The sequence below is a fragment of the Telopea speciosissima genome, chromosome 6 (genome assembly GCF_018873765.1).
Source record: "Telopea speciosissima isolate NSW1024214 ecotype Mountain lineage chromosome 6, Tspe_v1, whole genome shotgun sequence".
Lineage (NCBI taxonomy): Eukaryota > Viridiplantae > Streptophyta > Magnoliopsida > Proteales > Proteaceae > Telopea > Telopea speciosissima.
In genome coordinates, this window is record NC_057921.1 from 16,845,746 (window position 1) to 16,982,539 (window position 136,794).

Genomic DNA, 136,794 nt, shown 5'->3' on the forward strand with positions numbered 1-136,794 from the left:
TTACATCAATTAGAAACCCTTTTAAAGCACAAATCTATAGCAACCCAGAATACCTTCTCAGAATCTGCTCACAATCTGAAACCACGACTTTTTTCCTAGGGGAACCCCCTTACTGTCACACCCCAAACCACCCCCCAGGAGGATTGGGTAGGTGACCCGAATTGCATAATGGCAATTCGCCAAAATCCCACGGATCTTGAAGCAGTGCTTACGATCATAGAGCCACAACCATCTCTTTACCATAGGCAAGATCAGAGTGCAGCAGATAAACTACAGTTCAATAATAAAAGGAAGCATAGCAATACAGGGAAACAGTGATAATATATATAAAAGTTTTACATTTCCCATCAACCCACACACAAAGAAAGCAAAGAAACCAAGCTGATAAGTATAGTACTTCATCCAAAAACATGTACAGGGCGAGCATACTCAACCCCAAAAAGGATAAAGAAAAACTACAACAACCAAGTCAGAACGGGGATAACTCCAAATAACCCAAAAGGAGTCCCCAAGCCAAAAAGCTGTCATGAACACACTTCAATGGTCTTCATCAATAACCACTGAAAATGTGCGCAGGATCGGTATGACCTCCGTCGAGGTCCACACCAATATCATTGTAACAACTAAAAGTCTCCTCCTCGAAATGACCCGCCATGCCACAGCGGCATCCACCTGCAAAATCATCTAAGAAAAACATTGCATAACAGAGTGTGAGCCCCACTGAGCTCGTGAGCAAATAACATCAATCATGTATGCACATGCAATCACAATTCACAATTCATATGGTCCTACATGATATGCAAGTCCAGTTTAATTATTAGCCACCTAGCAATACAACTAAGTCGGGTCTGTGCTACTACAATCCCCAATACATGTATCCCTGGTGCGGGCTTCTGACCCCTTCCCGTGATACACCCATTGAGTTGTCAGAGAGGACCAGTCAGCTCCCACATTCGTTCACCAAGGTCAGCCCGACCAGCCCTCTGTGATTAACCCGTGGGACAATCCATTTCTTTCTTTCTTTTCTTTTCTTTTCTGGCTTAAAGCCCATGTGCACCATTTCGGTGTATAGACATTCATGCACCATTTCGGTGTTCTTTTCATTTCTTTTTCTCTTTTCTCTTTTTCTGATGGTCGCTCCCACAGGCATCCAACACCTTAACCCCTGTTGGCATGGGTGCGTAGCATGGGTGATGAAACTCTAGGCCCATGTCTATATGGCATCGTATGAGTCAGGTGGTGTCAACCGCATCCCATACTACGGGCTACCACGGGCCTCATTTCCAAGCCGACTACGGCATCTAATCTAACATTCACAATCATCATAGAAGAATTCACAGTGTTGATCAACAGACAGTCATTATGCAGTGATTTGAGTAGTTTGAACAAAAGTAAATAACACAGCAATTATATTCAATTCTTATTAGCCTGCATCAGATCATAATTACATATACACATATGATAGTATTACTCACTCACCTGCACTTGGCTCTAGGTATTCAGTCACAATCTCAGTTCTAGCAGCTGTTTGGTCGTTGACCTCAAGCACAGAATCAGGTCCTAAATGTAAATCAAAAGTTGTTATGTTAAGTTATCAGTCTGTCACTGGAAGTCCTAGGGTTACCCTAAACTTACTGGGTTGACCCAGGGTTTAGTTGGTTACACTTGGAATCACTGGGCCTTGCACTGGGCCTTAGGCTCTTGTCCCGGTGCCTCAACCAGTGTCAGTGGCACAAAGGGTAAAATAGTCATTTCAATGGTTGTACCTGACCCTAGGTCAAAATATGTTTACAATGCTGTCCACAGCTTGTTTGTGCTGTAGGACCAAGCACAGCAGGGCTTCCTTTACTTGCGGGGCCCACTAGGGTTCCAAAACATTTCCATATAAGGACAGATGTGGGGAAAGGCTTTTTTGTAATTTTCCAACCTTCCCACAGTGTCCAGGGGTCAAAGGGTGAGATCCCCCAAGTCTGTCCATCAATCCAGCCAATTTTCCTTCACTGGGCGTTGGCTCTGGGTGATGTCTGCATCGCCCAGTGGCTGTAGAATCGATATGGGCTGAGTTCCCAAGGCTGGGCTTTTCAGGCTAGGCTTATACTTGATCCTTTGCATGTTTGGGGGATCAGGTAGCCCCTGAGATGGCCTACCTAATGTCCAATTGGATCATCCATCAGATCCACCATCAGGCTGCCAGAGCTGCCCAAGCAGTCCAAATGAATAGTGCCACAAGGTTTTGGCTAGGCTTGGGAGTTGGTTTCAGCCACATGCAGGGCTGGAAATGCATGAATAACAAGGGTTCAAGGCTGCAATCACCTAGGGTTTGGTCTCTACAGCCCTAGCTTGCACCTAGGGTTCCAAATCACAGATCAATAGGGCCATCTGGCAGTGCAGGTGGGCACAGCCAAGTTTCGGCCATAAGAATAGCATAACTAAATGCTCAAATTACATAAAAATTCCAGATCTTCCATGCACAAGGTCTGCATGGCAGATCTGGACCAGTACTGGGCAAACCCTAGCTATTCTGGGCTGCCCAGGGAGCAAAAGTACAGTATACACAGAGAGGGAATGGAGACAGCAGGTATGAATGGGTGTTTTATACCTGAAATACCCTGAGAGAGGGCTCGGATGCAGCAGGGATGGGGGTAGCAACACCTCCTTCTTCTTCTCCTTCTTCTCCCTTTTCTCTCTTCTTTCCTCTCTTTTGTCCCACGGATTCTCCAACAGATAGAAAAGCTCTAATGAGCTCTAACACCCCCTATTTATAGACCCCCCCTTCACTGAGGCATGTTTGCCTGTGAAGGCCCTTTTTAAAAATCAGTTTTTAAACTGATTCTGACTGATTCTGGGCTCACTGGTGGGGTCCACGGTGAACTAAGGGCATGAGGTGGTCCCTCAGACTTCCCTCTATTAGTGGTCCCCACAAATAAAATCCATTAAAATATTCAAAATCAGTCACTGGGCGATGTCTCTGGGCCTTGCCACATCGCCCAGTGCCATCGCCCAGAGAATTCTAGCAAGCTCAATGGGGCTCGCACAGGGTTTGACCCTAAGTCAGGGTATTGTTCCCACATGCCTAATAGGAGATTTTACACACTTTTCACATAGGTGGGTCCTACTATTTGGGGAGGAGAGAGATTACCTGGGATCCAAGTCATACATCAGGCTGTGAGCTGCACAGTTGCAAGGGTCTGCTATCCATCTTCTGACAGGTCTATAGGGAAACCTGTTCAAAGTATTCTCATTGATCTCATTGAGTGGTGTGATGCTCCACAGTAATCTTGGTTGCCTGGACAGGGGTTCCTGCCCTTAAATCAAGAATCCAACCAGTCAGGAGTAGGGTTTGACACTTACTGATTCTGTTTCAACAATCGTGAGAGCACTTGGAATTGATAGATTTCTTTTACTAGAATCCACCTATGATCTGCCTCTTCTTTGGAGACTTCTAGCAAACTGAAGAAGTGAACTTGATGATGGGCTAATAGGAACCAAAAGACCAGGAACTGCCATATCTCCTGAAGCCCTTACCAACTATTGGGTGTTCTTTAATGATCTTCAGAGCGCATGATGAAGAATTGAACTGAAGAGAGCCCAATAATGGTCTGGGTTTGCTTGGAAATCCTTTGATTAAGTGAATAGGAAGAGACTTCCAGTACTTCATAGGCCTTTGCTCAAGGTTGTTTATACTTGGTACAGTACGGAGTCGGTGAGGTAGCATTGGAGTATATTATGCAGTAGTTTATACAATCACATAGGGTAATGATTGCAAAATTTCCTATTTTAAGTTTGAAAATTAACACTTCCCTTCCCTTAAGTTTTCCTTGCAACCAAACATAGCCTAATAAAATAAGGATTTAGTGACAACAAATATTACCACCACTAAAAGTAGCAAATGAAACTATAAGAATAAATTGAAAAAAGTCTAGACACATCTTTCCCCTCTTAGGGAAGGTTATCAAAAGACCATTCAACTGTTCTTTTACTAGGTAATACACCAGGAAAGCAGAAGAAACACCCATAAAAAGAAGACTGTACTAAGGTGCAGGAGATATACTACTTTTACAATTGTTGTATGAAGAAATCTGTCGGAGAGATATTCTCCAATGACACAACTATGAGACTAGTTCTGAACTAGTAAAATTGGGAAAAAAAAATTGAAGTAGACACTGTGAAGTAATGAAATTTCTTTATTGATTATTGGATCCCTTACATGAGCGTCTAGGCTCCTTATTTATAATGGTTGGGAGATCTAAGACCAACCTTCCTTTTTCGTTGTTTCCTTTTCTAGGAGCATGGATTTAGGAAACACCCATTCAAACCACCATCCTCCTTAGATCTCGGGATCTGGTGATTCTTGGAGCATGTGGGACCTCTACTTGGTGGTTATATAACTGCCTTAGTGGGCTTGCCCCAGGAACCGTCGCAAGCGTGGTTCTTCTTAGGCACATTTCTGAATTGATCTTGCTTGTGGTCCAAGATGGGCCATGTGTAAGACTGAGATTGGTGTACATAATATGGCGTATCATTTTGCCCCCTACTCCCTTTATCCTTGGTAAGGTATAGGGAGTATATTTATCCTCGGTATCCCGTGCTGGATTGTGTGGAGCTCGGGTCGTATGTCGGTGACGTTGGTAACTTATGAATCAACTCTATTTGACATCATTTCTTCTTTAGCACATTTTTATCCTCTGTAGGCCTTTTATGATTGTGCCGCCACCAGCCGCTGTTTGCACGTGGGATCGAAATATCTTTCGTTTTTCGCTCTTTTTGAGAGGTGATTGATGGGATTTCATAAAGTTTAAATTTAAACTTCTTTGCTTTCCCAATGTTCTTTGTTAAAGGTGGTCTTTTCCTCTTCTTGAGATCTGGACCGTTCGTAAGGGGTTGAACGGTTAGATTTTGTGAGGGGTATGCCGATGTCCCCAAGGGTATAGAGTGTTCTGCCTTCCCTTTCTTTTCTTCCTTGATCGCTTTTGAGTTTCTCTGCCAAAGACATTTCTTGAAGCTTCTGCAGTTGCTTCGTTCAGTGCTTTCTTTTTCTTCGATTGTACCTTTCTCGTCCCAAGTAAGTTCTTTTCTCTTTTTCTTTCATTGAACTACATTTTTTTATTCATCTTGGAGAAATGGGGAAGTCCAAGAAAGGTTCAACCTCGAAATCTAATCCAGAGGTAGAGTCCCTGTTGAATGAAGGGGAGAAGTTGTACCACGGAATAGCCTTGGAAAGATCCTGAGGGGCTCCATCTCGGTCCTCCCTAGCGGAGGCTACAGGTTCTATGTTTCCCATACTGGTTCCTAGGAGTTCTTCTGGGGCGTTTGCTAGTACTTCTAGTCTTTCCTCCAAGAAATTGCTAGGTAGAAGGGGATATCGGGTACGTCAACCCCAACAGAATCCCACCATTGGAAAAGGGGTGGATGATATTCCTTCCATCCTGACCGAGTACAACCTATTGGAGATCCGAAATGTCTATGCCATCCCAGAATATGTAGTTCTCAGGGTCCCATCTCCTAGAGATAGGTTAAATCAACCGCAGCGTCATGAGGTGGGTCTTATTCTAGATGCCTTTGAAGTAGGGCTTCAATACCCCCTCCCTTCCTTCGTCGCTCGGCTCCTTAGACATTATAAGGTTACCCGCAGCTAACTAGTCCCCAACTGCAGGAGATGTGTGGGGGCCTTTATTATTAGGTGTACTCAGCTGGGCAGACGTCCTTGTCTTGCTCTATTCATAAGGTGTTTCACCTTGAATCAAAATAGTGGTCACCCAGGGTGGTATTACCTCTGTCAGAGGGATGTTCCAATTGTGGGTCCTCTCCCATCGGCCATTCATGGCTGGAAGCAGAGGTTCTTCTGGACAACTTGTGAAGGGCCCAAGTGCCCCACCGTATGGGGTTATCCCAACACCACAGTGGGGAGTAGGATTCCGCCCTTGGACTCTGAAGATCAGCTAACCTTGGAGAAGATGATGGTTGACGGGAGTCATGTCAAAGCTGGGGCCGTCAATACTCTAGATATGAACGAATTGGAGAGGGGTGAGCATCTCGGGAACTCCTCATTTCGTCTTCCCAATGGCTTCCCCTGCGAGTCTAACTTTTTCTCACCCTATTGATTTATTCATTTTTTGTAGTGGAATTTCCTCTGGACTCTCTTGCCGCATTTATGGAGAGCGAAAACCTTCACGTGGCTAGGGATGTGGTTCTCCCTCCTCTAGACAAATGTAGGAAGAGAAAAATGCTCCCCACCGAGCAGGATAAGGATCATTCAAAGAAGGGTCCTTCAAAGCTTCCTCTGCCACCTTCCCGAAGTATTAAGATTGTAGATTCTTCAGAAAAGGGGAAGACTTCCTCCTCGGGTTTGATCATGCAGTAAGAGGATGAATCCTCTTTAGTTCTTAAGGATCCACCGCCCTCGGATAAAACTAGGAAGAACAAGGGGAAAGAAAAAGTAAGCATGGACTTATTCATCCCCAGGTGGTCGATTAGTAATGACCAGAGGGTGATCGGTAGTGTCGCTGCTGCTGAGAACTTGGCCTTGAACTGCATTCCTCCAGCCGACCAAGACTGGCTATCTGAGATGGATGATGACACACTGGAGAAGTCTACTCTTGCTCAGGCCTACAAGGTGACATTCTGTTCTCATCTTGTATTTTAATTATGCCCCACTTTCTATCTGTTGATTTTCTTTTCTACACCAGGCACTTGCCTTCGTCTCCGGGCTAGTGGAGCGTAACAGAAAAATTATCGCGGTGTACGAGGAATCAGAGAAGGAAATGCTGGATTTGAAGAAGGTCGCCCAGGATAGTGATGAACGGATTTACCTGTTGAAAACTGAGGTCGCGGACTATGAGGCAGGAAAAGAGACCAGTGAGAAAGCGTTAGTGGATGCTGAAGAGAAGCGAAAGCAAGCGGAGAAGGAGGCTAAGTCTTCTTCTGCTTCTTATACAAAGGCCAAAGGAAAGCTGGCCAAGAAGGAGCAAATGATCCAAAATCAAAAGGCCGAGATTGCTACTTTAAAGGCCAAAATCGAGGAAGTGGGGGCCAAGGCTATCAATGAATATCTTAATTATGTGGCCTGCAAGATCAGTAATATGTCTACAGCCTCTTTGGCCTTGTTAAAAACAGCCTACTCTATCTGGCGGCAAGTAAAAGAGAGGGAACCAGACTTTAACTTCGAGGGCATATTTGAGGTGCAAAATATGCTTGTGCGATTGAAGTCTGGTGCCTACAAGCCTGCGTCCTCGGTTGGCCATTTGGACATTCCTCGTCCGTCTTCTTCTTCAGCAATTCCTTCAACAGTTGGGACCACGATTGATGGTCAAGGCTCTTCAGTTGGCACAGGGGAGACTACTATTGGTAAGCTTGGGTAGACGGGAGTTGAGGCCCAGACCGAAACAATCCCTGAGCCGGCTACTGACCAGAGCGCTGAGCAGAGAAATGAAGATTCTTTGCTAGCCCCTATCGATGATCCAACCATTGCCCAAACCGTCCCAGATGCTGAGAACGTTCTTGTAGTTTTACTTTCCTGCCTTTTGATATATATCATTGTTTTGTTGTCTCCCCCTCCTCTCTCTCTTCTTTTCTTTCTCTTTTTTTTTTTTTTGAAGTGTAAGCTTGTGCTACTGGGATTTTTAATGAAGGATTATCATGATTTACTTATTTTTCGTGCCCTCATGTATCCGACCATAACTTTTTTCTTTTTATTAGGGAAATTTTCCTTTGCGCGGTATTGCGCCACTTAGTGCTTTGGAGCGAGAGAAGGAACTACAATCTAGGATAACAACATACGCCAAAGCCAATGACGTGCTGAGGAAACACTGCTCTCGTTGGGAGAGTGAACTCGATTACCTTAAATCTCTTAAACGCTGGGAGGAAGATCTACTGACCAGGCTAGAGTTCGCCCGAGATATTGTTGATAACATCACTGATTATCTTTAGGCTGAGAAGTACGCCGCAGCTAACCATACCATTGAGTATGTGGTTCAGTCGGCAGTCTTCAAACGTTTCTGCAAAGATAAGGCCTTAGAGGGTGCCCAGTGTTTATACAATAGGATAAATGAAGCTGCCCCCCCCACTTTAAATGGGGGAAGATTAGGTTAGGTTTTGACCCTCGTGTTCCTGTAAGGGAGGTAGTATTAGATCCATCTTCACTTTCGAGTCTTTTCTTCCCTCCTCCTCAGAATGTTCCTAGGCCCTTGCCCCCTAATCCTCCTTGCCCTGAGCTCAAATATTTATGAATACTCTTACTGTATCTCAGGTGGCAACTGTTGTCCCCTTTGTATAAAATTATGACTTTCCTTAATGATATTTCATCCCAGATGGTTTTTCTTGCCTTACGCTATTCTGTTCAATAACTTTCTTTGCATTAGTGATGTTTACCTTTCCACATGACGTAGATATCCATTATGGCGCAGATCTCCTCCCCAGGGATTTCTTGTAGATTCCCCAAGCAAACATTTATTACTCCCATCTTGATTGACGCTTTGGTTAACTCGCCATTAATGGAACTAGTGCAGAAGCCGAATCGCTGCCTCCGTAATCGTACCCTTCCCCTTTTTTGGAATAGCGTAGGACCAACGAGGTTTGGGCATGTGGCCTTGGACATTACTTCCCTTTAATTTGGGTAGTTGGGCCTTGATATTCTCTTTCAAATGTGAACCGTCGCTGGGCCCTTTAAATAGCACTTATACCCTTTGTTCCTTGTGCTCCTGTTCCTCTTGGATCCATGGGTTCCTTACGCTTATCACCTTTCTGCTTTCCTATGTAAACTTTAAGCTTTCTCTGGTGCTTTGGGTACCGGTGTCTTCATAGACATAGAGGCTGCAAGTTTTTGAAGGTGCACCTGCTTCAAGATGCTTCTTTCGGCTTCAATCTTCAATCGACATTGGCCCTAACAGCTTCGACCCTCAATCGACACGTAGTGTCCTTTGGGTTTCCTGGCTTTGGGGCCCTCTCTATATGTAGTGTGCCCTCGCCAATGCTTGGAGTGGGAGCATTACATTAGAGAAATTGAGAGTCTTGAGGGGGTTATTTTCTGCCGACCCTAACCTATTAAGGATTTGAGGTGTGATGATTTGGCACTGGCAGTGCACTAGAGGACCTAAACCGGTGTCACGCTCGTGCTCTTCAGGCTCCTCGTTTCTTGCAGATGTAGGGGAGTGGTAACAGGGCTATTTTGGTGCTTTAAAGGAGCTTCCAAACACCCTGATGGTGAATCCCATTTGGCAAAACAGTCCTCTCTTGAGATCTCAGGGTTATTTTGGAACATGTGGAACTGCCTCATAAATGTTAGGGTTGATCTCCATCTATCCGATGTTGTTGTTATGACCACACCTATTTCATACCCCTCGGTCCCTAGTACCTGCATCACTCATTGTCCTGCTTGAGAGGATCAAGATAAGGTAGATCAGGCTTGCGGTTTAGGCGCATTTGTAGTTTGCCTCGTTTTCTCCTTCTTGAAGTTGAATCTGGACCTGAGCATATTCGATCATAAATTGAATTTGGACCTGTATCAACTTTGAATGTTGTAATTATCCCATGTACTTGTAATAGAATTTTAACATATCAATAAAAGATCTTCATTATCTGAGCATCTTTCGTTTGTATTCCTTCTGATGGGCTTTCAATTTTTATGCTCTTCATCATTTTCTTTTTGCTTGCCGTTGTGCCTGGATGATCCTCTTGATTGGAAAAACGCCCCTATGGTGCAACTCACCATTATGGTCGGATGACCATCATCTTGATTTTGGGGAAACGCCCCTATGGTGCAAATCACCATTATGGTCGGATGACCATCATCTTGATTGGGGAAACGCCCCTATGATGCAAATCACCATTATGGTCTGATGACTATCATCTTGATTTTGGAGAAACGTCCCTATGGTGCAAATCACCATTATGGTAATTGCTGGCACATCGTTAGTAACAAAGATAACCATGTAGGAAAAGAATAATTGTAATAGATCATTGTTATTGATTGTTTGACCAACTAAGGATACCTTTATTGGTCGTAGCCTAATGTTTCCAAAAAAACTTTGCTTTAATAAAATGAAAATTGAAATTAGACAGCCTAAACTTATTGGTAGAAGTTTTGCAAATTTTCTGCATTTCAGGACCGTGGTATGGGTACCCCCTCCAGAGTCTCCAAATGAAAGGCCCTTGGTGCCACTTGTTTAGAGATTCTGTATGGTCCTTCCCAGTTGGGTGCTAATTTTCCCATGGACCTCGGATCTAAAGCTTCTAACTTGCGTAAGACCAATTCTCCTTGGTGAAATCTTCTAGCTTTCAGCTTTGAATTATAGTGGCGTGCCGTTCGCTTCTGATGAGCCACATTTTTTACCCGAGCTATTTCTCTAATCTCCTTCAGTGGATCCAGGTTTACCCTTAATTCTTCATCATTAACTTCCGGATTGTAGAATTGCACCCTCATGGACGCTTCTCCTACTTCCACAAGAATCACTGCCTCTGTTCCATATGCCAACATGAAGGGTGTTTCACCAATTGCCAGCCTTGTTGTTGTTCGATATGCCCATAAAATGCTAGGCAATTCTTCCACCCACAATCCTTTGGCTGTTTCCAGCTTCTTCTTAAAATTTTATTCATCGCCTCTGCCAGTCCATTGGATTGGGGGTGAGCAACTGAGGTTTTCCTTAGTTGGATTTCATACTGATCACTAAACTCTTTGAATTTTTGCTTAAACTATTTTCCATTGTCAGTGATGAGAGTTCTCGGTATGCTTTATCTGTAGATGACTGAGTGAAGAGAGAATTTCCATACCTTTGCCGCAGAAATCACTGCCAAAGCTTCTGCTTCTACCCATTTGGTGAAATAATCCACAGCCACAACTACAAATTGTCTGCCTCCAGACGCTTAGGGAAAGGTCTCAATATGTCCATGCCCCATTGCACAAAGGGCAACGGACTTGAAATTGAGGTGAGTTCTATTGCAGGTTGGCGGACGATAGGCACAAACTTTTGACATTTCAGGCATTTGCAGACAAAACTCATCGCTTCTTTGCGGAGATAGGTCCAGAAATATCCTTGTCTGATGACTTTGTGGATGAGTTCCATGCCCCCTAAGTGTTGTCCACAAATGCCTGCGTGTATTTCTCGCAAAACATATTCCGCGTCAGTTGGTCTGAGACATTTCAAGTAAGGCATGGCGAACGCCTTTTTATAGAGTACTCCTCCTATCATCGTGTACTTGGTTGCCCTCATTCTTACTTTCTTCGCTTCTTCCCTGTCGGTAGGCAATGTACCCTCTCAAAGATAGTTTACTATAGGATCCATCCAACAGGGTTCCGTCTCAATTAGCAGTACCTCCTTTGTTTGCTCTATACTTGGGGCACCAAGCACATCTATATATACCATTCTGCCCAAGTCTTGAAAATCTGAGGTGGCCAGCCTTGAAAGGGAATCTGCCGAAGTATTTTATGCTCGGGGCACCTGGAGTATCTCGAAGTGGCTGAATTTGGTAATCAGGTCATGCACTTTGCTCAGGTACTTAGCCATGCGCGGTTCCTTTGCGTCATATTCTCCCTTGACCTGATTGACTATAAGCTATGAGTCACTGTGGAAGGCAATATTTCTTACCATCAGACTCTGTGCCAGTTTTAATTCGGAAATCAGGGCTTCATACTCTGCCCCGTTGTTGGTTGTCTGGAATTCAAACCTTAGCGCATACTGTACTAAAAACCCCCCAGGGCTTGTCAGTATCAGTCCCGCACCGCAACCATGTGCGCTAGATGAACCGTCCACAAACAGCGTTCATTCCTCTACCAATTCCTCAGGCTCCTTGCTTGGGGGAACTTCTTCTTCGGGTAGTGTGCATTCTACAATGAAATTTGCTAGGGCTTGACCTTTAATGGCAGTTCGGGGCTTGTACTGGATGTCAAATTCTCCCAACTCCACTGACCATGCTACTAACCTTTCTGAATGGTCAGGTTTGGCTAATATCTTCTTCAAAGGTTGATTGGTGACTACTTCAATGGTGTAGGCTTGGAAGTATGGTCTCAACTTCCGGGCCGCTGTGACTAACGCATAAGCGTATTTCTCCACACTGCTATACCTAGTTTCTGCGTCTAGAAGCACTTTGATGATGTAGTAAATCAGTTTCTAGGCTCGTTCATCTCCTCAGACCAACACAGTGCTTACCGCTACCGTGGTAATGGCCAAGTATAGATGTAATGTGTCCCCAGGTTCAGGTTTGGTCAGAAGGGGTGGTTGTGCCAAGTACCTTTTCAATTTCGTGAACACAGCCTAACATTCCTCCATCCATTCGAAGGTGAGCTTGGTTTCCTTAGCTTCCCTCTCCCATGCTTGGTTCTTCAAAGCTTTGAAAAAAGGTAAGCAACGATCACCCAAGGTTGAGATAAATCTTCCCAGTGCCGCTATCCTCCCGGTGAGTTCTTGTAGTTCCTTAACTCTTCCAGGTGGGCGCATCTCCAGTATGGCTTTAATCTTCATGGGATTTGCTTCTATTCCTCTTATTGAAACCATAAAACCAAGGAATTTTCCTGAGGTGACACCAAAAGCACACTTGGTTGGGTTCAACTTCATCTTGCTCTTTCTTAAGACTTGAAATGCCTCATCTAGATCTCCAATATGGCCCTCTGCCTTTAGGCTCTTCACCAATATGTCATCCACATATACTTCCATATTTCATCCTATTTGGTGCTTGAAAATGTAATTCACTAATCGTTGGTAAGAAGCCCCGACGTTCTTTAACCCGAAGGGCATGTGGGTATAGCAATACGTATCTCTCCTTGCGATGAAGGATGTCTTTAAGATATCAGGTTCATACATCCTGATCTGATTATATCCTGAATAGGCGTCCATGAAACTCAACATCTCATGGCCCGTCGTGGCGTCTATTAATAAATCAATGCGAGGCAAAGGGTAATAGTCCTTAGGGTAAGCTTTATTCAAATCGGTAAAATCAATACACATTTGCCACTTTCCATTGGGCTTTGGAACCATTACAACATTAGACAGCCACTCTAGGTAGATGGCCTCCTCAATGAAACCGGCCTCCAAGAGCTTAGTCTCCTCCTTGATCACTTTTTCCTGCCTCTCGAGAGCGAAGGTTCTCTTCTTCTGGAATACAGGCTTGGCGGTAGGGTACACACTAAGCCTATGTTCAGCCAACGCGTGGTCTACACCCAAGCATATCAGTCGCTGACCATGCGAATACATCTGCATTTGCCCTTAAAAAATTTATGAGGGCAGCTCTTCTATCACCATTCAACCCTGCATCTATCTGCACGGTACATTTCGCATCACCTTCAATGATTTCTATGGGCACCAAATCCTCCGCGGGCTCATTTCTTTCTTGCTCGATGACATCACGGTTTTCGTCCAGATTGATTAAAAGCATTTGAGGCTCCTTTCCTTTGGCTCTTAAGTATCCGTCGTAGCATCTCCGGGCAGTTATCTGACTTCCCCTGCACTCTCCTATACCATGGTTAGTTGGGAATTTCATCATCAAATGCGGGGTGGAGACCACCGCGTGTAGCGCATTGAGCTCAGGCCGCCCCAGTATTCCATTGTGCGTGGAATTCACCTTCACCATCAAGAGTTCATCTTTATCGTGGCAAGCTTGGGCTCCGTCCCCATAGTCACGAGCAGGTCAATTGATCCTTCGACCTGTACTGGGGCCCCATTGAACCCGTACAACGGGGATTCAACTCTTTTCAGCAGTTCAGGCTTCAGGAGCATTTTCTTGAATGCATCGTAGTACAGGATATCAGCTGAACTCCCATTGTCTACAAGGATTCTTCCTACCATACAATTGGTAATGATCATCTTGATCACCAGCACATCATCATGCGGAGATTGGATGTCAGCCAGATCTTCATTAGAAAAGGTTATGCGTTGATCCATCCTCCTTCTTTTATTCGACGTCTCGGTCTAGAGCACATTCCGAGCATGATGTTTTCGGGAGTTGGAGGTTTCTCTTCCCATGCCCGGTCCTCCATATATGGTGGTTATTTCTCTCAAGGGTGCATTCTCTGCGTGGGGCTTACCTCGAGTTTGTTCTTCCTTATCGGCCCTGGCAGGTGATCTTTGTCTTCCCTCAGGCTCCTGAGCACGATAATCCTGTCTTCTATTGCTTCCCTCTTTCTTGACAAACCGGCCCAGGCGTCCCCTTTGTATGAGGGCCTCCATCTCGTCCTTCAGCTGTCTGTACTCTTCAGTATCATGACCGTGGTCCTGGTGAAACTGACAGTATTTATTCTTATTGCGCTCGTGTGCAGGTGTCACCATCTTAGCAGGCCAACGCAGGGTCACTTGGTCCTTTATCTCGTTCAAGAGATGAGCTCGGGTATGAGTGAGGGCCGTATAGACTGGTTCTGACTCTAGATCAGTGGCTTTGGGGACCCAGGCTTTTCTTTCATCCTTCTTTCTCCTACCATCCTTGTCATCTCGGCTGCGCTTTGAACCGGATTCTCGGGCAGACTCGTCCTTCTTTTCTTGGGCTTTCTTCTCGGGTTTGTCTTCCTTCTCTGCCGCGAGTAACTTCAGCCAAATTGATATATTTCTCACAGCATGAGAATAGCTCATACATATCTCCTAGCTCGTCCATAATTAAGGACTTTTTCAATTCGACATCATGAATGCCACTGTACAATGCCTGGAATTTCACCACCTAGTCCAAGTTTCTTACTTCTAAGGCTTCTTCATTGAATCTTGTAAGAAATCCCCTGATGGATTCGTTGGGGAGCTACTTTATGGCTAGAAGATTGGCGGCTGTCTTCTTGTGAACTCTGCTGCTCACGAAGTGGGCCAAGAAGGCCTGCCCCAGGTCGGTAAAATTTGAAAGGGAGCATGGGGGAAGTCATGAGAACCATTGTCGTGCCGCTCCTTTCAGAATGGAAGGGAAAGCTCTGCACATGATAGCGTCTGAGGTGCCTTGAAAGAATAGTAGGGACTTGAAGGTTTACAAGTGGTCCTCCGGATCCGAGGTGCCTGCATACTGCTCTATAGTCGGCATCTTGAACCCCTTTGGAAGAGGTTCAAACCACACCTCATCTGTAAATGCCAGATCCGTGGTGAAGTGGAAGTTATGACCAGGGGCTTGGTTCTTCCCCCTTATGACTTCTTGGATCTGGTCTTGGAGTTCCAAGACTTTTTTGTTCAAGGCCTGCTCGACCTTGGTCATCTGAGAATCTTGATTCTTGGCGTTTTGCTGCACTTCCTTGTTTCTCTGTCGAGTATTGTTAGCGTTGCTGTGGTTTTCACTGTGCCCTAGAGATGGAGATCTTTCCCTGTCTTGTGGTGGAGGTGGGGGTATTGGGATCCCCTGCAAGAGATCACGCGGCATCTCCATCATCTGCTCCATTTTATCTTCCCAGCGGGTCTACATTGCATCGGACTGTTCCACTGTCACATAGCGCGGTGGATCCATTGAAAATCCGGAATGAGACCTCTCCTGGCATGGTAATTCATTATCCTCAGGAATAGAATCCTCAACTCCCCGACGTGAGCCATCCAGATGAGGTAAGGTTTCTTCCTGGATAGCAGGAGGGGGTGCCGGAGGAGCAATAGCCGCTGCCGTGGTGGCGATGGCTTTGGTTAGACTGATTTTTGGTGTTGGTCATAGTGGGGTCTTCGCAGGTCTTTGTTCTCCGGTTCCCACAGACGGCGCCAAACTGTTGTGTGAAGAAATCTGCCGGAGAGATATTCCCCAATTACGTAACTATGAGACTAGTTCTGAATTAGTAAAATTGGGAAAAAAACCGAAGTAGACACTGTGAAGTAATGAAATTTCTTTATTGGTTATTGGATCCCTTACATGAGCATCTAGGCTCCTTATTTATAATGGTTGGGAGATCTAAGACCAACCTTCCTCTTTCGTTGTTTCCTTTTCTGAGAGCATGGATTTAGGAAACTCCCATTCAAACCACCATCCTCCTTAGATCTCGGGATCTGGTGATTCTTGGAGCACGTGGGACCTCTACTTGGTGGTTATATAACTGCCTTAGTGGGCTTGCCCCTGTAACCGTCACAAGCATGGTTCTTCTTAGGCACGTTTCTGAATTGATCTTGCTTGTGGTCCAAGATGGGCCACGTGTAAGACTGAGATTGGTGTACAGAATATGGCGTATCAACAATCAATGTCTCGAAAACAATAGGGTTTAAAAAAAAAAATAGGAATTGGGTCCAGCTGATTCAGATTAGACTATGTTTCGGATCAACTGAAATCGGCTAGTAATCAGCCGAAATCGACCATAAACAACATTACCATGCATCACAGAGTAGCACACAAAGAAAAGTGATAGAATAAAAGATGAATAAAACCCAAATCACAAGGGCTTCTATTTGTTTCGGCGTAATATTTTACCTGAAAATTTTGAAATGTAAAATTTTACACGTTAAAAAGTGTTCCAATGTTTTTTTTTTTTTTAATGAAAAAAAGCATTGAAAAAATTTTCAACATATAAAATTTTACATTTATGAAGTAAAACTTATCAAGAAAAATTTTCCAGATAAAATTTTACGTCAAAACAAACCAAACGGAGCTAATAAATTAATAGGAAATTAGGACAAGAAAAGGAAGCAAAGAAGCACATCATTGCTGACACCTACCTATAACAACACAGAAAACTCAAAAACAGAGAGATACACATCCAGAAACGAATAGCATAAACACAAGATAAGAACAAATTTACACCCCTAATATAATGGCAAACAAAAAAAAAAAAAAAGGAAAATAACAAAGAAGACAGATATAACCCAAAGCACAAGAAATATAGGTAAATGAACTACAATTAAATGATGGAAACATAGATAAGATCCAAGAAAGAGGGGGATGAGAAACCGAGCTACCAGATTTGGAGTCTCCAAAGAGATCCTCGAGGAAATATGAATTTAAATCTTAAGTTTCAAGCCATAAGTCCAAATCTAGAGTTTCAAATTGCATTGGAAAGCTAATAGTGTGAAAATAAGACACCATTTTTTTAGGGAAAATTACAGTCACCCCCTAAGATTTGTATTAAATACAAAATGACTCCCTGTATTTTTTAATTATACAATCACACCCCTTAAGTTTTGGTTAATTGTTATAGTCAACCCCTATTCTGTTATATCATTCCTGTTAAGTGGTACTGTGTTGGTTATTCATGATTTAAAATGACTAATATACCCCTATTAATCATTTTGTAAGGGGTCCGAAGAATCGTCTCTCTCTTCCGACAACTTGTCCCAGCAGCTGTCGAGGGAACGGGTGAAGCTCCTCTCCTCCGACCGGTTCCCGTCTGATACGACAGATAAAGACCCCACTTTCAAATGCTTCTCTGTTTCAAACCTGAAGAAGGTCATGGCTGGTCTCTGTAAGAATTGCGAGAATGAACGGCAATGGAGGTACTTCCCTGTTTCTCACTCATTTTCCTGTTTTATGTTCCTTTTTTTTTTTTACAGAATATGTTAATCAAATAAAACCCTATTGAGAATGTCAAAATCATTGGAATGGTTTCCGTTTACGTTGCTCATCATCATCTCTCTCTGTTTTTTTTGGCAATCCAGGTACTTGGTTGTGGGTCAAGCTTGTTGCCATCTTGGGTTGATGGAAGACGCAATGGTTCTTCTTCAAACTGGAAAATGTTTAGCTTCAGCAGCGTTCAGGAAGGAAAGCGTGTGTTGGTTTGACGACAACTTCTCGTTTGCCAACGTTGCTGCTAGCAGTGATTTTAGCTACAACAATCCACCGACGATGCCACCACCGTTGGAGTCCGAGTGTGTCGCACAACTTCTTGTTCATATCAAGCTCCTCCTCCGCTGCCGCATAACGGCGCTTGAAGCCTTAGACGCAAGCCTCTACTCGGAGTTCATCAGGCTCTTTTCCAAGATAGTCGATAGTCGTCGAGGAACCCCATAGGGTTTCCTTGCGGAATGCTACATACACAGGGCTTCCGCCTACAGGGCCGCCGGCCGAATTGCAGAGTCCATTGCCGAGTGCAATCGGACCCTTGCACTTGACCCAACCTCCATTCCGATGCTGAGCACACGAGCCAGCATCCAGGAGACTGTTAGATGCCTTTCCAATTGCCTGCGTGATCTCGAACACTTGAAGCTCCTCTACGATTCCATCTTGCGGGACCGGAAGCTACCAGGCCCTGCTTGGAAGAGGCACAACAAATGAGAACAGGGAAAAAATCCGAGAGAGAAGACATAGATGTATAAATGAATACCCGTGCGATGGAGTTGCAGGCCAGCGATGGAGGCAACTTCAAATTTGGGGAAGAAGACAACCGTAAAAAGGGTTTGTCTTGCAGGTTTTGGTTTATAATCTTAGAAGAGGGCAAAGTTGGAATTTCTCACTAAGTTTTAACAGGATATTAGAAGAGGGCAAAGTTGGTATTTTAAATATATTATTTAACACCGTCCACTCACCATCCACTCAGGGGGTGTAGCTGTATAATTTAGAAACACAGGGGGTCGCTTTATATTTAATACAAACCTCAGGAGGTGATCGTGTAATTTTCCCTTGTTTTTTTATCATGAAGGTAAAAATCACTGATATACTTAAGTATAGGTTAACAACTAGTTACACCAAGTCTGAAGCAAAACTCAATCCATATCCTCTGAAACCTCACAGATCATCAATAACCCCATAAAAAACCTAGCAACTTAGTCATTTACATATGTTGCAAAAACCCAAAAAAAAAAAAAAAAAAAAAAAAAAAACAACTAATTGCCTCACCCTTCTCCTGTGACAATGGAGGGATTTCTTAATGAAATCATGAAAGGCATTCGTATCGGTAAATGGGTTCATGCCTTTCTTAGAGTAGTAATCAAGATCGCAAGCTCATCATCCTCGGTCGACAGGCTCTGAAACAGAGGCTTCTTCTTATCGTCACCAGATTTCTTCCTAGCATCGTCCTCCTCATCCACAGCCTTCTTATTCTTCCTTCTCATCCTTGTCATCCTTGTCTAACTCGGTAGGGCGCTTAACTGGGATAGTAGACTTAGCCTTGGGTTGACATAGCGGAGGGCTTCGCCGGAGGGTTCTTGAACTTGGGGTCATCGTCCATGGGTTTGGAGGAAATGGGTTTTATGGACGATGGCCACAAGTGCAAGAAGCCTCCGGCGAAGCCCTCTGCTACGTTAGCCCCAGGCTAAGACTACTCTGCACAGTTGCAGAGAAAGACGGGGGCAAGATGGCTTCAGATTGACCCCTCCTGTGCTTTTTGTGGAAACTGTGTCGAATCATACTAGCATTTATTTCTTTCATGTGATTGGGTCAAACATATTTGGGCCTCTGGTCCGTTGGGCTTAAGATCTGAAATCTTGTCTTATTCCTCCCTAAAAAATTGTTGCCTTGCTACCTTGTTTAATTATAAGCTCGATAAATAATCCTTGATATGGTTTTTTGGGGTTTTTATTATCACTTGTTATTTTATTTAGTCTGCTAGAAACAAGGTTCTGCTTGCATTAGAGAAGGCAGATCCAGTCTGGGTAATGAAGAGTATTGAAAAATGGATAGTTGATTTAGACTTATCTCCCCTCTCATTTTTCATCCCATGTTGTTTACTCTCATAATGAGGACAAGTTAATATTATCTACTTTTTTGCATTTGCCGAAATTCAATTATCTTGTCAAGGAGTGAATTCAACAGGATTCTTATATATTTTTGCTAGATGGCAAGTTTGTTTTGTTTGCTGTAGGGAATTTTAATTCCTCCCGTCATATGGAACCAGAATTAGTTAGTATCCGTATAGGTCTCGAGCATGCATCCAATCTTGGATTGACGGTGAAAGAAGTGTAGTCTCCAATCAACGGATTGCCGAGTTTTTTTCCAACTCCAACCAAGGTTCTAAAACTCGGGTTTTGACTAGGTTTCGATCAGCCAGAAAACGAGTTCATCTCGATTTCGACCATATCTCGATTGAAACCTGGGACTTTCTCCAGGCTAACTCGAACCCTAGTTTTGAGACCCAGAAATTGTTTTTTTTTGCCCTGATTCTTATTGTATTGCCTATTTTTGACATTTTAAACTCAATCCATGCATTAGTTTCACATAGAGAACACTAAAAATATTACTTGTGATTTTGATCCAAGATTAATACTGTATATTGTTCTTAGACATGGTATCGAATAAGGTTTGACCGGAACATAACTCCTTCAATATAAATGAGATTTAAGCAATCTTGGATTTGTTAGAAAGCTTTGTTTTGATAGCTTTCCAACAAGTCTAAGATTGCTTAAATCTGATTTATATTGAAGGAGTTATGTATTAGTCAAACTTAATTTGGTGTGTGCGAATGCTGTCAAAATCGCTCTGAATGAAAATATTTTTTTGGATATTAAAACAAATGAATATTTTACTGCTCTTTTGGTTAATGTTTTACCATATTAAGATTTATGAAATTTTTAGAATTGAGAAAAACCCCAGCATTAGAAAGTTGAAAATTGCACCTACCATCGAAAATCCAGTTTTTGTTCTTGAACTGGGGGTTGACTTTTTTTCCATTTGGAATTTGATTTTTTAATTATTTTTCTTGGATTCAAATAGGGGGGAATTTGCTTATTTATGAATAATATCTTAAGTAAATATAAATGAAATACAAATACAAAAATGTAAATGAAATACAAATACAAAAACATTTACTTAAACATAACTAAGTGTTTGTCTTGGTTTCTGGCCTTGTTTCTGGCATAAATACCTATTTGTCCTAGTTTCGAGCCAAGTTTCCCCTAGTTTCGATAGGTACATGTGTCGAAATCACCGAAATATGGTCAAAACCAATCGAAATCATTGAAACTCGATTGAATCCAGGGATTTTATAAAATCCCCCTTCAACTCGTCTCGAAAACCTGGGAATTCGGTCAAGTTTTTCTTCCAGGACTCCAACACATACTCCTTGGCCTCTTCTCAAGGAATTTGTGTATATAAACACAATAGGACAAAACATTGCATTTAGTACTATGGGGGACCCTTTTTGTTTTGCGGTGGCTTATAACCTAGCTAAAAATGCTCAAGCTAGGAACCACATCTCTGTATCTTTTTCCTAGTTTTAATATATTTTATTTTCTCATCAAAAAATAAAAAATAAAAAGGGTTTCTGAATGATGAAGGCTGAGGGTCATACCTTATTAAACAAGTGCTTCTAATTTACTATGATACCCTTCCAATTGACCAGAATTTTCCCTTTCCTTTTAACGATTTACATTTGGGAGTTAATGGTGGTTCGCCTTTGCTTTGGTTCTGATGATAATTGAATCAAATCAAGACGATTATTAATCAATTTCAATTTCCAAAACCATAATTGCTTATTATGGTTCCATTATTTTCATTTTTTTTTCTTTTTTTAATTGTAGGTATTGTTTTGGTGTTTAACTAGTGTTCTATATTCAATTTCCTACGATTAATAAACATAGTAAATTTGGGAACTGTAATAATACGGAAACGGATACGTACGACAATCAAATGGACTGTACGACAATAATACTTTTCAAAAAATCCGGCGTAATAAAACGTTACTGCAATAATACGGTACGTGTTTAATACGGTTACTCTGTAAAAATCTAGGAGCAAAAATACGGGCATATATTCACTATGCAATAAGCATATACACTCACTGTAATTATTATTTGTTGCTAGTGTATCTCATCATTGTTAACCTGTTACTTTGTAGGAAGAATTTTTCTTGGTAGGTTTTCTATTTGACAATTCTAAAAAAGATTGTAAATGTGAAAACACCTGAAAGAACCAACAGTTCCTTGTAATGGAATTATATCCTGAGTTCTGTTGAAATACAAAGTCTGTAACTTGTAACTCCAATTTATCAATAGAAAAAAAGTTAGGTTCTTTTGTTTATGGCATATCTCTCCTGCAGCACCTCCATTATCATCAATTTAATTGTACATGGAGCTAAAGACAATAGAAAAAGGCGTGGATAACAGCAGGTGCATCATTATATATATAAAAATTTTTACGATTGATAATTGTATATACATCAACATCGACAAGCAGCAATTCATGGAGGAAAAGGGCAAATTTTTGAAAACAAACCTCACCACTTAACCACTCACTCACACACCCATGACCCACCCTCACGAGGAGGAGAGAAATTAAGTAGTATTTCACTATTTTCTCACACCACGACTCGTCTCTGTGACATTCATTGGTGAACTCTGACCAGAGATCCAGTGTTTTAAAACCCAAAAACACACCTCAATTTGAAACTCAGAGATGGAGAAGAATGGAGGGGAAAAGGTTTCTGGAAAATACCTTAAAGAATCATCGCTGCAAGTGCACCGTTGCAATCACCGGCCTGAAGAAAGTAAGAAGCACCGCTGCAATCGCCGGCCTGAAGAATGCAAGAAGCACCGCTGCAATTACCGGCCTGAAGAACCCAAGAAGCACCACTGCAATCGCCGACCTGAAGAACGCAAGAAGAGGAAGAAGAGATGGAGAGGAATGGAGAATGAGAAGCAGCCACTGGAGTTTCTTTGGTTTTCCGCTGGAGAAGAGATGAGGGTTTGGTTTTGGTAAGTGGTAGATTTTAGTTTTTTGTTTTATCCAACGGTTAGTAACTTAGTATTAGATTGGTTTAACGGTTAAGATAGATTTTAGTTTTTAGTTTTATATATTTAAGTAAACGTATTACACCCGTATAATACACGTATTATCTGTGTATAATATGTTAGGCCTTTAAATCTACATATTTATCCGACTTTGAAGTATTATACGTAATATGGCGCTTTTTTCATTAAAACGTTCGGATACGTGTATTTACTATGTTAATAAGTAGGTTGGAACCGTTGGATTTATAACAAATTGTAGTCCCAATTCGGATTGCTATCCGGCTATTGCAGTACTGAATGGCTTAGCTTCATCGCTCGATTGGGGTTGGGGAGCAAAACACCCTCCTCATCTCGAAAATTTGGTTGTTAGTAACCAATCGTTATCCCCTCCAATTCTGCCCAAGGTGGGGTCCACTCCCCCCTATTAGAGGAATTGGAGGAATCAGAGGTGCCCGCAAATTGGAGGTGATAATTATTCGGCAAAGCGGGTTACTAATGAATAATTATCACCTCCAATTCGTGGGCACCTTCAATTCCTCCAATTCTTCAAATAGGGGGGAGTGGACCCCCCCTTGGACAGTGTTTTTGGGCAGGGGTAGGATGGTCATTTCTGCCCCCATGTGAGGAATTAGAGGAATTGGAGGGGACAACGAATTGGAGGGGATAATGATTCCACTTCGCCTCAGTTCAGTTTCGCTTCATTAGTAGATCTCAAACTGTGTGTGCGGATTTCCTTGCTTCTGGTGCATCCAGATAGGGTTGTCAATTCCAGGCCCAGCCCGGTAAGCCCGTCCAAATCTGCTCTGTTAAAGCCCAGTTTAGTAATTGGTCGTTCCTGGTGTGGGGTTCTAGACCGTCGAGCATCCGACCGATTATGAGCCCCGACCTAGCCCATTCGGTTTAGGCCCGACCGATTATGAACGGCGAATTGAATGGTCTTTTTTCCACTTGACAATGTTTGGCTTTCCCACTGCATCATTAGTCTGACTTCTAGAGTCATATTGGTCAATGTTACAGATGAACTTAGTTAGACAATGACTGAGTTGGTTAAAAATGAGGGTGCAATTGATTCTTTAGGTACGTGTTAAGGGTGTGTAAGTGTCCAGCTTTGGGTTGAAGAAATGATAAATTATGGACCAAATTGAGCCTAACTAGCCTACTAGGATTGATGTGCATATTTTAGGGCTACACTATTTAGAGCCCGTTTAAAGACCAACTAGAGTTAAACAGGCTTGATTTTAATGCAGCATTTAGAGTCTGAGACCAACTGAGCCTGTTCAGGCCCGTCCCAAATACTTAAATGGTCGAACACGTTGGAAGCCTACAAAATTAGTGAGGCCCACCTAGGCCCGATAGAGCCCGACCAATTAACACCCCTACATCTAGACTTCGTTTTTCTTATGTTTGGTTGCTCGCCTCCCACCCCTTTCATTCTAAATCTAGTCCTAGTTTCTACCATGAGATTCTCCTAAGTAGCGTTTTCTTAATAAAAATTTTGAGTTCTCAACCAAAAAAAAAAAATTTAATAAGTACGAACACCATCACCCTCATCAACTAGGATTATTTTAAGACATGTTCTTAAGATGGAATTTCCAAAATGAACCTTTAAGTTAACAGTCGAATGTTTGATAAAATAGTATATGAGACAAGTGATACTAGTAAAAAAAAAATTTTTGGCTGAAACAATAAAAAAATAAACGGCTTGACCTTAGCTCTCATGACTTTTTTTTTTTTTTGGTTAGAATGCAAACTTCATTAAACAAGAACGGAAAAACTCCTATCGTCTACCATATGAGAGGTAGCTAGATAGGGATCGAAAATGGGCCAAACAATCCTCTCCGTAACGGATTGTGCCCTCCTGGCAAGGGAATCTGCTGCAACATTTGCAACCCTTGAAATATAACGAAATTGACAATCATCAAAGTACATCACAAGGTGAAGGATGTCTTCTAACACTGGCCTGGCTACCAGATTAGAGTCAAGGGAGGGGTTCTTAAGGGCAGAAATGACTTCCTGGCTGTCCGACTCAACCCGTAGCTTCAAGAAACCTTCATTGATCGCTTCCAATAAACCTTGGCGGATTGCAATTGCCTCACCTACGACCACCTCTGTGAAGTTGAAGGGATCTGAGACTGCTACCATGCACTTCCCAGTATGGTCACACAGCAAGTAGCTAATGCCAGACTAAGTTCCACCCCTGATCAAGGAAGCATCACAACTCAAGGTGTAGGTCCCAGCCTCCAGCGGTAGCAGGTCTTCAACCTCTGTAGCCCGAGTAGCTGTAACTTGGTGCTGTTGTAGAAGATTTGCTTCCATATATTCATAACACACCTTGCAAGCCGCCTCAATAACCTCCTCTGGAAGCCAAACCTTGCGCCCAAAACCCTGGTCATTGCGAGCCCTGTAGGATTAAGCGCTTGCCAATCCCCCAAAAGATGCCTTGTGAGGGAAGGTACAACTTTAATTCCTTATTGCACACCAGCCAACTCGCATCGCTCCCTCGCCCTAGCCGGGATCTGGGCAGGGTATTTTAGGTCACTCCCAACAATCCCCCCTCAAATGCACGTCCAATAACAGAGCACCCATGGTACCGGGGAGACTCAAACTCGCGACCACCTGCTCTGATACCAATTGTAGGATTAAGCGCTTGTCAATCCCCCAAAAGACGCCTTATGAGGGAAGGTGTAACTTTAATTCCTTATTGCACACCAGCCAGCGCGCATCGCTTCCTCGCCCGAGCCGGGATCTGGGCAGGGCTTTTTGGGTCACTCCCAACAAGCTCTCCATAAGAACCACAGTAGGAAGGAGATTAACGTGACAGTCTCCTTCGCTGCTTACTTCCCACCTGATGCAAAAATAGACCAGTCTTGAATCCAACTGTGAAGTTGTACACTACCTCCTCAGGTATTCTATGCGACAATGGACTGCCGAACCACACCTTCCTTGCAAACGAATAAGTGAGAAAAATATGAACAGTCATTTCTTCATTCTCCCCACACTGTTGGCACATTTTATCGACCTGAATCTATCTCTGGTTTAAAGCCGTGGCCGATGCGAGTCCACTTGCACATGCTCTCCAAATGAGATTCTTAATTTTTGCCAACGTGTTACAAGCCCATATGGCCTTCCATACCCCCCCAGGAACTTCATCCCAGGCGTGCCTGGTTGAAGACATCGTTGTCTCTCTCACAACCTCTTCCTGAAGATTGCATAAGAGGTGATAGGCGCTTTTGACAGAGAACCTTCCTTGCTTCGAACCTCCCCATACTTGCTGATCCTCCAAGTTAAAGAAACTGAGTTGAATTTGCAAGATCGCTGCACCATCAACAAGGTGAAAGAATAGGTCTATTAGTTCCTTCTTCCAGCACCTATTTTCATGATCAATCAACTCCCCAACCATGGTTAATGGGCAATCCACTAACGGCGGAAATTACAACTTAAACTTAGGCAAGTTTGGCAGCCACTTCTCACCCCAGATGTTGACCTGCTGTCCCATTCCAATACGCCACACAAGTCCAGCCTTGAGAACATCCCTTCCCACAAGGATACTACGCCAAGCCCAAGAAGGGTTAGACCTCAACTGTGCCTCCATAAAACTACATCTCAAAAAGTAAATGCTTTTGAGAAATTGGGCCCAAGGGGCATCCGATTCTTTCCACAGTTTCCAAGCCACCTTGGATAGGAGGGCTTTGTTGTGTAGCACAGGGTCTCTAAAACCCAATCCACCTTTCTCCTTAGATAAACATAACCAGTTCCAGGAAATCCAGTGGATTTTCTTCTTTTCTGTCCCATCTCCCTAAATGAAGTTAGCTGCTGCCTGACGCAAGTGAGTATGGTGCGAAGCAGGAAGCTTAAAATGTGAGGAAGCATAATTTGAGAGAGAGAAGGCGACAGATTTCATCATAATTTCATTACCCGCCTGCGAGAGTAGGTGATGCTTCCATCCATCAAACCTTTTCCCAGCCCTGTCTGAAATCTCCTGAAATAGTTTAGCTTTTGATGTTCCAAAACTGGTAGGAAGACCAAGGTACTTATTGGGACCATTCCCATATTTGACCTTAAGTATCCTTGAGAACCATCTTCTAAATTTTAGAGGTACATTAGGGCTGAAGGAAAGGCATGATTTATGCAGGTTAATAGCTTGTCCACTTGCCTTACAATAAGTATCCAGACATTCCCGCAGGTGGCACACCTCTTCGAGCTGCTTCTCAGAGAAAAGAAGGCAATCATTAGCGAAAAGTAGATGTGTTATGGGCCTTGCTTTGTTGCGAACCCAAACTCCCTTAATCAGGCATTCCTGCTCCGCCCTATTGATGATGGAGCTAAGAGCTTGAGAGCATAGAATAAAAAGGGCTGGAGATAGGGGATCCCCCTGCCTGATTCCCCAGGTGGGTGAAATCATTCCCCTAGTTGCACCATTAATCAATAACTCATAAGAAACAGAGCAAATACATGCTGATACCATATTAACCCAATGGTCTGAGAACCCAAACCGATGAAGTAGCTTGTCAATAAACTCCCACTCCACCCTGTCATAAGCCTTCCACATGTCCAACTTGAGTGCAATGAATCTCTGCTTGCCTTTCTTCTTTTTGTTGAGGTAATGAAAGAGCTCGTGTGCAGTATAAATATTATCAGAGATTGAGCGATCAGGAATGAAAGCCGATTGGGCTGGTGAGATCAGCATATCCAGAACCACCTTCAGTCAGCATGCCATTATTTTGGTAATGACCTTCACAGCAACAACACACAGACTAATAGGTCTAAATTGGTCAGCACTCACAGGGTTAGAGCACTTCGGCACTAGACAAAGAATAGTCTCATTACATTGCACAGGCAGAGCACCAGTCATAAAGAAATCACTTACAAAAGTATACAGGTTAGAGTGAGTGAAGTCCCAATATTTTTGGAAAAAAGCTGGAGGAAGTCCATCAGGACCTAGCGCCTTAAGGGGTGTCATTACAAAGAGAGCAGTTCGCATCTCTTCTTTAGAAGGCACAACACATAAACTAGCATTCATATCTTCGGTCTCAGAAGGTTGGATTGATTCCAGGGCGAAGTGTAGTGAATCAGTGTCAATACCTTCAGACGTTAATATATCACGGTAATAGTTCTCCATAACCTTATACACCTGCTCCTCAGATTCTGTCCATGCTCCATCATTCAACTGCAAACGGAGGATCCTATTGTGGCTTCTTTTTTGCATAGTAGACATGTGGAAGAATTTTGTGTTCTTATCACCTTCTTTCAGCCAGGTGTTCCTACTCTTCTGTTTCCACATCTCCTCTTCTCGTGCCAGGGCCTCATTCAGTTGAGTTGAGATCTCCTCCTCCTTTCTTTGCATCTGATCTGAAGCCGATCCCTTCTGTAGTTGTTCAAGCTCCTCCTGCAGTCTCCTAATGTTGGTCTGAAAGTGACCAAAAGTCTCCTTGTTCCGTCTCCAATAGACTTTCTTGCAATTCCACATTTTCTGGAACAAAGTAGGGGTGTCATCATCCGAGGATTGACAAGACCATGCGGATATTGCAGTCAGTTTGCAGTCTGGATGGTAAAACCACATGGACTCAAATTGGAATGGACAAGCTCCTCTAAATTTTCCCCCCTCTGAGTCAATAATTATCGGGGCATGATCAGAGTTGAGGGTAGGTTTAACCAGCACTACAACATCAGCAAAAGTGTCCTTCCAGGCAGGGTTCGCGAGCGCTCTATCCAATTTGATTATGATATTGGATGAGCCTTTTCGTCTGTTAGACCACGTGAAAGTAGGTCCATGAGATCTCAGATCCATTAGTGCACATGAACTCACCATGGTTCAAAAATTTTGTAGGTCTCTCTCTCCTTTTTTGTTCCCCCCCTCTTTCTCATGCCACGAGAGGAAAGAGTTGAAGTCCCCATAGCATATCCACCCTTCATGCCTTCTAACACCAATATTGACAATCTCATCCCAAACTTCTTGTCTCCATTCTCTAAACGGATGCCCATAGACAGATGTCAGGAAAAAAGAGACTCCATTTTCCAACGTCACCATTGCATCAATCACATGTTGTGAAGAAAACAAGACTTGCATAGTAATATTGGCCTTCCAGAATAATGCCAAACCACCCGAAGCACCATTTGAAGTAACACAGAAACTATCTTGCATTTGTAACCTTCACCTAAGTTGCTCAACTTTATCTGACTGACATTTTGTTTCTATCAAAAAGATAAAATCAGGCTTCTCCAGGCGAGAGAGGTGAAGTAAGGATCTTACTGTCGGGGTCCTCCCCAACCCCCGACAGTTCCAAGATAGGATCTTCATTGTTCCCCGTGGAGCTGTTCCCCAGCTTCCACGGGTACTTCATTCATGGTAGGGTGTTCCTCAACCTCCATGGCCAGTCGGGGTCTTTTCAATGTCTCCTTTCTTTCAAACTCTTGGATGTTGGAGAGGCGGTGGCGTGGAGGCAGCTCAGCCCCAACGGTTACATTCAGGTCAGTCTTCATTGGGTTGAGTTGGTGACGTGTCTGTGATGAGGTGGCATCTGGGTTCGGGGAAAGGACTTGTGGAGGGGTTAAAAGGTTGGCGTGGCTTGGTGTAGTGGGGTGGAGTGATTGGGTGTGGGTAAGTTGGTGGGTTGACATAGTGGGGTGTAGCAGTTGGTTATGGATGGGGTGTTGGTTATGAGACGTGATGAAAATATCGGGTAAGTGGGGAAGGAGGTTGGCCAGAAGGTGGGTTATCTTAGGGTGTCGGAGTAAGGAGGGGAGGTTGATGTTGGGATCTAAGTGGGCCCTGGGGTTAATAATTGAGTGGGTAGTTGGAGGGTGGGGAATTGATGAAGCGGGAGATGTGGAAGGAATTGGGGTAGTAGGCTGGGTACCTGGGAATGGGGAAATGACGCCACGTGGTCCACCAAGTGGGGTAGCCACTGCAGAAACCGCCATTGTGGTGAAACTATTACCAGTTGTCGTAGCACCGCCACGTCTGGCTTTGTTGGTTGGCACCTGAGGTGGCGCTATAGGTGGAGCAGCCGGGAGAACTCCATTAACAAGCTTAGTGATCTATTGATTCTCCAACTGTCATGGAAAAGGAGTAACACCACAGAGGTTTGGGCCAAAGCGATACACAGGGAATTTAGGGCAAGAGGACCCTTGAGCACAGCCATGTGCCTTATCATGCTCTGCTTCGGTGTCGAACATTACAACACACCTCTTCATTTCGTGGTCAAGCATCCCACAGAAGTAGCAAAAGTTTGGAAGCCGTTCATATTTCCCCAGTATAGACACCTCAAGTCCAGACTTCCTCTTGATCTTGACGCTATGCCGAAGAGCTTTTGTGATGTTTATAGCAACCCTGCATCGAAAGTATTTAACTCGATCTCCAAATTTAACACCTTCAAATAGAATGACCTAACTTGGCACCCCAATTTTAGCCGCAAGACGGGCTGCCACTTCAACACAAAATAGTTCTTGTGGAACCTCGTGTATTTGTATCCAAAATTTGACCATTTGAAAGGACCAATCCTCCGTCGATCTCCATCCTTCCATAATGATCAGGTTACCTCCAATCGACCACGGTCCTTCAGCCAGTACATTAACCACATCCAGTGGGTGGCGGAATTTGAAGAGAAACCTGCTCCCATAGAGAGAAATAACCTCCATTGGAAACTTTAGATGCCACACACTCGGCAGGGCTTCAATAACTGCCTGCTTACAATAGGGACCCCAAACAATCACCTGTCCCACAAGGCTATTCTCATACTGCTGTGCCAATCTACCTTCTAATTCATCATCCAGCTCAAAGGATTTGTCCTCTTCCTCATCGGTGGGTTCCTAATACGATTGGGGGAAGGGGTTCTCGGTAAGGGTTGTAGTGGGTGAGCAGTGGTCATGAGTGCCGTGGGGGTTTGATGACGTGGAGTGATCTTGGCTGTATGTCTGGTGGGAAGGGGATGGAGGTGGTAGCGGAAGGCTAACCTGATTCAGGTGTAAAGCATGGTGGGAGGACGAGGGAGATAGAGATTGATCACCAGAAGTTGGATGTTGTGGGTGGTGGGGGGGAGATGATGGTGATAGGCGTGGAGTTTCCATGCAGGGTGGTGAGGGGAGGAAACAAGTAGGAAAGTGTAGGTGAAAGGGAACTGAGTGATTGGAAAAACAAGCAAGTGATGTGCTGATTGATTGGATTGAGATCTGACAACAAACCAGAGGGTTTAGGAATCAGGAAGAAGACAAAGGGAATTCACGCACTTCGGCGGAGGACAGTAACATGCACTTCGGTGGAGTAATAATAAAGGTTTTTTTATTTTTTATTTTTTATGAGTCATGTGACTCATGACTAGCTGCAGAAAACCTTCTTAGTAGCAAATGGAAATTAGTAATCATTGAAGAAACAATGAACGATTCCCAACTCTTTCAATTTAGAGAATCGACTCAGCAGGTGCAGCTAAAAGAGCATAACAAATCTTCAATTCAACAAAGATCAGAGGAGAAATCAGATAGGATTAGCATGTTGAACCCTTGTGCGAACAGCAGAAAGAACTCGATCACCCACAATAGAAGTAGCGGCAGCAAATCGATTCAGCATCAGTAAAATTAGGAAGCAAATCAGAGGCAGTGAGACCACAAATCCGTAATCGGTAACCAATACGATTACTGAAGCCCAAATCGATCAATCTCAATAGAAGTAGCGGCAGCAAAATGATTCAACATCAGGAAAATTTGGAAGCAAGTTTGAGGCAGCGAGAGCGCAAACTCTCGATTCAACACTTAGCTCTCATGACTTTAAAGCTTAAGAATTATTTAATACATAGGGTTAGGATGTGGATTTGTTCAGGTTCCAATGGTTCCTGCTTGCTCTATCAGTTTTGGAACCATTGGAAGACTAATAACTTAATCGGTAGATCTAGAACCGGACTAATAACTTAATCGATAAATCCAGAACCAAACCATTAAGCTATTGGTGGGTCACTTGACTCCTAGCAGGTCGGTTCCAATCCAATTCTTGGTTCTAGTCTAAACTTGACACTCTTAGATGTAATCCAAATCATCCATAGTCTATCCTTGTCTGCAGCCATGATTGGACCAACTACCCATTTGCTCAAAAAGCTCTCGGATTCTCTCAAAGGGTAGAAACATCGATTAAATTTAATATCGGGGGTTAACAGTTTAAACGGTTTAATGGTTTAGATGGTTCTAAATTGTTTAAAACCGGCGGATACTCAGTTCAAAATCAAATTGACCTGATTATTATTCGGTTTTATTTTTCAAAACGAAAAGTGAACCGATTACTAAACAACTTATTGATTCAAATTAAACGATTTAGTTTGCTTTGGAAAAATAGTACCAATTTAGGTATTTTAGCTAGATTTAGGGGTACATTTGGAATATATATATATATATATATATATATATAGGTTATGAACATTCTCATTATGAGAAGGGGTCATTCACGTGTTGGAAAACACATTCCTCCATAAACTAATTTTGATGATAACAAACATTAAGATTAATACTAATATTCCAATCTTTAAGCAAGCTTCATAGTCAGACGTTGGAAGCATCAAGCATCCAGGAAAGACTTGATCAACGGAGCTCACAACAGAAGAGTTAAGGAAAAGAAGAAATTTGAAGATTGAGGAACATCTTCTAAAGGAAGCCAAGAATTAACAAGACAAAGACTCTCCAAGAAGATTCAAGTGCATTAGAACACATTTCATTACATGTGCATATCACATTACACACACATTGCATTCACATGTAAGAGACCCTAGGAGGAACTCATTCCCATGCCCTAGACTCAAGAAACATGGCCATTAAAGTGTTAGACAAAAACCTATGAAGTCCCCAAGCAATGGACCAAAAATCCCCTTAACGGACAATCAAAAAATAGGATAGCGTCAACGTCGGTCGACCTCTAGAATATAAAAAAATACAGACCTGTTTCCAGTAGCCTGTCGGTTGCAACCGACAGATCTATCGATCGACCGACACTTGTAGGTCGATCCATAGGTCGACCGATAATCGACCTACAGCCCCAAACTTGGGCTTAACGGCTAGTTTTCAACGGCTAGTTTTTTGATGGTCGACCGACAACTTTATAGGTCGCCGACGTCTAAAAATATGACAGTTTTATATCCGTTGGAGAACAAACAAACTCCAACTTTTGGCTTTATAAAACACATCCAAACAAGGAACAAAATACATCTTTTGATAGAAAAAGTGCATAGTACATTTGAGAAAGTACAAAAGTGAGAATTTGTCATTGAGCTAAATTATTCAATTCAAGCTCTTCAAAGAGATATTACCAAGCTCTTAACTCTCCACTCTCTCCAACTCATGCCATCAAGGAGAGTCATCTAGGAGACTCAAGGTGCATCACTCTCATTCATATCATTGAGCACCATCACTCAAAGGGTAAAAGTGTCACTACTCTTTGATAAGTATTTATACCAAACTTCTATTGTATTTACTTGTTTATGCTTTTGATTTGATAAAGCATTGTTGTATTAATCTAGACTGTACTTAGATTAGTACAAGGACCCTCTCATCCTTAAGAGATTGAAAGGATACTCTTGTCCTGGAACTAAGATTGTAAGGATCCTCTTATCCTGTTAAAAAGAGTTGTAAAGGTGTCATTTCCCCACCTATTGTATTGAAAGGGAAATACTAGTGGAATTCTCTCAAGGTTGAGAGGAGTGGATGTAGGCTAAGTTAGCCGAACCACTATAAATCTTGTGCCTCATTTACTTCTGCTTTTTATATTTAATATAAGTGTGCAACCAATCGAAAAAGAGGCAAAATCCACTAGTGGTAACCTATTCACCCCCCTCTAGGTTACCCAACAATTGGTATCAGAGCGGGAGCTCAAAACTAAGGCCATATTGTCTTTATATTGTGCTAAAAATGATCCATGGCATCATCATCATCTACACACCAAATTGAGGGGCTCAACACTTCTAGGCCACCATACTTTGATGGTGAAGGATTTGCCTACTGGAAGTGTAGGTTCAAAAATTATGTGTGTGCTCATGATATTGATGTATGGACTGTGATTGAGGAAGGTCCCTTCCAAATCACAAAAGAAGTTGGAGGAAGAATTGTACCTAAGGAGAAATCCGAATGGACACCATCGGATAAAACACACATACAACAAAACTACAAAGCTATTGCATTCCTACAATGTGCTCTTAGTGAAAAAGAATTCAATAGAACTAGTATGTGTAACACAGCTAAGGAGATGTTTGATACTCTTGTGGTTACCTATGAAGGAACATCACAAGTTAAACAACTCAAGATTGACAAACTTGTTCATGAATATGAATTGTTTAAAATGCTTGATGATGAAAGTATTTCTAACATGTTTACTAGGTTTAATAACATTGTTAACAAGTTGAAAAGCTTAGGAAAGGAATACACCAAAGCGGAGAATGTAAGGAAGATCTTGAGATCACTACCCTCCAAGTGGAGACCAATGGTGACCGCCATCAAACAAGCAAAAGATCTAGAGGTTCTACACATGGATGAATTGATGGGTACTCTACAAACCCATGAAGTTGAACTCCTTGAAGATGATAAAGTCATAGAAGTAAAAGAACCAAGGAGAAAGTCCATCGCACTCAAGACCTTTTGCGAATCCGAAGAAGAAGAAAGCGATGAAGAGGATATAGAGAAAGAAATCTCTCTAATCACAAGGAAGTTCCAAAAATTCCTAAGAAAGAGAGGAGGAAGATTCTACAAAGGACAACCATCAAAAGAAAACAAAGGTAAAACATACACAAAGGAAAAACCCTTCAATACTAACAAGGACATTGTGTGTTATGAATGTAGAAAGCCCGGACACTTCAAAACCGAGTGCCCCAAGCTAAAAGGAAAGGAAAGCAGAAAGAAAAAGACTTGCACCGCCGAGATATCATGGGATTCAAGTGATAGTGAAGAAGAAAATAATGAATCCGATGAAGAGACCGTCCACTTGGCACTAATGGCTCACAACAATGATGATGACGAGGTAAACTCTCCCTATCATAGCTCATTGGCAATTTGCAATGATGATTTAGAATAGGAAGAACTTCAAGAGGCCTTTGAAGAATTTTATAATGTAAGTCTCCAAGAGGAAGCCTCTAAAAAGGCCTTAGAAAAAGAAGTAGCCAATCTTCTACACAAAATTGATGAGTTGACTTCACATGCACACAACCTAGAAGAAGAAAATAAGAATCTAACCTCCACATTGCACACCTTTACTAAGGGTCAAAAGACCTTAGATACATTATTAGAAAATCCACAAAAGGGACCTCAAAATAAAGAAGGTCTAGGCTATGATGGTAAAAGACCACATCAAGCCAAAGGAAAGGGAAAGATGAGAACTCCAAGATGGAGAAAATCAAACCAAGGCCAAACCTCACATCCCATTGTATGTGAAAAATGTCATTTACCCGGGCATGAAACTTGCATCGGTGCTTATATTGATGGTAAGGTGATATATAAAGAACCGGATACAAAAAGGAAGCATCATGCATTCTACTATACTTCTCAAAAGAGGACCAACAAACCTCAAAGAGAATTTGTGCCCCAACGGCCACAAAGACAATATCCCAAGCCTAAGCCATTTCAACCATATAGGCAAAATGCTTCATATATGCCATATGCACCCCAAAGACCTTAAAATCACTATAAACCAAACACATACACTAGGCCCTATGATCACCAAAGGGCCTACATCAACAATAAGTCTTACACATCACAAAATTACTATGTTCCATATAGACACTATGAATTTCAAGGGCCAAGAAGAACCCAAAGATCATATGGACATCGAAAACCTACAATACAAAGTCAAAATTCTAGAAGAGCTTGGATACCTAAGGGTATGATCGATCCTAACCTCAATGGACCCATGAGATTATGGGGACCAACATATAATTGATTGCTTTTATAGGTATGCTTGAAGAGCAATGAAGCAATTGAATGGTATATTGATAGTGGATGCTCCAAGCATATGACGGCCAACCCCAATCTATTCACCAAGCTAAACAAGTACAATGGAGGAATGGTGACATTTGGGGACAATAGCAAAGGAAAAATCATTGGCATCGGTGAAATCACCATTGGAGGTACAATCATATCCAATGTATGCCTAGTTGACAATTTAAAGTATAATTTGCTTAGTGTGAGTCAACTATGTAATATAGGATATAGTGTCATTTTCAAAACCTCTCATTGCTTAGTAAAAAATTCAAATGATAAGACTATCTTGAAGGGAATTAGGAAAAATAATATCTATATCTGCTTATTGGATGAAGCAAATTCTAGTAATACATGTCTTGTGACAAATGATGTTGATCCCTACCTATGGCATAGAAAACTAGGACATGTTAATGTAAAAGTGATTAAGACCATTGCATCTAAGAATTTAGTTAGAAACTTACCCAAACTCAAATTTGGAAAAGACCATGTATGTGATGCTTGTCAAAGAGGAAAACAAACCAAGGTATCTCATAAATCAAAAAATGAAGTGTCTACCACTAGACCCTTAGAACTACTGCACTTGGACTTGTTTGGACCTATTACTACACCTAGCCTAGGCGGTTCAAGATACACCTTTGTAATAGTTGATGATTTCTCTCGCTTCACATGGACTCTATTTTTAAAACATAAAGATGAAGCCTTTAATGAATTTGCAACTCTATGTAAGAGAATACAAAACCAAAAGGGATATCTCATAACAACCATTAGAAGTGATCATGGAGGAGAATTTGACAATCTCAATCAATTTGGGAGTTATTGCAGTAAACAAGGCATAACCCACAACTTCTCCGCTCCTAGAACACCTCAATCCAATGGGGTGGTTGAAAGAAAGAATAGATCACTCCAAGAGACCGCTAGAACAATGATAAATGAATACTCTCTTCTAAAATATTTTTGGGCCGAAGCGGTCAATACGGCTTGCTATGTGTTAAATCGTGTATTAATTAGACCTATATTACTCAAAACACCCTATGAACTCTATCATAATAAACTACCTAAAGTTGATTACTTTAAAGTGTTTGGGTGTATATGCTATATATTGAATACTAAGGATAACTTAGGAAAATTTGATGCTAAAGCCGATGATGGCATTTTCCTTGGATACTCTTCAAATAGTCGAGCCTATAGAGTCTTCAATAAGAAAAGCTTGATTATTGAAGAATCAATGAATATAAAATTTGATGAATCTCTTCCTAAAGATAGAAACAAGCCATTGGTTGATGATGATGATACACTTGTTGAGATTAGGGAGAACATAGAAAATCTCTCTCTAAGAGAACCCGAAAACCAACCAAAGGATCTACCCAAAGAGGTTAGACCTTGGAAAGACCATCCCTTGGATCATGTCATTGGAGACTTAGACAAAGGAATCCAAACTAGATCTAAAACTCAAGACATTTGCAACAATGTTGCTTTCATATCCAAAATTGAACCTAAAAACATAAAAGAAGCATTGGAAGATAGTGATTGGATAGTAGCTATGCAAGAAGAGCTCCATCAATTTGAAAGAAACAATGTTTGGGAGCTTGTCCCAAAACCCAAGAATCATTCTATTATAGGAGCCAAATGGGTGTTTAGAAACAAACTTGATGAAGATGGATCAATCATTAGAAACAAGGCTAGATTAGTTGCCAAAGGATATAATCAACAAGAAGGGATAGATTTTGATGAAACCTATGCACCGGTAGCAAGACTGGAATCTATTAGAATGCTACTTGCTTTTGCATGTCATAAAAATTTTAAGCTATGTCAAATGGATGTCAAAAGTGCTTTTTTAAATGGCTTTATCATGGAGGAAGTATATGTTGCATAACCTCCCGGATTTGAGGATACACAATATCCGGATCATGTCTTCAAACTTAACAAAGCTCTCTATGGACTCAAACAAGCTCCTAGAGCTTGGTATGAGAGATTGAGTGAATTCCTAATCCAAAGTGGATTTCAAATGAGTAAGGTTGATACAACCTTGTTTGTGAAACATAAAGGAAAAGACTCTATTATCGTGCAAATATATGTTGATGATATTATATTTGGATCCACCAATGAAAATCTTTGTGTTGAATTTAGCAAATGCATGAGTGATGAATTTGAAATGAGTTTGATGGGTGAACTTAATTTTTTCTTAGGACTTCAAATTAAGCAAACCAAAAATAGAATCTTTATATGTCAAACTAAATACACTAAAGAACTTCTCAAGAAATTTGATTTTGATGGTCAAAAGTCATCTAGCACCCCCATGAGCACCTCTCTAAAGCTATCTAAAGATGAGGAAGGTACTCCCATAGACCCTACACGCTATAGAGGCATGATTGGCAGCCTTCTATATCTCACCGCTAGTAGGCCAGACATCATGTTTAGCGTGTGTGCTTGTGCTAGATTCCAAGCCAACCCAATGCAATCCCACTTTAGTGCCGTTAAAAGGATCTTTAAATATCTTAAAGGTACTACAAATGTAGGATTATGGTACCCAATGAACCAAAATTTTGATTTAATAAGCTTTTCGGATGCCGACTTTGCAGGGTGCCATCTTGATCGCAAGAGTACAAGTGGCACATGTCACTTCTTAGGATCTTGCTTGGTTTCATGGTTTAGCAAGAAACAAAACTCGTTGCTCTTTCCACTCGGCCGAGTACATTGCGGCCGGCAGTGTTGTGCCCAAGTCCTTTGGATGAGGCAAACTCTCATGGACTATGGGATACATTTTAGTTCATCTCCAATTAATTGCGACAATACAAGTGCAATCAATTTAAGCAAAAATCCCATTCTCCATTCAAGAGCCAAACATATTGATATTAGGCATCACTTTCTTAGAGACACAGTTCAAAAAGGGGAAATTGTTCTAAAATACATTGAAACTGAAAAACAACTTGCAAACATACTCACCAAGCCATTAAGTGAAGAGAGATTCTGCTATTTGAGGAGAGAACTCGGGATTTGCAACCCTTTTGAGTAAAGTGAAATCCTCAAAAAGCCCAAAAATCAGGTTGTTAGAGAATTCTGGGCTAAAATCCCATTAATCCCTGTTTTTGACCTGTCGGTCGACCGACAGACTCGTGTAGGTCGACCGACACGGAAAATTTTCGTTTTTAAACAAGAACCGAGAGGATTTTTTTCATTTCCCTCCTCTTTTGTTCGAGACCTCTCCTCTCCAAAACCCTTTTTCTCTGAACTCCAAGGCAAAACCCTGCAAAATCCCTTGAGATTTCACCAAATCCAAGCCCCAAATCACTCTTCCTACACAATCTACCCACTTCCAACCAAAAAATCTCTATTTCTCTCTATTCTCTAAAGCCCTAGGTTTCAAATGGCTCCAAAGCAAAGCAAGGGAAAACAACCAAAGAAGAAAGCCAAAGTTGGAGAGAGCTCTGCAGCATATGACAAGTCTCTCTTCATCTCAGAAGAAGCCTCCATTCTCTGGGGAAGATTTGAGAAGAGAAAGGTTGACAAGGAAAGAACTGTAAGAGTTTCTCAATTTCTTGACTATGACATTGAAGAATATTTCAAATATTTAGGTTGGGAAAATACCTTAGTTTATGTTGATCCCTGCTATCCTGACCTTGCCAGACACTTTTACTGTAATCTGAGAACCCAAATAGTGGATGATAGGCTTGCCATCACATCCCTAGTAAAGGGTGTTCCCATCATGTTCACTTATGAAGATCTAGGAGAGATCATGGGAATTCCCACATTAGGAGATATGAGCTATCTTCCTCCCAAAGGGGATGCCAAAACCTTTATGAATGTTGATGAAATTTATGGTGCCATCATGAAAGACTATGTTGGGTTTGAACCAACTGTTAAAGCTATGAAACTTCATGAACTACCCAGGATGATCAGCTTCATTGTCAGCTACAACATCTTGCCCAAAGGAGGCCATAGAGACCAAGTCAATCCCTTTCAAGCCTACATTACTTGGTGTCTTGTCACTGCCAATCCTATCAATCTTCCATATGTGATTATGAAGACCATGGATACCGTGCAGTACCTCATTATAGGGGAAACCTTCCATATGGCAGACTCATAACTGCCATCCTTAAGTTCCATGAAGTGGATCTCTCTGGGAATTCATTGACCCAAAGATGATTGACATCGACTCATCCACCATCAAGAAGATGAAGCTGGGATTTGTTGCGGCTCCTCCCTCACACCAAGCCCGAAGGAAGCGAGCTACCCAACATGTCACGTGAGAAGGAGTCACAAGAAGAGGACGACGGTGAGGATGAAGACTATGTTGGTGAACCCTCGGGGACTATGTCACCAGGAGGAGAATTTTCAAGTTTTCGCCAACAACTTGACACCCGCCTGAAGGGCTTTGATGATCACTTCACCTCTCTCCACAAAGATCAAGAAGAGATTCTTCGCATCCAACAGAGAACCAAGTGATCTTACATCGTCTCAATCGCATTTCTTTCCTCCTCCTCCACAAGAGAGATAGTTGACATCACCGACTTTATATTAGAACTCTTGATCTGTACTTTTATGGCATACTTTTAAAACATGGAACTTCTATTTTGAAGCATGTGATGCTTTTAAAATTAACACTTTATTGGGCTTCATATTATTTGCTCTCTGTTCTTCTAACCATGCAGGAAGTCATTTTCTTAGGGGGAGCCACCCTAAGATTGTTTTTGCTTGTTCATGGTTACCAGCACTGGCTTAGGGGGAGCCACCCTAAGATTGTTTTGCTTGTTCATGCTCTACACCTCCTTTTTGTGTTGACAAAAGGGGGAGAAGTTATTATGATTCAAATATTCATATTATGTGATTATGCATATTTATCTACATATTATATGATAATGCATATTTATCTTTACCTTGAATTATGATTCAAATAATCATATGATGTATGATAATGCATATTCATCTTGAGTTACATGCCCACATGAATAATGCATATATTTATCTTGAATTGCATACATACATGAGTAATGCATATTTTGAATCACATGTTTGTCATCATCAAAAAGGGGGAGATTGTTGGAAAACACATTCCTCCATAAACTAATTTTGATGATAACAAACATTAAGATTAATACTAATATTCCAATCTTTAAGCAAGCTTCATAGTCAGACGTTGGAAGCATCAAGCATCCAGGAAAGACTTGATCAACGGAGCTCACAACAGAAGAGTTAAGGAAAAGAAGAAATTTGAAGATTGAGGAACATCTTCTAAAGGAAGCCAAGAATTAACAAGACAAAGACTCTCCAAGAAGATTCAAGTGCATTAGAACACATTTCATTACATGTGCATATCACATTACACACACATTACATTCACATGTAAGAGACCCTAGGAGGAACTCATTCCCATGCCCTAGACTCAAGAAACATGGCCATTAAAGTGTTAGACAAAAACCTATGAAGTCCCCAAGCAAGCTGGACCAAAAATCCCCTTAACAGACAATCAAAAAAATAGGATAAGCTTCATCGGTCGACCTACGGACTACTGTCGCGACCTACGAATATATAAAAAATACAGCACTGTTTCAAGAGCTGTCGGTTGCAACCGACAGATCTATCGGTCGACCGACACTTGTAGGTCGATCCATAGGTCGATCGACAATCGACCTACAGCCCCAAACTTGGGCTTAACGGCTAGTTTTCAACGGCTAATTTTTTGATGGTCGACCGACAACTTTATAGGTCGACCGACAGTCTAAAAATATGACAGTTTTATATCCGTTGGAGAACAAACAAACTCCAACTTTTGGCTTTATAAAACACATCCAAACAAGGAACAAAATACATCTTTTGATAGAAAAAGTGCATAGTACATTTGAGAAAGTACAAAAGTGAGAATTTGTCATTGAGCTAAATTATTCAATTCAAGCTCTTCAAAGAGATATTACCAAGCTCTTAACTCTCCACTCTCTCCAACTCATGCCATCAAGGAGAGTCATCTAGGAGACTCAAGGTGCATCACTCTCATTCATATCATTGAGCACCATCACTCAAAGGGTAAAAGTGTCACTACTCTTTGATAGGTATTTATACCAAACTTCTATTGTATTTACTTGTTTATGCTTTTGATTTGATAAAGCATTGTTGTATTAATCTAGACTGTACTTAGATTAGTACAAGGACCCTCTCATCCTTAAGAGATTGAAAGGATACTCTTGTCCTGGAACTAAGATTGTAAGGATCCTCTTATCCTGTTAAAAAGAGTTGTAAAGGTGTCATTTCCCCACCTATTGTATTGAAAGGGAAATACTAGTGGAATTCTCTCAAGGTTGAGAGGAGTGGATGTAGGCTAAGTTAGCCGAACCACTATAAATCTTGTGCCTCATTTACTTCTGCTTTTTATATTTAATATAAGTGTGCAACCAATCGAAAAAGAGGCAAAATCCACTAGTGGTAACCTATTTACCCCCCTCTAGGTTACCCAACATCACGGACCTAGCACGCTAGCCGTTGCTTGGTTCTGGTGCGCAAGTCGTTGTATATAGCTGATCGTAGAGCACCTTTGCTTCTTTCTTCGTTTGTTCAGTGGTTTTCTTTGCTTACTAAGGCCTTTTCTTGCTTGATGAACCGTTCTGTTCGCCACACACCGGCCCCATCCAATTGTAACTCGTAGAGGTGTAAGTACATAGTGCCCCACAAATATTTTTAAGTATAGTGGGGGCAACATTGGCTTAGGCATAACTTTCGCTTGACATCTATGCTAGAGCAAGTATTCCTTGATGAGCCGCAGGAAAGCTCAGGGAGCACTTTGTTCCGAGCTGAACTATTTTTTGAATTTTTCGTGCCAGACTCACTCCGAGATCAATTATCTCCCAAGGCGACATTGATGATACAAGAAGAAAGTTCTGTAAAAGCAATAGGAAGAATTGCTCAAATACCAGTCGGCAAGGCTTATTTGAACCGTGTTTTAAATGCTTTTATATATATATATCATATCATACTATCATACTATTATATAAGTACATGAACTTATGTTTCGTGACTACTTTTTCACTTGATCAATTTATCCTTATTTCTTATTTAAATATTCTCTATCTTTTATTGTTCTTTTTTCTTTTTTGTTTATCTTTCTTAAATTTACGGTACCCTTTAAAATTATTCGTTTTATTAACCAAATAATACTTTTTTACATCGATCAATCTATTCCTTTTATAAACCAAATAATACCTTTCCCATCTAATTCCACCCTCTCTCACGCTATTTATCTTCTTTTTCCTTTCTTTGTTCCATCTGCATTTTCGCTTGGAAGCTCTGTAGCTCGAAGAATCCGCTCGAAGAATCGTTTCTCACGGTATTCTCCTTCTCTCTCCATTCTTTGTTCCTCGAAGAATCCTTTCTCAACGCTATTCTCCTTCTATCTCCATTATTTGTTCCATCTACATTCTCTTCCCACTCTAATCCCTTTATTTTGCCGCTATTTGAAGAATCCTTAATTTTGACTCTGTGTCGCATCGAGGTAAGCAAGTAGACATTTTCTTCCCACTCTAATTCCTTTATTTTGCTGCTGTTTGGAAGCCGCCCTAGCTACTGTAGCTCGAAGAATCCTTAATTACGTCTCTATGTCGCATCGAGGAAAGCAACTGGATTATCTACATGGATTTATCCTTCAGTAACTTCCTCTGTTTTTCTAGGTCAGTGTTTGAGTTTGATTTATGCATACTTTCATGCATCTTTTCTTATCTAATCTGGGAAAAGAAGCATGAAAAACTGAGGCATCCTCCGCCCTCCTTTAACTTTGACCCTGCAATTTTGGTAGCGACACCGTCGCAAAAAAAATGAAGATAAGAAATCCGAGTGTGCAACCCTTATTATTTCACTGATTTCTCTGCAACCCAATCCTTTCACTACAACCCATTCTCACCCTCTTTGCAAAACCCCCCACCTACCCAACCCCTATACCACCCCCTCTGCTATACCCCCATGCACGGGAATGGGACTTCCTGTGTTTGAAATTCGCTTCAATGTTTAAGTCAATTAGGAAACTGTGTTGCTTCCTGAGTTCAAAGATTTGCAATCCGGTCTGGTAATTGTGAATTCTTACTTGATATATAGATACTAATAGAGATTTTTTTTTGTTATTCGAAAGCTCTTCTCTGGTAATTGTGATTTTTTCTTGTGCATTGTTTTTAGGTTCTAACGTTTGAGTTGGAATTTCCTACCGTTCCTTGATCATTGTTCTTTGGCAATTGTGCATTCTTACTTGATATATAGATTACATAGGTAGATGGAGCCTGTAGAGGGGAAGATGAGATAGTACCTTGACAGCAACAACCTTCCATGAGCATGACAAAAATTTGGTAAGATGTAAGAAGCCATAGTAGGAGTCATTGAGAAACCATTTGAACAATTAGAATCAAGGTAAAATTGTTTTAATAAAATATGAAAACTTAATGCGAAATACCTTGTAGACACAACCAAAACCCCTTTCCCCTATTTTATTTGCTTGATTAAAATCATCAGTAGCATTTTTCAATTCGCAGTAAGTGTACTGTATAACATTCTTGATGCCTGAAACCTCTGAGGAAATATAAAACTGGCTAGATGATAGTTAACAGATGAAATGCATACAATGGAATGTGAATAGGGAAAAAGAAATAGAAACACAAATGCACAAAAAAATACAAATAAAATTGGGAATGAATTTGAAAACTAAAGAAATAAAGTTTCAAAATCCAGACAGCTGAACTGGTGAGGAACATGGTAAAAGAAAACAGGGCACTGGTTTGAGCATTCAGTGTATTATTCTGTTTCTTCTTCTTGGGAAGTCCTTTATTAGAGATTACAACATGCTACTGATGATCTAGGTCAGATGTTTAGAAGCTAAAAAGTTATTGTTCAGCCCAATATAACTGCAGATGGAGAAACAAGTTGTGTTATTGTTCTTAGGGTAATAATTTATGGTTCCATGACCACTTGTTTTTGTTACTGATGCAGATGTTATCATGAAGATGTCCAAGAAGTCTAATTCCAAATTTAAAAAGCAGAAGGCTTCGGTGATTGGTTCGTCCCTGTAAATTTATCATTATCATCTGATTTTATTTTGTTATGTATTAGTTTTCTTTGTATACTAATAGGGCATTTGCTTTGCAGAATAAAAACCAAAACTTCTTGAATGTGGGTTCTAACGTAGGGAATGCATCAAAGGTGTGCCGTTTTATGGATTCCAGATCCTCTGTGAGACAGGTATTGCAACTGGACGGACTTCATGGTTTCAATCTCAAATAGTTCTACTTAAATTTTGTACCCCACTGTTCATGGGCGACATTAATTATTCTTTGTATCTGTTTGTTGTTTTTCTGCCTGTAGGGTTTTCTTGCTCAGAGAAGGTCGAATTTCCAAGGGAATCAGTTTCCTTTAACCACTGAGGCTATCAAGACGGCTGCAGCTGCTCCCGTTCATGCCAGAGCTCTTGGTTGTAGTAGGATGTTTAATTGGAATAAGCCAAGTTACTCCCAAAATCATATATTATTTACGGTGTGCTAGAAATCTTAAATATTTTGATTTTTAGGAATATATACCTTAAATATTTTGGTATTGAGGAATATGTTTCCTACCTATTTTCAGGTAAATCATGGTTCCTTCTTATCATTGATGAGATATTTGTCCATATGCTTCAAGTTATACACATGGCTTGGTCCTTCATTGTTTTGTTGGTTTAGGGGAATGAGGACTTTAACCAGGGCATATTATAACCGTTTCAAATATTTGCTTTTCCAAGTTATTGGGGAATTTGAATACATGCATCTCTTCACTTCTTCTTGTGTTGCAGAGAGTGAATCTTTAGCTTGGACAGTGAATGTCGCATTTAGTGTTGGTTAACATACTCTCCTTGTGATTGGAGAATGTTGCTTGAGCTGTGTTTAGAAATGATAGATTTGTTATTATGGTTGTCAGAGATGCTATCAAGTGAAGGGAAGAGATGCATTACAAAAGTGGTTTTGGAGGCTTGAGGAAAATATAGGAGACACTTTAGTGCACTATGAAAAGCAATATTTATAAGTGCTAGGCTGCTCTTTGCAACTTATGATAATTAATCCACTTCCTGTTCTGCTATTATTTAATTGGGTGGTGATCTTGTTTGAGGTTCCTCATGATTGACCTCATGGGGAACTATGTTGGTTCATGTTATGAATGTTTGTTCCTTGAAGGGTTATTCTCATGGATCTATGGCAGGTACAATGTTTTTGTAGAATGCTCAACAGGAGAAACCTGTTAAATAGTGAGATTTGATGAGCATCCAATTCAATCATTCTTCTTGGGGCAGCCAAATTTATCAGTTGTCTTTTCTTAGTATAGCCATTCTAGCTTCTACATCTCTTTTATTGATTGGTTCCTGCTCTCTCTCTATTGTCATATGTCTGATTGTGCAGGAATTTTGTTGCTCTAAAAACTTGGTAAAGTTTTTTACAGTCTTAACAAGTTTCCTAATTTCCCTTTTGCTTTTAGTCCTACGAAAGCTTTGTTTGCCTCATGAACATTATTGTAATGTTGGGGTTGTGATAAGTATCTAATGAACTTACTTTTCTCCTTTTTGGAGTCAAATCTTCCTCATAGCACCCTGCTGGTAGGATACTTTTGCAAGGTATCATGTATTATTGTTTCTTATTGGGCATATCTGTTGTAATTGGGTCTGCCTGCTTATTGTAATTTCTGTGAAATGGTAGGTTGTTGTGTGTCTCATGGTTCTGGTTCTTTTATATTTTTCTCCATGTAAGGCCCTTTGATTTATATTTAGGAAAGGCGATTTGTGTTGGGTATCGAATCATTGATGATGTATTGTGTTGTGAGTCTCATGGTTCTGCTTACTGTAGTTGCTGCTAAACTCTAATCCCTTTTTTCAATTCTGGTTTATTCATCTGATTTGTATTTTGTTTGACCCTTGTTTCGGACTTTCACTCGTGGGCTTCCATTAAAATTTTCATACTTTTGAATTTAATTTTTTTCCTTGTCATATAGTAGGTCCATTAGAACTCTTGTTCTGGTCTTCTGTTTATTTTCTTTATGTAGATGCGTTTGGAGCTTGTTGCAAGCTTTCAGTCGATGTAGTAAATTTATTTGTATTACTATGTTATCCCTTAAGAATAAAGATTTTATTAATTATTTTAATTTCTTTATTAGGGTGACATTTCTTTGATCCTTTTCCTTTTCTACCATCAATCAGTCCGATGATGGTTAGCAATAGATCTAGCTTCTATTAGTTCTTTCCCATATTAAAGTCCTTTACTGCCGCGGTGCTTTGTAGCTGCTAAAAGTTGTTGTTACCTCTGTTTTTTTCCCGACCCACTTGATCGTTAGTTCAAATCACAAACCAAACTCCTCTATACAATTTATTTTTTCATGTCCTTGTGAGTTGGTTCTTTCCAGTGACTATTCCTTTCTTTTTCTCTGGACACAATTTTACTACAAATTATTAACCAATAAAAGAAAGGAATTAGATTTTTATCAAACAATTGTGGTCTTGACCTTGCTCAATGGGGTTCGCAATCTTGGCCTTGCTTAATGGGGTCCTTCTGTCCCGTTGTATCCATATTTTGACTATTTTACTTCCTATTCTTTCCTAACAAAATTCAATATTCATTAATATTACTCAAAGGGTGTCTATCAAATGCTAAAGTTCCTCATATTTTCTGAACCAATTTCATATTAAAAGACTTCTACACAAGGCATCCTCACACACTTGATATTCCAGTGTCTCTTAAAACCATATAAACAATTCCTCTCTGGAATTAATTCCCCCACCATTAGTAAGTGTGTTCATCTCTCATAGCCAATCCTATTTAGATTCAGTAAACTTTCCACCTTTCACCTAAATTTTAATCTTTACTATGTAGTTGGTTAGTTTTAGAGTGGACACCATTTTTGTTTTCTTCAAAGCTTAAGCATTCATTATCTTAATTAGCTCACAACTCCTAATATGATGTCTGAAAGTTTCTGTTGCAATGACATCAAATATCCATTGTTTAAGCACTATGATGAAGTGCATTGCAGTAAGTTTACTAATCTGTCCTCTCAACTCACATTCAGATATACACATGGAGGTTGTCCTCACACACACTGTTTATAGATGCACGTACAAGTGCATGGAAATGGTGCCTACTTCTGATTTTTGTCTTGAATTTGCACAAAAAAAAATGTCAGCTTGTTGAAGCAGAGTTCTTTCAAAAAACATTGTCTGAAGACAAATTGAAGAACATTTGGTAGCATGTGGTTCATAAGGTGTACTTTAACTACTGAATCATTTAATGCTTTGGGTTTGGGTAGTTTCAGATAATATTGTTGTGGAAATATAGTTTAGTTGTTCTGCTATGAACTGGAATTGGGAAAATATTACTACATTTGAAATCAGATTCCCAGTTGTATAATTCATCATACAGACGTACCTGTGTCTGTGTGGTGCATGCATCTACCACATTTGAAAGATAAACTCTCTCTCTCTCTCTCTCTCTCTCTCTCATCCTTCTGGTCATTCTATCCCGCATCCAACTCTTTCTCACTCATACACCAGTTTTTTGTCTCTCTTCTGAAGAACATAAAACCTTGGTTCAATTCTCAGAAGCTATTCTATTGTGACTCGATCAAGATAGGGGCTGATTTTTTTGTACAAGATCCTATTCTATTAACTGGTTTGCAGTCCCTGCAATACCAATATAAACGTTGATATGAATTAATTTTATTCTTTTAGAGTTTCAGATTGTACACATTTGTCGATGCTGAAATGGTTGGTACATTGGGCAAATGCCTGAAACAGACTTTGGTTTGATTTGGAATCCTCGCATCTCTTGATATATTTGCCACCGATCCGGTGAGTTTACTGATTTGCTATCTTTTATTGTAACTATTCCGACTTTCTTCGATGTGTTGTTCTGATCAATTATCGTTTTTTATGTATATATATATACCTTATATATATATACCGACTTTCTTTGATGTGTTCTGATCAATTACCGTTTTTTATAGATATATATATATATATACATGAGTGGTCAGTCCAACCAAGGCTCACCTGACTTCGGAAATGAAAAAAGAAAAAATTGTTAATTTCAATTAAATCATTTCAACCCAATAATACTTCAAAGAAGTCAAAACCGATATGAAAATCGAAAGTTTCGATCCCAACCACCGAATACCAATTCGTGGGAGAATACTGGCCGGTCCCTACAGCTATGGTTCTTACACAGTATCCATATGGTCATATGATAATTGTGGTATCCATAAGTTAGTGTTTTAGGAAATTTATTAGATTCTTCCTTAAGGAAACAACCAAATTGCCTTGATTTTATCATATTTTGTGTTTCTAACTTTCCAACATTACTTTTCTCCATTGTCTAACTGGAGTCTCTGGTAGGACAAGCTTGACTTAATGACAGGATTCTGTTGGCCCAACTGACTGTGCTTAGCCAGATGATTTGTTGGAGTGACCAGGATTCCTTGGAGCACATTGCTATTTTCTTGAGATATCTATGGCCTCAACTTCTAAACAACCAGATTAAACTTTCCTAGTACGGTTTGGTTTTGAAGATCTAAGCTGGCCCTCATTTAAGCTCTTTGTGACTGAGTGATCTCCGAAAAAGGTATGGCTGGAGAGACACTGAAATTGTAACCTAACCAGCAATTAGTTGATATTTGCTCGAGTCATCTATCGCATCAACTTTAAGACAGTCAAATTAATCTTGCTTGGTGTTGTCTGCTTTTGACATCTGAGCTGGCTCTGGTATTGCTTTGGGAAAGAATTTTCTTGTACGGTGTATGACGTTTGGTTTCTAGATATTAGTTTATTATTGTACCATGAGCAATGTTGTTCCTTTGCAACAGAAGTTTGTTACAGCGCCATGAGCAATGTCCCTTTGCAACAGAAAAGCAATTCACAGGCTATTTTCATGTGACTGCTTGGAGTTGCTGCCTCAAGTTATTCATGACGTTTGGTTGCAGATCTTTGTTACCCTTACATTCCCAATCTAGCCTTTGAATTGAAGGGGAACGTGCCACAAAAATATCTTCATCTTGTCCATATTTGAGTAGGAGCTATTGGGGAAAAAATGTTTTAAGCAAAAGAGCTTATTTGTTTCAATATGTGTTGCAGAGAATGTAAATAGGTCGGGTTCAGACTTGACATCCATAATTCAATCTCTCCTCTAAGAATCCAAAATGGAGGCATGTAGTTGTGGGATATGCAGTAAAGTATATATCCTTGAGCTAAACATGATTAAATGTAAACATCTTGTAATATCAAATATGATTTTTTTTTATTAAAATGTCATGACTTGTTAAGTTTTAAAACTCTATTCCAATTTGCCATCTGATGGTATGAGATCATTAATCATTTATGTGTACAGATATAAACAAAAATGGTAGCTTGTCAGTCACCTATTAGGGTAATGTTTAAATATTTATTTTTGCATTTTCTTTCTCTTTAACTTTGCAAATTGTGTGGGACAATTCCATGTGGGATACTGGGATTAGACCATCAATTCATTCCCCTGGTAGTGTCACGTTAACAAAACTCAAATGCATTTAAATTAAAATAAATGAACTGATTATTTACCATTATTGAGAAGTGATTTCATGCAGATGGAAGACATTAAAAGAATCTGGGGCAGGTCTAAAATAATCCTAGGAGAAGTTGTGAAGAAAGACCTGTATAGCTTAGGTTTATAATTTTTGTGGTGTACCTTTTCAACTCTTTATATTAAGTTTGAGGTTAGATTCTTGATATTACCAAAGAGAAGGGACAAAATTTATCCCTTCATGAAAATCCAAAAGGATCCCTACTCCATTTGTAAATAGGCCAACTGTTTTATAAAGTTCTTATTAAATGCATACAATCAGATGAGCCAAGGTAACTTGTTTATACACCCAAAAAAAAGTTATATAATGAATTTTGAGGAAAGCTACAATTTCACCCTCTCTCCTTTGCATACATTTCTCACCTCTCCCATCCTTTTGCTTTTTCTCTCTATTTCACATATAAAGTCTCTCTCTCTCTCTCTCTCTCTCTCTCTCTCTCTCTCTCACTCTCACACACACACACACATACATACATACACTCTTGTCCATACATTCTGTCTCCCAAGTCTGAGAAATCAATTGCTACAAACTACAAAGCTATCTACCACTGCTCCTTCAGTGTGTATTTATTAGTATTCAATTCTATTATACCATCTCTCATTTTTCTATACCTTAATGTTTTATGATATGCATCAATATTTATTGAAGAAAAGTCAAGTACTTGATACTATTTTGCACATTGAGAATGTCTCATTACCTTACACTTAACAAATGCTTACACGTGCATTTTTATTAGTATATATATATATATATATATATATATATATATTCAGATTCAACAATTTTATTATGGAGCATTGTCGCAGGGTAAATCCCAAACTAAAGCATTACAAGAGGTAATAAAAGGGGAAGGGGGGAGAAAGCCACCTGAAATGGGACAGAAAAAAGGGAGGCACCTTTAGCTAAAAGGTGAGCCTCATGTACACGAAACTAATGTAAAGGAAACATACGTAAAAGAATGAGATAAAACTGTTGGCGAGAATAATCGTAACACTCACACACGAGGAGAATGCACGTGGTGCAAACAGCTCGGGCGTGCCAGAACCTTTGCGCAGGCTCAAACGAGGCCGAGAATAGCCTGATCTGACTTCTAACCAGGCAATTTGGTCTCCCTCTTGCCTGAGTAGCTCTAAGGTCTTTTGGATTAAGCCAACAACGTAGGTTGCAACCTGAAAACACTATCAGATTGCCAAAAGAAAGAACCACTGGACACAAACAAAGGTAAATGAGACTGAAATAATAAATGTACTATTTGATCATACCAGATGTGACCATGGACTTTGTGCATACACCCTCGTCACTCCAAGAATATGACCATACATCCCCTCAGTCCAAGAAAACGACAGAAACTAGCAAAATAACAAAGTAAAGACAAACAACAATGCAAAAGAAAGTAAAAATAAAGCTGCTGATCTTGTTAGGTATGTTTGCGTGTCCTTTTCAGATCAGTCGACTTTCTTATATAAGATATGTCCTCCCTCCTATCAGTCCATGCGGTTGCTCCCCACCAAATCCACCTTTCTCGATCCACATTTCCTAACCCTAGTCAGAAATTGCCACGCATCCCACCAGGCCTACACCTACTCTAAGTGCCCAGGCCATGGTGGGGTCCACCTCTGCCTTATACTCTCACATTCCTTGAACGACGCTGTTCTCGTTTAGCGCCTCCTGCACCCCTGACATGTGGCTCAATCCCTAGAAGATGGGATGCAACTACGTCTTATGCAACCCATCCACCTAAGACTCACAGCCTGGCCGTCCAACCCTAGTCCTGTAGCCCGGCTTGATCTGGACAGACGGTTTTCAATAGCAAACAATGCCTCTCACAACCTCCTTCAGTGACGCCACGTGGCTCAAGCTCACCAGGAGGTTGTGCTGGACGAGAACACTGAAATGGCAGCTAGGTCTGGCTGATTTTCCGTGCCAAATTTCCGTTGCCTCTTCATCTTCTCAAGTAGTTAGTCTAGCAGCTTTTGAATTTCAAAAACTCCCACTGCTTCATAAATGGTGGCTCAAGTCCCATCTCCTCATATTTAAAGCCCTTGCTCCTTAACAAGGCTTCAAAAAACCCCTTTTCTCTCTTCTCCTCTTGAATCCATCCCTTCAATTCTCAGCAAACCCTCCTGCCAACGTCGCCATGGTCAAGAAACCTGCAGAACCCTTGGTGGCCCAAGAGGTGGAGACGGTGCTTGCGCAGAAACGATCTCTCCTGTCTGCTTCAATCCAGATCGAGGTACAAATTCCTTCTCCTAAGCCTCCATACTTCAAGCTTGGCCTTGCTTTCACTTCTTGCCCTGTTGGCCTCTCCAACTTCCCCAAGTATGAGGCAGAAGAGCTCTTCTTCCAATCGCAAGCCCCCTTGAACTCAAGGACAAGGCCTTCGGGCGTCTATGGCCCCACTACCTCCTTGACTGGAAGACTTGGGTAGACTGTGTGGTCTGCGATCGTTCTGAACTCCTGACCACTCTCGGCGTCTTGCAAGCCGTTCAGCTCTTAGCCACTTCCATTCCCCTTGACCGTCCCCTGCTCCAGGATGCCTTTCAATTCTGGTCACGGTCCTCAAAGTCCTTCCATTTCCGCTTTGGTATGGCGGCCCCAACTCTCCTGGATGTAGGAGCCCTAACTGGCCTTAAAGCTGAAGGGGAAGAGTTCAACGGCTCAACGCCAGGCCTGACGAATGCCCAAGGGGTTGAGATGGATCACGGCCTTGAACTCACAAAGGCTACAAGTTACAACTTCTACCTGCAGACCTACCGTGAAACCCGTGATTCAGTCTCAGCCCAAGAACTCATGGCCTTTTTCCTCTTTTGGATTTGCTGTTACCTAGCATGTGTCCATTCGAACAAGATCTCCAAGACCTACCTACGTCTAGCCAATGCCTTGGTCTAAGGCCATTCTCTTGATCTAGCCTCTTTTGCCTTGGCTGCCCTCTTTCGGGGCTGCCATGACATTGTTGAGTCCGACTTTGCATATGGCGATGGCCCGTTCTGGCTCCTCCAGATGTGGCTTTGTGCCTATTTCAAGGATCTGTATGATGTGCCATCGTCGCTCCCGGTGCAGACTGTGGCCGATTATTTGTTCGCTTCCTCCCCTCAGTATGACCTGAGGACCCTAGAAGAGTACTATAATTTCTTTTTCTCTTTTGAGCTCGATCCAGAGGGCGATTTCTTTACCCCTTTTCATTCACTGGAAGCCATTCCCCCATGGCTCTCACTGGCCATTGATCATCCCATGTCTACCCCTGCTTTATGGGGCAAGTTCCTGGTCTGTCGGGATCTCCACATTGGGGTCACCCTGGAACCATCTGAGATCAATACCTGTGGCTTTGAGATGTACAACCCCCACTACTGTGCATGGCAATTTGGCTTCTGTCAGGCTATTCCCTGTCCCAACTATTACTCCATCACTAATTGTGAGCTGGAGCGGTTGGTGTATTCAGCAGACATGATCGAGATAGTTCGAGCCTCGACCATGAATGCTCTGGTCCTCTCCCAGTTCGAACTCCAGTTCTTCACCCACCAGCCTGTAGCTTTTGAGGAATTTTCATCCTGGTGGGGCACATATTTCTCTTCACTTCTCCAACCTCGGTCACGCCAAAAGGGTAGCAAGCTTCTTCCCTCATCCTCAGGTACTGCCGAACACAAGGCCGCTGCCCCCAAGCGGAAGAAAGCACTGTCCTCTAGATAGCCTATTGGTAAGCATCTCGCACCATCTCTCTTACCATGCCATCCTCGGTTGTCTTACTGACTGATCTCTCTGCCATTGCAGCCAAGTCCTCAGCCCGGTCTGTTCCTTTAGTTCAGACAGCCCAAAGTGGCCATGACCACCTTTAGTTCAGACAGCCCAAAGTGACCATGGGTCATGGCCGAACGATGATGAGTCCAAGGAGGCACTTCCCCCGATGAGCAAAAAGCTCAAAGGTGTCAGTCCTCTGAAAGATGGCCTGGGCAAGGCCCCTCTCCCAAGCGTAATCCAGAAAGGCAAGACTGAATCATCTCGGCCTCGTGTCTCTGTGGCAACTTCCTCGGCCTTCTCTCGACCTCGTCCTAAGGTGGCCGGCTCATCCTCTCTGGTGACCCTACCCCGGTGCTTATGAAGGACCGTACTCGGTCCAGTATGCGTATGAAGCAGGCTGTCCCCACCAAGTCTTCCCAAGTAGTGCTCACCAGCTCCTCCGAGTCCGAATCCTCCTCCTCTCCAAAAGATGGTTCTCCTGAAGGCGAGACCGAGACTAAAAAGGAATCTGGTGACGATGTATCCAGTGATGATGATGTGCTCGAGCCCCCTAGGTCCAGGACCCCTGTTCATGAGCCAGATCTTCCTATTGCCCCGAGTCATGTTACCCCTGTGGAGGCTCCTTCGGTACGTGTGTCTAGACCGAATGCCATTTGAAACCTCTACACTGCCTTGGCTGACGTGTTCTTTTTTCCAGGTTGTTAGTTTGGAAGCCCTCCTGGCTGACCTTGGCTCTTCTGACGACGAGAAAGATGCTAGTGACCCCTTGGGCTCTGGGCTTGTGTCCGTCTCGGCCCAAGTAGCACAAGCCAAATTCCTCATGTTTTCCTTCTTGCAGACCCCTTTTCGTGAGGCCGTTGGTGCTGGGAACTTGACTGCTGTTGCCGAAGCACCCCGGATGCTGTTATCCTTGCCGGACCTTCCCACCCCTATCAAGGAATGGCTAGACGGTGCCGTTGCGTTCATGTTCAATGTGACAACTTTGACCCCTCTTGCTCTAAAAAACGTGAAGGCTTTGGAGGACACCCCCAAAGAAGGCGATGCCTTGGATGAAAAGGTTAGGAAAATTTGAGACGACCTTCAAGCAATCCTAACCGAGGTAAAGGAAGGGCAAGACAGACTGGCCCAAATTGATCAGAATATCCAGGGCTTGGAAACCTAACTCGCGGCCCTTCGGGCTGATAGAGCCCCTTTGGCCCAAGAAGTTGACAAGAAACTACTTGGTTCCCAGGCCGTGACGCTCGAGGCCAACTCCGTTAAGACCACCACCAAGCAAAAAAAGGGCGTTGAAACCAACCTGTTAAGCTAACTTGGTCGTCGCCAACGAACGTCTGTCGGCAATGGAGAAACAGTGGAGTGAAATTCAAAAGTCCTTGCCACGTGACTTTTTCAAGTAGGCCTGCGTGCCTTCCCCTCCCCCTTTTGACATCATCCTGAGAGTTTAAACACTAGTAGTTTGGTTTGCTTGCCTTTTTTCTTTCTTGTTTCGGCCTGCTTGGGCTATGTTTCTTTCCCCTTTCTTTGTGAATGGAACTTGTTTCTCTTATCTTTCGGCCTTGCTTCGGGGCGCTCCATCTTCCCCCTTGACGTCCTGTCGCTTACCCCAGATCCCAAATCGTAGGATGGAAAGTCTTAAGGAACTTCCCGTTTATAGGTCTTATTTGGACACATCCATCCAGATCCCTTAGCCTATACGCGCACCGCCTTGGAGTACCTGGCAAACCGTAAACGGGCCTTCCCACATTGGGGACCACTTGCCCAGCCAGGGGTCCCTTACTTTGATTAGAAGCACGGCCTTTAGGACGATGTCCCCCTCTTGGAAATGCTTAAGGATGACTTTCCTGTTATAGACCACTGCGACCTTCTTCTTCTGCACTTGCATCCTATCGAGCGCGGCCAGTCGCTCTTCATCCAAGTCATCTAGCTCGGCCAGCATCGCTTCGCTGTAGGCCGTTGGTGTGAGTCCCTGCTGGTATGCCACTCGTGCTGACTTCACACTAATCTCCATGGGAAGCACCGCATCGTGGCCGTATGTTAGGGTGAAGGGTGTGGTGGCTGTGCTAGTCCGCTGCGATGTCCTGAATGCCCACAGAACCTCAGAAAGCCTGTCTGCCCATCTCCGTGGGTTATCATCTACCACCTTGGCCAAGTAACCTTTTAATATCTTGTTACTAGCCTCAGCTTGTCCATTGCCTTGTGCATAATACGGGGTGGAATGAGTGAACGTTATCCCCAACTCAGCTGTAAAAACTATGACCTCGTCCCCTGTGAAAACGGTCCCATTATCACAAGTGATGGTCTCTGGGAGCCCAAACTTGTGAATGATGTGGCTCTTGAGGAATTGGATGATGTTTGCCTGACTAACCGCCTTCATTGCTATAGCTTCAACCCTTGTAATTTTCCCTATCAAATCCATGGCCCATCCCCTGAATGGCCATGGTTTGATCACTGGATTGAACTCTGCTGTCGACAACTGCTGCACTACACCGTGGGTTTGACAGGCCCAACAACCCTTGGCATATCTGACATAATCTGCTGCCACCGTTGGCCAGTATTACCCATGGCGTCGAATCAGCCATCTCATCTTGGGACCGGCCTGATGCGCTCCACATATGCCCTTATGAACTTCGGCCATAATCAACGTGGCCTCATTCAAACTGACGCACTTGAGTAAAAGATTATCTCTTCCCTTCTTATAGAGATCTCCCCCAATTAGTACGTATCCTATGGCCCTATCCTTGATCCTTCTGTCAAACTCTGGTCTAGGGTTGTTCAGGTACTGGGTGATTGGAGTTCGCCAATCGGGTTGTATATCCTCGACCTGGTTGACTTATACTTGGTTGATCTTAAGGACAAAAGACCGCGTCTGCCTCTTGATAACAATGGTCCTTTCCAAGCTGCCTTCTGGCAATCTGATGTCGAACGCCGCCTGACCCAAGCCGTTCGCGGCCTGGTTCCTTGACCGTGGGATGTGGCGAACGACCACGACCTGGAATCCATCAATCAGCTTCTTGGCCAGTGCATGATACTTGACCAAATGTTTCCTCTCACACCAATATTCGCTAGCCAGCTGTCTAATTAACAACTGTAAGTCTCCAATGATCTCCACGGCATCAGCCTTCAGACTGAGCAGCAAGCTGATCCCAAGTATGAGGGCTTCATACTCGGCCTGGTTGTTGGAACAAGGGAAGTCAAGCTGAAAAGCCACTTGAGTTTTCGTTCCGTCTAGTGACTGTAGCACAACCCCTACCCCTACAGCCTGTTCGGTCTTGGACCCATCAAAGAACAGTTTCCAAGGTGTTAGACCGACGTGTGGCACCTCCACCGTACCCTTCCCTGTCTCAATGGGAGGGTGGTCTGCGAGGAAATTCACTAAAGCCTGCCCCTTGACTGCTTTTTGGGGTATATACTGTAGGGCCAACTCAGTCAGGGCCAAGGTCTACTTTCCTATACTTCCCTTGGAAATGGGCCACGTAAGCATGTACTTAATCACATCAATCTGACAAATCACGTTCACCGTGGTTGGCAAAAGGTAGTACCATAATTCGGTGCAGGAGAAAAACAACACCAAACAGAGTTTCTCGATGGCTGAGTACCTCCGTTCTACCTCGATTACTGCCCGACTGAGGTAAAAAATAGTCCGTTCATTTCCAGCCTCATTATCCTGCGCCAATAAACTCCCTATCGAACTTTCTGCTGCTAACACATACAGCTTCAAAGGTACTCCCTTCCTTGGAGGCATTAGGACCGGAGGCCTAGTCATGTAGGCTTTTATCTAATCAAATGCTCTTTGGTGAAGGCTGTCCCACCTGAAGACTTCATCGGCCTTTAGTTTTATTAAGGGGGGAGAAGATCTTCGTTTGGCCAGCGGAGTTGGATATGAAGCATCGGAGGAAGCTCACCTGTCCCAAGAACCTCTGCAACTCCTTTTTGTTTGTAGGTGGCCTGGCCTCTTGGATGGCCTTGGCCTTGTTTTTGTCTACCTCTATCCTTTTTTGATGGACCAAGAAGCCGAGGAAGTTGTCGGTTGCTACCCCAAAGGCACATTTCAGTGGCTTCATCTTCAGGCCATGTGTCCCCATCCTGGAAAACACCCTTCTCAGGTGTCGAGGTGCTCCTGCTCGTGCTTTGACTTGACCACCACATCGTCGATGTAGACCTCCACGAAAGTACCAATCATGTCATGGAATATGGTATTCATACCTCTCTGGTAAGTTGCACCAGCGTTCTTCAGGCTGAATGGCATGACCACAGAATCGTACATCCCCAGTGCCCCAGGGCAACGGAAGCCCGTCTTTGGGACGTCCTCTTTTACTACGAATATCTGGTTGTACCCTGCATGGCCATCCATGAAAGACATTATCCAATTTTTCGTAGCCGCGTCCACCAACATATCGGCCACCGGCATTGGGTATTCGTCCTTGGGAGTGGCTTTGTTTAGGTCTCTAAAGTCAATACATACCATTAGTTTCCCGTTCTTTTTATGACCGCGTCCTGATGAAGCTTGCCTTAAGCAACCGTTCAATTTTGTCCTTGATCTTTAGGACGACGTTCGGCGCCATGCGCCTAGGCAATTGTTTTACCAATCTGCAATTATCCTTGATGGGCAACCGATGATCAACCAATTTTTGGTCTAGACTAGGCATCTCAGAGTAGTCCCAAGCAAAGCAATCTTTAAATTCCCTTAATAAACTCACAATTTCCTCCCTTAACATAGGTGGGAGTAAACCACTAACATAAATAGGCCGCTGATCTTTGGCTGTTCCTAAGTTAACTTTAACTAACGGATCCTGGACTTCCGCCAGTGTTTCTTCCATCTTAGGTGGTGCAGGTGGCAAATCCTGTAGCCTGACTTCCAGGCCGTTCATAACCTCTTTCCTGGCCGAGACTTCGGCTACCACGTTTGCTTCATTAGATAATCTCTGCTCTAGGCCCACTACAGTCAGCCGGTGCAGTATGTCCGTAACAGCCATCCGGTCTGTCTTCATAGATCATCCTGGTCGGTCTTCCTCCGCCGGTCTCCGATGTTCGATAGAGCCCTTGTTTGAGGTCCTTTCAATTGAAACACCTCTTCCAACACCATTGCTGAAGTAACTAAGGATGTAGGTCTCCCATGTTCATCTACTCCGGTGAACCGAATGGGGCCGATGTACCCATCGTACAAAGTAGCTTCAGTATGGCTGGCATCAACCATGAATAGCCTGTTGTCGGCCATTACCAGCTCGATCTTCCCTCCTTTATGCCAAAGTACCAGGAGTTGGTGTAGGGATGAAGGGACGCAGGAGTGTGCATGAATCCAATCCCACCCTAGTAGAGCGTTGTAGTTGGCCATGGCGTCCATGACGAAGAAAGCTGTTAGGGATGTTTGATTTTTGACCTTCAAATCAATCGGGAGTACTCCTCTAGGTCTAGTTGACCCACCTAGGAAGTTTGTGACCGAGACATCAAAGGGTAAAAGGTAAATCTCATCCTTGCCTAAACACTTCATCATTCTTGAGGGCAGGATGTTCACCGCCACCCCCATTGTCGACCAGAACCCTAGCCACTGGCTTGCCGTCTATGTGAGATTGGATATAAAGCAGCTTCAGGTGCCGGGTCATTTCTCTGGTTGGATCTTCAAATATGTCGGCCACCCTCCCACGTGGTACCAAGGTGTTAAAAATGTACTATGTCTCTCTTGTGATGACCGTTTGGACGTTTTCCTTTGGATCCTGGTGGTCCAGTTCCTTGCGGCCTGATTCCTTGGAAGCCTATTCCTTAGCGGGCACCAGTTCCAAACCCAAGACTCCGGGGGGCGCATCTCCTTCATCCACATCTCCTTCCAACTCCGTTGCCTGGCCGGGCTGGTACTGGAATGTCCTTTGCAAGATATACACCATCAAAATCTGCACTTGAGTTGGTACTATCCCAAACATCATTTCCACCAACTCTCCAAAGTCGATTTCTAGGGACTGGAGTGGGTCACTAGCATTCGTACTGTCAACCCTAGAGCTGGCGCCTGTCACTATGTCTTAAAAAATGCCTGGGTCACTATCTTCGGTCTTGTAGTCTGACTCGTCTGGTTCCAAGACTGCCCCTTCTCCACTCACGGCCTTTGGCCCTTGGTCCTTCAAAGGTTCGCCAATCGCTTGACTTTGGTCTGCAGAACTCGCGCCTTGACCATCCTGATCTCGGGAGACTGTATCCTTGCGGCTATCGCTTGTATAGAACCCCTAGTTATGCCTTTGAGTCGCCATCTACCGTTGCCATCTTCTTTTTTGCATCCTAGTCACATTTGTTGGGTCAAGGTTAGCCGGGAACTTCAGATTCCTTGCAACCTTCCAGTTTTCTCCATCCACCTTGGGGTGGATCATCCTCGACCTGTACCCTTCATGATGCTGAGGGATCGACCATCCTGAATACTCCCCCCGAGAATTGTCTGGTCTGTACTGATCGTATGACAAACGCCGCCGTACTAAAACCCTCCCAAGCTGGTCTTTGGCTGACGGCCTGGAAGTGTAAGTCATATGGTAGGAACCTATCTCCGTGCCCCACCTGGGCGTCGTGTTTAGCCTCCTTTTGGCCTCAGAAGCAGGCCGTTTGCTCTGGCTGAACTGGGTCTTATCTGACTGTGTTGGGGTTCCCCTTCAATGATCCTCTATGGGTTGACTACAATTACAGCAAACATTCTGGTAGAACTTCGGTGCCTTGTTTAGCCTGGGCATAGTGACCTTCCATTCTCCCCACTCATTCGACTCCCTGTGGGGTTGGATTCACAGCGGGTATACAGGACCGATCGCTTGCTACATCCTCCACCTTTGGTCGTCGTGAATCAATCTTCGCCCTGAGTAGGTATGTTACCAGACCGGCCCATAATAGGTGCGCTAGGCCATTCTGGCGGGGTGATTAATCCTCAGGCCCCTCTTTGTGCTGTCTGGCCCGTGATCGCCTTTGAATTATCCACTACGCGACCATTATCGGCTTGACTCTGGAATGGAGCTGCCCAAGGGTACAACCGGGATCCTTGTGGTCGCCCAGGCAGACTTGGCTAGGCTTGTTCACTCCTCTGCCCGAAGTCCCAGGCCGGTGCCACGTTTCCCCTTAGATCGGCCAACTTTGAAAACTCAGCACTGACCATGTTCACTGGAAAAGGGTCTTCGTCTACCATCATGACGCCCTTCTCCTTCCCTGGGAACTAGAGACGTCCACCTGTGATTGCTTTCTGTAAGGCATTCCACAAAACCACGCAATTAGTAGTAGTATGAGTATGAGTATTGTGCCACTTACAATACTTCTGGTCTTTCAATTCGTGGTTGGACGGTATTTGGTGCCCTGGTGGCAATTTGATCTGCTTATCTTTGAGTAGCTAATCGAAAATCAATTCTGCCTTTGAAATGTCAAAGGAGTATGTTACTTTCGAGTTGAAGGTCCTTTGAGGCACCGTTCTTGACTGTTCGGTATGTTTGGCCTGGTTAGTCGGCCTGGTTAAGGCCTTACATACGTAGGACTTGCCCTCTGCTATTTTGGTGGCGTCTACCTCAAACTCTACGTAGTCGACCTATTTTTGGTCACTACTTCCCACGAGTAGGAAAGCATGGCTGGCGATATCTTTATAATAAGTCCCCATTGAGGCTGCTTTTCGCTGGCTCTCTTCCTTTAGGAGTTATTCATAGGGCGCAGCCTGGAGTACCAACTGACCAAAGTCAGCAAAGTGTTGGCCAGCAAATCTCTTCCGGAGCTCTAAACCTAAACCTCCTAAGGCTATTTTTGCATATTCGCCCGCAGACAGGGTAGTTGGGCACTTATACTTGGCCATTTTAAATCAGGAGATGAACCCTTCAACAGTTTCCCCTGGTTCCAGGCTCATTTTGGCCAAATCGCCTATGGTAACTTAAGGCTCAGTGCGATAGAACTGGGTGTGGAACAGTTCCTCCATCTCCTGCCACCTCTGCACAGAATTGGTGGGCAAATTGAAGTACCAAATGAAGGCCGAACCTGTCAGGAAATTGGGGAACAGCCTAAGCTTGGCTGCCTCTACCCTGCCCAGGTTTCCACACTGCACTGTGAAGCGGGCTATATACTCAATGGTAGACACCTTGTCCTCTCCTAAGAATTCGGTGAACTCTGGGATTTTGTGGTTTCTCCCTAGATCTACTGCATCAAAATACTCTAGGTAAGGCTTCTTGTATGTAGGACGTGGGGTCATCCTGTAAAAAGGGTTAATGCTATCTTGGATAATCCTAGTCAGCTCCCCTCGGTCAATAACCACTGGTGCCCCTTGTGCCGTGGCATGTTTTGCCACGTTGGCTGACCACGGGCTACTGTGATAAGTCAAGCAGGGTTGGGCGCTTGGGTACGACTCTGGCCTCTGTTCGAACCCGAGGCCATTCTCCTTGATACTTATCCCCATAGCCCTATACCTGTTTGCAGTCAGAACCCGTCGGTTCAGATTAGACCAGGCCAAGTGGGCCAAGGCTGGACTGCCAGGCTGTGGGCCGTGGGCTAAGGGAGAAGCATGGAACGTGGCTACGCCCATTGCTTAAGGGCTGGGCCATGTGTCAGAGGTGCAAGAAGCGCTGAACGAGGAACCGCGTCGCCCAAGGAACGTAAGGGAGTGTAGCAGAGGTGGACCCCCCACTGCCTTGGTAGTTTGAGGCAGGATAGGCTGACAGGGCGCGTGGCGGCACCTGATTGGGGCTGAAAGGCATGGATCGAAGAAAGTGGCTCTGGTGGGGAGTAACCGTACATGCTAATAGCAGGGAGTGCGTATCTTATATAAGGAGGCAACTGATCTAGGGAAGGACACACAAACACACCTGACAAGACCAGCATTCATTTTTATCTTCTTTATATTACTGCTTTTGTCTTTTACTTCGTTCTTTGTTGTTTTTGTCATTATTTGGGCTGAAGGAATGTACGGTCACATGCTTGGAGTGACAAGGGTGTATGCACAAGGCTCACGTCCATATCTGGTATGACTGATTAGTATATTTATTGTTTCAGTTTCAGTACTGTTTGTGTCCAAATCTCTCTTTTCTTTGTAAATCGATAGTGTTTCAAACTGTGACTCGCGGTTGTTGGCTTAACCCAAAAGACCTTAGAGCTACTCAGGCAAGAGGGAGACCGACTTGCCTGGTTGGGAGTCAGATCAGGCTGTTTTTGGCCTCGTTTGAACCTGCACAAAGGTTCTGGCGCGCTCGCGCTATTCACACCAGATGCGTGTCCCCGTGTGTGAGTGTTTGGGATTTTTGTCACCAACACATTTTGGCACACCCGGTGGGACCCTCATAAGCCAACGGCTGCTATGGTCAAACAAAAGAAGGGGCCTGGACGTCCTCGTATTCAGAAGGAAACCATGGTGGATGAAAAAACGGAAAACCCCACGGCAGTCAAATTTGCAGACCAAGCCGAGGACGAACCATGCAGTTCACATGGCACCAATGCTAGCCATAACTCAGCGCATCAGCTGGCAGTTATGGTGCATGATGCTGTAGACCTCCTCGCGGGTAGTACATAGCAGCTGGTGGACGTCTTTAGACCCATTTTCGATGACTTACGACACATGATGGCTACGGTCGACAAGTCCATCGCCAGCCAGCAGAATCAGTTGAGGAGTTTCGTGAAACCCTCATGGCCTTGAGGCAGCAGGCCACATCAGGGGCAAGGCCGAACACAATGGTTGCACCACCTGATGGAATTGTTGTGGTGGCCGAAGGTAGAGGACCCGAGTTAGGCCGAATGAGCTTGCCCGCACAAGCCGCATATGGTGGCAGCTCGAGCCAGAACCCTGTTATCGGGGATCGGCCTAGGATTAGTCTACCATCGATGACCTTTGTCAAGCCTCTATATCAGGCGGCCTCGCCCAGCACCGTTAACCCCATAGGGAGTTACGTGGTCAATATCCTGCCCACAGGCATCTCGGGGAGCACCAGTCATGCGACCACCTTAGGGGCAGGTAGCGTCCCTCGACAGCTATCCCTGCAGGAATGCAGTGGCCAACTGCTGCGAATGCTGCTCAGGCGAGGGGCACCAGACCTGGACCAGGTTCCAGTAATACAGCCCCCACAGGGGCAAATGCTATTCCTTTAGGAGGGTACCCCCCAGGACGAAGTGGTATGGGAGCCGGCATGCCAGGGTATAGGGCCGTAGGGGTAAGCATCAGGGAAAATATTCCCAGATTTGAACAGAGGCCGGAGGCGTTCCCAAACTTTCAACCCGGCCTGGCCTATCACGGTAGTCCATGGCCACCCGATGCGGTAGGGTATCCTACTATACAAGGGGCACCAGTGGTAATCGACCGGGGAGAGCTGACTAGGATCATCCAGGACAGCATTAATCCCTTTTATAGGAACACCCCACGTCCTGCTTATAGGAAACCCTACCCCGAACATGTTGATGCGGTAGACCTTAGGAGAAACCCCAAAATCCCAGAATTCACTAAGTTCTCGGGTGAAGACAAGGTGTCCACCATTGAGCATATAGCCCGCTTTACAGTACAGTGTGGCAACCTGGGCGGGGTGGAAGCGGCCAAACTCAAGTTGTTTCCTAACTCTCTAACAGGGTCGGCCTTCACCTGGTACTTCAACCTGCCCGCTAATTCGGTCCAGAGTTGGCAAGAAATGGAGGAACTCTTTCACACTTAGTTCTATCGCACTGAACCAGAGGTTACCATAGGAGACTTGGCCAAAATGACCCAAGAATCGAGTGAAACCGTTGAAGGATTCATTACTCGATTCAAGACGGCCAAGTATAAATGCCCAACCACTTTGCCCGAGGCCAAAAATGCGAAGATGGCCTTGGAAGGGCTCAGTTTCGAGCTTCGAAAGAGGTTCGCTGGCCAGTACTTTGCTGACCTTGGATAGCTTGTGCTGCAGGCCGCGCCCTATGAGCAACTCCTGAAACAGGAGGGCCAGCGAAAAGCGGCCTCTATTGAGATGTATTACAAGGATATTGTCAGTCATGCTTTCCTACTGTTGGGGAATAGCGACCAGAAGCAAGTTGATTAAATAGAATTTGTGGTGGATGCTGCTGAAATAGCAGAAGGAAAGCCCTACGTGTGTAAGGCCTTGGCCAGGCCGAATGACTAGGCCAAGCCGGCCAAACAATCCAAAACAACACCTCAAAGGACCTTCGACTCAAAGGTGACATACTCCTTTGACATTTCGAAGGCCGAGTTGATTTTTGATCAGTTGCTCAAGGATAAGCAGATTAAGTTGCCACCAGGGCACCAAATACCACCCAGTCACGAATTGAAAGATTAGAAGTATTGCAAATGGCACAATACTCATACCCATACTGCTACTAACTATGTGGTTTTACGGAATGCCATGCAGAAAGCAATTACAGGTGGACGTCTCTAGTTCCCAGGGAAGGAAAAGGGAGTTATGATGGTCGATGAAGACCCCTTTCCAGTTAACATGGTTAGCGCTGACTTTTCGAAGCTGGCCGGACCAAGGGGGAATTTGGCGCCAGCCTGGAACTTCGGGCAGGGAAGTGATTCACCCAGGCCGAATCCTCCAATGTGATCGCGGGGATCTTGGCTGAACCCATGGGTAGATCCTTTCCAGAGTCAGTCCAGTAGCGATAGTGCAGCAAATGATCTGGAGGTGACAATAGGCGGGACGACGTAGGGATTCCTGACCCCACCTGAATGGCCTAGTGCACCTGTTATGGGCCGATCTAGTAACACACCCGCTCGGGCTGAAGAGCGGATGGCGGCTTCGAAACGATGAAGGCGTTGCAAGTGACCCATTGTGAACACCCGCTATGAGTTCAATTCCCCAGAAGAATTAAGGGAATGGGAAGAACGTGGGATCGACACACCTAGGCTGAGCAAAGCACTGAGGCTCCATCAGAATGTTTGTCCTAGTTGCAGTCAGCCAATTAAGGGATGTTGGAAGGGAACCCCAGTGTAGTCAGGCAAAACATTGTTCGATTAGAGCAAACGGCCTACCCCGAGAGCCAAGGAGGAGGCAGGCTCGATGCTCATACAAGGCATGAGGCCGATTTCCCATTGGGCAACTTATACTTCCAGGCCGTTGGCCAAAGACCAGCTTGGAAGGGTCTCAGTACGAAGGCACTTGACATACGAACAGTACGAGCTAGACTAGTCTCAAGGAGAGCGCTCTGGATGGGAGGCCCCTCAGCCTCATGAAGAATACAAGCCGAGGATGGTCATTCCTAGGATAGATGGAGAAAAGTGGAAGGTTGCAAGACACCCAAAGTTCCCAGCTAGCCTTGACCCGGTCCACATGACCAGAATGCAGAAAAGAAGGAGGTAGAGGAAGATGGTGGCCCAAAGGCGCAACCAGCAGGCCCATGCCAATGAGGGCCGTAGGGACGCAGCCCCTCAGGATCAAGATGGGAGAGGTGTGAGCTCTGGGGAACAGAGCCAGACAATCAACGAGCCTTCAGGGGCCGAAGGTCCAAGCTCTGCCATTGGGGTAGAAGGGGGTTTGGAGCCGGATGTGTCAGACAACAAGACCGAGGATAGTGACCCAGATGTTTTCAGAGACATAGTGATAGGCGCCAGCCCGAGGGTGGACAGTGCAGACACCAATGGTCCTATCCATTCGCCGGACATCGACTTCGGCGGATTGGTCAAAATGATGCTCGGTACAATACCAACTCAAGTACAGATCTCGATGGTGTACCTCTTGCCAAGGACATTCCAGTACCAGCCTGGCCAGGCAACGAAATTGGAAGGGGATGTGGACGAAGGGGACTCACCCCCCGGGGTCCTAGGGATAGAGTTGGTACCCGTTAAAGAGCAGGCTGAGAAGAGGGTGGATCGCAACGAATCGGACCAACAAGGCCCGAAGGACAATGTCAGGACAGTCATCACAAGGGAGACAGAGTACACTTTTGACACCCCGATACCACGAGGAAAGGTGGCCGACACATTTGAGGAACCAACCTGGGAAATGACTCGGCATCTGAAGCGGTTGTACATCCAGTCTCACATGGATGGCAAACCAGTGGCCAGGGTTCTTGTAGACAATGGGGCAGCAGTAAACATCCTACCCTCAAGAATAATGAAGCATCTCGACAGAGATGAGACCGACCTATTACCCGCTGGCGTCTCGGTCACAAACTTCTTGGGTGGATCAACTAAGCCCAGGGGGTACTCCTGATTGACCTGAAAGTTGGAAACCAGACGTCCCTGACAGCCTTCTTCGTCATGGATGCCATGGCCAGCTACAACGCCCTTTTAGGGCGAGACTGGATCCATGCAAACTCCTGCGTCCCTTCATCCCTCCACCTGCTCCTAGTGCTTTGGCGCAAAGGAGGAAAGATTGAGTTGGTGATGGCTGACAACAGGCCGTTCATAGTTGATGCCAGCCATGCCGAGGCCGCCCTGTATGACGGGTGTATAGGCCCCATCCAGTTCACTGGAGCAGATGAGCATGGGAAGCCTGCGTCCTTGGTTACCTCATCCATGGTCTTGGAGGAAGTGTTCCAACTGAAGGCACCTCGGACAGGAGCTCTGCCGAATCTCGGGGAACAGTAGAGGAAGACTGACCAAGATGATTTATGAAGACAAGCCAGACAGCTGTGATAGACATAATGCGCCGGCTGACAATTGCAAGCCTGGAGCAGAGAATGTCTTATGAAGCAAGCGTAGTGGCCAAAGTCTCAGCCAAGGAGCAGATGGTGGGCGGTCCTGAAGTCAGGCTATAAGACCTGCCGCCCACGCCGTCAAAGATGGAGGAAATGCTGGCAGAGGTCCAGGATCCATTGGTAGAAATAGATTTAGGAACAGGCAAAGATCACTGGCCTATCTATGTTAGTGGTCTACTCCCGCCCAATTTAAGGGAGGAAATTGTAAGTTTGCTAAAGGAATTTAAGGATTGTTTTGCTTGGGATTATTTTGAGATGCCTGGTCTAGTCTGAAGACTAGTTGAACATCGGTTACCCATTAAGGACAGCTGCAGACTGATAAAGTAACTACCTAGGCGAATGGCACCGGATGTCGTTCAGAAAATTAAGGACGAGATTGAACGACTGCTTAAGGCGGGCTTCATTAGGACCACCAGGAGTGGTTGTGGCACTTTCCATGCTGGTATCGGGTATTCCACCCACGTGGCAACTTCTGACCTTGGATGATAGAAAGGGGAATCTGGTCGATCCACTTCTTGAGAAATTTCCTCTCGAATCAAACATTTCTTCTCTTCTTTGAGTCTTTTGGCCAAAATTGCTCTATAAACATGTGCCTTCATCAACTTCCTCTTCTTTCCGATCGGACAAATTAAGGCAGTGGGGTCTGCATGTTTAACATCTTCTTAGAGCATGTTTACTCCATGAGCGGGTAGAGGATTTGTAGTAACATTTGGCTGCTGCTTCTTCTGGAGTTCTATCTTGCCTTCGTTGATCAAATCCTGGATCGTGTGTTTGAGGAATATGCATCTGTCAGTGTGATGGCCTTGCTGGTCATGGTAATGGCAATAAAGATTGGACTTGTACCACGTAGGTGGATTATTTAAATCCACAGGCCGAGGGGGAACTGAATTGATTATTCCTTCTTTCTTGAGCTTGGTAAACAGCAACGAGGGCATCATCCCTCTGAAGTCAAAAGTCCTTCTAGGCAGTTCAGGCTCAGATTGGATTACAAGGGGGGTGGTTCCCGTGGTTACTACCTAGACCTCTGCTACTTGGTTACTAGTCCCTGTCGCATTTCCTCCCTTCGCCCTTGGATTTTTCCTTGCAGAGTAACTTCCTGCGGCCTCGCGGGTCACACCTTGGTTTTGCCTTTCCTTGAAGATCTTGTCTTCAATCTTCTATACTATTGTCATGAGGGCATCAAATGTCCTGATATGCTGATAATATATCTTCTCACGGTACTCCCCATACAGGTTTTCTAGCAGTATCTCGACTTGTTCCTCTTCAGTAGGGCGATTCCACATTTTCACAGCTTTTTCTCTGAACCTCATGATGTAGTTCAAAAACTCTTCGCACGGCTCCTGCCTCAGAGTCTCCAACTCTCTCTGGGTGATATCCATCTGAGTATTGTATGAATACTGCTTTGTGAATGCTTTAACCATGGAGGCCCATGATTGGGTTTGAGTGTGATCGAGCTGTGTCAACCATCTTAAAGCAGATCCAGCCAAGGAATACAAGAATGCCTACCCCAATTGGTTCTCAGAGAGCCCCCATGATCTAGTGATGGTGGAAAAAATCTTGAGATGAGCTCTAGGATCTCCTGACCCATCAAACTTGTCCAACTTCCACTTGAAATCTTCAGGAATTTTTCCTTCGGGAAAGAATACCAAATCCTCTTCATCTTTCTCCTTAACCTTACCTTTCACAGCCACCTCTAGTTCGGCTACCTTTTCTCTCATCTTCTTCTCCCTTTCGGTTTCAGGGGGATCGGTAGGGCGACTATCATCCCCCTCTTCCACCAGTATGGTGATTGGAGTCCTGGGGGTTGCAAAGTTGGTTCTCCAGACCTCTTGCTCCATCGGCCCAAATATGGATCCGCCCTTAGAGAGTTCGTTGACTGACTGCACCAGTTGTGCCATGAGTTGCCGCATTTCGACCATGTCTATCTGTAGCCTATCCACTCGGTGCTCGACGTGACTTTCAGACAAGTGGTCCTCCGTAGGATCCATATTGTTCACAAGTGATATCTCAGCCGATGAACTAGAGGAATGAGAAGAGGACGGAGAGCTTGAGAAGAATGATGGACTGGCTCGAGTCAGCCTTCCATCGTGTCGGATCCAGATGGGCAAGAACGGAATTGTGCTTCTAAGAAAAAGAGAAGAAGATCTAGTTCAGATCCTAAGAAGGAAGAAAGCTTAAATTTTTTTTTGTATTTTACTGTTTTATTCATCACTTTTATTTACATATATATTTTCTTTTCTTTTCTTTTGATCATCATTTTTTTTATTATCTTTTTTTTTTTGGGGTTTTATCATTTTATTTTTGTATTTTATTTTTATTTATGTCATAACATTTCTTTTATATTTTTTTTATTATTTTGTTTGGCTCAAGTAATCGGAGCTATCCTCAGAGTTTTAGCAGAACCCCTCTGAGACCGGACTTCGAATGCCGTCATTGCCAAAGCATTTTTTTTTTTGGAAACAGAAATAAACAAACAAAAGAAAGACCCTCTTTATCGAGTTACTGATCCTTATGTCTGGAGTCAACATGAGACACCCCTATTTCGAGGGACATGTAAGGTTCCATCATATGGAAGCGGGCTTCCATTTGTCTTTGAGGGACCATTGCGGGACTATGGAATTTCTTACTTTGGGTGGCGTCTCGTATTGAACCCAGGTTAATCATCAAGTGACCCTAAACTCGGTCTTTCGTACAGCTAACAAGGGTTAGTTTGTGTCGTACCCTAATCATATATGGTCTATTTTCCTACATGATGCATGTAATGGGTAGGCTTTAATAGGACAGAACAAGGTCACCCTTGATAGAACCGATATACCTATCGGTCGTGGTCGCGAATTGCGGGTATGTGGCTCTTTTGATATACCTGGAGAGTAGGTCACACAACCTCAGAGTAATCAGGCTAGTGCCTTTTTTGAGTGGCGAAAGCACCCCACAACACACTAGTGAATACCCTCGCTGGTGATCCTAAACTCGTGCAGTAAATATCAAGGGCTGTAGCTTCACCGTGAATTACCCATGACTACTCATGGGGTCCAACGACTAACTACGGGGGAAAAAGAGGTTCCCATGCAGTGTGTGTGTGCAAGAAAGTGGTACAGGAAGCGGCTATCATCTGATCTCAGAATACTTAGTATGATGTGCCTCACCTCCCCGGGGGTAAAGGCAAGACAGGGAGTACCCTCGCCGTCTGATTTCATTTCAAGTACTATGCATGATGCGGTTAGTACACACAAGGGTTAGCCACACCTACATACTATTATATATTTTTTTTATATATTTATACAGAGATGTGGAGAGAATATTCTGGCCTTTATTGGTAGCATCTATTTTAGAAAGTTTGACCTCGAGTGGATGTTAGTCCACATAGTCCCCAGCAGAGTCACCACTGTAAGTACCGTGGTCCTCGCCGTGACGGGGTCTCCGCAGCCTTATTGGCGAAAGATGGATTAACATGGGTAACATTGTCAATTTTCAAGAATGATGTTAAGGGATTGGGATCATGCATCAAAATATACTAAAATAATGTGAAGTCGCCACCTAGGGTTAGGGCCTAGGACCCATTAAGTGTAGCCCTATCTGTTGTGATCAGTATCAGGCTAAGTGACTCCATATGGTCTGACCAGAGATTCGGGTAAGGGGTTAGGTTACGAGTGTGGGAAGGTGTTAGGCACCCACCTCGTCCAGCCGAAACCGGTCTCTCTGTAATAGATGCTACGGAATGACGAATATTCTCTCTCTTTTATTACGAGGATGGGGGATACTATGTATACTACATTATGATATTATGAACTACACTGAATCTATAAAATATACAGTAAAATGATGAAACATGAAAGGACTACATTGAAACGATAAAAACGCAATAGTTATACCTGTGCAGATATATTCCCTTGGCTCAGGTGAGACAGACGAACGAACTGACGTTGGCTCCTTTTGGGCAGAATAACTGCTCTTCTAAGTGGTTTGATGGTAAACAATTGGACAGAGTGACGTTTGCAATAGGGGGTTTAGCTTGTTATCCGTGCACTGACGGGATAACCAGCCCTAAGAGCGGGATTGCTCTAACATTGGACGGGTAATCGAAGGATCTACCCACGTGAAAGAGCCTTTGCTCACTCACACACTCACCGGAGAAAGAGAGGGAAAAGGGGGTGGAAAAAGGAGAAATGGAAAGCTGAAATCACATATGCAGGGTCCCCAGCCCGAAAAACCATTGAAAATAAGGGAGGGGGACCCTCACCCCTGACCAGATAACACCTCGACAGCGTCGTGGAGGTGTCCACGGTGGCATGGGTGACATCAGCAGGCTAATGTCACACCCTTTCGTGGCGCCATGGAAAAAGTACTTTAGTGCCGTGGTGGGCCCCCACGGTGCCATGGAAATGTCCACGGCGCCGTGGGAGCGCAGTACCACTTTTCCTTTATTTTGGGCCTTAAATGGGCTCTTCTAGTAGTGGGGTTATATCTGGGCCTGTGGGCTTATGGGCTAGGTAATTTGGGGTCCAAAAAACGCGTCGCCTATCGTCCGTGTTCCATTGTCATCATCGCCAAAGGGGGTGACAAAATCCAGTGTCTACAGGGGAATTAGAGGGGAATATTCCCTCTTCTTCCCCAAATCAACGGAAAGACAAAACAGAAAATAGTAAAACCCTTAGGGTTCTGCCTCAAGGAAAAGCTGTGAATGGCGGTCAAAACATGACAGCGACCCAATAATTCGGGCGAAGGGTGGTGATAGGCCGACGACCAGCCACAGGGCGTCAGACGTCGTCAATCTCCGACGATCCTTGCACCTCACGATTAGCTTTCCCTGTTTCCTCCCACCATAAAACCCCAAGACAAAAACCAAATAGAAAAATACCAGTCTTCATTAAAATGGGGATGGAACCACAATGTGCTTCAATGGATTTGATACATCTATACCTCCTGCATGATTCACGAACTCGGCTGGTGTGAAAGAGCATCCATGGTAGATGCACATGATGCTAACTTCTGTTTTATTGTACTTGTACAAGAACCCAATAATGGTTTTCCCATTTGGACCGTTTCCTGTTGTGGACATGCATGGCATGTTACCCAGGACCCACTCGATACAAGTTTGAAGGCCATCCACCAAGAATATTTCATGCGGTTTCAGATCCCCTTCACACCACGATGCTCTGTTTTTTTTAGCTATTTTTCAACAGGAGAGGTGCTCTGCCTGCCCAGAAACCTTATGGCCTTTGCTTTCTTTTTTTTCTTCTTCCTCTTATTATTTTTTTTAATGCAGCCCAGTCCAGGTGGAGAGATGAGTTACCGGTGGTGAGTTGCGGTGATGGTGTTGCCGGCTGGGAGAGGTGGTTCTGCTGCCCAGAAATCTCAAACAGGGAAAGGAATGAGTTAAGGGTAATTATGTCATTTAACTTTTTGGTTTTATTTAAGTTAACATCGTTATTGTAGAGAGGGATGTTTGAGTTTTTTCAAAAATCAGGGGATGATCTGAGTTTCGTTTGCAAATCAGGAGGTGATGTGTAATTTACCATTTTTGTTTTTTTTTTTTTGTGGCAAAAGTTTGTTCGCAGCACTCAGTTTACGAACTGTCGAGAAAACAACAGATATAACACAGTCAAAAGACGAGAGGAGGTCTGAACAAGGATTTTAACTGATGATCAGATGATGGCTGAGACCTCAAGTTCCCCAGCAGGTTCATCGCCTTCGTTTTTCCGAGGACATTGGGAAGGTTGGAAAGGTTATTGGGGCGACAAATTTGCATTCCTTGTTGACTACAGCAAGTTTGTTAAACGCGAAAAGCCGATACCCTCATGGTCCGATTCTGATGTTGAAGAATTCATCGCTTCCGAACCTGTTCATGGCCCAACTGTAAATTTCATTCTTGATTCGTCTGATTTGATCTATTTCTGATTTCCAGTTTGATTCAATTTATGGCTATTCTTTTCGTTATACTTCTGATTTCATTTTGTTGATCGTTTGTACAATTTGTATTGTTGATAAGTGTCTATGGTATTCATCTTTCTGTTTGTTCATTTTTACTTTGTTGAAGAACTTCGAGCTTTTTTATTATTGTTTTTCTTATTTTCCTGAACTTCCACTAGGGTTTTATACTTGTTTAGAAATTCATTGGTATACTGTTCTACAGTGTAGGAAATCTGTATGTTATAAGATGTTATCTGAAAAAATTTTAAATTTAAAAGGTGTAAATGCTTAAATTTTTTTCATTATCATCGCTCTTGCTGAAAACTCTGACTCAGTTGACTCGCTCTCAATCTTGCAATGAGAAATTATTTTCATTATCTTAGTCGCTCTCTTTTGTTTGGGTAAAATAGTGCTATAGTCAGTCTCTGTCCTCTTGGGTTGACATTATGGAAAAAGATATTTGCTCTTATTGATTTAAAGGGATTGGTGTTGACTCTAGACGATCAAGCCATCATTATCGGATACATAAACAATTTACTGCTATATTTAGGAAGGAAAGCCTGAGTTTTTAAAAATTGGAACTTAATTCTTAGAAAAGTTATGGTTTCCTCCATTCTTTTTTGATTTGTACAATTGCCTTCTAGGTGATGTATGCTTGGGTCTGCTCAAAGTCATTTGTGTTTCTTCCACTTAGATCTCTTGGTTATTCTTTTTTTTTTTTTTTGCTTGGTTATCGTGTCGTTAAAAGATTAAAAATAAACCCTAATTAGAACTAATAGAATAGTGGTAAGTAGGGATCGAATCCACAGGGAACTGGAAGGCTAAAATGCTGAGGATGAAATATAGTCATTTTGGGTTTTGATTAAACTAAATAAAAAACAATAATTTAATTAACTATAAGGGATACTAAAAATCAATTTGAGAGATGAAAGAGAGAGACTATCTTCAGGTTTCGAATCCACATTGATTCATTTGTTAATTTATGGCATACACTTACGGTTCATTACAGTTATAAGCCTAATGACACCACTGAATGATAAATTGCAATTCAACCTAGTTATAACCTATCTTGCCGATCACTATCGTCTTTCGTTTTTGGCTTAGTATGCTTAGTTCGGTTAGTTATAGACTATCATCGGTTTCAGTTACAATCGCAGGAATATCATTGCTTGAATAGAGAAGATGAATTATAGAAACAAATTCCTTAAACTAGATTTAACAATAAAATCCATTCAATGAAGTAAAATTATAAGTCTTAGCATCAAGCAATCAAATATATCATCCATAAATGTAATTAACAAAATTCAATGCTTCATCTACACCTAACGACAGAAGATACTTAGCCACTCATGGGGTTAACTGACAGAGGGCAGCAATGGTGATCTTCCATGAACGTGATACGCAGATAGAGAGCTGGAGCGGCTTCAATGGTGAGGCTAGTCTTCTTGCGTAATATTGTCTAGGAAAATCCTTAGAAGAAGAAAAGAGGAGACGATGAGACGAAGGATGGAATGATGGTGAGTGGTACTGTGCTCGGTTGTGGATGTTGGAGAGAGGATTCTAAGAGGGAGCAGCTGTTCTTTAAAAGAAATATCAAGGAAAAACCAAAGAGAACGTGAGAGATGGAGAGAAAAAAAAATGAGAGAGAGAGAGAGAGTCCGTGAGGGAGTCGTGAGAGATGAGAGGCTTGAGAGAAAGTTGGGAGAGAGGAGAGTGAAAGGGCCGTGAGAGAGATAGAATTAGGGAAGGAGAGAGAGAGAATTCTTTTTTATTTAAATCTAAAATAATCAAATTCTAAGTTTGGTCAAAATCCTCTTTTTGAAAATTTCTCTTCATTCTGGTCTTGGATGGACCCAATTTGAGAATTAAAGTTGTTTCAATTAATGTTCTGGACGATATGAGCCCAATATCGGATATCTTCAGAAAATTTTTTAATTTTTTGAAATTACGGTTATGCCCTTGTGCTTGATTTTCCTTTGTTGTCCAATTTCTTGGTCATACTTTTAATTTGAGGTGAAATCTCTTCAATGCCCTTGGGTCTTCAGTGGAACTTCTTTCCATCTCGCCCTTGATCACATGTGAGTCGATCCATGGGTAGACCGGTGCCTAAATTGCATTAAATCCTTCCATTCAGCATCTTTTATGCGCATGACCCTGTAACACCCTGCAATCACAATTACATAGCAAAATAAAATTAATTAAACCAAAGATATTAAATTAGAACCAACAATTAAATAGAAATTCAATGCATAATTATAGCCCGATCACATTCCCCAACTTGCACTTTTGTTCGTCCTCGAGTGAAAGAAAATAAAATCTACTCTGGGAATCACTCATTCAGCTTAATTTAACCACTTAGAAGCAAGTAAAATCATCATCAATGAATCACTAGCAAGGACCCTTAAGCATGTCAATAAAATCCAACAAAAATCTAAACAAAGGACAAGAAACTCTTCCAAGGTAGCCAACTCCTACTCATGCATTCAAAATCACTCATCTTAAGCTATGTTATAATGTCCAAGTGTTACACAAGCCCACTATTTATTATCATGCTTTATTTTTTTTACTTTTTTTTTTTTTTTAACTTCTATCCGTGCAATGTCCTGACCCCTTAAGCTTTCTAGATGGATTATGTAGCGAGCTTTGGGTCAATTACTCTCAAGCTAGAGAGCTTTAAGGAATTAGGTGTAAAAACACCCCTCAGATTTACTCAACCCAAATAGGTTACAAGTCAAGACTGGAAACTTTTTTTTTTCAACTTTCCAACCGTTTTAGGAGAAGCTCAATGTTTGTGACAAAGACACCCGGTTATTGAGTAGGAAATTTTTTATCTTTTATAGACATTCGAACTGTTTGACACGAAACTCAATGCTTGTGACAAAGAGGCCCGGTTACTAAGGAGGAAGTCATAAATGCATGATTTTGGAAAATTCTCAACTGCAAAGGCTTGCATAGTTACACATGAATCATCATAAACATTCACTAAAGATGAAAATTCATATCTCAAGCAAAAATTTAATCAACAATGGAAGAGAAATAATGTTCTAAGTTTAAATAACTGGTAAAAACATCAACAAACTCTAGAATCACCTGTTATAACTCCTGATAACGACATTGAATGTTCTAGATTGGAACAAAATTTTAGCATGAATTCGCAATAAAGATGAGAGTTCAAAGTTGTGCCCTCCCCAACTTAAATGACATTGTCCCCAATGGCATGCAAAAGAATATGACAATATAAAATAATGGGAAACAAATAAAAACAAAGGGAAGGAGCAATACAACCTTGTGAAGTGGAGCGCTACGACCATCAACCCGCACCTGCCATGGCTATCTACTGTCTACCTGAAAAACTAAGAAAAACAAAAACCGAAGTAAAATGGTAGGTTGCCTCCCACAAGCGCTAAGTTTACTGTCTTCAGCCAGACAAAGAGTGGGGGCTCAAGAAAACTCATAAATTGGGTCAATCAAATCAACAGACTCAATGACCTGCCCATCTGTAATACCATCCACATAGGGCTTCAGACGCTGCCCATTAACTGTAGAAGTGTGCCTTATTTGCGGATTTTGAATGGTAATAGCACTATGGGGTGACACTTGGGTGACAGCCAAGAGACCATCCCATCGAGAACGAAGCTTACCAGGAAAGAGGTGTAATTTGGAATTGAAAAGCCAAACTTTTTGGTTAACCTCAAAAGACTTAAGAATGTTTATCATGAAAAGCCTTTGTCCTAGCCTTATAAATATGTGTGCTCTCATACGCATCATTACGCATCTCTTCCAACTCTAAGAGTTGAAGACGACGGGTGGAACCAGCTTTGACCATATCAAAATTAAACTGTTTAATGGCCCACAAAGCACGGTGTTCCAACTCGACAGGTAAGTTACAAGCTTTCCCAAATACCAACCGGTATGGGGACATGCCAATGGGACTCTTATAAGCAGTACGGTAGGCCCATAATGCGTCATCGAGTCTCAACGACCAATCTTTCCTATCCGGCCTAACTGTTTTCTCAAGAATCCGCTTGATCTCCATATTGGACACCTCTACTTGACCACTGGTCTGCGGATGATAAGGCGTGGCAACCTTATGAGTAATAGAATACTTCCGCAGTAAAGCCCCAAAAATCTAGTGCTTAAAATGAGAGCCACCATCACTAATGATGGCACGTGGAAATCCAAAGCGATTGAAAATATGGCTCTGTACAAACTTAGCCACCACCTTGTGATCATTGGTTCGAGTGGCCAATGCCTCAACCCACTTAGACACATAGTCTACCGCAACCAAAATATACTCAAGGTCGAAAGACGAAGGAAAAGGTCCCATGAAATCTATACCCCACACATCAAAGATCTCAACAACTAGAATAGGTTTAAGGGGCATCATATCTGTACGAGACATATTTTTGACTTTCTGACACTGGGCACAATTGCGGCAAAACTCATGGGCATCTCTAAAAATAGTAGGCCAAAAGAAACCACTCTGTAAAACCTTGGCAGCAGTTTTCTTGCCACTAAAATGCCCTCCACATGCAAGAGTGTGACAAAAGGTAAGGATACTATGAAACTCACTCTTGGGGACACATCGATGAATGACTTGGTCAGGACAGTACTTGAACAATTCCAAGTCCTCCCAATAATAGAACTTCAGCTGTGAGAAGAATCTATCTTTCTCATGCTTACTCCAACCAAAAGAAACCACTCTATAAAACCTTGGCAGCAGTTTTCTTGCCACTAAAATGCCCTCCACATGCAAGAGTGTGACAAAAGGTAAGGATACTATGAAACTCACTCTCGGGGACACAGCGACGAATGACTTGGTCAGGACAGCACTTGAACAATTCCGGGTCCTCTCAATAATAGAACTTCAGCTGTGAGAAGAATCTATCTTTCTCTTGCTTACTTTAACCGTGAGGAAGCTTCCCAACAGCCAGGTAGTTCACAATATGTGCAAATCAAGGAGAAGGGAGTATAAGAAACCGCAAACAATAGCTCATCAGGGAAGGATTCTCTAACTAACTCAGTGGTGGAGGGAGACTCAACTAAGATCCTAGACAGATGATCTGCTACCACATTTTTGGAACCTTTCTTGTCCCGAATTTTTAAATCAAACTCTTACAACAGAAGAATCCATCTAATCAATCTAGGTTTGGTGTCTTTCTTGACAATTAAATGCCTAAGAGCAGCATAATCAGAATACACCACAACCTTAGATCCTAAGAGATAAGACCAGAATTTATCAAGAGCAAACACTACAGCTAGCAACTCTTTCTCAGTCGTGGTATAATTCAATTGAGCTTCTGAGAAGGTCTTACTAGCATAATATATGACAATGGATTTCTTATCGATTCTCTGTCCTAACACAGCTCCAACCGCATAATCAGATGCAGCACACATAATATCAAATGGCAGCGACCAATCCGTTGGCTGGATTATGGGTGCTGTAGATAATAAAGCTCTAAGGGTATTGAAGGCTTGGAGGCAGGCATCATCAAAGACAAAATGTGCATCCTTGGCAAGCAGGTTGCACAAGGGTTTGGATATATAGCTGAAGTCTTTAATGAACCGCCTATAAAAGCCAGCATGGCCTAGAAAGGAACGGACCTGCCGAACAGAAGTGGGGGGTGGGAGGTTGGCAATCAAATCAACTTTAGCCCTATCAACCTCTATCCCACGTTGAGACACAATGTGACCAAGCACAATCCCTTGTTGAACCATGAAATGGCTCTTTTCCCAACTTAAAATCAGATTTGTCTCTATACAACGTTTCAAAACTTTAGTCAACTTGGAGAGACAATCATCAAAGGAAGAGCCAAATATAGAGAAATCATCTATGAAGACTTCGAGAAACTCCCCTTCCATGTCAGAAAAGATAGACATGATGCATCTCTGGAAGGTGGCGGGTACATTACACAAACCAAAGGTCATCCGCCTAAAAGCTAATGTACCATAGGGGTATGTGAAAGTGGTTTTCTCTTAGTTCTCTGGGCACACAAACACCTGATTATAACCTGAATAGCCATCTAGGAAACAATAATGGCTTTGGCCTGCTAATTTCTCAAGTATTTGGTCTATGAAAGGGAGAGGGAAGTGGTCCTTACGGGTGACAGCGTTCAATTTCCTATAATCAATGCATACCCGCCAACCTGTGGTTATACGAGTAGGGACCTTGTCACCATGGTCGTTCTCAACGACAGTGATGCCCAATTTCTTAGGCACAACCTGAGTGGGACTCCCCCACTTGCTGTCAGAGATGGGGTAAATAATGCCTGCATCTAACCATTTCACCACCTCTTTCTTGACAACTTTGCGCATGTTAGGATTCAATCTCCTTGCGCATCCTGGAAAGGTTTAGCCCAACCATCACAGTAGATACGATGCATACAAATTGATGGGCTAATACCCTTCAAATCAGCCACGGACCACCCGATGGCAGCCTTATGTTCTTTGAGAATACCCAACAGTTTGCTTTCTTGATCAGATGTCAAGTTGGAAGCAATGATGACTGGTAGCGTCTCATTCAATCCTAAGAAAGCACATTTCAATGAATCAGGCAATGGTTTCAATTCCAACACCGGTGGGGACCATAGTTGTCACGTCGTCACGGCGATCCAAGTCGGTGGAGGGGTGTAATGTCTATATATCGATATGTCGCCCGCCATGGCAATCATATCGACCATGTTTTTTTTTTTTTTTCTTTATTTTTAATGTCATTTAGTATGCTATAATATATACCCTATAGCATAAAAAATTAACATGAAAGTGTACTACTGATGTACTATGGTTTAATTCATGAAAGTGTAATATCCATTAGTGTATATGAAATCATGGATTATCAAATAATTGATAGCAATAGTCTTGCTGATAATAAAGTTGAAAAATCATGAGAGTTGAGATATGATTCATATGAAAGTGACTACAAAAGTAACAAAACAAAAAAACAATTACAAGAACGTAATTTATATTGAGTGAATAAAGCTAATAAACAACCCATCTAAATAAAAAATAAATTGCTGATGTGAATGTATGATTGTGTATTAGTCAATAGTGTATTAGTGTTTTCTGTTTGATGTTTTTTTAATGTTTTTTTATGTTGAGGAAAAAGCATTAAAATAAAAAATGGTTAAAAAAATTTATTGTTAAAAAATTAAGTTTTATAATTTGAAACAACCATGTTGCTCGATACGGTCATATGGGTGGTATGGCGTCCATGGAGGCGCCTGGCGATGACATGGAGGCCATATCGATCGATATTCTTATATCATCCATATCGGTGGTCGATATGCCCACTTCTCCAGCGATATGACGCCATGGCGGCGCCATGGTGTCGATATGGCGACGCCATGACAACTATTGTGGGGACTCAATAGAACTCAATGGTGGCTTCTCAGCCAGGGGAGGAAGTGACTCATACTTGCAGTCCACGAAGGACGGTCAGGAGTATGGGCATCTAATAATGCATTGACCTCAACAGTATACGCATCAATATAAAAATCATCACCTCCAGAGAAGGTTAGATACTGCTGCATTGGGTCATCTGCGAATGTCAACGGTGTGCACTTTGCTACTACCTCATCTATAACATCAACGGAGAAGCATTCTTCCTCACGTTAGGGCTCTAAAGAAGCATTGAAGATGTTCAATCGGAGCTTCTTATTACTAAAGGAAATATCCATTGCACCTGATCTACAGTTGATGCAAGCATTGGCAGTAGCCAAGAATGGACGTCCTAAGATAATCGACTGAGGTTTCCCATTAGTATGTGTTTCCATGTTAAGGACTAGGAAATCCATAGGGAAATAGAGCTCACCTACTTTAACCAACACATCCTCAATGAAACCTCGAGGCACTTTAATGGAATGGTCAGCAAGTTGGAGAATAACCTGTGTAGGCTTCAATTCTCCAAACCCAAAATGATCATAAACTAAGCCAGGTAAAATATTAACACTCGCCCCTAGATCAAAAAGCGCTCGCTCAATGGCAAGAAGGTTGCCAATGGTGCAAGATATAAGAGGGGCCCCTGGATCTTTAAGCTTAGGGGGAAGTTGATTAGACAGGACTGCACTAACTTACTCAGTAAGATGGATAGCCTTAGGAATGTGGGTCTTCAGCTTACGCTTTTGAGTGCATAAGTCCTTCAAGAACTTAGCATAAGCTGGAACTTATTTGATGGCATTTAGAAGGGAGAGGTTGATCTGGACTTGTTTGAACAATTCGATCATCTCTTCCATTCTTGCACCCTTCTTGCCAAATGCAGAAGAAGATGGAGATTCTAAACAAATGGGAAAAGGGGCTCTAGGCATGTAAACATCAGGGTTGTTACCCTCCCCAACTTGTTCAATCTCATGGTCCTTGGAAGCTTGGGAAGCTTTAGGACTGGGTTCTGGACTCACCTCTTTCTCAGAATTCTCTGCAGGGGAACTCTGTTCAAGGGTTCCCAATACTCGGCCACTCCTTAAAGTCATGACTGCCTTAGCTTATTCATGGAAAACTCGGTTACTAGGCTGACTGTGAGGATTTCCTACCACTTGACTTGGTAGTTGACCTTGTTCTCTCCTACTTGTGGCCTCAGCTAACTGACCTAATTGAGTTTCTAACTTAGTGAGAGATTGAGTATGGGAGTGTAAGATCTGAGTGTTCTGGTCCAACCCATTCAAGGCACGCATCACCTTTTCCTCTAATGATGAACTCATAGGTGGTGGAGGAAGCATAGATCGAGATCTCGCCGAGTTTCTCGGTTTTTGGAAAAGCCGAGACGAGACTGCCTACGAGTCTCAAAAGTGCAATATCTCAGCGAGATCTCGGATCTCGGTTTCGACCCTTTTTTTAATCCACCTACCACTTAAATACCTTACCTAACTTGCCAAAACTCGACATATCTCGGTGAGATCTCGCAAGATCTCGGATCTCGGGTCCAGATCTCGAGTTGATCCAAAGTTGAGGCTTCGAGTTGAAAAAAAAAAATGCACCAACTCGGCGAGATCTCGACTCGTCTCGGTTTTTCCAAGAGCCGAGTTGGTACCGAGACCCGAGTTTTAGTACCTTGGGAGGAAGTGGTTGTTGCGGCTCTCTATAGGCATTCTGTTGATAGGAAAAATTCTGCCTATAGGGTGGGGCCTGGAATCCATTAAGTTGTTTCCAACCAAAGTTTGGGTGGTTCCTCCAACCAGGGTTATAAGTATTAGAGAATGGATCATTACCCGGTTTAGAGAAACTCTGTGCAGCTTGGGCTTGTTCTTGAACATATTCAGGGAATTGCCCAGCTAAGGGACACTCACTCATATAATGAGAAGGATTGGCGCAAAGAGTGCACACATCCTGAAAGGTTTGAGGAGAATTTGTTGGCTTAGGAATCTGCCCTATAGATAACAAACGATCTAACTTTTGAGAGAGCATGTCCACTTTGGTGTTTATGGCTACAGATTGACCTACCTCATAGAGGCCACCTGTTCTTTGGGGTCCAGGCATGGGAATTTCAGTCCTAGAGGCCGACACATGATGCAATAAATTCTCACTCAGGGTCTTAAACAATTGCCAAGCCTCAGTCTCACTCTTATGCATGAATGTACCTCCACAAGAAGCATCCACCATTTGTCTATATCTATCAGTCAGTCCATTATAAAAGCATTGAACTAACTGCCACTTAGGTACAGCATGATGGGGACACTTTCTAATCAGGTCCTTAAGTTTTTCCCAGGTCTCATGAAATTGCTCACCATCAATTTGCGAAAAGCTAGTGATGGCTCGCCTGATCTGATTGGTTCGACCTATGGGGGAATACTTTTTCAGAAACTCTTGTTGCATCTACGCCCAAGTAGTGATCACTATAGGATTCAAGGAATTGAGCCATTGTTTAGCTTTATCCTTGAGGGAAAATGGGAACAAGATCAACTTCAGAGCATCTTCAGAAAAATTCTGGATTTTAACAGTTGAGCATATCTCTAAAAACTCATCCAGATGTTTGTAGGGTTCCTCATTGTTAAGTCCATAAAAATATGGGACCATCTGAATAACACTGAACTTAATCTTACATTGGGCTGCCTGAACAGCAGGAACCCTAATGCATGAAGTCGACGTATAGGTCGAGGGAGTGAAGTGCTCACTCAATGGGCGGTGGTTTGGTTCGTTCTCTCCCATTCTTTTATTTTTCCGAATTAAACGCAAAGCTCTCTCAATTTCAAGGTCTAAATCGGTCAATGTAGGATGATTGGAACAATGACCAAGCATCAACTAAACTAAAAACTATAAAAAAAACTAACGACAAAAAGACTCACAACCAAGATGGGAAGACATCATAAAATTAAACTAAGCAAATCAAATAGAAGAGATAGGGTATATACCTGAAACGCCTAGCTCCAATGAAGATCGATCCTCACTTGAACTTTGCCGCATCCAAGACAAGGTTTAATATTTCGTGATATCTCGGTATCTCGGGCCTACCGAGATATCCGAGATACCCGAAATATCGCGAAATATGACCGAAATATTGCATTTTTTCTACAATATTTCAGGGGTCCATCTCGGGGGGTATTTAGCCATATCTAGGCATGAAACTTCATGGACAACCTTATTTAAGCTTAATAAACACATTTAAACTGTAAAATTGTAAAAATGTGAATTCAAATTGGTGTTTTGGGCTTGCACCCTTGATTGACATACGGTCGCCGACCCTAATGTATAAATAGTTAAATACACAGATTAGGCAGTTAATATTTAATAAAAGTATTTAACTTCATCACATATCAAGTTAAAGCCAATACACATTGATGAGTACCATGATTCTCATAAACTCCATAATATTCAATAACTCGCTTAAAGCCTTAAAGGCAATACACTAAGTGTCAAAGTTAGTAAGTCACAAGACTCACAACTCGCAACTCGCAAGTCACAACTCACAACTCACAAGTTCATAGATCAATGAAATCACAACTTAAGTTACAAATTACAAGTGCTAAACTGCTAATAGTAGTTGCTGTTCCTCCCTGGATCAATCCCACTCATGTTTTGCTGGAGTCGACGTCCATTGCTCTCTGTTTGAAGGACATATGTGGACCACGGTATAGAATCGGAGAAGAAACGAGTGTAGTCATCTACAAGTGTCACGTAAATGGAATCATCAACATACTGTAGGTAACCTATCCTAGGATATAAGCTAGGGTTACCAATCGATCCAGTCCGTGAAGAAGATGATCCACTGTGATATGATGTTGGCGCCGGCGCAAGAGGCGATGGCATTGGCTGCATGTATGGCTGGTGAGGTTGGTAGCTAGGTCTGCTAGGGTATGCAAAGATGTTATCTACAAAAGATGATCCAGTATGTCCCTGGGACTGGGACTAGTAGTCATAGTCCCCTACCCCACTAAACTGCCCATATGATGATGATCCATATCCATATCCACCGTAAGGTTGTGATGCACCATAATCCGATGCCAATGGGGTGGTATGTGCGTCAAAAGATGGGGCACACCAATGTCCAGTTGGTCCTCCCTCCCTATCACCCATACTCAAACCACCAACAGAGCTAGATAGGTTATCAATGTCCATGTGATCAGGTTGCAACTGTGTTTGTCGACCCCTACGCTTCCTGTTGTATGTATGTAGGGGGCCTCTTAAGGGTGGGGGTGCGGGGGCACGTGCTCCGTGGTCCGTATCTTGTGTGGCATGATCAAACTGTGTCTCTCCAGTGAATCGGAGTGGCTCTACAGGTGCCGTATCCTGGGCCTCCTGGCCTATCACATAACGCTCTCGCATGTCGTCAAATTCTTCACCAGCATCACCACCACCAACATCACCACCACCAGCATTACCACCACCAGCATCAGCATCACCACCACCAGCATCACTATCATCATCATTTGAGGACTTAGATCAGTCTTCATCATCAGCAACATTGCCACCAGTGGGCTGGAATGGTATGGGTGAGGCTTCCCTTGTATGTATCTGACCCTCGTCAGCCATATACTCGTCCACATCAGCACCAATCTCAGAAGCTATCATGGGGTCGGGCCTACCTTCCTCCTCATCCAACACTGGCTCACCTCTATCCCTCACCCAATCCACAATAGGGTCCTCATCGTCTGAGTCAACTTGAAAGATGTCAGCTAGATCAATGGTGCCCCTCTGTCCCTCATGTCCCATGCGTATGTGTTGCAGTTTCAGCCTCAAGTTGTAGTGCACATACACTATGTCAGATAAACGTTGAGACCCCAATCTGTTGCGCCTCTTGGAGTGGATGAGTGCAAAGGTACTCCAGTTCCTCTCACAACCAGATGCAGAACATGTTTGGGCAAAGACTTTAATTGCTATTCTTCTTAAGTTTTCAGCCGATTCCCCATACAACACCCACCATTCAGCTGCATTACAAGTTTACAACAAAAAAGACGTGTCAAATGTTGTTTCAACTTTCAAATTTCAATACATATGTAATTTAAAACTTAAAAGAATTACTAGCATCACCACGTGCTCTGCCTTGTATCGCAGCCTCAGTTCCAAAACTTCCCAATGCATCCCTAAATACCTTGATCTACACCCATGTGGAAATTAGTAAGTACTTCTTCACTACTTATTTGAAAGCATCAATAAGTTGAGTTTCCAAATGAACTCACCTCATTGTTGCAAATTGCTTGTAGTGCACCATCTGGCTCCAACTTCTTCACTATTTGTTTCACAGCATCAATAAGTTGAGTTTCCAACCCAAGCCTATTGTTATATTGATAATTAGGGTTCAAGTAGTATGTTGAAATATGACATATAGAATAGAGGTATTGTCAAATGCATAGGTAATTAGTAAATAATAATACTATGAATTAGTAAACATAAAACAAATTTACTCATCAGCCTTGTGCAGTGGATGCATAAGTTGATTCTCCCAGCGAGCATTTATGATATCTAAGAAGTGTTTGCTACTGCGAGGAGCCACACTATAGATATTATCTTTTATCAAGTCTATTGTAGCATATAGGACTGGCATCGTTGGGCCCTTCAGAGCGGAGTCAGCAACATGTAGAACTTTAACTACTGGTTCCAAAACTTTCACCACTTTGCTTATTTTGGTCCAGAAGTCCTCAGATGACATTGTTGCTTGTGCTTCCCTCCCATTTGCAGTCTTGGAACCCCTCCATTCAAACCACTCCTCAGAAGCAAACATGCTTCTCAGCCCGACCTTCTTTGTCTCAATGCTTTTGAGGGCAATGTAGTTGGTGGCAAATCTTGTGATGCCAGGCCTAACTAAGTCGCCCCTACATTTTTCCCTCAATAGATTGAGTGCATAGGAGTGGTTGTATACAAAGTTGGTGACTTGTCTTGCACTTTCAACCACAGTCTTCACCAACTTTAACTTTCCCATATCTTTTAGCATTAAGTCAATGCAATGGGCTGCACAAGGAGTCCAGAAGAGCCAATACTTACTATTGTTCATCATCTTCTCACCGGCCAGCTTGAAGTTACTTCTATTGTCCGTTACAATCTGGACAACATTCTCAATACCCACATCTTTTTCCACTACTTCCTTTAACAATTTGTAAATATATTTTGCATCCTTTATCTCTTTGGATGCATCCACAGATTTGAGGAACACTGTCCTCCCATCACAATAAACCATGAAATTGATGATGGACTTTCTTGTAGGTCCAGTCCATCCATCTGCCATTATAGTCACCCCATATGTCTCCCACATATTCCTCATCTCACTAATGTACTCATCAATCTCACTCTTTTGTTGAGGTAGATAAACATTCATTACTTCATATGGGATGGGACCCTTGAATCCTGGGTCAGCCTCTGCAATGGTATCTATCATGGTATCATAATGGGGGCCTTGTGCAGTGTTTGCTGGGATGGTATGGTATAGCATCCACATAGCTATTGATTCTTTAACCAATCCCTTCATCCCCTTCCATGCTCCTTTGATTCTGGGTTGACTGCTTCCTTTCTTCTTATGCAATTTAGGATCAGATGTTGATGGTGGTATTGGTACTGATAGAGGTGTTGGGGCTGCCCTCACACTTTGTGATCTTTTAAAAGGATTCAAAGATCTAGGACCTCCAGAACTGCCAGCTCCTCCACTACCCCCTACTCTTTGTCTCTGCTGATCATCTTGAAAACTTACTCTACTCCTTGAAACAGTCTGCCTAAAATCCCTAGCCTCCTCTGCTATTTGTATGTCATCAGGTACTGCAATGTCCTCATCATCATCATCATCATCATCATCATCATTGTATTGTCTTCCTCCTCCCATCGAACTCCTCACTGTATCCTCAAGTTGTTCTCTTATCCTTTGCTTATCAGCCTTCCTCTTCTTCTTTCCCCTCAAACTATCACCAATCTCCCTGGCTACTTCAGTAGGGACCATATGACAACCTACAACATCTTTAGATCCTCCAGTCAGATGTTGTTTTAGTTTACTGGACCCACCTCCCATAAATTGCATGTGACAATAGTTACATATAGATTTTCTCTTATCCCCATCAATGGGAGTGCCATGTAACCATGCAATGTCACCCCTATGCTGGCTGGCAGGTCTCTCTTGTTTCCTCTGTTCTCTTTGTTCCCTCCGCCCCCTTTGTTGACTACTTTCCCCCACCTTTTGCTTGCCTTTCGCACGATGTCTATCACGATCCGCCATAATGATACTTGTTTACTACAATGTAAGTAACACAAATAATTAAAAAACTTAATGTAGATGCACTTCAATTGACACTTTTAGATTACTAATACACTTGTATAGTTATTTAATAGTTTTCCTCTAACCCTTATATTTTTCACATAATTAAAACCAATTTTTTATATATAATGTTAATATAAGTATTGACCTAACACAACAAAACCAAAAATTAGTAAACATAATATACATGCATTGCATTTCAAAACATATAGAAATAACTTTCATATTTTTTCATTATTTTTTAAACTTAAAACTCATATTTTTCCATATTTATTTCTGTTTTTTTTTATTTTTTATATATTTTTCTTAATTTCTGAAAATTAAAATAATTATTTAAGAGCAGAAAAATAAATCCGACACTGTGAAACTGTAGATCGGCCATTGGTGTCTAACATATATTTAATTCATTACCATCTAAGTCATATTACCCCTAATTATTTCCTATTTTAATTGTAGAAAAATGAATTATTAAAACCAGAAAATTAAAAAAAAAAAATACATATGGAAAAAAAATTTCGACACCGTGAGGCTATAGATCGGCCTCCGATGTCTAACATATATTAATATCATTACCATCCAACAAAATTTGTACATAGTCTTTTCAAAAAAATAGTTTTAAAAAAATAGAATTTACCTTAAATAGTGGAAAAAGGCTTGGATGATGAGCTTAGATGACCCTCCGATGAGTTTACCGGCTAAAATCCGACAACAATGTGCTTGAACAATGGCTAGAGTGTTGGATGAGAGCTTGGAAGAGTGGAAGAATAGGCAAAAGACTGAAATTCCTTAGCAAATGTAGCTCTCGATTGAAATATGGACTGAAATCTGCGAAATATTGTATTAAAGCCCCCCTTCACGTGACACTTTAAGCCAAAATACCATATTTCGTCGATATCTCGTGAGATATCGAGATATCGACGAAATATGGTATTTTTTCATTTCGACCTGATTTCGAATCTCGGTAAGCTCGAGATATACGAAATTAGCGAAATATCGCGAGATTTTGAACCATGATCCAAGAATGAATAACCAATAAAAAGAAAATTACATATATGATCTTAAGGGGAAGGGAGAATAAAATTCTGCTTTAACAATGATGAGAAAAAAATAAAAGAGTGAAAAAAAAATGTGTGCAAGGGGGGTGAATGCAAGTTCAACAAGTTGGGCTGAAAATGACGCACTCGTCCTTGCTCTGCAAACTGGGCTGCCTGCAAAGCAAAATAAAAGCAACTTAGATTGAACTAAAATTAAACTAAAGAAGAAATTAAAAAGAAAAATCTTGATTGTGTTTTTTTAAAAATAAAAAAAATAAAAATCTGAAATTAAAACAAAAAACAAAATAGAAAAATAAACAACTAAATCAATTTTAGCAAACCATGCTTCAGTTCCCCGGCAACGGCGCCAAAATTTGATCGTGTCGTTAAGAGATAAAAAATAAACCCTAATTAGAACTAATAGAACACTGGTAAGTAGGGATCAACCTAGTTATAACCTATCTTGCCGATTGCTATCGTCTGTCGTTTTTGGCTTAGCACGCTTAGTTCGGTCAGTTATAGACTATCATCGGTTTCAATTACAATCACAGGAATACCATTGCTTGAATAGAGAAGATGAATCACAGAAACAAATTCCCTAAACTAGATTTAGTAATAAAATCTATTCAATGAAATAAAATTATAAGTCTTAGCATCAAGCAATCAAATGTATCATCCATAAATTTAATTAACAAAATTCAATGCTTCATCTACACCTAAAGACAGAAGATACTTAGCCACTTATGGGGCTAACTGACAGGGGGCAGCAATGGTGATCTTCCATGAACGTGATATGTAGGTAGAGAGCTGGAGCGGCTTCAATGATGAGGCTGGCCTTCTTGCGGAATGCTGTCCAAGAAAATCCTTTGAAGAAGAAGAAGAGACGATGAGACGAAGGATGGAATGATGGTGAGTGGTACTGTGCTCGGTTGTGGATGTTGGAGAGAGGATTCTAGGAGGGAGCAGCCGTTCTTAAAAAGAAATATCAGGGAAAAACCAAAGAGAGCGTGAGAAATGGAGAGAAAAAAAAATGAGAGAGAGAGAGAGAGAGAGAGAGAGAGAGTCCGTGAGGGAGTGAGTCCGTGAGAGACGAGAGGCTTGAGAGAAAGTTGGGAGAGAGAATGAGAGCAAAAGGGTCGTGAGAGAGATAGAATTAGGGAAGGGGAGAGAGAATTTTTTTTTATTTAAATCTAAAATCAATCTAAATTCTAAATTTGGTCAAAATCCTCTTTTTGAAAATATCTCTTCATTATGGTCTTGGATGGACCCAATCTGAGAATTAAAGTTGTTCCAATTAATGTTTCGGCCAATATGAGCCCAATATCGGGTATCTTCTGAAAATTTCTTAATTTTCTGAAATTACGGTCATGCCCTTGTGCTTGATTTTCCTTTGTTGCCCAATTTCTTGGTCATACTTCTAATTTGAGGTGAAATCTCTTCAATGCCCTTGGGTCTTTAGTGAAACTTCTTCCCATCTCGCCGTTGATCACATGTGAGTCGATCCATGGGTAGACCGGTGCCTAAATTGCATCAAATCCTTCCATTCAGCATCTTTTATGCGCATGACCCTGTAACTCCCTGCAATCACAATTACATAGCAAAATAGAATTAATTAAACCAAAGATATTAAATTAGAACCAACAGTTAAATAGAAATTCAATGCATAATTACTGCCCGATCAGTTGGGGGGGGGGGGTTTCATATATCTTGGTTTTTCTGAAGATATACAAATGTGAAGACCTACAAATTTTAGTTACAGATAATGTTAATGAACGACAGGTGTATTACTGTCGCAGAGTTGGTCATTATATGCTGATTCAGATGCAACTGCATATTAACTTTGTAATTGACTAATGCTGTCTTGGTTAAAAAATAGGCCTGGTTTTATTAATGGATTGATTTAGGCTTGAGTTTTTGGTCTTTTTAATTATAAGAGGCTGAAACATGAAGCCCAAAACATAAGTGTCAAGAGGGTGCACGAAAATTAGTATTTTATTTAGTAATTAATTATAAAAGTTGTTTAGTAATGATATTCTGAGTTGGTTTCCTTGTTAAAGTCCATAGCTTGGAAGATAAGCTAGTTGTCTAGTCCTAATGAAATAAGTATCTTGATTTCTTATTTCTTCCCTGTAAATAGATGTACACCCTCCCTTTACACAGGTTGATGAATGGATTGATTTTGAGATTGTGTGCTTGTGGCAATTTTTTGGGATTTGTTGGTTTGGCTGATCTGGTATCTTTCTCTCTCTTAATTTTAAGTTATTTTATTTTCTACAACAAACCTGGAATTTCCGATACTAAAATTTGATGTTAGTCCTTACTGAATCTGTGCCATCAGATTGGGATCAGATCTGTCCTCTCATATTTTACTAGATCCCTCCTTTAGCTCTCCCTATCTTCCTTCTTTTGTGGATTGATTACCTGCAGGCTGGTTTGATTGGCCTGTGTTATCAACCTTGGACTGAGCTTCAGTTCTTTCCCATCCTCCCTTTTTCGTTTCTTCAATAGCTTACCAATGTTATCTAGTTGAGTTTGGATTTCTTGGTTATTCTGAATGGTGTCAAATCTGAAAAACTGAGATTTTAGTTGAAAGAGATAATATTAATAAATGACAACTGCATCTGGAGTGCCTTCTGTGTTACTATTGGACGGATGGTCAGCTAAAATTTAGCCTACTGTAGGACTAGGGATGTAAATGGATAACCGAAATCCGAATCCGAATTCGCATCCGTATTCGTTTAGGGGCATCCGTATTCGTTTAGAGATATCCGGAAAATAATCCGAATACTCCGATTAAAATCCGTCCGAAAAAAAATCCGAATACTTAATAATAAAAAATTAAGTAAATAATGATTTCAAGGGTTTTTGAAGATTAAATAAGTTCTAGAATATGATGAAAAGAGAATCATGATCTAAGAGATATGGATTGAGAGTGAATTGTATCCGCTAGGGGGAGGAAGGTCCGGGTTACACAAGGCAGAGATGTAAACGGATGGTCGAAAATCCGAATCCGATCCGCATCCGAATCCGTTTAGAGGTATCCGTATTCGACCAGGGAATATCCGGCTCCGATCACATCCGATCCGTATCCGATCCGAATCCGATCCGTTTACATCCCTATGTAGGACTCATCTACAAAGTTTCAGATGTAGCTGCGTACCGACTTCCTATTCAACATTGGACTGAGGTTCAGGTTTTTTATTTTATTTTTTTGAGGGGGGTTGTTTCCTTGAATAGGTTAGAAATGCCACCTCAGGTTGGGCTTGGGCATGCAAAATCTGGCACCTCTTTGCACTATGCTTTTGGAATCAAACTCAACTAAGCCTTACCTCAACTAATTGGGGTCGGCTACATGGACTTTTCACTAATCAACTCTATTCAAAGCCATATTTGTTACCAGTCCTAAGCTATGTGTGTCTTTCTTCACCATTTCTGCCAGTTATTTTAGGCTTACCCCTTCTCTTTTAATTCCTCCAATCTGAATCATATTACTCCTCCTTACTGAAACATTCAAAGATCTTTGGCATCAAAACAAGATTTTAAAATGTTGTTATGTTTCTTTGTGTCCCATGATATAGAAGTGATCTGCCATCCTGTAAAAGAAAGTCTTTAGTAGAATATATTGTGTTTTTGCTTCTTGCATGCTTTGTTTCTTCTTGATATGCTATAGTGATATAACAAAACTTTAGGAGCTTCCTTCTAGACATGGTTTTGATGGAGTTGTGATGCAGGAAGGTATAGCAAAACCTTGAATCCTGTTGGTTATAGGGCCTCGGCATAAAAACTGTGACATTCAAAATAAATTTTATTTTAAGAAAAGAGGAATTTGAGAGGAAGTATATTACAGAAAATCGGGGACGTAGAAATGCCATGAAGGTTATTGGGAGATAGAAAATGGTAAAAATTAATTATGAATCAGCAACCAACAAAACCTTCACAGAATGCAATTGCAGGGTTAAATATTTTGATGGGTTGGGGAGGAGTTGTTTTTGCACATCAGTAAAAGGGGGTGATTGTTGTTGTGGGCTCTGTCATTAGAATTTCAGTTCTTGAATAGCTAAATCAATCACCCAGGTAAAGAGTCAACCTACTATGTTCCGAATTCAAAAAATACTGATCAGGTTTGAAAGAACTTCATAATAGAACAAGGTGAGGAATGAGGACTAGAATTCATTCGGAACAAGGAGAGAAATTTTATCATAGTATGAACTTTGATTGATGAGAGGTGGTTTCATTCCTTCAATGTATATAGTTTGTCCTTGGGAGCTACTTATAAAATGATGAATGTGTGGGAGCTAGTGCTAGACTGAACAGAAAGAAGCTAGGAAGGCTTGGCAGCCTGGGCATCTTCCGAGTGGCAAACTTGCATTGATCAAAGCTTCTTTATTTAGTACACTGATACACTTCCTTTCTCTTTTAGGAGTGCCTATGTGATTACTAACAAAATGGAACAAATCCAGTGGGATTGCTTGTGGAAGGGTTGAAATTAGGCTTCTAAATTCCACCTAGTGGAATCTTTGTCCATCCAAGATGCTGGAGCTCTTAGACTATGTTTGGTATACATCCTCATTCTAAGAATGCACTTCTCCATTATCAAAACTCAGAATGCATTCTTAATTAAGAATGAGAACATTGTTTAGATACATGTTTGGCTAAAATTCATTCTTCATTTTAGAATGCTCAGGCATTTCATCAAATACCTCATGGACAAAATATTTTTGGAAGGTCAATAATAAAGATGAATGTGGCTAGACAAACGATCTCAGATTTAATTTTATTTATAAAATCCACAATTATGATTTATCATGAATGTCAACTTGATCAAATACATATATATAATAAACAACCAAATAATATAGATAGAATCATACTAGAATAGATGGTAGAACCGTAGAAGTTGTTTTCTCTTTCTTTCCTTTTCACTTGGACTTTGTAGGGCTTAGGGCTTATTTTAGTGGAAATAAGCTTTGGGTTGGGTCATATATGTATTGGGACTTTGATCCCATGGGTTAATACAGACCCAAAGGATGGTCTGCTATGGTGGGCTTCGCAGAGAGAACAATAGAAGAATTAGAAAAATGGAGGGGAAAGGGGAGAGGGAACTCACGCTTAAGCACACTCACACTGAGCTTTACAAATAAACCTCATAATCAAATCTTCAAATTTGTTGCTCTCCTACGATTACAATGTATAAATAGAAAATAGCCTTGCATAGGAATAGAAGCTTGACTAAAATAGAAATAACTCAAAAAGGAAGCTACTAAAATAATTAGCTAAAGAAAGGAAACTACTTAAGAAGCTCCTACTGTCACACCCCAAACCACCCCCTAGGAGGATTGGGTAGGTGACCCGAATTGCGTAACGGCAATCCGCCAAATCCCACGGATCTAGAAGCAGTGCTTACGATCATGGAACCACATCCACATCTTATCCATAAGTAAGATTAGAGTAATGCAGGATGTCTACAATTTAAAAGTAAAAAGGAAGCATAGCGATACGGGAAATGGTGATAATATATACATATTAAGTCTTGTTTGATACATCTCCCGGGCACGCACAACCCACAACAAAGAAACAAAAGCTAATAAGAACAGTACTACATACAAAAATATATACAGGGCGAGCATTCTCAACCCCAAAAAGGAAAGGAAAAGAAAACTACAATAACCAAGTCAGAACGGGGATAACTCCAGAAAACCCAAAAGGAGTCCCCAGTCAAAACATCACATGCACGCTTTAATGGTCTTCATCTGCAATGACCACCGAGAACTTACGCAGAATTGGTATGACCTCCGTCGGGGTCCACACCAACATTGTCATAACAATCAAAACTCTCCTCCTCGAGATAGCCCACCTTGCCACAGCGGCATCCACCTGCAGGATCATCTAAGAAGAAAACAACATATAACAGAGTGTGAGCCCCATCGAGTTCGTGAGCAAATAACATCCATCATGCATGCATATGCAATCACAATCCACAGTTCATATGATCTACATGATATGCAAGTCCAGATTCTTTATTATTAGCCACCTAGTAATACAACTAAGTCAGGTCTGTGCTACTACAATCCCCAATACGTGTATCCCTGGTGCGGGCTTGGTTACCCCTTCCCGCGATACACCCATTGAGTTGTCGGAGAGGACCGGTCAGCTCCTGCATTCGTTCACCAAGGTTAGCCCGACCAGCCCTCTGTGATTATCCAGGGGGACAACCGTTTCTTCCCTTATGCACCATTCCGGTGTTCTTTTATTTATGCACCATTCCGGTGTTCTTTTATTTATTTATTTATTTTTCCACTCTTTGATAATTGTCCCTACAGGCATCCAGCACCTTCACCCCTGCTGGCAAGGGTGCGTAGCACGGGTGATGAAACTCTAGCCCCATGTCTATATGGCATCGTATGAGTCCAGCGGTGTCAACCGTACCCCATAATACGGGCTACCACAGGCCCCATTTCCAAGCCGAGTACGACATCTAGTCTAGCAATCACATCCATCATATAGAATTCACAGTGTTGATCAACAACAGACATTATGCAGTGATTTGAGTAACTTGAATTATAAGTAAATAACACAGCATTCATATGATTCAATTATTAATAACTGGCATCAGATCATAATTACATTTGCACATACGATAGTATTATTCACTCACCAGTACTTGGCTCTAGGTACTCAGTCACAAATTCAGTTCCAGCGGTTGTCTGGTTGTTGACCTCGAGCTCGGGATCAGGTCCTAGACACAAATCAAGCATTGTCTTATTCAGTCATTAGCCTACACTGATGGTTCTAGGGTTTCCCTAATTTACTGAGTTGACCCAGGGTTTAGTTGGTCTCATTTGGAAATACCGGGCCTTACACTGGGTCTTAGGTCATGTCCCGGTGCATGGCCAGTGTTAGGGCACAGAGGCAAATTGGTCATTTGTAATACTAGTACCTGCCACTAGGTCAGAACATGGCCTCGGTGCTGTCCAAAGCATGTCTGTGCTGTAGGACCAAGCACAGCAGTGTACAGTCACATGCAGGGCCCACTAGGGTTCCGAATCATTTCTAAATAAGAACAGATGTGAGGAAGGGCTTTTTGGTAATATTCAGCCTTCCCACAGTGTCCAGGGGGTATGTGGGTGAAATCCCCTAGGTCTGTCCATCATTCCAGCCAAATTCCCTTCACTGGGCGTTGGCTCTGGGCGATGCTACCTGTAGAATCGATATAGGCTGAGTTTCCAAGGCTGGGCTTGCATGGTTGGGCTCACACCTGATCCTCTGCATGTTTAGGGATTTAGGTAGCCCCAGTGATGGTCTACATCGTGGTCCAATTGGTTTCTCCATCAGGGTTCTAGTCAGGCTGACTGTGGCTGCCCAAGCAACCCAAATGAATAGTGTTCAGGGTTTTGGTTAGGCTTGGAATTCAGTTCCAGCCTTGTAGAGAGCTGAAATTACCTGAAACAAGGGGGTTTGAGGTTGAACCCATCTAGGGTTAGGGCTGTACAGCCTTAGCCAGCTCCTAGGGTTCCAAAAACACTGGCCAATAGGCCATCTGGCAGCGCAGGTGGGCACAACCAGGTTTCGGCCATGGCAGCAGCATAAATGCCTAATGAAAAGTGATAAAATTCACAGATCTCCCATGCTCTATGCATGCATGGCAGATCTGGAGCCAGACTAGGCAAACCCTAGCTTGTCTGGGCTGCCCAGGGTTGCAAAGCACAGCAAGAATGGGGAAAGAACAGGTACAGCAGGTATGGGGGAGTTTCTATACCTGAATAGGGCTGTGGGTGAGCTCGGATCAGCCTGAGATGGGCTGCAGCAGCTCCTTCTCTTTCTTCTCCCTTCTTCCTCCTCTTCTTCCTCTCCTTTCTCTCTCTTCTTTCCTCTCCTTCCTCTCTCGGATTTCAGATTTGCCAAGGGCTCTAAAATGAGCCCGAGGCCTCCTATTTATAAGCCAAGGCCAGCTAAGGCCTGTTTGCCTTCAGTCCCTCTTTTAAAAACTGATTTTTGGAACTAATTCTGTTCAGTTCTGGGCTCTCTGGTGGGGTCCGCAGTGAACCAGGGATATGAGTTGGTCCCTCAGAGTCCCCTCTATCACTGGAGGGTGTCAATGGTCAAGTGGGGTGGTCCCCACATTTTTAATAATTAAAAATGTGCGAAAACAGCCACTGGGCGATGTTTTTGGGCGTTGCCAAATCACCCAGTGCCATGGCCCAGTGAATTCCAGCAACATGAATTCAAAGGGGGATTGCACAGGGGTTTGACCCTAGGTCAGGGTATTGTCCCCACATGCCCATTAGGGGTTTTTACATGATTTTCTAGAGGTGGGTCCCACCACTTTAAGGAGGAAAGAGAATACCTGGGGTTCAAGCCATACTTCCAACCTTGCTGCTTTGTCCACTCCTTCATATTGTCCAACCCCATATGGTGGTGTGTAATGTGGTGGGGGGGGGGGTGGTGAAGTTGGAAGAATCCACAGATAGCATGGGACTCTTTCCTTTCTCAAAAGTCACTAGTCGGTGAATCGAAGCTTGCATAGATTCCATCATTTTCTGAATGGAAGTAACAATAGTGGTAAGTTTCCAATTTGGCATCGGTTTCAGCCTTATAGGAGTTGAGCTGTGGAAGAACCTCACTATTGGCTACCATGGTGAAGGGAAAACAAGAGAACACTCAAAAGGGTAATGGAAAGACAGTAAATAATGGCAACTAGAGGAAGAATGGCACAACAGAATAGTGGGAAACAAAGAAAACACCTCACGTTGATGGAGGAGGGATAATTCTGGAAAGAACAATAAAAGGACCTAAATAAACTAAAAGATAGGGGGGTATTATGGAAAAGTAGGTTTTAAATGTAGGGATAATAACAGAATAATGCTAAACTAGAGGGGGCAGTTTAGGGAAAAAAGTAAAGAAAAGGGACAAAATGAGGATCGTGGCGTGGGGTGGGGTTTACCGTTGGGATGTGGACTGTTACTCCAACAGTGCAAAAATGGCGGAAGCAAGGAACCTTTGGCAGAATTGAAGAGAATCAGTGTGCGACTTCGACTCCAAGGAGAAGACTGTGACTGCACTTGAGGGTGTCAAAACGCAGCGGGAAGTCGGGACACCAGAAGCTGGGTATGTAAATTTTTTTTGTTCTGTACTCTGTCTTTTGCCCTCTCTTCTCTTCTTCTTCTCGCTCCCCTTGTTTTTTTTTTTTTTCTGGTTCTGGCGGAATCAAGAAGGGGTGATGGGTTGGGGTTTTTGGTAAGGGAAATCGAGGCTGCAGTGGGGCTTTGGTTACAGGATGTCGAACAGAGTTTTCTGTTCTCTTTTTTTTTTCAATTGCTGGAACCGAAGGGTGGTTCTGCTAATTGGAATCGGAAGAGAAAAGGCTGGGTTTCAATGGGTGATGGGAGAGGTAAAAGGGTTGCTGCAGGAAGTGGTTGGGGTTTTGATTCAACTTCTCTTTTGTTTTTTTTCCCCACTGCTGTTGGTTCCAGAACAGTAAGGGAAGAGAGGGGATAGAGGAGAAGAATGGGATGAGAGAGATTGACAGGGAGGGATGTAGGAACTTTGGCTCTGATACCAAATAATGCAGACCCAAAGGGTGATCTGCTATGGTGGGCTTCACAGAGAGAACAATAGAAGAATTAGAAGAAAGGAGGGGAAAGGGGGAGGGAACTCACGCTCAAGCACACTCACACTGAGCTTCACAAATAAACCTCATAATCAAATCTTCAAATCTGTTGCCCTCCTACGATTACAATGAATAAATAGAAAATAGCCTTGCATAGGAATAGAAGTCTAACTAAAATAGAAATAACTCAAAAAGGAAACTACCAAAATAAATCATAGCTAAAGAAAGGAAACTACCTAAGAAGCTCCTACGTATTGTACCCATGAAATAAAATAAACAAAAACAAATATTGCATCCTAAACTAAACTACCAGCCCTTGCCAGACCAGAAAACAGGTTTAGGACCAATCTTCGGTTTGGGCCTCCAAGGTGGGTCATGTTGGTCCAGCCAGGCTAAGGTGACTACATCATGGGTTTACTTTGCAATTGGCTAATTTAATGAGCCTAAAATATGGGTAGAAAGTAAGAAAACAGGATTTACTTCATTAGTTTAGTTAGTCCTATTTTGATTCTGTTTTCTTTATTATTTCACTTTCCTAGTCAATTTAGATTATCTCATTAGTTAATGATAGGGTTAGGCTTTTCCTTTTTAGTGTCTAAGTCTATTTTTGAGTCTTCTACATAAGTTTTTAAGGGAGGCCAGCATTGTACACGAATTTGATTAATGAAATATTGGCTTTAGCCTTTGTGAAAATCCTAAGATAGGTTGGGTGAGATGTCCAGGATGAGATAGCCATTCTCTTCCCCCATCCCCTTCTATCGATTATTGAATCCAAACCCTAATTTTGTTCAAATCGAGTTCAAGAGTGCCATAAGCTGCTGAAATTTCTTTCAATTGATTGTCACATCGATTTCTTGAAGATTATCGCATCAAGATCATTGCTGCTTCAATAGGTTACAAATTTGTAGTTTTTTTTCTTATTGGTTACTTCAACCAAGGAAATTGTTCCCTTATTTGAGTTTCCACTGTTCTCTTGTTTCCCCTATTTTTAGTTTCCATTGTTCTCTTGTTTCCTTTATTTTTACTTCCCATTGTTCTCTTGGTTCCATCATATGATTTTGGTTCCCATTGCTCTCTTTCTTGTTTTTTGGAGACTTTCTATTTGATCCTGCCTGGGAGTGTAGACCTATTCGGGTTCTAGTCTTACATTATTTGGTATCAGAGCTATGGGTACACCAAGTACAAGTGACCAAATCATTCTTCAACAACTGGCTGATATATTCAAGGGTTTATCTGAAGAGATGAAGCAACAATTAAATACGATGTCTCAGCCATAGTTCAAAATCTCGCGAAATTTTGGCGATATTTCGCCAAATTTCGTATATCTCGAGCTGTCCGAGATACGATACCAATCCGAAATGGAAAAATACCATATTTCGACGATATCTCGTGAGATATCGACGAAATATCGTGGACTCACGATATATCGCGAGATATTGAAAAAGTCACGTGCAATATTTCGAATATTTCGGTCATCTCGTTTCTGAAATTTCGGAAATCTCGGTAATTTCGGTAATCTTGTTTCGAAAATTTCGGAAATCTCAGTCATTTTGGCATTTTACACCCACAGAAAAATACCATATTTCGACGAAATTTCGGTATCTCAGAATTTCGGTCAGACCGAAACACCGAAACGAAACGAGATTTAGTACCATGGTCTCAGTAGGTTAATGCAAAAAGATTCACTCCACAGTTAGATGATGGTCACAATGCAAAATTCTTCCAGCAAATAGGGAAGGCAGACTCAGTGACCACAACCATTGAATTTATTCCAGAGATGTTGGTGTGTGAACCACAGCTTGGAGGTGAATGGTCTGTTAATGCTGCCCTTGAAGGAGAAGAGTGTGAAGACACCCTTGATGATAACAATGACGTCTATGAGATTAATGTTGAAGTTCCAATAATTTCTGTTGTCATGGAAGAGCCAGTCCTTAATGTTTCAAATGTCGAAGCGTACAATGAAGAGTTTGAAACAGAGTAGGTTGCAAACACAACTATAGAAGACCCCATGGAAATGACTGCTGTTTCAAAGTAGAGCACATAGAGTTCGTCATGCCACCAAAGTTCTTTGAAGAGAAGTTCCATTATATTCCTAACATCCACAAGCTGCTCGAGTACTATTACGGGTTGAGGACGGATGTTCATCACACAAAGTTGATTCCTCCATTTTGCAAAATTCGAGGACGAATTTTTTTCAACCAGGGGAGAATTGATATAGATAAGTCACTCGGCTTATTTTAGTCGAAATAAGCTTTGGGTTGGGTCATATATGTATTGGGAGTTGGAACTTTGATTCCATGGGTTTACTTTGTAATTGGCTAATTTAATGAGCCTAAAATATGGGTAGAAAGTAGGAAAACGAGATTTACTTCATTAGGTTAATTACTTAGGGCTTATTTGAGTGGAAATAAGCTTTGGGTTGGGTCATATATGTATTGAGACTTTGATCCCATGGGTTACTTTGTACTTGGCTAATTTAATGAGCCTAAAATATGGGTAGAAAGTAGGAAAATGGGATTTACTTCATTAGTTTAGTTAGTCCTATTTTGAGTGTTTTCTTTATTTTTTTACTTTCCTAGTCAATTTAGGTTACCTTATTAGTTAATGATAGGGTTAGGCCTTTCCTTTTTAGTGTCTAAGTTTATTTTTGAGTTTTCTATATAAGTTTGTAAATTGTAAGGGAGGCCAGCATTGTACACGGATTTGATTAATGAAATATTGGCTTTAGCCTATGTGAAAATCCTGAGATAGCTTGGGTCAGATGCCCAGGCTGAGATAGCTATTCCCTTCCCCCATCCCCTTCCATCGGTTCTTGGATCCAAATCCTAATTTTGTTCAAATTGAGTTCAAGAGTGCTACAAGCTGCTGGAATTTCTATAAATTGATTGTCACATCAATTCTTGAAGATTATCACATCTAGATCATTGCTGCTTCAACAGGTTACAAATTTGTGGTTTTTTTCTTATTTGTTACTTCAACCAAGGAAATTGTTCCCTCATTTGAGTTTCCATTGTTCTCTTGTTTCCCTTATTTTTAGTTCCCATTGTTCTCTTGGTTCCCTCATACGATTTTAGTACCCATTGCTCTCTTTCTTGTTCTTTGGAGATTTTCTATTTGATCTTGCCTGGGATTAGACCCATTCAGGTTCTAGTCTTACATTAACTAGGTATAGAGGGAAGGAATCTAACTCTAACCTAAGGACTATTGAAGCTTTGCATATATCTAGCTTCTCTGCCCGCAATCTGTTATTTCTTCTCTCCTTCAACTGACTTCTTTTATCCCCTCTTGGTATTTCGTGCATTGGACACCAAGATTCGTTCAAGAAAAAGCTGGATATTGATTTCATTATGGGTTTGGGTTTCATCTATGTTTTTTCAAATCAGTAGATCCTAAGAACCCTATGTTGGCATTCATCTACTTTTAGGCAAATTCATTGGGAAATTCTACCCTTTTTTTCTCTATTTTGTAGATTGATATACTCTTCTTTCAGTCCTAATTTACTTAATCTTGATGGGACATGAGGGCTAGATCATAGTTATCATGATGTCCAGGAGACCGGAGACCCAAGGTGTTAGCGGGGGCTTGGATGCAAGACGACATCAATAAGGAGAGCTAGGCGCCTGGATGCCTAAGCGTAGTGATGCCTTCATGACAATGGGCTGGAAAACATGATGGTAGTAGATCGAAACCCCTTGACCAGGAAAACTTCCCAGCATGAGTCGTGGAAATCAAACAGTGCTTGAAGGAGTAAGAGGACGAAAAACTTTGGCTCGACTTTGGATAGGGTTGAGAAGTAGCATCAGATCTATTGCTTGAATGAGTTGGATGATCACAGGGGCCCTTCCATCTGGAGTCTCATTCTCGAACAGTTCAACGACACCCTTGTGTGGATTCTACTTGTCACTGCCGTTATTTCTTTTGTCTTTGGTTGGTACGATGGGGATGAGGGGACCGTGAAGGAAATTATGGTGTTCATCAAGACTCTTGTGATCTCCTTGATCCTGATTTTAAACGCCATAATTGTAGTTTGGCAGGAGAACACTGCTGAGAAAGCACTGGAACCCTTGAAGGAAATTCAATCCGAACATGCCATGGTGATCTATTTTTTTTTTTTTGGGGGTGGGGGTGGGTGGGGGATTGGGGATGAAGGTTGTAAAAGAGTTCAAGTGATGGGTTGAGCAAGAACGAGAACAAGGAACCCGTTCTTGACCCCATTCTAGGATTTCAGAATGGGAATGAGTACCTGATGCAGGAGAATCTTGGACCGGGCCGACCCAATTGGTGCACTACCTTGGACCGACCTAAACCCAGTTGAGCCAGGTCCAATTTGAATGTTTGGATCTAGTCGGATTTTAGTAAGTTTATTTTATTTGGGATAGTATTATGTAATCTTTTATTTTAAATTAGTTATTAGACACGTAAGGAAATTTCCAATTTGAGCTTTATTTTTTGGGTTTTATAAATATATGTGTAACCAATGTATTGGACAGATTATGGAAGAATGAATTGAAAAAAATTGAGTTTCTGGTTGTGTGTGTGTGCACTCCTCCTCCTTCTTTCTCCCCTGCTAATCTAATTTCTTCCTTTCTGGTCTCCCATTATCTGGTATCAGAGCCCAAACCTGGGTGAATCTCTCTTTCTCGAATTCTTCACCTTCTCAGTCCCTCTTTTCCCCATTCTATTCTTCTTCCTCCTTTTTCTTTCCTAATTTCTTTTCTCTGCAGTTTTAACCGAACAACACCACCACCAACCCCTACCTTACCTTTGATTCCTGGAAAACACCTCCCCATTGATTCCCACTGCAACAACACCTCACCCGTTTTGTTTTTGGTTTTTTTTTTTTTTTTCTGATGTGACAGTGAAAAAAAAATTGTCTGTCCCCTTCCCACAACAACCCTCTCTCTCTCCCAACTCCCGCTGAAACCCTACCCCTTTCCCTGTCCTTTGACTCCACTGAAACCCAAGCAGCAACCCCCTGCGATTCCCACAAAAAAAAAAAAAAAAACTCTGTAGACAAAACAGAGAAGCCAAAAAAGAAAAAAAAAAAAAAAAACACTAAAAAAAAATCACTGTTGCTTCTAGCGACATCCCTCACCGCCTTCTTCCATTCCCCCTGTGAATCGATTGAGCCCTTCCACCGCTTTTGATTCCATCAGAACAACCAGAACTCAAAAAAAAAAAAAAAAAAAAAAAGAAGAGAGAAAGCGAGAGGCAACGAACTCCAACGATATTCCCTTTCTCCAAATCGTTCCCTTCGAAGTTGCATAGATCATTCACGCTGCTCATCTCTAGAACTCGCAGCGTCTCCTTCATTGCTTTCCTTTGGCTCGACCACATGGCAGACTCCACTTTGAAGTGGACCTCCAGCCACATCGTCTTCCTCATCTTCCGCCATTCCCTCGCGCCACTCCTTTGGTTCAAGTAACTGTCCATATCCCAAACGGTAACATAACACCCTCACTCTTTTGTTTGTATCGACTTAATACCCCTTCCCTCCTTTCTTTATTATCTTCCTATTCTACCCCCCAATCCCACCTTTTAGACGTGTCAAACCCTGCCCCTGACAAGTTGGAATTTTGGTTCAATGACAGGAACCCCTGATTAGGCAACCAGGATCACTGTGGAGCATCACTCCACTCAATGAGATCAATGAGAATGCTTTGAACAAGTTTCCCCATATACCTGTCAGAAGATAGATAGCAGACCCCTATTCTTGCATAGCTCACAGCCTGATGTATGGCTTGAACCCCTGGTATTCTCTTTCCTCCTTAAAGTGGTGGGTCCCACCTCTGGAAAATCATGTAAAAACCCCTAATGGGCATGTGGGGACAATACCCTGACCTAGGGTCAAACCCTTGTGCAATCCCCCTTTGAATTCATGCTGCTGGAATTCACTGGGCCATGTGGCAACGCCCAGAGACATCGCCCAATGGCTGTTTTTGCACATTTTTGATTATTAAAAATGTGGGGACCACCCCACTTGACCATGGACACCCTCCAGTGATAGAGGGGACTCTGAGGGACCACCTCATATCCCTGGTTCACTGCGGACCCCACCAGAGAGCCCAGAACTGAACAGAATCAGTTCCAAAAATCAGTTTTTAAAAGAGGGACTGAAGGCAAACAGGCCTTAATTGGCCTTGGCTTATAAATAGGAGGCCTTGGGCTCATTTTAGAGCCCTTGGCAAATCTGAAATCCGAGAGAGGAAGGAGAGGAAAGAAGAGAGAGAAAGGAGAGGAAGAAGAGGAGGAAGAAGGGAGAAGAAAGAGAAGGAGCTGCTGCAGCCCATCTTAGGCAGATCCGAGCTCACCCACAGCCCTATTCAGGTATAGAAACTACCCCATACCTGCTGTAACTGTTCTTTCCCTATTCTTGCTGTGCTTTGCAACCCTGGGCAGCCCAGACAAGCTAGGGTTTGCCTAGTCTGGCTCCAGATCTGCCATGCATGCATAGAGCATGGGAGATCTGTGAGTTTTATCACTTTTCATTAGGCATTTATGCTGCTGCCATGGTCGAAACCTGGCTGTGCCCACCTGCGCTGCCAGATGGCCTATTGGCCAGTGTTTTTGGAACCCTAGGAGCTGGCTAAGGCTGTACAGCCCTAACCCTAGATGGGTACAATCTCAAGCCCCCTTGTTTCAGGTAATTTCAGCTCTGTACAAGGCTGGAACTGAATTCCAAGCCTAACCAAAACCCTGAATACTATTCATCTGGGTTGTTTGGGCGGCCACAGTCAGCCTGACTGGAACCCTGATGGAGAAACCAATTGGACCATGATGTAGACCATCACTGGGGCTACCTAAATCCTTAAACATGCAGAGGATCAGGTGGTGAGCCCAACCATGCAAGCCCAGCCTTGGAAACTCAGCCTGTATTGATTCTACAGGCACTGGGCGATGCAGACATCGCCCAGAGCCAACGCCTAGTGAAGGGAATTTGGCTGGAATGATGGACAAACCTGGGGGATTTCATCCACATACCCCCTAGACACTGTGGGAAGGCTAGAAATTACCAAAAAGCCCATCCTCACATTTGTTCTTATTTAGAAATAATTCGGAACCCTAGTGGGCCCCGCATGTGACTGTACACTGCTGTGCTTGGTCCTACAGCACAAACATGCTTTGGACAGCACCGAGGCCATGTTCTGACCTAGTGGCAGGTACTGGTATTACAAATGACCAATTTGCCCCTGTGCCCTAATACTGGCCATGCACCGGGACATGACCTAAGAATTTCCAAATGAGACCAACTAAACCCCGGGTCAACTCAGTAAATTAGGGTAACCCTAGAACCATCAGTGTAGGACTGAATAAGACAATGCTTGATTTGTGTCTAGCACCTGATCCCGAGCTCGAGGTCAACAACCAGACAACCGCTGGAACTGAATTTATGACTGAGTACCTAGAGCCAAGTACTGGTGAGTGAATAATACTATCATATGTGCAAATGTAATTATGATCTGATGCCAGCTATTAATAATTGAATCATGTAATTAAGACCATTGAAGCGTGCATGTGATGTTTTGACTGGGGACTCCTTTTGGGTTTTCTGGAGTTATCCCCATTCTGACTTGGTTATTGTAGTTTTCTTTTCGTTTCCTTTTTGGGGTTGAGAATGCTTGCCCTGTATATATTTTTGTATGGAGTACTGTTCTTATTAGCTTTTGTTTCTTTGTTGTGGGTTCTGCGTGCCCGGGAGATGTATCAAACAAGACTTAATATTTATATATTATCACTATTTCCCGTATCGCTATGCTTCCTTTTTACTTTTAAATTGTAGACGTCCTGCATTACTCTGATCTTACTTATGGATAAGATGCGGATGTGATTCCATGATCGTAAGCACTACTTCTAGATCCGTGGGATTTGGCGGATTGCCGTTACGCAATTCGGGTCACCTACCCAATCCTCCTAAGGGGTGGTTTGGGGTGTGACAAGACGTGTCTTATTTTTAGGTTATTTAATTTTCTTATATTCCCCATACTGCTCCTGCTTCAACCTTTATTTCTTATTTTATTGTTCTTCCAAGTTCCAAGTATACCCCTCCTCTCACGGTTCCTTCATGTTTTCTATTTTTTAATTTTTGTTCCCCATAATACCCCGTCTTTCTCTGTCATTTCCTTTTTCTCCTTTAATTTTATTAGTTTCCAAGTTTACCACTTCCCACCCGTCGTTACACCATAGTTCTTTTCTTCGCTTTCAATCCATTACCCTAACTAGTCCTGAAGAGTGGACCAGAATACTTCAACAAAATGATGAAACCATAAGTACCCTTCAAGCAAACCATGAATTGTTGAAGGCTGAGTTAAAGGTCCATGATCAGATTCCAATCCAGGTAAGTTGGCCGATGAACATCAAGAAATCGTTACGGATCAGACTTCAATCCAAACAATGTCATTGGCCAATGGACGTCAAGAAATCATGGCGGTTGATTTCGTAGTTGATCCATTTGATTATGTGCTTTCCCATGGTTACTTCAATCAAGAATTTAGGCTCGTGGATTTTATACGAGTTGAACATGGACTAATAGTTCACGTCGATCGCACAATTTTGATTCTCTCGTTCTACAAAACTCATGGACGAGTTTTTATGAACTCTGGGAGAATTGATGCAAGAGAATCTTGGACCGGTCCGGTCCAGTTGGTGCACTACCTTGGACAGACCCAAACCCAGTTGAACTAGGTCCAGTTTGAGTGTTTGGAACTAGTAGGATTTTAGGAAGTTTATTTTATTGGGGATAGTATAAGGGTGTCAATTCGGTACTGAAACCGTTTACCGAACCGGTACCGTAGCCTACCGAATACAATTCGGTACTATAACGGTATGGGAAAATGATACTGTACTCGTTACGGTATGGTATAGGTATGGAGGCTGATACCGACGGTACATTCCGATACCGTACCAAATTATCAAATACCGGTACCGTACCATATTATCATAATATATACTTCTATATATACTAATTAATATATATAAGTATATATGTATTAAATACATACAATAATTTATATATATATATAAGAATATAACATACTAAATATAATATATTTCATACAATCTATACTAATTTATATATATATAAAATATAATATAAGAAACCGTATAACAAATACCGTATACCGTACTACATACATACCGAATAAAACCGTATACCATACCGATACCGTACGTTATGGTATCGGTATGGAAAAATGGTACCGTGCGCGGTACGATACGGTATCAGTATGGAGTGTTTGGCTTTGGTACCGTACCGATACCGTATCGAATACCGGATACCGTACCGATTGACACCCTTAGGATAGTATTATGTAATCTTTTATTTTAAGGTAGTTATTAGACACGTAAGGAAATTTCCAATTTGAGCTTTATTTTTGGGTTTTATAAGTAGATGTGTAACCAATGTATTGGACAGATTATGGAAGAATTAATTGAAAAAAATTGAGTTTCTTGCTGTGTGCGTGTGCACCCCCCCTCCTTTCTCCCCTGCTAATCTGATTTCTTCCTAACTTCTCTTTTCTTCCTTTCTGGTCCCCATTAGTACCAAACAGCTTTCTGTAGCTCCAGAATGCATACCAAACATAGTGGCTCAGGCGGAAGGTTCAGATCTGTAATAGAGAGATCCGATCTAGTTTATAGGGAGGTTAGGGATAGGATAAAGGGAAAAGACTGAGGTTTCAAGATCAGATTCTGATCTTGGACGAAGAGAGAAGTTGCAGGCTATTGGGAGGTGAACAGTCAAGTTCAAAACAGACCACAGTTTTGAGGGATAGGTGAGGGAAGGGGGCTGGTGTGTTGTCGAAGAGATGAGGAATAAAAGGGGTTAGGTTTAAGGGCTGTAAGGCTGTTTAAAGGAATGGAAGATGAAAGATTAAGTTTGAGTTGCTGGTTTAATGGAGATGGGTTGGGGGTTGAAGAAGATGTAAAGGAGATAGCTAGGAGGATTGTAGATGAGAGGGAGTATTGTGAGAGAGAGAGAGGAGAAGAGATGAGATTGAGAGGGGGAGAGAAAGAAGACAAGACGTTGAGGAGAGGGGAAGGGGACTGCTTCAATGCAGGTCTGGTCACCAAGGCTCCAACTTTTGTTTCATTCAATAATTCAATTCCACAAGTTACAAAAAGGTTGGATACATCATGGGTATTTAAAGAAGAAAATGACTCTTGGACTTTAAAAAGAAACATTAATGACTAGCTCACTATTCTAACTAATTACTCACCTAGACTCCCATAAAACATTAAATACTAGGCTTCAATTTCTTGGACTCCTAATCTAAGAATTTAAACAGACACATTAATACACGTAGGAATACGAAAAGACAAGTACCAAAAGAAAAGAAAGACACATAACTAGAGATTCAAAATTCTGGAAGCTTCAAGGATTGGACCACATGGGCCCCGCAATCAAGGGAAAGGCAGGGGTTGACCCCTGACCAGCATACACCACGGCTGGGCTTGGTTTTTGGCCTGCAGTTTGGGTCTAGTTCTGATGTGGACCAAAACAGCATGAGAGATCTTCTTCAGGCTTGATAATGCATCAATTCCCTCGTTGTTAGAAAAAACTCGTCCACGAGTTTTGTAATGGAGGATCAAGACAACATGATTTGCATCAACAATTAAGCCATAATCAATTTGTAAAAATTCCTCGATCCGAAGCTTTTATCAAAGTAACCATCGGGAAGCACATGGTCAATCGGCTCATGGAAGAGATCCATTGTCAGTATCTTTTGATGATCATCGTCAAACATCTCTTGGATGGAACCCTAGTGGAGGACTTTACATCTTCAATTGGACCTTCAATCAATTTATTAGATTCAATCTCATTCAGCGGAGCTTCATCGTCTGACTCTTCATGGGTAACTTCAGTTACAGGCTCATGTGAGAGCGCTTTCTCTTCATTTTGCATAAGAACTTCAAATACCTTCTCGGTGAATTTTTCAAGGCTTCTTCTAAAGTCCTCGTGACCAACACGTAGCTCTTCCATTTGAACACTCAGACGCTCTTGGTATTGAAGTAGTGAGTCACAGAGATGTTGCTTTGCTGCGTCCATATGTGAACTTCAAGTTTAGGCTGATTTGTTACAGCCCTGTCACAGTTGAAATCTAACAAGAAGTCTAGGAGCTTTTGGCTCTGATACTAATTTGGCGCAGGTGGAAGGTTCAGATCTGTAATAGAGAGATCCGATCTAGTATATAGGGAGGTTAGGGATAGGATAAAGGGAGAAGACTGAGGTTTCAAGATCAGATTCTGATCTTGGATGAAGAGAGAAGTTGCAGGCTGTTGCGAGGTGAACAGTCAAGTTCAAAACAGACCACGGTTTTAAGGGATAGATGAGGGAAGGGGGTTGGTGTGTTATGGAAGAGATGATGACTAAAAAGGGGGTGGGTTTAAGGGCTGTAAGGCTGTTTAAAGGAATGGAAATCGGACTGGACTGAAAATTGCAATGAAGACTCCTGAAGAACTATATTCTAATTACAAAGAACAGCCAAGATACTTGCGGTTGTTGATTAACAAAGAATAGAAGAAGATAAATGGGAGAATTTAATTTCCTTTCATGATGAACAGCGTAAGTTTTTCATTAGTCAGAGAAATTTTATTAGAAAGAGGGTATATAAACCCTGCCAGAGTCGGTACACCAGATACTGTAAAAAGTCTCACCTGCTATAACCAAGCTCTCTCTCGCTCTCTCGTGCTAACGGTCATTTTTGCTCGGAAATTCCCTAGCGAGTCCAGGGTACCGGTGAGCTCCTCGCTCACTCCGACGGCCTCATCGCTCCATCAGTGAGCCATTTCCCAGGCTTACGAGGTCTTGGTTATCTGGTGAAACGCAAGGACAATACCCCCAGAACAGGTAAGTATCACAGCACCCCTACCCCTGGTAATCTCTACCTCCTCCCATAGTTCTCTCTCTAACCTGCAATTACACCTGCTCCAAACCCTCGATTACACCTGCTACCTCTTTCCTACCCATGATTCCTCTCCAAATCCACGATCCCTCTCCACAGCCTAGCCCAAACCGATTCTACCCCACAACCTTGCCGTCGACTACCTCACCTCCAAACCCTTCGACTACCTCACCTCCAAACCCTTCGACTTACCTCTCCAATCTCGAGTCTCCTATACGTCTGATAACACCTACACCATTATCTCTTAACCTTGATCTGTCTCAGCCCAATGCTCGATTATCGCCTCCAAACCTAAGCACCACCTCTCCATTCTGGTTTTTATCTCTCACAAGGCTTGTCCCTGAGCTCGGTATTTTCCATCTAGTTTCCTCAACTCTGATTCCTTCGATAAGATTATCTCTTTGATTTCTGCTACCTCACACCCAAGCGCACCTCCCGGATTATTCCACAGCCATCCATTGCTCCTGAGGATCCCTCTTTCTCCTCCACCACTCACTTAAATGCGATTTCTTGATTTCTCAATTTCTGCAGTGTTCTTCCCAAGCCCTGATTTCTTCTCTTAGCCACTAGCTATATCGACAGCATTTTTCTGGACCCACGATTTCCTCTGAATTTGCTACAGTACACTAACACTATCCTGTAGTGTTTAGTCTGAATTTTAAATTGTGTCTTGCCTTTCCGGAAAACCTGGTAAACCATTTTCTACTCTATACTGGGTAGTGAACTCTGATACATGTTGGCCCTGTTACAGCTGTGAAGGGTCTTTGTTACTTTACCCTGTTTTGCTGTATATTACCTTGCCCTGATATATATTGTCCTATTACATTGTGGCTTATTCTATTACCCTGTTCTATTACATATTCTGCTGTACATTATTTTTACATTGTTGCTATATAATATTCTTTCTATTGTTGCCTCTAATTCCATTAGTGTGCTTTATATTATTCTAACATCCTGGCTGTTGTTTACTATTTATTGGTTCTATTACCTATTTTATTATACATTGTTTTTACATTGTTGCCATATACTATTCTTTCCATTGTTGCTTCTAAATCCCCCTATGCACTTTATATTATTCTAACACCCTGTTTGTTGATTACTGCTTACCCCTCATATTTGTTTTTTTTTTTTTTCTTGGGCTTATGTCGTGCTTATCTTCACTTTGCTCTGATTTATAACTTTACCCTATAAACCATATTTCTTTTTAAATTACACCTTTATATTATATAGTAGTTATCCTATACTAGTGCGTCAGGTAGGCAGCCGGCACTATATTCTATACCGCCAATCCCCTTTGCATGGATCCTACTATCTTTTGATTATCCCTTATCTTGTTTTATATCATGTCTCCAAGTACTAATCGTGTTCATAAGCGTAGGATTAGATTTGCATCCTGGAACATCGGATCTTTGACGGGTAAGAGTATGGAGTTGATTGATGCTACGTGAAGAAGAATGATTAATGTTGCATGCCTTCAAGAAACTAGATGGAAGGGTCACAAAGCCAAGGCGTTAGATGACTTCAAACTATGGTACTTGGGAGACGAAAGTGGGAGAGGTGGAGTGGGCATAGTTGTGGACAAAGACCTTAAGAACAAAGTAGTGGATGTTAAAAGATTTGGGGATAGGATCATATCTATCAAGCTGGTGCTAGACAGCGAGGTTATCAACATTGCTAATGCATACGCACCCTAAGCTGGTTTGGATGAGAGTGTTAAAATACAATTCTGGGAGCACATGGATGGATTAGTACAAGGTTTTGGTTTGGGAGAGAAAATTATTATTGGAGGGGATCTTAACGGACATGTGGGCAGGGATCGTAGAGGCTTTGAAGAGGTTCATGGAGGATACGGTGTTGGAGAGAGGAATGAAGAGGGGATATCAGTGTTAGACTTTGCGATAGCGTTTGACCTGTGCATTGCAAATACCTTTTTTAAAATGAGAGATGAACATTTAATTACCTACAAGAGTGGGCACCATGCAAGCCAAATGGATTTTTTCCTAACAAGAAGGTTTGACAGACTTTTATGTAAGGACTGTAAGATTATACCAGGAGAGAGCTTAACCGCCCAACATAGACTGATGGTCTTGGATATGTACCTCAGTACAGGACAACGTAAGAAGGCGAAACAGGTTTGCCCTAAGATAAGATGGGGGCGACTCCAAGGAGTTCTCTTAGAGTCATTTTCCGATAAAGTAGCTCTATAAAGAAAGTGGGATTTTGAGGGAGATACCAATGAGATGTGGACTGAGATGACGACTTGTATTAAGAAGGTTGCTAAAGAAGTCCTAGGGATTTCAAAAGGTATGTGTTTGGCCCCTAAAAAGACTTGGTGGTGGAATGACGAAGTTCAAGCAACCATTAAGACTAGAAAGCTCATTTTAAGACTTAGCAAAGGACTAACGAGGCAGATGATAAGGTGAGATATTATGTGGCCAAAAAAGAAGCTCGAAAAATTGTGGGGAAAGCAAGAGTGAAAAAATATGATGACCTCTATAAAAAACTTAATACAAAGGAAGGGGAAAATACAATTTATCGGATAGCCAAAATAAGAGAAAGGAAGAGCAGAGATTTGGATCTTGTTAGATGCATTAAGAGTAAGGAAGGTTGAGTATTAATACGAGATGAGGACATTATGGAGAGATGGGGTGAATATTTTTACAACCTACTTAATGGAGCTATCTTGATCGACAGGATGGATTAGGAAGTGGAGAGGAATAGTCTTGAAACCAACACACGTCATGGACATCTACAACGAGTTGGTGAGGCCGAAGTTAAAGAGGCCCTGCGAAAGATGAAGGTTGGAAAATTACCGGGACCGGATGAGATCCCAATTGAAGTGTGGAAGAGCTTGGGAGCACGGGGGATATCTTGGCTAACCAAACTGTTTAACAAGATTTTGAGTACAAGAAAATGCCAGATGAGTGGAGGAGAAGCATTGTAGTCCCAATTTATAAGAATAAAGGTGATATCCAGAATTGCAATAACTATAGGGGCATAAAACTAATGAGTCATACCATGAAACTTTGGGAAAAAATCATTGAAGTTCACTTAAGAAGAGAAACTGTTATATCGGAGAACCAATTTGGTTTTATGCCAGGGAGATCCACAACAGAAGCTATTTACCTTTTAAGGAGACTTATGGAAATATTTAGAGCTTACAAAAGGAACCTCAATATGATCTTTATTGACTTAGAAAAGGCCTATGATAGAGTCCTTAGAGCATAGTTATCAAGGCGTTGCCTAGGCTAGGCGTCCAGGCGCCTTGGTTGCCTAAGCGGGCGCCTTGGACGCCTTGTTCGCCTAGTTGGTGTCGCCTTAAAATTTTGCCCTCTCCACCGCCTTGGGTCGCCTAACCGCCGTGACAACTATGCCCTAGAGAGCTCATTTGGAATGTCCTAGAGAAGAGAAGGAGCTCAAGTAACTATGTGGATATAATCAAGAACATGTATGAGGGCGTGGTAACGAGTGTCAAAACTGCAGAGGGCCGAAGTAGTGAATTCCCTATAACAATTGGGTTATATCAAGGATCAGCTCTAAGCCCCTATTTGTTTGCACTCATAATGGGTGATTTAATCAGGCACATTCAAGATGAGGTCCCTTGGTGTATGCTTTTTGCAAATGATATTGTTTTGATAGATGAGACAGTGGAAGGGATTAATGCAAAGATGGAGTTATGGAGATCAAGCTTGGAATCACGAGGCTTTAAGTTAAGCAGAACAAAGACAGAGTATTTGATGTGTAACTTCAGTCAAACTAGGAGAGGTGATGAAGTGGTGAAACTTGAGGAGCGAGAGCTACCAAAAAGTGAATGCTTTAGATACCTGGGGTCAACCATTAACAAAGAGGGTGATATAGAGGATGATGTTTCCCACATAATTAAAGTAGGATGGATGAAGTGGAGAGGTGCATCGGGAGTATTATGTGACAAACGTATGCCTTTTAAGCTTAAAGGAAAATTCTATAGGACAATTATAAGACCAGCCATGACTTATGGAGTGGAATGTTGGGCAGTTAGGAAGAGTAATATAGATAAGATGAGTGTAGCGGAGATGAGGATGTGTGGCAAGACCAGGAGAGATAGAGTAAGAATTGATTATATTAGAAACAAATTAGGAGTTGCACCAATCCAGGACAAGCTTCGTGAGAGCCGCTTGAGGTGGTATGGTCATGTCCAACGGAGACCTATGGATGCACCGGTAAGGAAGAGTGACCAGATTCAGTTTGACGGAGCTAAAAGAGGTAGGGGCAGACCTAAGATGACTATTGGAGAAGTGGTAAGAAAGGATATGCATGCAGTAGGGCTCAATCCTAGTATGACCGCAGATAGAGTTATTTGAAGGACTAGGACCCGTGTAGCCGACCCCTCATAGGGGAATGTTCCTGGGATGCTGTTTTGACCTTTTTTTTCCTTTACTTATTTTCTATTCTTCTCTCTTTTACTTCTTGTACTTCTTTTTACTTCTCTTATTTCTTTTACTGTCATAACCTCTTCAGATCCATGTAGCCGACCCCATTTAGTTGGGATAAGGTTATGGTTGTTGTTGTTGTTGTGGACAAAAAGTTACAGTTCAGCAATAAATGGAGCTGTTGAATGACAAGATCAGTTGGATTTGAGAGCCAGGAGGACTAGGTGAATTTATTGGATAGAGTGTTAGGTGAACTATTCAATATTCCAATCTGTTACAGAAATTATATATCTTTATAGTTTGTAGTAACTTCCCTAAACTTCTTTTCTAACTTTGTATGTGCATGTATACTAGTTCATTGGCAACTAAACTAAAGCTTTTATTTCGAAGACATGGGCAGATCTGTGTATTATAGCAACATGCTTAATAGTTCTGATGTCCTCACATAATTTTGGTAGTTATCTTGGCTTTCTATCTGATGATCTTCAGTTCCTTTCTTTCCATAGAGCATGTATAATTGTGGATGATATCATTTCTTCGAGTTTGACATTTGTTTTCTGGTTCTATATATAGTTTGAATTCATTAAATAATGCATATATTGACCTTTATTTTGCCATTCCAGCTGAAGACTGCAAGGGAAGCAGTAAAATTTGCTGCAACTGGAAGTATTATTGGAGCAATTTCGACTGCTGGAATTGCTTGGAAGTATTCTAGGAGCCCTCATGGTATTGTTGTAGTCCTGCTTTTCCATATTACCACCTTTTTATTTGGAGTCTCATTCTTGCTTTGTGGGAGATGATTGAATTGCTTCAATCCATCTTTCCCTCATATAGAGAACTAAGATCTTTAAATATCTCTCTTATTTGATGTTTCACTATTGTAATATATGAGAGGCATGATATGAAAGCAAAGGTGATTTGGAACTCTCCTTAATTTGTTTGACCCATCATCCTATTGAAGTTACGCCCTGAAAGTCCTTCTCAAGGGATACGGGGCAAAATGCCTTTCCTACTTTCCAACATCAGCCCTAGTGGGGTAGTTGATTCGACCCTTCTTCACCTTCTCGTCTAGGCTCACGAGTCACGACTCCACTCTCCAGTCTCCACTAGAGATATAAATGGATAGTCGAAAATCCGTATTCAAAAAATCAATATTTGGAAACGATCTGAATTCGTTCGAAAGTTAATCGGGTGCTAATACGGATAGTGTTATCTATGATTCAGATTCAATCCATTTACATCCCTAACGCAGCCTTAGCCTGGCCCAAGAATCTCGATTTATAAATATCAGCCCAAGCTGCATCAGTTTGGTAAATCTTCTTCTGCTACTCTAGAATTGCTTTAAAGTCCCTCCCCCTTGCATGTGCGTATTCTAGTTGAGCATTATTAAGAATTCTTTCATGGTAATATTGCTAATTGCTTATTCAAGTTGAATTCTTAAATTTGACTCTCAAGTTCTACTTTAAAGTCCAAGTAGAACCCCGAACCTATAAATTATAGTATCTAATTATCTATTCCTCAGGTTTTAACGCGTAGGCATTGTCCTATATCCCTTTTTTTCCTTGAACATCCTCACATGTTATAACCATTCTGAGCAGTTGCATTCTCTTGGATGGACCAGCTTGACCCAGTCTGGAGACCCAGACAGAGAAGAACCAGGTCCAAACTTGGATTTTGGTCCATTAGAGATACTTAGGTGTTTTATTTAATTAGTGGGGTTATTTTTGTAATTTAAATTTTATTTTAATAGGGGAGTTAGCATTGATAATGTGAGTAGGAGTTCAGTCCAAATTAGATTCCAATTCTGTTGCAGAATACATATGGAAGTAGTTTGGTAAGTCTCGAGTCTATTTGTATCTATATTCATCAATTATCAGAGTTAATTGGAATTAATAGAATTGATTTCTTTTAAAGTTGCAGCTATGCATGTTTGCTGGTCAACAGCTCTTTCCTCTCTTCCTGCTAGCAGCCATGGTTCGTAATCTCAGACCGGATTGGCCGAGACCGATACAGATCCACTTGTACGGCCAAGGGTAACATGGTAATAAAAACTAATTTTTTATTATTAAAAATAGGATTTTATATTTAATAAAATAGGGGGGAATATGTCCAAAATGGCCCGATTCTGGGGATACCCAGAGCAATTCGATACACTGATACCAAGATTACGAACCAATGCTAGCAGCAGATTTCAGTCCCTCCCTTCAGGTATGATCTTTCCCTATTCCCTTTTCTATTCTTCTTCTTTCCCATTATTTTCTCCTTGTTTTCTAGTTCTGGGAAAATACCCTGTTTTCCAGCCACATTTCACCCAACCATTTCTTGTCATATCCTCTTCATTATCGCTTAGTTTGGTCTCAGATTTGGCAGTTAAAATTCTGTTATTAATCTGAGGTTAAACTTCCATATATTTGAAGTCCGAATCTATGCTCTGTGTCTGGAAATATTCAGTTGCAGACGTATCACACCAACTGGAGTCCCAATAAACTAATATTTTTATCGAGTTAGAGCATTGGGTTCTTGTCCCTGTTCTTCCATTCAAAGGTTAGGATCGTGTGTTTTGGTTGCAGAATTTGTTATTTGCCACTAAAAGCACATTTTATCTTATTTACGCAAAAGCCCCTCCTCTTCAAAGTACATTCTACTTTGTCTCATGCTTATTAAAGTCCAGATTTGTCCTTTCCCCTAATTTTTATCTACTGATTTATCTCAATTCCTATATGTTTATCTTCCAAAGGGTCCTAAACTGTTCTGACTATTTACGAAACTGCCTCTAATTCAATGAGTTATTTGTCAATTATGGTCCCATAGCGATCCAAATTTAAGGGTTTCAGAACATTGGATTGCATAACACTTCGTATGGTCCAATAGTTATTTTAGAAGAGACATTGGTTAGCAGCAATTCAACTGACACGTCAGAGATAAAATGGCTGCTTCAACCTTGAGTTTGGGTAGTGGACTAAATTCGTGTTAAAGCTCCCTCACTGCTAGTGATAGGTCTCTAAAGCACATCCTTTGCCCCCCCCCCCCCCCCCTTTTCTTCACCACCATATGTTGATTGATGGTCATTCCCCGTTGAAGGAAGACCTATTGTAGGACCCCCTCACCCTACTCAGATCGATCAGATGCGGTGGTGATGTTGAACAAGTTTTATGCTCCAAAATTCAGGCAGTTCTGATGACTGAAGGCTGGGATATGAAGAGGACTCGAGAATAGAAGATTAGTGCAGAGAGCAATCTGGCCAGCAGTTGGGGAAACCAAGCACTATCAAGTGGACCTCTTGTAGGCCTGAAACTGTACCTAAAATCTCTCCCTGGTTGGAGGAAAGGGTGCTGAGATTAGGGCCTTCGATTTCATCAGCAGAAACAAGGAAGTTGGTGCAACCGCAGGTATGAGAAAGTGGATTCCTTGCCTCTTAACAGAAATAGCAACTTCAGCCGTTGCTTGGATTATATTCTGGGTCCTCACAGTTGTAGCAGCAACACACAATCAGAGTCACAAAGTAGCAGCAGAAGTGTTACTCGATTGGGGGTGAAGGAGACAATAAAGAAGATAGAAGGAGAGGGATATGGTTTCGGCTCTCTCCGCCCTTCATCCTCTCACCAGGACAATAATTCTTGCACAAAGCAATCTCAATCAACTTCATTAAATCGTGGTATGGCTTCTAAAAGCCATTACATGAATATAGGCAGCAATATCTTGCCCCTCAAGTTACCAAAATTAGACATTCTAACTTTGACAATGTTTTAAAATAGAAACCATCAAATAGAAACTAGGATTGCATAAAAATGGAAACTAAATAATATCTTTAAGTCTTCTAGAAGTGCAGCAGCCGGCTCTCTCTCTTTGTGGACCCCACTTTAAATTCCTTGCCAAGTGTTGAAGCCTTGTGGTCCCCACCTTTAAAATCAAATCGGCCCAGCTGAGAACTTACAAGAACTTAAAAGGAATTGACAAAACTGCCCCGCGCATTAGTCAAAACTGAATCTTCTAATAAAGTCTTCATTTAATCTGGTCTTGGGCTCCACAGGATCTCCTAGTAATATTCCCACCAAGGCAAATATGGGGCTGTGTCACTGTTCACGTGAACAGTGTTTTGGTCTTTTCTTCTTCATGTTTGACCTACATCATGCAGGAATGTCGGAAATGCTTAACCTAGGAGCCATGTTCTTGATTTGCAGATCCAGAGGGTGTTGGCAGCCAGACTTAACCACCACCAGGTGCTAACCTAAAAACTTTCCTCTAGGTGAGCCCTCAATATGACACTGCACCCTGATCCTCAGTACACAGATCCTGATGGGATTTTCCAATTTCCAGAAGTAGAGATCTCAAGTGCTTGAGTGATGACCTTTCACCTAATTGAGTAATAACAAAATTCTCATCAACTTCAATATCTCAAGATCTAGGCATAGATCCCAAAGCCTGCTTCATAACTTCCCCAATCAGTTCTGTGGAGCACTTTAATAGTGCTCTTTCCAGAGCCCCTATTCCTGGTCCTCCATTGGAAGTGAATTTCTCCTCCAATGATTTCCTTTCTTCTTCCTATCTGTAGCTCCTATAATCATGTGCACAAGCACAGCAACTTGCTTAACTGTCAACAACAAGCTTAGGTGAGAAGCCAGTGGCACTTCAGGCATTGAGAGGGCTATTACTGGTTGGAAGCTGCTGGCCGCAGCCATGGGGTCAAGTGGTCAGCAAGCAAACCCTCATACAAGCACCGGTATGAGCAACTAAACTATTGGTTATTGTGAATTGTGTTCTTTCTCTCTCTTTTAATTTCCTACAGTTGGGGTTTACAGCTTTTATAATCATAGTTGGACTCATTGCCTGTGGGTTATTGAATTTGCCTGCATCACCTGGACTATTTCATCAATTGTTCCTTGAGTGTGATGCCCTTCTGTTGCATCTTGCTTGGAGGGTCACGACAATATAAAGAAAAAGCTCTATAATGGTTAAGATTATTCCATGACATTAGAGGTAGGTGGTATGGCGTTCCTCTTGATCTCACACAGATTAGAGTTGATGCTGGTCCATGTTCAAGGGACTGGAGAGAGCATATGGTCTAATATTACAGTGTCTAGTCATTCTTTTTCATGATCACTCTTCAAATTCGAGGTTGAACTTTTTCCTACCCTGGGGGATCAATGCAAAAGCTTTGATCATATTTAATTATCTAAACCAAGATTCTTAAGCGAAGGTCCATTACACAAACTTTTCAGATTTTTGAGATGAAATTCGAGTTTTAATGAGTGGTTTTGGATGCTTTCCTTTCAGTTGTCACTGAAGGTATCTTTCTTATTCTCCTCTTTTCTTTAAATCAAATCCTCCTATACTTATCTGATTTGCGCTATTCTTCTCTTTTTACTTTCTGCTTTCTGTATTTCTTTATTCTGTTGATTCTTAAACTTTCTATTCGTCGGTTTTCCTTGGTTACTGTTCACAGTCCCATAATAGTGCCTGAGTTCTTACTAATAGTACCTGATTTCTTACTCTTCTCATAATTTCTTTTATTTTTTTAAAACCCTATTCAATCTTACTTTATTCCCCACCACCTTTCCGTATAGTTCAGCTTAGAAAATCCATTACCTTAGGCTCCCTATATCATGAATACTTCTGAGTTATTTTACTTTTTATGTTGCTTCCAGTTTCACTAAGTTTATTGCTTCTCTTGTTCCATATGTGTGTGTATCAGAAGGGGGGGGGGGGGGAGTTGTAGTGCGGAAGGTTGTGAAACAGTAGTAGTGTTGCATGTGGACTTATCATGGCCTTGTAGTCTACCTCTCTTATAAACACCTTGGATTCCACAGGATGATTCTCAGGGTATAAGTGGTTGAGTTCTCTTCACGAATTTTTTGAAGTCAGCTAATGTTCCATCTGGATACTGCTGTAGTTCTGTTCTGGCATCAATTATTCAATGTAGGTTCAAGCATGCAACAGCCTAGCTGTCTTGTCACGTCAGGAAATATATCTTTAGGGGAAGGTATTTATACATGGGAGATTCTCTCATCAACTCCATCAAATAAGGGGTTCAAGGGCTTTTATGTCATTTCAAACTGGCATTTATGCCAATTTGACTGCATTTAATGCAGGTCGTGCATGAGTATGAAAACTTTTGCCATACCTTTATTTGTACTTTTATTAAAAGCGAATTTGGATTAAACTAAATTCCCTTTAATATAATTCCCAGCTGACTTTTTAACCAAAAAAAAAATGTGAATGGCAGGTGCTGCCTTGTCGTTCGGAGCTGGAGCTGTCTTTGGTTGGACCTTTGGACAGGAAATTGCAAACCACTGGCTACAACTGTACAGGTTGGATACCATGGCTGCTCAGGTGAAGTTCTTGGACTGGTGGGTGAACAAAACTGAGAGTCAGTGATAGATTCATAGGGTCCTTCATCCTCTCCCACTAAAAGAAAAGCATGTGGTGGTGACCAAGAAACTGTGAGACAGCTTCATAATAGATATTTTTTTAAGTATTTCTATGCTCTCATTTGATGGAGCAGTGAAAACTTGATCCAGCTTTTGATCAGATTCCCAGTTTGATATACTGACTTTCTTGTCGGAATATTGTCCTTCCATTAGTTGATATATCACCTCTTGAAACCTTTGTTTTGATTGTTATACCAATTGTCTGTACTTAATTAGAAGGTCCAAACTGGTGATCTAATGCATGCGCTGATAGCCTATCCAAGTACATTGTGCGGTCGTATTTACAGGAACCTGAAACATACAATGTTGTGGCTGAATGTCGTGGGCGTCTACACATTGTCAGTCCAGTTTGTTCTCATGCTGAACCTGGTTTATGACTCAACCTGTATTTGGGTCAGAACACTGGTTGAAAAAAGAAAAAAATGGGTGTGTAAGAAAGATTAATTCGATAGAGGGGAGAAGAGGATAGTTGGAGCTTCTTGGAACCTGTGGTTTCTTTTGCTGTTAACAAATTACTCACTCTTTCAGGTGTAGTAATGCCAGTTAAATAGATCCCTTCACCTAGTTTGTCAGTCACAACTATTATGTTATGGTTTGGTGCGACACAAAGGCTCTGTTTGTTTTGTCAAATAGGCAGAGAGGCTAAAGTTTTAAGGGTGGAGGATTCTTAAAGTGGGCAGCTTGGAAAGGAATCTCCAAGCGGGGACTGAATTTGTCATTTGGTAGTTCATGTGGAGTCCAAATTTTGTAGACAAGTAGACCCTAAGCTCTCTTGTTCATACGAAAAGTTGCTAGCGGTTTAGAGAACCCACCAATTAGGGTTACGTTATGGTTTGTCAAAAGGGGGTGAGAAAGAGAGAGAGATGTTAGAGTAGCCTCTGCAGGTAGCTCAGAGATACTTTTCCTTGAAAAATGTGGACTGCGACAGAGTGCATGGTTGCCAATATCAAAGTAGGTATGCATGGAAAAATATGGGGATGCATGACAATGCATGGGTGAGTTTTTTGATTGAATTAGGTCCTAAAATTTGAGACATGACCAATTGTTATCACTATCTAGATATGCAACGGTTAGAATTGTCATATCACTTACCCCTGATTTAGGTGTCCTTTTGGAGTGTCTTTTCCTAGCTGCGAGTTTGGGGAAACTTTCTTAATTTTCAATTGGGTCGGTGTTCTCTGTGGGTGAGCATGGCCCCTGCCAATGAGACCGTGTGCATTGGCAACATGGGGGGCAGGATTTTTGCCTTTCATGGGTATGGGGTGGTCATTTGCTCCCCTCTGTGTTTGGACATGGGCGGTACACTCCCCCCCATAGAGAACTTTCTTCTTCTCTAATTAAAAAGATTGTTTCTTCCAAAGCAAACACACACATTGTGTATAAATTATAGTTTTTTTTTTTTTTTTTTTTTTTTTTTTTTTTTTTTTTTCCGGGTGTTAAAGAAAACTTCATTAAGATTAGGAATTACATTGAAGGATGTTCTCTGATTTCCAGAAAGAGAGCTTAGAAATCCTAGCTGTAGTGGCATAGTTACGAGCTATATAGCTAGGGGTGAAACAAGGCCGGGTTGGGCTAGGGTTTTTTGAGTCCTCTTAGCTCAATCCAAGCCCAACCCGACCGTAGGTTGGGTTGAGATATCTCAGCCCATGCCCAACCCTGTATTGACCCTGATCGGGCCGGGCTGGGCCAGGTTGGCCCTGGCTTGCCTTGCTTTTTTTCATTAACGTCGTCCTACTAATTAAAAAAACGAGACATGTGATTGGTATTGGCTTGTTTCATACTCAATCGACAATTAGACTTTTGTTTGGGTTAAAAAACTTAGCCCAATCTTAAAATTGTAAATATTTTCGTTCAATAGATAATTAGCATTTTTTTGGTAAACCACTAGATAATTAGATACTAAACAAAAATTGCAAAATGTAAACAATAAATTGTAAAGCATAATCTAAAACAGGACCAGACCGGGTTGGGCTTAGCAAGGGTTCAACCCTGACTTAGGGCCTGAAAATTTCAACCCTAATCCGCCCTCAAGGTTGAAAAATCCACCCCAGGCCCAGGGCGGGCCAGGGCCGACAGGGCCAAACTTACACCCCTAGCTATAGCTAAATGATTCCTATCTACTTTAGTAAATACAAAAGAAGTAAAAGAACTTAACATGTTTTTGTGGTCTAAAATTAAAACAAAAAGCTGCTATGGCTATTCCAAAGAACATTCAAAGGATAGCCAATTTGCTAATTGTTGTGAGCCCATTCATATTTCTAAATACTTGATGCCCTTTTCAAGTGCAGTCCTGACACCGTCTGCAATTGCTTTGGCCTCTGCTTCAACTGCTGAAACTAAAGATCCCTAATCACAGTTGATATTAATTAGATCATCATTAAGAAATAGACAAGAAACCCAACTCGCATGTTTGGTAGATTGAAGGAAATTGCCATCAGTATCAAGAAGAGTATGACCCACTATTGCAATTAATTGTATTGGGGATGTTGGCCGAGAATCAGAACAAGTGTTATCATGATTGAGGGAATTAGTATAGGCAAACCCCCGAGAGATTATAAATATCAAATGATGAGGATTTTGCTTCTTTTTTTTTTTAAAATAACCGAATTGCTTTCAGATCAAATGAAAAACATCACTATAGAAAACAAGAGTTAAGAAAGACTTAAGGTCTGATTTTGAGAACTCATGGTGGTGAAAAAGCTTTAGAATTAGATCCTGAAAGGATATACCGACTTAAGGCCTCCCATCCTCTCTTTTGGTTCCCATTTTACCCCTGTAAAAGTTGCTTCTATATATTGAGATTGCTGGCCTCTCTCTCAGATGAGAGCCAGCTTTTCCCTCACTTTCTTCTCCTCTTTTCTTCTTCTTCTTTTCTTCTTCTTCTTTCTTCTTTCTTCCTTTTCTCTTCTTCTTCTTTGTTATTTACTTGGTATCAGAGCTCATCTGATCGAGAAGGACACACTTCTATTTCTTTATCTCAGTCCCTTTCTTATTTCTTAAGCCAAATTAAGAAGGGGTGATCGACTTCATCAGATTTTGAGGTCTCTTTAGGGGCTATTCTCTACCGTAGGGGTTGGAATCTTGAAGGAGTTTGCAGACTGCTATGATGGTTTAGAGACATCGATTTATACCTACCTTCAGGTTTGATGTCTTTTGTATCAGTTACTGGTTGTTTGAGTTAAATTTTTGGACTGTTTTTTGGTACTTGTGTATCGAGTTTTGGGGATATTATGCTACTGGTTCGATCTTGCCATTGATATCGATCTTTGAATTGATTTTTGGGGATATTTTTGGGTTGTTATGCTAATGTTATACCGCTGGAATGCTTTTATTGGCTTGCTATTGAGCTGTTAGGCTGATGATATGCTGTTGGACTGTCTTTTCTTGGGCTGATTTGCTGCTGCTGTGATTTTCTGGGCTGCACACTGTTTGGGTGATTTGTTATTGGGTGGTATGCTGTTTGGTGTGATTTGCCTACTGGTGTGATTTTATTTGTTGCATATTGTGGACTATTTGAGTCTTTCTTTTAGCTTTCTGGTGATTGGTTAAAGGCTTCTATTGTTGGGTTGTATCTCCTTGGTGTTTGTCTTTGGTGGCACTCATGGGTGAGACATCGAAGGAGGGTAAGATTGTGACTGAGGTAGCATCCTCATCACCAAATTTTCTGACCTCTAATAAGTTGGAAGGCAGTCAGAATTTTCAGCAGTGGCACAAGATTGTGTCCTTGGTTCTCACAGGGAGGGGTGAGAAACATCACTTGACTGGGAAGAAACCTGCTAGCATGGATGCTGATACGTGGGAGGTTACTGATGCTCGTATTTTGGGTTAGATGTTAAACTCTATGGATAGTACTATTGTAGATCTTGTGACCCCATAGTAATACTATCAAAGATTTATGGGATTACCTGGCTATCTTATATTCTGGACACAACAATCTATCGAGGATTTATGAACTCTCTCAAGAGTTTTATCGAGTTGATCGAAAGAGTCATCCTTTGACTCAACATTTTGCTGATTACAAGAGAATGTATGAAGAATTGAATGCTTTGCTTCCCATTACCTTTGATGTGACACAGATGCAACAACAACGTGACAACTTGCAGTTATGGGTTTCTTGGGCAGCTTGGACCCTGAATTTGACTCAGTTCGGTCTTAGATTCTTGGAGGAGTTACAGTTCCATCTCTTGCAAACACTTTCTCTCAGGTTCTTCGCGTATCTTGTGATACTACTCGAGTCTCTTCTGGTGATAGTACTACTCTTGTGTGTAGTGGCCGCAGTGGGGTTCATCAGCCTGCCAAAACCCCCCAGCTACACTTTCTGTTAGTACTCATGACTCATTTGAAAAGTTTGAGAGATCTGGTTCTTTGAGGACTTCTCATCATTGTGGAAAACTTGGCCACGTTCAGCGTTTCTGATGGAAATTGCATGGCAAACCTTCACAGTCCAAGGTTGCCAACACTGTCAGTTCTGATCCTGCGGTCCCATTTACACCTATGGAGGACCATCATGTGACTTTGACTATGACAGAGGAGGATTACGCTTGCTACAGCTAGATAAAGGCTTCTCAGGACATTTCTTCCACTGCTACTTTTGTTCAAATAGGTAATGTCGCTGCGTGTCTCTCCACTTCTAGGCCTTGGATTATCGATTCAAGGGCCTCAGACCATATGTCTGGAACCTCAGGTATCTTTTCCTCCTTACAACCTTCTCATTCTAGTTTTACATTAGCTGATGATTCTTACGCTCCACTCAGGGGCATTGGTACTGTTCATCCCACTTCTTCCTTGTCCTTATCATCTGTATTGTATTTGCCTAAGTTCCCCTTTAAAATCTCTTGTCTATTAGCCAACTTACCAATGCCTACAACTGCTCAATAACGTTTTTTCCTGATTCTTGTGTCTTTTAGGATTTACAAACGAAGAGGACAAATGGTAGAGGCAAGGTATCTAAGGGACTGTATCTTCTTGAGGACTCATCTTCAGTTGCTTGTATGGGGTCCCTGTTGTGTGTCTTTGTTGTGCAAAGATTTCTGCCGAAGAGAAATCTACCGGCGGTACAACAGATATGCTAGTGTAGAAACTAGATGGAATTGGGAATAACGGAGATGAGACTGCTGAATAATAATTTCTCTCTATTGATCATTGAGTTCTCCTTACACGAGGGTCTGGCCCTTAATTTATAGTGATGGATGGAATCTCGGGCGATCCTTCCTGTTTCAATAGTTTCCTTTTCTGGTTGCACGGTTTTTGGAAACTCCCATTCTCGTTGTGATCCCCCGTAAATCTTGGGATCTTCAGGATTCTTGAGGCATGTGGAACCTTCTCTTGGTGGTTACGTAACTGTCGTAGTGGGCCTAGCTTCATAACCGTTATGCACGTGGGATTCTCCAAGCAGGCCCCCAACTTCCTTTTGCTTGCGAATCTGAAGGGTCCACGTGTAAGGTCAGGATTTGTAGTGCAAATCATGGCGTATCGTTTGCCCCCTACTCCCTTTACCTCGGTTGAGGTGCAGGGAGTAATTTGATAAGTATCGACGATGAGCCTTGACAAATTGCCCAGAGCTCGGGTTGCTTGTCTGGGTCTGGCTAGCACGGAACCAGGCCTGGTTGGGGTTGATTCTTCCTCTTTTGGACATTTTTACCCTTCATTGGCTATATGTAAATGCGCCGCCACTAGCTACTATTAGCACGTGGGAGTGAAATATCTGTCGCTTTTTGCACCTTTTGAGAGGGATTGATGGGATGTCATAAAGTTTAATTTTTGAACTTCCTTGCTTTCTCGGTGTTCTTTGATGATGATGCTCTTCCTTCGAGGTCTAGGTACTTTCCTCTCCCTGTCATCTGGTCCGTCAAAAGTAATTGAGCAGTTGGATCTAACGAGCGTTACGAGGGTGTCCCCAAGGGTATAAAATGTCTCAACCTTCTTTAGTTTTCTCATCTCATCGTCTTTAAGCTCTTCTGCCAAAGATATTCTCTTCGAGTTTTTCCATAGCCTCGTTTTGTGCCTTCCTATCTCCTTCAATCGTAATCTGCTTCGTTCCAAGTAGGTGCTTTTCTCTCTCTCCTCTTCTTTTTTTATCTGCATTTCCTTTCTCTTCCTTTTATATCCGCTTCGGGGAAATGGGGAAATCTAAGAGAAATTCTTCTTTCAAAGATGACACAGAAGTAAAATCCTTGCTGGACGAGGGTGAGAGATTATTCCATGGGGTTGCCTAGGAAGGAAACCAGGGAATTTCCCCTCGATCGCCCCTGGTCGGAGGCACGAGTTCTAAGATCTCAGCATTTGTTCCTCGGAGCTCCACTGAGGTGTTTGCCAGCACCTCCAGCCTTGACTCCATGAAACGGTTAGGAAGGAGGGGTTATCAAGTTTGACAATCACAACAGGATCCTACCATTGGAAAAGGGGTTGACGAGATTCCTTCCATTCTGACTGATTATAACCTTTTGGAGATCCAAAGTGTCTATGCGATTTCAGAGGGGGTTGTTCTCAGAGTTCCCTCCCCTGAAGATAGAGTGAATCAGCCACGACCCCGGGAGGTTGGGCTTGTCCTTGATGCCTTCGAAGTTGGACTTCAATATCCCCTTTCTCCTTTTGTGGGTCGACTCTTCAGGCATTATAAGATAGCTCCCAGCCAACTGGTTCCCAATGGCTGGAGGTGTGTGGGGGCCTTTTTAATCAAGTGCTTTCGGCTGGGGAGACGCCCTTCCCCTGCCCTGTTCATTAGGTGTTTTACCTTGAATCAAAATAGCGGTCACCCCGGGTGGTATTATTTTCGCCAATGTGGTGTACCTGTAGTGGATTCTCTGCCATCGTCCAACCATGGTTGGAAGCAGAGGTTTTTCTGGGCAGTCTGTGAGGGGCCTGGGTGTCCCACCGCGTGGAGTTACCCCGATACCATGGCTGGGAACAAAATTCCACCCTTGGACTCCGAGGATCAAGCGACTTTGGAGAAGATGATGGCTGATAGGAGCCGCATCAAGGCAGAGGTTATCGATGTCCAGGATATGGGCGAGTTGGAGTGGGGTGAGCATCTCAGTATCTCAGGAGCTCCTCCCTTCCCCCTTCCCGGGGTGTTTCAAGTTGTGTTAGAACCTTTTCTTTGTTTGATACTTTCCTTTTGTTGGCTGCAATGGAGTTTCCTTTGGATTCCCTCGCGTCATTCATAGAGAAGGAAGACCTTCAAGTTATCGGGGATAAAGTTCTAGCCCCCTTGGACAAGAGCAAGAAGAGAAAGGCGCCCTCCAATGAGCTGAGCAAGGATTTCGATTCTCCGAAGAAGGGATCGTTCAAGCCTCCTTCCGCGCCTCCCCGAGGTACAGAAGTTGTAGATGCTTCCTCGGGTAAAGTGAAGACTCCTGGCCCGAGCTTGGTTTCCCAGGAGGAGAGGTCCTCTGCGATCCTAAAAGCTCTTCCTCCCCCTGATAATACCAAAAAGGACAAGGGCAAGGGCAAGGCCAATCTCGATGTGTTCGTTCCTCGATGGTCCATTAGCAACAATCAGAGGGTGATTGGTAATATCGCGGCTACCGAGAATATGGCTCTATATTACGTGGCCCCAGCAGACTAGGACTGGTTTTCTGAGATGTCTGATGAGACGTTGGAGAAATCCTCCCTGGCACGGGCCTATGAGGTGATGTTCTTTCTTCGGTTTGCACTCCTACTTGTTTCTCCCTGCTTGTTGACCCTCCTTCTCTCTCCATTTTAGGCTTTGGCTTTTGCTTCGAAGTTGGTGGAGCGCAAGAGGAAGGTTACCTCGGTATACCAGGAATCTGAGAAGGAAATGACGAAGTTGAGGAAGGCTATCAAGTACAATGATGAACAGACCTCTCTCCTGAATAACGAGTTGACTGCTCTGAGGTCAAAAACAGATTCTGTAGCGAAAGCGCTGGCGGCAGCTTAGGAGAGTCTGGCGAAGGCGGAGGGTTAAGTCCGATCTTTCGTGACCTCTTACGGGAAGGTAAAAAAGAAGCTGGGCGAGAAGAAACAATTACTCCGTGAGCTGCAGGTTGAGATTGATAGCCTGAAGGTTCAAGTTAATGATGCTGGAGTCAAGGCCCTTAATGAATATCTTGAATCTGAAGCTTGCAAGGTTCATCACATGGCGACGGCTTCTCTGGCTATGCTGAAGACTGCTCACTCCATCTGGGTTCAAGTGAAGGAGAGGCAACCAGATTTCAACTTCGAGGGGATATCTAAAGTGGAGAATATGCTTAGGTGGTTAGAGTCGGGTGCCTACAAGCCTGCCTCTTCGGTTGGAAAATTGGACATCCCTCGTTCGTCTTCTTTTGTGACTCCTCAGATGCCCCTCAATGAGGTCGGTGGGCAAAGCTCTTCAGTTAGCCCTGGAGGAGCTACTGCCAGTGGAACTGGCCAGATAGTGACTTCTGTCCCTTCTGAGATTGCCCCCGAGCAAAATATCGAGTAGAATGTCGAGCAGGGAGAGGAGAATCCTCCCCCATTCCTGTCAACCACTCCAGCTACTCTCGTGACCCCTGAAGATGTTGTAGACATCCCTATGGTTTAATTTCTCTGTTCCGTCAGATGCTATTGCGTTATTTTTTTTATAATCCCGCGCACTTCAGTTAATGGAAAATGGCCACGGGTTTTATTTACTATTTTGGATTTCTTTGTCTTGCTGCATATCCGACCATGACTCCTTACCCCTTTTTTGCCTAGGATCCTCCTCCCTTGTCTGATATCATGGCTTGGGAGGCTTCAGAGAGTGAGAAGGAGTTGCAATCTCGGATAAAAGCATACGATAGAGCTAATGCTATACTGAGGAAGCGTAATTCTCAGTTGGAAGTGGAATTGGAAGATCATAAGTCCTTTGAGCGTTGGGAGGAAGATCTACTGGCCAGGCTGGAATTTGCTCAGGATATTATGGATAACGTCAGTGACTATCTCCGGGCTGAGAAATATGCTACGGTGAACCTCACGATCAACCATGTGATTCAATCGCCTACATTTAAGCGCTTCTGCGTAGATAAGGCTTTGGAAGGTGCTCAGCGCCCATATAACCGGGTGAAGGAGGTTGCCCCCTATTTTAATTGGGGGAAGACGAGATTGGGTTTTAAGCCTCGTGTTCTAGTACAGGAGGTTGTACTTGACCCCTCAACACTGTCCATACCTTTCTTTCCTCCTCCACAGAGTGTTCCAGGGCCTTTGCCCCCTAATCCACCTCGTCCCAAGCTCACACACCTGTAACTACTGTTGTTGTATCTCGGGCAACTATTTTCACCCTTCTGATGTATATGGTGGGTTTTGCTTTATGCTCGGTATTTATTGAATATGCGCCACTTGGTTTTTCTTTCCTTGAGTTGTAAAATCCTTCTTTTTCCTTGGCCTCTAGTGACGTTTGCCCTTCTTTTTGGCGTAAATACTCATTATGGCGTGAATCTTTTTTCAGAGATTTTTGTAGATTCTCCACGCTAACATTTATTGCTTCCTTATTTGACTGATGTTTCACATACTTCATCATTAATGGAGCTGGTGCAGAAGCCGAATTGCTGTCTGGGTAATCACACCCCTTCCAGTTTTTGGAGAAGTGTTTGTCCATTGGGGTTGGAGCACGTGGCCCTGGATGTAACTTCCCATTAAGTCGGGTAGTTGTTCCCTTAATATTCTCTTTCGCCTTTGAACCGTCGTTTTGCCCTATAAATAGGGCTGGTATCCTTCACACTTTTGCTCCCCAGGGAGATATAGGTTCTTCAATGTTGTCTTTCCGTTGCCATTCCATAGAAATTCCGTGCGTCTTATGGTGTTTTGATTGCCGTTGTTTTCTTAGATACAGAGGTTGTATGTTTTTGAAGGTTTACCTTCTTAGAGGTGCTACTTTTGGCTTCAATCTTCAATCGACATTGGCCTTCACAGCTTCGATCCTCAATCGACACGCAGTGTCTTTTGGGTTGACGGGCCGTGCTGTTCCCTCTCTGTGTGCCTTCCCTTTGCCAACTCTTTGGAGAGGGAATGTTGCATCAGAGAGGTGGAGAATCTTGAGGAGGGTGCTTCCCGCTAACTCCATTGTTAACGTATTTGGTGGGTGGTGGTGTGGATCTGTCAGTGCGCTGGGGAACCAAAAGCCAGTGATACGCCTAGTGCTCTTTGGGCTCCTCACTTCCTGTGGTTTGAGAGGAGTAGTAACAGGGCTATTTTGGTGCTTCAGTGCACTGATGGTGCATCCCGTTTGGCAAAGCAGTGGCCTCTTAATTCTCGGGATTACTTTGGAGCAGGTGGGGCTGCATCATGAATGTCGAGCTCAGTATCATTCTGTGTGATGCTGTTGTCAATGCTACCCCTGTCTCACACTTTGCGACACTCGGTGCTCAATTTTCATCAGCCTTCTTCTACTTGGGAGCACGAAGTCGGTTTCCTCCTGTCATCGTAGTTCCCCCATTAGTTTGCCACGTTTTCTCCTCTCGGGGAGCTTGTTCTAAAATCGAGCATAGCTTCATGTGTGTACTTGTAAACCTTACTGTGTACTTGTATTTGAAAGTACTTGTACTGGTAGACTGGAATACTAATAAAAGAATCTCCTTATCCGAGCAATTTTCCTTGTATACTTCCTTTGCATACTTTATTTTTGTGTGGCTTGGCCTTATATTCCTGTTTGGTGCTTACCTCTATGATCAGATGACCGCTTCCTTTGATTTGGGGAAACGCCCCTATGGTGCCACTCACCATTATGGCCGGGTAACCATCATCTTTGATTTGGGAAAACACCTCTATGGTGTAACTCACCATTATGGTCGGGTGACCCATCATCTTTGATTTGGGGAAACACCCCTGTGGTGCAACTCACCATTATGGTCGGGTGACCATCATCTTTGATTTGGAGAAATGCCCCTATGGTGTAACTCACCATTATGTTGATTGCTGACACATCATTAGTAACAAAAATACTAATATTGCAAAGAGTCATTATGCTTGCCATTAACTTGCTTGATTAATCATTGATGTCTCTATTGGTCGTGGCCTGAACTTTCAACAAATGATAATTTGGGATTCAAACAACTGGGAACTGACCTTTATTGATAAAATTTTTGCAAGTTCTCAGCATTCTAGGATCGTGGTATTGGTACCCCCTCCAGGGTCTCTAAATGATAGGCTTCTGGGGCTACTTGTTTGGAGATTCTGTATGGTCCTTCCCAGTTGAGTGATAACTTTCCCATGGATCTCGGGTCTGAGGCTTCTACCTTGCGTAGGATCAGGTCTCCCTGGTGGTACCTTCTAGCTTTCAGCTTTGTGTTGTAGTGGCGTGCTGTTTGCTGTTGGTGTACCGCATTCCTTACCCGAGCTGTTTCTCTGATTTCCTCCAACAGGTCTAAGTTTATTCTTAATTCTTCATCGTTAACCTCAGGATCATAGAGTTGCACCCTCAATGAGATTTCTTCTATCTCTACCGGGAGTACTGCTTCTGTTCCATATGCCAGCATGAAGGGTGTTTCGCCAGTTGCCAACCTCGTGGTTGTCCGATATGCCCATAGAATGTTAGGCAGTTCTTCCACCCACAACCCTTTGGCCGGTTCTAGTTTTTTCTTGATCCCATCTAATAGAATTTTGTTCATTGCTTCTGCCAGCCCATTGGATTGGGGGTGGGCTACTGAGGTCTTCCTTACCTGAATTTCATATTGGTCACTAAATTCCTTGAACTTCTGCTCAAACTGCTTTCCATTGTCAGTAATGAGGGTTCTCGGGATTCCATACTTGTAGATAACTAAATGGAGGAGAATTTCCAAACCTTTGCTGCGGTGATTGTTGCTAAGGCTTCCGCTTCTACCCATTTGGTGAAATAGTCGACGGCCACCACTATAAATTATCTGCCTCCAGAGGCTTTGGGGAAGGGTCCCAATATGTCCATTCCCTATTGGACAAAGGGCAATGGACTTGAAATTGAAGTGAGCTCCGTTGCAGGTTGGCGCGTGATGGGTGCAAACTTCTGACATTTTAGGCATTTGGGGACAAAACTCATTGCTTCTTTGCAGAGATACGGCCAAAAGTATCATTGTCTAATGACCTTATGGGCGAGTGCCATGCCCCCCAAGTGTTGTCCACAAATGCCTGTGTGTATCTCCCAAAGAACATACTCTGCCTCAGATGGTCGGAGACACTTCAAATAGGGCATTGCAAATGCCTTTTTATATACTATTCCCCCTATTATCGTGTACCTGGCGGCCCTCATTCTGACTTTCTTTGCTTCTTCCTTATCGGTGGGCAGTATGCCCTCCTGGAGGTAGTTAACTAAAGGGTCCATCCAGCAAGGTTCCACCTCGATTGGTAATACTTGCTCGGATTGCTCTATACTTGGAGTACCGAGCACATCTAGGTACACTCTTCTACCCAGGTCTTGAAAATTTGAGGTAGCTAGCCTAGAGAGGGCATCTGCAGATGCATTTTGTGTTCGGGGTACCTGAAGTATCTCAAAATGGCTGAATTTCGTGATCAGGTCCTACACTCTTCTCAGGTACTGGGCCATTCGTGATTCTTTACCTCATACTCCCCCTTGACTTGATTAATTATCAGTTGTGAATCACTATGGAAGGTGATACGCTTTACCATCAGACTTTGTGCCAGTTTCAGTCCTGCAATCAGGGCTTCATATTCGACCCCATTATTGGTTGTCTGAAATTCGAACCTCAGCGCGTACTGCACAAGGAACCCTCCGGGGATGGTTAGTATCAATCCTGCCCCACACCCTTGTGTGCTGGATGAACCATCCACATACAGTGTCCATTCTTTTACCACTTCTTCAGGTTCCGCGGTGGTGGGGATTTCTTCTTCAGGGAGTGTGCATTTCACCACAAAATCCTCTAGGGCCTATGCCTTTATGGCAGCTCGGGGCTTGTAATGGATGTCAAACTCCCCCAACTCTACGCACCAGGCCACCAGCCTTTCCGAGTGGTCGGGTTTGGCCAATATCTTCTTTAAAGGCTGGTTGGCGATCACTTCGATGGTGTAAGCTTGGAAATATGGCCTTAACTTTCTAGCCGCCGTAACCAATGTGTAGGCGTATTTCTCCACACTGCTATACCTGGTCTCGGTGTCCAGGAGTACCTTGCTGACATAATATATCGATTTTTGGACCCGCCCGTCTCCTCGGACTAATACCGCACTAAATGTAACAGCGGTAATGGCCAGGTACAGCCGCAATATGTCCCCTGGTTTCGGCTTGGCTAAAAGAGGTGGCTGCGCCATATATCTTTTTAGCTCTGTGAAGGCTATCTGGCATTCTTCGGTCCATTCGAAGGTGAGCTTGGCCCCTTTAGTCTCCCGTTCCTTTGCTCGGTTCTTGAGAGCCTTAAAGAAAGGCATACATTGGTCCCCCGTAGTCGAGATAAGTCTCCTGAGTGTCGCTATTCTTCCCGTGAGTTCTTGTAATTTCTTAACTCTTCCAGGTGGACGCATCTCTAATATAGCCTTGATCTTTGCTGGATTTGCCTCTATCCCTCTTCTCAAGACCATGAAATTAAGGAACTTTCCTAACGTGACCCCAAAGGCGCACTTGGCCTGGTTCGACCTCATCTTGCTTTCTCTTAAAACCTGGAATGCCTCATTTAAATCCGCAATATGATCTTGTGCTTTCAAGCTCTTTACCAACATATCATCTACATATACTTCCATATTACGTCCTATTTGGTGCTTGAAAAGGTAATTTATCAAGCGCTGGTAGGAAACTCCGACATTCTTTAATCCGAAAGGCATGCGAATATAGCAGTATGTATCCCTCCCCGCGATAAAAGATGTTTTCAATATATCAGGTTCATATATCCTGATCTGATTATACCCTGAGTAGGCATCCATGAAAGAAAGCATTTCATGGCCTGTCGTGGCGTCTATCAATAAATCAATACGAGGCAAAGGGTAGTTGTCTTTAGGACAGGCTTTATTCAAATTTGTAAAGTCAATACACATTCGCCACTTGCCATTTGGCTTGGGCACCATTACAACATTAGAAAGCCATTCTGGATAGATAGCCTCCTCGATGAAGCTGGCGTCAAGCAGCTTGGTTACCTCCTCGATCACTTTTTCCTGTCGCTCAGGAGCAAAGGTTCTTTTCTTCTGGAACACTGGCTTGGCGGTGGGGTATACGCTAAGCCTGTGTTCAGCTATTTTCCTGTCTATCCCTGGCATGTCAGCAACGGACCAGGCGAACACGTATGTGTTTGTTCTCAAGAAGTTTATGAGGGCGGTTTTTCTTTCGCCGTTTAGGCCTGCGCCTATCTGACCGGTGCTCGTCGCGTCCCCTTCTACTATCTCCACGGGGACCAACTCCTCGGCTGGCTCACTCCTTTCTTGCTCATCAATATCTCGGTTGTCATCCAGATGGATTAGATGCATTTGTGGCTCCTTTCCTTTGGTTCTTAGGTATCCTTCATAGCAGCGACGGGCCACCACCTGGCTTCCTCGACATTCCCCTACCCCATGGTCAGTTGGAAATTTCATGACTAGGTGTGGGGTTGAGACCACCGCTTGCAGTGCATTGAGTCCTGGTCGCCCCAATATTCCATTGTGCGTGGAATTCACCTTTACCACTAGGAAGTTCATCATCACCGTAGAGAGTTTGGGTTCTATCCCCACGGTAACCAGCAGGTCAATTGATCCTTCCACCTGTACTGGGGCCCCATTGAAACCGTATAGGGGAGACTCCACTCTTTTCAGCATCTCGGGTTTCAGGAGCATCTTTTCGAATGCATCATAATATAGGATGTCAGCTGAACTCCCATTATCCACCAGGATCCTCCCTACCGTGCAGTTGGCGATAACCATCTTGATTACCAAGGCATCATCATGGGGAGATTGAATATCCACCAGATCTTCATCGGAGAAGGTTATGTGATAATCAACTCTCCTCCTTTTAACTGTTGCCTCGGCTTGGAGTACATTTCGAGCTTGCTGCTTTCGGGAATTTGAGGTTTCTCCTCCCATACCAAGCCCACCAAAGATGGTTGTTATTTCCCTCAGGGGTACATTCTTGGTATGGGGCTTACCTCGGTGTAGTTCCTCTTTATCAGCTCTGGGGGGTGATCTTTGTCTTCCCTCTGGCTCCTGAGCACGATAATTTGACCTCCAATTGTTCCCTTCTTTCTTGACGAATCGGCCTAGGCGCCCTCTCTAGATGAGAGCCTCTACCTCATCCTTTAGCTGTCTACATTCCTCGGTATCGTGACCATGGTCTTGATGAAAGCGACAGTACTTGTTCTTGTTGTGCTCATGCGCCGGCTTGACCATCTTGGCCGGCCACCGTAGGGTCACCTAGTCTTTAATTTCATTCAATATATGTGCTCGGGTATGAGTCAGGGCCGTATAATCCGGCTCGGATCCCAGATCTACAGCTTTGGGGACCCAAGCTTTCCTATCATCTTTCTTTTTTCTGCCATCCTTGTCATCTCGACTGCATTTTGCGCCAACTTCTGGGGTCTCCTCCTTTTCCGAGCTTTCTTCTTAGTTTTATCTTCTTTCTTGGCCGCAAGAACT

General features: G+C 42.5%; 3 protein-coding genes and 1 non-coding gene across 4 annotated transcripts; 3 read left to right on the forward strand and 1 right to left on the reverse strand.

Annotated features, from left to right (window-relative positions):
* Window positions 1-28,028: 28,028 nt before the first annotated feature.
* On the forward strand, window positions 28,029-45,293 carry LOC122665480. The gene is made up of 5 exons (XM_043861633.1): window positions 28,029-28,062; window positions 44,409-44,467; window positions 44,565-44,657; window positions 44,781-44,919; window positions 45,244-45,293. Exons 1-5 carry the CDS (start codon window positions 28,029-28,031, stop codon window positions 45,291-45,293), a joined length of 375 nt encoding a protein of 124 aa, XP_043717568.1.
* Window positions 45,294-55,458: 10,165 nt separating this feature from the next.
* Window positions 55,459-56,190, reverse strand: LOC122665481. Its single transcript, XM_043861634.1, has one exon. The coding sequence runs from the start codon at window positions 56,188-56,190 to the stop codon at window positions 55,459-55,461; it is 732 nt and encodes a 243-aa protein (XP_043717569.1).
* A 16,820-nt stretch (window positions 56,191-73,010) lies between these two features.
* LOC122663796 (succinate dehydrogenase subunit 6, mitochondrial-like) lies at window positions 73,011-121,506 on the forward strand. Its single transcript, XM_043859440.1, has 3 exons — window positions 73,011-73,229; window positions 115,519-115,621; window positions 121,119-121,506. The coding sequence occupies exons 1-3, from the start codon at window positions 73,023-73,025 to the stop codon at window positions 121,268-121,270; spliced, it is 462 nt and encodes a 153-aa protein (XP_043715375.1). The 5' UTR covers window positions 73,011-73,022; the 3' UTR covers window positions 121,271-121,506.
* On the forward strand, window positions 82,933-83,038 carry LOC122666385. The gene has a single exon (XR_006333578.1). It is a non-coding gene; the product is annotated as a small nucleolar RNA R71 (small nucleolar RNA).
* Window positions 121,507-136,794: the final 15,288 nt, after the last annotated feature.

Bases quoted from the DNA above. Each gene is read 5' to 3' on its own strand.
- LOC122663796 (XM_043859440.1), top strand. From the start codon at position 73,023: ATGATGGCTGAGACCTCAAGTTCCCCAGCAGGTTCATCGCCTTCGTTT. The intron at 73,230-115,518 runs GTAAATTTCATT...TTGCCATTCCAG, and splicing joins AACCTGTTCATGGCCCAACT to CTGAAGACTGCAAGGGAAGC. The intron at 115,622-121,118 runs GTATTGTTGTAG...TGTGAATGGCAG, and splicing joins GTATTCTAGGAGCCCTCATG to GTGCTGCCTTGTCGTTCGGA.
- LOC122665481 (XM_043861634.1), bottom strand. From the start codon at position 56,190: ATGGATTTGATAGGGAAAATTACAAGGGTTGAAGCTATAGCAATGAAG.
- LOC122665480 (XM_043861633.1), top strand. From the start codon at position 28,029: ATGCGGATATTGCAGTCAGTTTGCAGTCTGGATG. The intron at 28,063-44,408 runs GTAAAACCACAT...TTACTGATGCAG, and splicing joins GTCAGTTTGCAGTCTGGATG to ATGTTATCATGAAGATGTCC. The intron at 44,468-44,564 runs GTGATTGGTTCG...TTTGCTTTGCAG, and splicing joins TTAAAAAGCAGAAGGCTTCG to AATAAAAACCAAAACTTCTT.